This window comes from Rhopalosiphum padi, chromosome 2, assembly GCF_020882245.1.
Source record: "Rhopalosiphum padi isolate XX-2018 chromosome 2, ASM2088224v1, whole genome shotgun sequence".
NCBI classification, from domain to species: Eukaryota; Metazoa; Arthropoda; class Insecta; order Hemiptera; family Aphididae; genus Rhopalosiphum; species Rhopalosiphum padi.
The window spans coordinates 9,837,327-9,955,055 of record NC_083598.1 but is presented as its reverse complement, the minus strand read 5'-3'; the positions used below and the strand labels follow the sequence as shown (position 1 = coordinate 9,955,055).

Sequence of the window (117,729 nt, the reverse complement as noted above, 5' to 3'; positions counted from 1 at the left end):
TTTTTTGTTGTAATTCAAAAATGAATAACCGTTAATTCTTTTTTCTATCATGATTCGTAAGTATAAGTGTATAACAGATTATGTGGCGACGTCACTAGACCAATAGAACGAACTTTCAATATAGTTCAGTTGAATACTTTGTCGAAAGTTCTAAGTCTCAACGTAGTGTTTCATAATGGGCTAAAAGAAATTCTGGGAAAAAAAGAAAAAGTAAAATGTCAAAAAGTACTTATGTCAAATCAAATTTTCAGTCACTGAAAATATTGACTAGACGAACTTGGTTTTCAGTTTGAGACGTTAAAAATATAATATATCATTGCCTATAATTGGTAGGTATGGAATCACACTCTATGCGAAATAAAACCAAATAAAAAAACATAACAATACTGTTTTAACGATATGTATAGTGTTGCATTTAATCTTATTTCAACGGTGCCATTAAAATAATAGATATGTATAAAAATATTAAAAATATTATTTCTATACACATATTATGACACCGTGAGTCCATAACACAAGTCCTGTGTTTGAGACAAACGAGATTTTTTTTTTGTGTTGCGTGATGGAAAATTGTTCATTGTTAAATCTGTTTTTAAGTTATTATTGTTCACGTCAGTTTATTGTCTATATATAAGTAGATACTAGTCATTACTTCTTTAGCAATTATATTTCAAAAACGATTTCCGTGTATTGTATCGTTAATATCGTTCAAATATAATAGTTAGTGTTTCGTAAAAAAACTTTATGATTAATCAAATATAATTCGTGTTTATAATAATAATATTATTGTCTATGATTTAAACTGGTTAAAAAGATCGTTCGCGCTCGGACGATAACCGTCTACAAATTAAACACGGAATATTCAAATGGCATATTTATACAGGGAAAACCAGCGTGGACGACCGCCAGCAACTGCTCATCATGTTCAATTTTCAGCCGGTCGACCGCGTCCACTAGCTATAATTAAACTGTACATTTTCAATATTCATATTCACACTATAGACGGTTTGTCCGATGACCGCCGAGATTTTTATAGCGAACTTGTTATTCATGAATATTCAATTTATGTGTGAACAGTATTTTTCTCTAATGAATCTTAAGTATACATTTTTAAATTATAAAATCTTATTTTGTTAATTTGCTTGTGATCTATTAATCATAATTTTAGGCCTAAAAATACATAATTAATTTGAAATTTCTCCAAGTTCAATAATACGTATATATTTATTAACATTTAAAACAATTATAAAAATATGTTATAACTTATAAGTAATATGATTGTATTTACATTTGTGCTAATAAATTGAATGTTAAGAAATCCAAAAGAAAAAAGAACCAATTGTTTCATTGGAAAAACTATAATAGCATTATTTTATTAGATCAGTAGTGTAGATCAGTAGTGTAGATTTGTATTCTAGTTGTTTATACAATATTATAATGTCTTAGCTGGGTGCTGGGTCGTTAAAGAATGTGATGATACAACCTTGCTATTTAACTACAAATATCGATATATTATGAATACACATAGTGAATTAAATGATTTAATCATCGTATTTGTCTTTATTGTAGTTATTATATACGAGTATTTAGACTGATCTATACCTAAATTATAAATTCATTTTAATTAAATCATATTTTTTTATTTTTTTTTTTTTAATATTTCGTTATAAATTTGTATAAATAATCAAATCAGAACTTGGGTTTAATATTAAAATCTCTTGTTAATAGATTAATCACATACAAAAAAAAAATCAGTTTTATCGTATTGCCTTATACGGAATTATCGAAGATTGGAATAATATAAAATATATATATTATATACATATATGATAGATGATAATATTATTTTCAAACTGTAAACAGTCGCAATAACTATTGTGATAAGAGGGGGTAAATCAGTTTAGTATAAATACAGGAGCAGTGACTGCTCAATCGTCAAATGTCAATATCTCATTGTCTATGCACAGTTCGTCGTCTTTAACGTTTCGTTGAAATTATCTCCAGATTCTCGTTGGAATTATATTTTCGAAGTTTTTACAAGTAAGTCAAATTCATTGCATTAAACAATTTTTGTTGCTAGTTACTAGTTGTTTTAAATTAGTTGTATCATTTAAATATCATATAGGAACTACACAAGAGACTGAAAAGACTATTAAATTAAAACAAAATAATATTTATGGTTTAAAAAATTAAATGAATTTTTACCACCTGTGATGGAAAAGATTTTTTCTCATACTATTTCAATAAAATATGATTTTGTTTTGATGACCTAATTTACAGCTTTTAATTTATATTTATTAATATATTTAACACCAAAAATAATAAAATAATAACTACAATCAACGTTTTGATGTTTAAAAATATGTCCTTATTACTATTTTTTTTTTTTTGTTAATATTATTATAATTACATGAATCTACTGTACTCCTATATATTAAAAATAATGTAGCTTATTAATATATCGATTTTAATTTTATTACGTTATCGTTTTCAAAATACTTTGTGATAGGGTTTTTCAATTAATAATTTTTACTTTGCTTTAAAATAATATAATATACCTGTCTTATTATAATTCCAGATTTTTCAACTATTTTGAAGATGGATCGTCAAAACGCTCAAAACAATCGAGTTAATCAATGTAACCCGAATCATCCTTCAGATGGTCCGGGGAGGCCTTCTAATTATCAAGGTGCCACTGACAAATCCAATTTAAACAACCATGCGAATCAATTGAATCCAAATAACGATCGTTATGTTGAAAAAAAATAAAATGTAACAATAAATTTGGTAAACATTTTATATTTTGATAAATATACACCAATATTTAATATTAATTATGTTTATTTATTTGAAATTTTTTTTCGTTCCTATTTCTATAACTATATATTTGTATTTGAGGTTTTTGAACTATGGTTCACTGTATAGTGTATAATTATATAATATTATTCTTAAAAATAAATCGTATTTAGGCGTAAATTATTTTTTGATTGATGCATTGATGGATAATGACAAGAGCAACACAGCGTTCGATCACAAAATTTACTTATTGTGTACTGTAAATTGAAAATTCTAGAATGTAGTATTTATTAATAGTTTAATACTCACTAGATATATTAATTACATTATAATTTAATAATGTATACTAAATAGGTTGGTAGTATATTTTTTTTTTTTAGGGACAAGTTACTCGTATAATAAAAACAAATTAGGCTTTAGCAGTTTAGGTTTGTATAATATTATGTATTTTATTAACGGGTATAAAATTTTTAATTAATAATATCGCGATTAAAAATCGTTAGGCATGGACATATTTAGTACATAATTATTTCGTTTTTAATTATTATTTTCTATAGATGAAATGTTTTATTTTGAATTAGTTCACATATTTAAAAACTTAATATATTTTTATGTTGTGTAGGAATAGGTATTTTAATTTTCAAATAATAAGTTCTTCAAAAATAAATATGTTTGGTTCTTCGTATTCCATTTTTTTGTGTGCGACATGATTCATTCATTTATTGAATGTACATTTTATTCTTACTTTATGACAGTCATTACACTATGTAATTCAAAAGCTGTGTTTGTAAAAATATATATATCTATATAAAAAGAAGTATTATAAAGTACGCAGTAAAACAAGTTTAAAGTATTTAAAATCAATTTAGAATCTAGTTAAAAAAATAATGGAAAATAAAAGCACTAGGAATGACAGGTGAAGTATAAAACTAATAGGTACTAGGGAGATTATGAAAAATATAATATTAGAGTACAGAATTGAGTTATTACCATTTAATAACGCATCATACACATTGCCCGATTAATTAATATTTGGGCCATGTGAATGATCCAATTCGGGACTCTAGTGCATTATCGACGTAATTAATTTGTGAGTAAACTCCTTTCTATTTACAAATAATCCACAAGACAGTCCAATGCACTAATACTTAAAAACTTATTATTGATAATAATGCTATACATTTTAGGACCCAACAGCTACAATTTTAAATTGTAATACATATAAATATATAATATTAAATCTGATGATCCTTAGTTTATTGACAACTGATTTTATTATCCTTCATCATTGATGTATTGAATAATATTTATATGAATATATGTTACCAACTAATATTCTTTTATGTATTCACTGTACACGAATAAAATAAATACATTTTGTGAGAAAATTAACCCATTTGAATTCATAAACACGTATATTTATTCATACATTCATGACTGATGTTATAACGAGTCATAATAGAAAAACAATATTAAAAAATAATGTTTATACATACCAATAAATAATAATAAAATAAAAAGTAAAAATACTATTAGCACCTAACTATACTATAGTCTATAATAGATAATATAATAGTTATACTAAAATAGGATAATATTCGGCGGTGGTGGCAGACTGTATGACTACGAGTATTATTTGTTCGCATACGCGATGCTCTTTCGGATACCAATGAGCTGAAATTAAGTTGAAAAAAACGACATCAGATCTTAGTAACCCCTAAATAATTCCTATAAGATTGATCATGTGTTTATTCTTTATTATAAAAAAACAATGTTTAAAATTGAGTAAATAACTGTAAACTGTTTATTTTTCTTTGGATTTATTTTTTCTATTTGATCATTTAATATGTATACTATTAATTTTAAAAGCCAACAATTTAATTTTGTTAATTATATAAGCTGTGAAAACAAAATTAGTGGAATGTCGTGAAAATTCTGAATACGTCTGAGCAGTGAGCACTTGGTATAGGTATAGGTTAGCCAATGGTTAGCATTTAATATAGTATATAAATATAATATAACCGAGTTGCATAAACAATCATTAAAAATCTAACGAAGTACAATACCTAGTAATAATTAAGTGGCTACGATGGCCCATTTTAGTGAACTTTTAAATTAATCAACTTTTTATGAAACTTGACGTATCGTGTATTAAAACGTATATTAGTGTCACTCAAATGGTTTTCTGATTAATTTATGTTTTCGGATTAAAATCCTTAAATGCCGTTAAAAAGCATTTAAGTACACTTAAAAGTTCCGAAATCTAGAATCTGAATAAATGCATAATTTAAGCATAAAAATGGGTCGAGAGATGCTCATAAAATCACTTTGTACACGTATTATACACGTATAACTTACAGTAAAAGTTAAAAGTTTAACACACATTCAAGTATACATTTTTTGTCAAAATTTAAAAATTTTATATTTATCAGATATTTTACAATATAGTGGACTATATTGTGTATATTTTAATTTTTGATTAATAACCGGTCTTACGTAATTGATAAAAATATAACGTATTGCAGAACGAGCTATTTATGAATATTATGCAAAACGAGTACCTAGGTATATGAAAAATGTAATATTTTATTTGTCTCTGTCGATGTCGTACGATGTTTTGGTAACGACGCGGCTTAGTTAAAAATCGGTGCTTAGTACAGAATTAGGTATTCTATGTCATCCAGAATTTTTATGGTACAAGTTGATAAGTTAAGCATATTAATAATTGTCATGTCAACGATTGTATTTAGATATTATTCGACAATATAGTATAATAAAATCAATAATAAATGCTTAAAAATATTATTAACTACGTTTTTTTTAAGCTTCAGCTAACAATAAAATATTATTTAAACTTAAATTTAGAAAAACTATTTTGTATAATACCTAAGAATCAATAATTAATATCATAATAAAGATGACAGCTCAACAAGATTATTTTTCGGTAGTAGTTTTTTTTTAATAAAAAAAGTTGTAGATTTAAAATTAGAAAAATAAACATTTATGTTGGAAATGATTAAGATTATAATATTATAAACAAATTAAATATTGTACTTTGGTCTCGTCGTCGAAATTACGAAATTAAAAAGATATATATATATATATTAAATATTACGTGGACATGCATGCACTATATTCATTATACAATCAATTTATTAAAACACTATTATTGTATTATTCAAATTTATAATCATTGAAAATTGGTATAAGCAAGGCGTATGAAATATTTAAATTTAAATTGATTGTAACTCAAAAACAAATAACTGACAACCTTAAAAACAACTTGAAATGTTAACCAAATGTTTATATTATCATACTATTCTGTTCATAATAAGAATTGTAAAGATTTTGTTTGTGGTAAAGATATTTTGACTATTTTTGAGCTATTTATATGCATAAGAAATATAAAAAAAAATTTTATAAGTAACTATTAAAAATTATTCACTGGGTAGAAATTCCTGAAAATGTAATACAAAGCTCCTTATAAATTATTAATTTCTCTATTTAAAAGTGTAGTCATACATATTTTTATAAGTGTTTGAAGTTAGAATTTTGACAAAATAAACTATTACTTGATTATAAAATTTTAATTGTTTTTGAGTAATTATAAGTATGACAAATTAAAATTTTTTTTAATTTTTTTTATTTGTCGATGAAAAAATATTCATTGGGTTAAAAAAACTTGTAAATTGAATAATAGATCCCACATAAGTTGTTATTATATTCATATTTATAATTTTTTTATAATCATAGGTAAAATATTTTTTTTTATACATTTAAAGTTAGAATTTTGACAAATTCGTTAAAATCATAAATATTGCAAACTATTTTTTAGTTAGAAGTTTATAAAAACATATTTTTTATATCTAAGTTTTGAAAATTTAATACAAGATTCCTCTAAATTGTAGTTAATATTGAAACAATAAAATCTAAAAATATATAAAAAGTGATTATTTTTTAGACATTTAAATTATAAATTTGAACGAAATTAATAATTTAAACGATAAAATTTAAATATATAATGATATTAATTATTTTGTTTTAATGCAAAGATAATGAACGAGACTTTAAAACTTTTGTGTATATTAAATTATTACCATTTTATTACCGTGTCAAACTGTCAACACAACGATATTTTTGATTGATTTTATAATAATATATCTGTTTTGTTTATATTATGAACCTGTTTTAAATGTTATATAGTGTTAACAGAAATGTGTTATTAAATTTTTAATTATTACAAGTTATATGGTATAATAATTAAATACTAATAATAAAATAAATGCAAATTTTTTTTAAAAAAATATATCAACCTACTATAATAAAAAAAAAAAAATAAGTGACTATATCAAAATAACATAATATATTAATATCGTGAAATAAGATTGTAATAATTAGGTTGACACTCACAAAACGTCTCCCGTTCAAAATTGTTTTTCTTTTATAGAAATAAATCATTGAATTCAAATTGAACACATCCATAACAGTATTCATCGCTTGACACTCAATGTACAACAAAGAGGTTTCCACTTGCCCAGATACCTTTTTTACTTGAAATACAATATGTTTCATTCTTAAAGTTTGTATCTTAAGTAACTATAAATAGATAAATAAACAAAAATTTTTGTGGATTTGTATTACAAACTCATATTCAATATTCATATATTACAATTTACAATTTACAATATCGTCCAATCAACCGTTTAATGCGTCTAGACAATGCATTTTCTATCCATCACCCTGTTTAATTCACAATCATTGCTATATACCTAAGTAACATATATCATAATATCATTAATCATTAATCATTGTTATTCATTTAATCTAAGCGCATTCAGTATAGTTGTGCTCTGTCCGTTATTAATTAATAAATAAATGTTATTTTTAATAAAAAATATGTTCTAAAATGAAATAAAACAAAACTTAATATACGATTTTTATTTCCTGAAATAATAAATAATAATTGTATACGACGTGTACACCACTTTATCGGACTCGCGTATAAAAATAAACCGGGTATTGACGGCATGGAGTTGCGACATTTGTTCGCTGTCTATTATTGATTCAAATGTTTTTATTTTTATACTGGATTTCAACTAAAATGTTTTTATAACAATATAAGATTTAGGATTTAAGCGTTTTATATAATAAAATATGTTGTATAGATGGATATAAGTTATATAACACATTCAAATTCAATAATGATTTGAGAAAAATAATATGTTTTTGTGCCATTGCACAAATGCTTTTTAAAACGAATTGAAAATTGGGGTTTCATGTATTCGAGTCTAACTAATAGAGACATTCACCACAAAAATCGGAGCCTCTTTCTCAAGTTTTTATATAGTGGAGGGGGGGAGGGCAGACTTCACACACATCGTATAATACATAGTTACTACGTTTATATGCAGCAGTTAATGCGAATTAACTCAATGCGTATAGATTAATTCGCACTACAGAACGGGTTTATATGCACCTAAAATATCAAGATTAGATGTTGAATAAACTTTAGTCAATGTTTTATACTTTGGATTCCATGACCAAAATAATTATAATTTGACATTTTGAAATTCCCGTTAAAATATTAACTCGCATTAAAGAGTTTACATGCATTTCTTAATCCCGGAGTAAGAGTTAATTCGATTTGACAAATCGAATTAAATAATAAATGCGCATCAGCTTAATGCGAATTAAAAGTGCGTTTATATGCACCTAACTCTCGGACTAACTCTCAATGCGCATTAACGCCATTAACTGCTGCATATAGACGTAGTAATTAGGTATAACATTGAATTTACCAAGGCCTTATTCGTTTAAAATTTTATTGGGCTATTTCTTTTGTTGCTAAAGTTAAGTCTGTTTTACAGTCAAGCGTTTCAGTTTACTACGACGATTGGCTATGGCGTGTTTCAACCAATGCTGTAAATGAAACGGTGTAGACCAGGTATGGGCAACCGAAAGTTATTAGAGGGTACATTTTTAGTACAAATTTAGCGGGCCAGAGTATAGAGAGCAAAAAAAAGGTCATTCAAAATATGTAATTTAATTTAGCATAGACGTAGCATAGAGTATAGATGATTGACTTTGAAATTGTATGATGTAATTTGAAAATGTAGCGCGGGCCAGATAAAAAAGGTTCGCGGGCCGACAGTTGCCCACCACTGGTGTAGACCATATTAATATAATAGACCATATTAATATAATATGGTCTACGCGTCTCTCTTACCTTGGTCAAAGGTCGCCTAATCAAATAAAAAAAATATCTAACCTGTTACAATATTATGACAGGACTTAGGTACATCTATATTCGTATAATTTTCTTATAAAAATTTTGTTAAACCTATATTAGTATATTACCCATTCACTCTATGTCTGAGTATAGACTGTACATGGATTAAGTTGTTATGTTTTATTGCTGTATTTTTGTAATTAATGTAAATCCCAAGATTTCTCTCACTCTCTTTACTATCAGCATATTTCTTTATAATAAGTTTGTAGGGCAATCATTGAAACACGTATGAATCGGCGCGTACTGTGGTACGCACGTGGCTGTGAGATTGTTTATGAGAAAGAACATTATTTCTGGGTATTTTTATGTTATTTTTTTTATCGCTTTGATATGTTTAGTCTGGTTTCATTTATTTGTCTTTGTTTAACAATAATATTATTTATTAGATGCACTATAGAAATTATAAATACAACTATTTGTAAAGATTTAACATGTAACAAATAAAATCTATTATATTCCACAACAACACAGTCTGGGTAGTGGGTGATAAAAAAAAAATGGAATACACAATGAATGTGTAATAATATATTTGTGGTAGTTATATATTTACATAATATTGCTATACTCACAGAACCGACGGAACCACGCCAAACGAAATAAATGTATAATGAATAATATTATAGTTTTTGTGTAAAAATATAATATAATATTATCATTGCTCGATTTATGTGAGTCGGTTAATTTAAAAGTAAAAATAATACGGCGGTAAATAATTAGTTACGGGAGTGGTCATTATGATATTACTAAATTAATGTTATTGAGCCTGCTTAACACACACACGCGGATTTCTAGGGGTTTTTGATAAATTATTTTTTGAAGTGATCGTGAAATATTACGATATCACGTAATACGTTTACGTGATCACTGATTAGTTTCAAAAACCCTGTATCTAATAGATTTTGAATTTGAATTTTTATATTATTGTAAAAAAAAAAATATAGGCTATAAATGATTTTTATTTAATATACTATATTACTTTTCAATTATTATTAATGTCAGTTGTCAATAATAAAAATAATAGAAATTGCGAGGCATATATTTGATGTCGTACAACAAACTGTTAAAGTATTTCGGTTGTGGGCGATAGTGTAAGTAATCATACGATTTCGCCTTTACTACAGGAGCCACAAATATATTTTTTTGTCACGTCTCTACTGTTTTCGAACAGCACAGGAGTAATCCACCAACCTGCAGCTAATGTTTGATATAATATATTGTCGATACGTTCATGCTTCATGCATATCAATCTGATTTAGAGTTTGGAAAAAAACTTTTACGACCGCTGACTACCTGCCTAAAAGCCTAAAAAGCCTTTAATGTCGATAAAAAGTTATTCTACAACACTTCAACTGGTATCGAAAATTAAACTTTCGGTACAGGATTTAAATTCCAAAAAAATAATCAAAAAGGGGGTGTTGTCAGGACCTACTAACTTAATAACTAAAATTGCACTAATAATATTTTTAATTTATTGAAATAACTGCCCTAGTGTCTTCACTGGAAAGCTTCTTAAATTCGTCGTTCTAGTCATATTATAATCATCGGATATGACCTTCACTTATTATTTTATTTATGACATATTGTGGATAATATTATGAAAATATAAAAATCAGTTGAAAATGTAGGATGAAATTGCGAAAGCGACAAACTGTAAAAAACTGCATGTGTAAAGCAAAGGCGTATAGATTGTGTTCATTCAACCAAATGTAAAGTTTAAAAATAAGTACCAAAAGTTTGCAAGAAAACACGACATAGGCACTTGCGTGGCACATTTTGTTTTCGTCTCACTGTGCAATTTAGAAAAAGCTAACAGAATGCTCTACAAATGATTATAATAATATTATAGACAACTGAATACGATTACTGTTGTCTGTTACTATCGTTCGTCCGTGTTCATTCTAATTTTATGTCATTTTTTCTTTCACTTAGTTGTAACTCCTATTTAAATAATGTTACTTGTTTGAAAAATAGACAAGCGTGTTGAGCGCAATGAATGATTATAATCTATTAAAATATTGTGATTTGGTCCCGTCGTCTAAATTAAGAAAAGACGACGACTAAAACTATGTATAATATAATATATTTGCATTATATATTATTATTTATTATTATACATAATAATATCGATGGAATATCAGAAACATATTTTTGGATTTTTTATAACGATTCCTCACAATATTATCATTACAATTTTATCGAAATTGATATATATATGTACGTTCCGTCTAATAATAAAATATAATATTGCATTATAGAAGTGCGTCTAATGTCTATCGACTCAATCGGCAGTGCATAACATTTTTATCTAAAAAAATCGAAAATAACTGGCAAAGTCTTCCGACGACGGTTTATAATGTATATTGAATAGTATTATACAGTGTTCAACCGTATTATATAATATAAACATTATTATAGGAACACACTCGTTACTCGTATATCCCAAACAAAAACACATCGTCGGACGTCGCGTCAATCAGTACTCACTGGGAAAACCATACACACTCTTGATTCTCCGGTCAGTATATAATATGATAGTATTGTAGTGTTAGTGGGTTACTATAATAATAATAATATTATGTACGTTGTACGTTTCCGACAACGACATGACATTATTAGTTTTGTGTTTTCTACCCACGTGAGTTATATAGTCAAAACCAGAATTTAGAAATACCATTGAGAAGTTAGATTCGGATATTCTATATTCTAAATAAATTTTAAAAAGTTATAAAATAGGGAAAATTGGATTAATACGGGCATAGATTTAATATGTATATTTGATCTGTGATACGGGATATACCTGTAAAAACGAGACAAAATGAGTCCTGTATAACTTTTGTCGATCAGCGGGACCTAAAGTATTGTATTAGTAGTATTGTTGTGTTTGTTTTTAAATATTTTTGAATTTCTGAACCATTTTATAATAGTTACGTACTTAAATAATAATATAAAAATAATTACCAACGAAACAGTAGAATATTAAATTTGTTCGTACCAATATAGCTTATAAATAATTTAAAATATAATATATTATACAAACATTACTATAGATAAACGTTATTCAATACATCATATAGTTCGTACATCACTCGCCGTTCTTAAAATGAAAATACTGAAAACCCATCATGAACTTGAATTTAGATTATAGTTAACTATATAGCCAATGTATGGGCACATGTAAATCGATAAAAGTAATAGGTATTACATTTTGTACTGCCACTCGCAAACCCTGTGCACAAAACATTGTTCTCCTAGTATGAAAGCTTGTAAATATGAGAAAATATTTTTTTTTTTTTAATAGACGTTATCGGCGTTTGAAAATCTTTAAAATAAATTAATAATCATTGAAAAATCTATTAAAAAAAAATACAAGTGACTTCTGATATATTATATTATTATTATTTGTTTATAAATATATTAATATCGTTATTATTATATTTCACAGTTGGACGATTTGTTTCCAAAACAACACATCAAATTCCCAAATATTATATATTTCACTTGAAATGAAATAAAATCAAATTAAAATATAATTCAGAAAACAAATTACTATATTAATCAGGCACAGTTACTAAATATTATAGTATTATTTCGTTTACCTATAATATGATTTAACATTATATTGTATTTAATCTATAGAAAATGCAACGAGTTCCAAGTTTGATACAATTTTTTTTTGTTTGGCGTGTCAAACTTTTACGTGAACCTTTTTAGTTTTTTTATTGCCCGTGTTTGTTATTATCCGAGAATTTGTTTTTTTGGCATTTAAATTTCTTTCGAATATTCCATCGAAACGATTTGTATATTTTATATTTATTATTTTATTCTTAATTTTCAGTTTCACCAAGAGCAATAATAACTATGTTTAATGTGTTTGGATGTTTTGTCACATATTATATTTTTAGAATTGATTAAAATTTATAATACTATTATATATAAATATTTTATGTAACGTAACTTTTCTGAATAATTGTTTTTTTTTTTTAATTTTGACTACCACAACAGAGATTATTTTTTATCGTATTTGAAATATTTAGTATACTTAATATATGATTAAGTTTTATTTTTCCTATAAATGATTTTATAAATAAATTCCTAATAATATCTAATTATAACAACTCGGTTAAAAAGTTTGTTTTAGGCATTGTTTAATAGTTTAATTTTTAAAGATTTAGTAGTAAAAATATATTAAATAGTGTGTGATTATTTTAACCATTTAACCATAGCGCGGCTTACGACAAGTCTGTAAATGTAACAAACAACAATGATAGTTCATTATAAAAAGATTTTTTGTACATATAATAAATATATGTATATAGCGATTACAAATGCATAACAATCTAATGCATATGACATAATATAGCAATAATAATAATTTTTGTTTTATAAATATTTAACCTTGAGAGGGGGTATATTATTTTGATATAAATAGGAGTGCAGAGACTTCAGTGATCGTCAATGTTTCTCAGCCCACGATCGATCATTGTTGTCATCTCCACTCTTGTTGAAATTGAGTTTTCTGTTTTCAGTCTCAAATTACGAGTCACGTCAAGTCATTTTCGTAAGTAAGTCATTATAATATATTTTTTATAGTAATAGGTTGGTAGGTATTAAATTAATTTTAAATCAGTTTTTCACTGTTAATGGACAAACATAATGTTATGTTTAGTATGATATAAATAATTGTTTTGAATTTGAATTTTTTTATTTTAATTTTAAGCTTCAACAACATAAGCTTGTATTATAAATATTATAATACAAGGGAGATTAAAATATAATAGGTTCTTAATTGGTTTATTATTATTTTTGTTTTTCTTAAATTGTTGTCATAGTTTTATATTTTATTTCTGCTAATGTTATGTTTTGAATTGAACAATAATTGTTCTGAATATTGTATAATATGGATATTATTATTGTATTTTATGTCTATTATTATTTTTATTATACCAATATTATTAGATACTGCTATATTTTTGGCATATTCACTGTTGGTCGGCACATACTTTCTTTTTATTTTATTGTGTCCCATGACCTAGAGTTGTACTTATCAAAATGAAAATTATATGTAAACAATTAATATTTCTATTTAGTAGTTTTTTTTTATTTGATATTAGCAATTAGTATTGGTCTTTTCTATTAGAAAATATGTAAAAACATATTGAACCATTACAAATTATTAAATTCACTGTATATTTGTATTATTTGTATCCAATTTTAGTGCCTATATCGATTTTCTGTAATTAATTTATACAATTTATTTTTTATTTCAGTTTTGCATTATGGATCGTAAAACATCACAGGATAGGTATGCGAATCAATGCAACCCCAATCATGCTAGTTCCGGCCCCGGCCATCCTCATGGGTACCAAGGACCTAAAAAACAGCACGATTTGGATAATCTTTCGAATCAAAAAAACCCAGAAAATTGGAGATATTTACCACAGAAATAAAATTGTTTTTAAACAATAAATAAACAATCATTTATATCGAGTAATATCTATTATTTTATCTTTTTTTTTTAGTATTTGACATACAATCTTGTTTTTTTCTTATTTTTTAAATAATATGTGTTTTTAATTATGGCATGAATACAAGATTATGTATGCCTATATTATATGATGTGTATTATTCTTTTTAATAAATCTAAAAGAGACAGACACAGTTAAATAGAATTGTACGTATTAAATTAGATAAACCAGTTTATGCAGATGATATAATACGTTGACAGGCTTTATACTATGTAATATGTTACATACCATTATGAGTAACAACATTGTATACACAGTACAAACAGTTCTAAAGTTCTTATTATACTTTTCAACTTACTGCTACAGTTTTCAATGTGAACAGTAAAAACAATTTACGCTATTGATGCACAAGTAGGTTTAACGAAATACGCAAATAAGTACAGGTATAACTAAATTTTTTAAGAGCCAATGCCTAAACTAGAGTTTGGGAATCGGTAGATAAAAATTCAGAATATGGTAAAAGAGAAATTATGTTTCTATTTAATATACAATAGAATTTTTCTCTAAGAAATATCTTAAAATTAACTATCATTATAGTCATCATTATATCGTTTATAGCTTTTTTTGGAAAAGTTAGTTCAATGCAACAAACCAATGACGAATTAGAAATTAGAAAAATACGTTTAATGGATTTTCGAGACAATTTATTGAAATTATTTAATTTCACGAGCAACGTTGTGCAGGATCAACTTACTATAATTTGTAAATATACCTACTATAGAAAATTAAATGACTTAAATTAATGGAATGGAACTTATGCATATACATAGTTTTCGATTGATTTTTTCAAAAATTTTGACAGTAGATTCAATAAGATCCGAAGTGTCAATAGTGTCATAGTCTACTTTTTATTACTTATTTCCAATCAATTCATAAGTAATTAATGTAAAAAAAAAACTATCATTTTATTTTATTTATTATTTGCTGTCATTGATAACAAAAAAACAGAAAAAAATATTATGAATCGGTTAGATTTTATAATTTTAAACCTGTATTATAAGCTTGATAAAAAAAAAAAAATAAATAAATAACTATGTTAAAAATCTGTGTAGTTTAGCTTTTTACATTTAACAAAGTTCAAGAGGGAATATTCCATGGACATTTAATTTGTCACAGGTAGCGCTATACAAGAACATCTAGCGAATTAAAATAATGAAATAAGTATAACTCTAGAAACTGAGGTGGAATGCATCTCCATTTATATTTGTTTATTGTAATTAATGTTTAATTCAAACCATTACAGACTTCAGTGACTACTGATTACTGACTTCTCAGTTTTAAAAAAGTCTTTATGTATATTTGATACCAAGTAAACAGTAAACCCACAAAACAGGAAAGTGAGCTACCAGATTTTTTTTGATTTTATTTTTTTAGATGATGATAAAAAATAAATCGTTCGTCAAAATTTTTAAAATTTAATACAAGATCCCACATAAGTTGTGCTTATACTACGTGTTTAATAATATTATATGTATTGTATATTAATGAACTTAAATGTAATATTTCCCATTATTAGGACTCACTAGACAGAATAGTAACTTTATAATCAACTTTATGTCAATACAGTTTTTCTGCTATGTGATTCTTGTTTTTAATTGATTTTATAATAGAAATGATTGATTACTGTATAATTAATTTTGATTAGTTTCCTTCTACGAATGCCTATATTAATCTTTTTGAATTCAATGTATTGAATTTCAGTTGTTAATAAAAATAATCATTGAAGGATCAAAATCACTGACGCTATAGAACCAAAATATCCAATAAAAAAAATACAATACAGTCAGCAATAAGTCGATGACCAGATTAATCATGATTCATGATAATTAAGCCAAATAAACATGATAAAACATTTAACACAAATAACAAAATAAACATATTTTTTTTTATCAAAATAAATTAAAGTTGTTGTCATTATTTTATTAATAGTTATTTCAAATACAACACCACTTAGTAATATTTTAAACAGTTTACCAAGATTTATGGGGTTTAAAATTAGTTTTACATGCGTCGTACATCTTTGTAAATGTTAAATACGGATAGTATCTTAGTCTTACTGTTTTTCTCATTTTAAAATTTTGTTGTATAGTTCTCTGACATTGCGGTAAGCTTGATAACTCGAAGTCTACGGAAACATTTATTATATTTGGTTACAAATCCTAAATTACAAAGACCATCCTGAAGAGCAGTCGATTTTAATTTGTTCAATAGGACTTTTTGAAGGACTACTAAAGAAAGTTTAAATGTAGTTAATTTAAATTTGTATAAGTTCTGTGGAAGACTAATCTGTGCAACTAACGTGTCTAGAATTAATGAATATAACCTTGAATAGGGTGTTTGTTGTAATTTAAAAAACAATTATACATAAAAAATATTAAATAAATAATCGAATTTGTTTTTATATTCATTTTATTATTATACTTGTATTCCATATTGGTGTAAAAAAACTATAATTAAAGAAAAACCCTATAGTGTCTTTTTACTATAAAATATAAAATTATTTGTTGTCTAAGGACTTAAATAAATTGATGGTACACTTAAGCACCTAGCCACCTAAGCATTACATATTTTATTTTCTTACACAACCAAACAGTTTATATGAAACAAGTTAGCTTAAATCCCTTTCTCATGACAACATTTAGTCTAAGTGAATATAATACAAATATGTAAAATATGTATACATTATTATCTCCGATTATAAGATGTATCAGACACAAATGCAAAGTTATGCTAGTTTTTGGTTAAGATATGCAAAAATATACAAAATTAAATCACTCTATTTCATTTAGAATGTTACGAAAATATAAACTGTATAATAAATACTTTTTAAAACTGTTACTAGCAGAAAAACACACTATATTGATAACTTACTTGAGACTGGACTTTTAAGTTTTTAAAATGTTAAGAATATGATTTTTTAAATATTTTTATACTCTAAAAATATATATTAAAATATTCCTTTGATAAGGATCATAATTTTAAATAAAAATTCTGAAATCACATATAGTATGTAAATCAATTATCATTACTAGGGCCCGGATTCCAATGCAAAATGCATCATTTTTTGATTAATCCTAGACAATGCTTTCCAAGTTTATAATTTGATTCATGTAACAGAGACTTCAAAGGTGAAATTTTTATTTTGCATTTTTTTGCTTTTTTTTGCATATTTCAATATTTTTTCATTTTTAGAACATATTTTAGCTTTTTTCGGTCATTTTTTCGTTTTTAATGCATATTTGTATAATATACAAGTATAATATATAGACATATAGTATTTATACATTTTACTGCCAAAGATTAAATATACTAGCAGTATTAAATCTCTGATACAATATTCTTTACTCTATGGATACAACTTAATAATCTAAATATAGGTAATTCAAAATGGAGTAAAATACGATAATGTTTTATTGTTTGTCAGCGACGCAGCTCCATACATGGTTAAAGCTGGTAAAAATATAAAAGCTCTGTACTCAAAAATGGAACACGTCACATGCCTCGCACACGGTCTACACAGGGTAGCTGAAGAAGTGCGAGAGCATTTTCCTAAAGTGGATGCATTGATATCAAATGTAAAGAAAATTTTTTTAAAAGCACCTTCTAGAGTTCTAAAGTTTAAATGTATGGGCCCAACTATTCCTTTACCACCTCAACCAATACTGACACGTTGGGGTACTTGGTTAGAAGCGTCGGTATACTACTGTGAATATTTTCAATTTATTAAAACAGTTATTGATGGATTTGAAGAAAACGATGCCATAGCTATCAAAAAAGCGCAACATTTAATGGCAGACAAAGAAATTGAAGCTAACTTGATATTCATAAAATCCAACTATGGAAATATACCAAGCTGTATAACACGCCTTGAAGCATCAGATATACCTCTAGTTGAGGCAATTGGTATCGTAAATAATGCCAAAACTTGTATTTTAAATAATACAAGCAGTTATGGAGAAGCAATAAAAAAAAAATTAGAAGTTGTTTTAAATAAAAATAATGGTTATACTGTAATGGAAACGATTTCAAGTATTTTAGAAGGTAACGAAACCGCTCTAAAAAACATACCAGGAGAATTAACACCAGATGACATTTGTCATTTTAAATATGCTCCTATAACATCAGTGGACGTCGAACGAAGTTTTTCAACATATAAAAATATTCTTTCGGACAACAGAAGATCGTTGGTGTGACTTATTTCATCAAGCTATTCATACACGCTTATTTCGCTTAATGCTCACTCATATTATACTTGTGAGCGTGGATCTTTTGTTCAATATAAAGAAGAAAATTAAGTATTCTAAAAGTTCTACCACAGATCATAACACAAATAAATTTATATGCCTTAAATAAATAGTACGTAATTTGTATTAAAAAATTCACGTTTTCGGTTTCACCAAAAACCTACTAATTTCTATTTTATTCCATTCTATATGATTTTTTGAAAATATTTGTAGGCATAAAAAAAGGAACGATATTTGCTTAATTTAGATTCAATATTTATATATTTATTTGTAAGAAACATTATTATTATAATAATATATATATTATTTTTTAATATTATTATTATTATTTCTCAAAATATGTATTTTTATACAGTTAAACATGTTGTGGATATGTGGTATGTGTATACAGGTACTCTTTCACTGAATAATGACATGTACCTATAGCTCACTAAAATAATGATGCATATTGCATAACCTAAAAAAAAAATATAAACATCTGGTCTCTGTAATGATGATAACTATAAAGTAAACATTTATATTAGTCTAATAATGCTTTTTTGAAAAACAGTCATAGTTAAGGGGTAGTCATTACAAATATTAAAAAAAATATATAACTTTACAAAATATTATTATTTAAAATTACATCAAATTATTTTTGTTCTATCAAAAATGTAGTTATTTTATATACCAAACTGTCAACTGATAGTCATAGAAGTAACATAATTAATAAATAAAGAAGGGAATTGTGTAATAATCGTAGTCCGTAGGTATATTGTTTCTTTTTACGTATTAATCTTATTAATGTATTATAAATATTATTAGATAAATATGTGAAAAAATGAAAGGAGTAATTAAGTTACGAATATTTTAAATGGTATCAATAATCACGGAGTTAGATTTTATGAATAAAATTAAAATTATTTGGTATTTTAAAAAATGTATCTCAAATTTAAAACTTCTTGAAATATAGTCCATGTAATGAAATGCTATTAATGTGCACTTAATTTTGGATGTAAAAAATTGAACCATGATGGTCTCATGCATTCGATTATTAAAAACTTTTTAAAATGCTATGTTTTTAATTTATTTTTATTGTTGGTTGTAAAGTTTTTGAAAAATCGCTGTTTTTAAAACTACAACACAATAATACAGTATGTAACTATACAATTATCTTCTATTAAATTCTGTACATAGTATAATATAATACTATAATATATTGCCCTTTAAAAGTTTGTTTATTTATAAAATTTTCTCACAGGAATTTTTGGACCCTAAGGACTCCAATGACCTCAAGACTTTCCTTCGAATATGACCTTGTTTATGCCTGTATTATAATTTATAATAAAGAATATTCACCCGAGAAAGTTTTTCTACATAATTTTGCAATTAATCAACAAAAAATTGTTATTTTCAAACTATTTATTATTTATTACAAATTATATATTTGATTTGTTTTATAATTATAAATATTTTGAAATCATGTTAAAATTGTAAATACCAAACCTCTTAAAATGTGGGTAAACTTTTTATGATAATTATATACAGAAAAAAAATTATATCTGACATAATATTTATGGAATGATAACATAAATGCTCATCCTAAAAAAAGCAGCAAGCGCATTGAATTTGTCTACACCAAACACTGTTGTATTCTATTTTGTGCGGAAGTAATCAACGATTATAAAGCACATTAAGGGGCCGTAACACAAACATTTGTTTTCTCTGCCCATCTCCCACATAATGTAGGAACTAGCATATTTATGGGGGGAGGGTGTCCAAGGGTTTCCCTCCTAGGTATTGACAATTTAGCCAATAAGAACAGAAGGCTTCATTTCATTTTATAATTTTACTTTATTTATACACATAAATGTCATAAATTATGTATAATGTAATAAACTTTCCACCCCTCTCCCCCCAGAAATAAGTTTTAAATATATACTACTGAATATAGGAACAAAGATATTACGACTCTCTAGTTATGTTTAGGACAAAGGCACCTTTTATATATTTTATAAAGAAGAATATTTCCTGTGCATTAACTAGATAGATTTCCAATGTTTATGTTTTTGAATAAGTTATTATAGATTAAAAATAATTGAAGTTATTTTAAATTAAAACATGCTTATATTTATAAAAAATATAAATATTATTAATTTATCCGGTCAATGCACAGGAAATATTCTTCTTTATAAAATATATAATAGGTGCCTTTGTCCTAAACATAACCAGAGAGTCGTAATCAAGGAAATACGGAATATCTTTGTTCCTATATTATGTGAGAGATAGACAGAGAAAACAAATGTTGGTGTACTGGCTCCTTAAGCAAAAGATAAACAAAAAAATTGTTGAAAAATTATTTGGCGACATGTCAATTAACAACGGCACTCGAAATGTTAAACTATTAACTAAATTTATATAAAATATTAAATATCAAATCTAAACGCACGATCAACGCACTAGTATTATACACTCTAAAATACAACATTTATACATTTATTTACTTAATAAATATTCTTAATCACATTTTAATATTTTATCAATGGGTGCTTTCTATACAAGTGGATCAATCACATTAGTTTGAAAAAATATCATAAGTAATTTGGCTATTATGGAATATTCATAATGAAATTCTTTGGTTTTTGGGAAATAGAAGACAAAAAATAGAACATAGTAATCAAAATTATTCAATTAATTATTACTTAATATTAGGTATAATATTTTCTTAATGCTTAATTAATACATTTAAGGATATTTATTTTAGCAACAACTTACTATTTTTATTTATTATAGATAAAAAAAAACAAATACAATTATTAAGCTAATATTTTATTAGATTTTTATTTTAGGAGAAATATGTCTGTTTCGTATTAATTTATTGTTTTTTCATCATTGGCTCTAAATTATATACCTTTATTCAATTTTTTATAATTTGATGTTGAAAATAACTACCAAATAGAAAGAAAAATATTATTTTATATTTACTATATATAAGGCGTACCAGCTCTTTTATATATAATGAAAGAAAATTATGATCAATATACACGAATGTGATTATGTTTAAGTTTTGCTATTCATAGGAGAAATAGTCATAAAAATATTAACAAATCGTTAGCGTCATTATGCATGTTTAGTATGTTTACACTATAAATAATGCAAGTATACGATTGATACGAACAATTAGAAAATTGTTTTTAAAAATAATGACAAGCTATTTATTAGCTTTTACAAGCTATAATTATGTTTAACTTGGTGGTCTTTATTCATTTAATTTAGTCATTCCTCATTTCCATATCGATAAAGTAATTATTCCAAAAGTTAGTAAACAATTGCAAATCAAGTAATAACTACTCAAGTGGACAAGTGGGAATAGGATATTCATCGAAATTCTCCCTATTTACCAGCAACAATTTATATAACTATAACAAGCTTTCAATAAATAAAATACAAAAGCAATTTATAAATTTATTATACAATATAAATAATAATTTCTTATGATATTACATTTTTAAAAATATTATTAAGTAATTAAATGTTTTTATAAAATTAATTTTTTATCTTAAAAAATTACCACATTGTTTAGTTTTCCATGAATATCTAAATTTTTTCAATAAGAAATTTCTAATTTTAGTTTTAATTTATTTTATATTCACTTTTAATTTAAAACATTTATAATTTGATAAGTTATATATTATTACTAAAAATGTTATAAGAAGGTCAATATATTTTTAAATCTAAAATTAAAGCGTTTGTAAACTTTATAAACATTTGTATAGGGATATTACATTTTGTTCAATAAGATTTTGCATAATGTCTTGTGAAAAATATTTTCAAAGCTTAAAGCTTTTAACATTAATTATTGTGTAGACAATATTAGTTTTAATGTATTATTTATATACACACGCACCACATACGTCATAAATATAACTGTATTATGTATTTAAGTATTATCGTATAATATCATATTTTATTAGGATCACTATAATATTGTATTATTTTTACTCCAGATAAAAATAAATATTGGCCAATTGTATTGATACTTAAATTTCAATGCACTTTTTTCAATCTTTTTTTTTTTTTTTTGATTATGTTTAATTAGTTGAAGTTTATTGACGTCATTTGATTGCATGTTTAGTGTACCTGTAACTTATATCGTATAATATTATATATTTTAGAATGTGTACTAAGTATATTACATTGACGAAACGTCCATTATTTTAATCAATTTTCTATTGTTGTAAAAATACTATAGATTCAAAAACACTAGATATAGCTACTTGGATCAGATATGTATTTTATTATTTTATATACCATCGTAAATGGTTTTAAAATCTTTGGATAGGAAGAAGAGTATTCAATTGTATGGCTATGCATAAAGCATGATGTATAATCAATATCACTTTAGAAAGTAATAGGTACCTATTTTAATAACATTTATAATGTTGTGTATAATATTTAGGATAACACAACTTAAAAAATATCTTTCATGCTTAATATTTTCTCAGCAATATTTATTTATAAATTATTAACATACTATCGAAAAAATTAGAAATCCAAAATATTATTGATATAAATCATGATTACTTATGACCTTTCATTTTATTTCTGGAAAATATGATGTATGTACCCTATATTAAAAGTTATTTCAAATTATTTCAAGTAGTTAACTGACAAAATACTGCAATAACCGAGTGTGGGTGTTCCTCTCGCTTCGCCTAGTTCAGCAAAATATGTTGAACCACCACATTCAGAAAATAATTTTAAACGGAACTTGGTTACAACTGTGATTTTGATATTTTTTTTTTCAAAACTGTTAGACGATGTTTTGAATTTTTTTTCATGTATTCTATGATTATTTATTAAGAGTATCTCTTCTAAATACCATTTAAAGTGTTATTTATTTTTTTAATTATTAAAAATATATTTATACAATATTTTGATCAGTGGAGTAGCCAGTGGGGCAGAAGGTGCTGCAGCCCTCCTCCCCCCGAAATATTAAGAATATTAAGGTACCTAAAAATATTATGAAAAAAAAATTACTGGACTGTATAGTGTACATATTATTTTAAAACAAATTTTCGCCATAAAATTATACGCGCACACCACAAATCGAAATAAATTTACGATCCTCAGTTGGCCAAATGCTCGTGCATGCATACACACTCTCATAACACTCATTAGGTGTGCCATATTTATGCAAGGACAAATGGGACAATTGCACTGGGCCCACTCAAAAGAGACTTCAAGCATATCAAATTAATTGTTTACTTTTTAATCATACTTTGGGAAAACCAAATAGATATGGATTTCACTTAGATATTTTGGTGGGTTATAAATAGGATTCATAATTTCTTGTAATTGCATATTTTTTTTAGTGGTCGTAGATTTAAAATTTGTAAATTTATTCTGCATGTTAAATTTATGGAAAAACGAATGAGTTAACATTGATTAGATTCCCCCCGAAGAAAAATCTTGGCTACGCTACTGATTTTGTTATATTACATAGATTTTTAACATAAAATTGAAATATCTTAATAATTATTTGTATTCTATCGCCGCTTAAAACCAATTTAATCTTGACGAATTCCTATATCATTCAATTACTTCAGCTAAATTATTTATTATAATATCTACACTAGACCGTGGTTTTTGGCAGACCTCTATTATATTGCAGTTAACCGAATTTGGGATTACATTTGTAAGTTTGCGACGTTTGTGCGTAGGTATTTTGTTAGTGATGTCCACTGCACAGAGTAATGGGTGCAGTTGTTTCCGTCATGACGTCACGAACGCATAGTATTATTATACTGGCATTTTGCATTGGCATAATAATATCATACATAAACATCCGATAATTGAAAATTCGTGTACGAAATTAAATTATTAATCGTATGCGGTGTACGGGCTACAGACCACTCGCCGATAGAGTGCTATAGAATGGTATAAACTGGTATGTGACTGAAAGTCTGAAACGATCGAGTCACACCGCGCGAACTAAATCGATAAATATTGTAACTCAGCATGCCAAAAGCCACGATCCGAGGTCGATCGAATAATTTTAAATGTGCATTTTCATGGCACGCTGAGATATATTTTGCGTGGTACATATTGTTTAGTTAATGGCGTGATTAAAAAAAATAAATAAAAAAAAAAATTATAAAAAATAATACTTAACAAACATATTTATACATGTATTATTCTTTTATTTGTATAAAATGCATTCAATATTCATTAATATATATACTTATATAATATCTATTCCTTGAGTTGTGTGCGACATCATATAATAATAAAGTGGCGAGGGAAAAATTATCATATTTTTTGTAAACACATACTTTTATACGACGACTCAACGTATACAATTTAAAATAGTTGATGGGAAAACAAACGAAATAGTTTAACATGACACATGGTCTATATATAATATGCATCACAATGCGAGTTAGTTCCTCTTAAAGGCCGGTGTGCTGGTGTCTTCCATGTTCGAACTCAGCTTAGGGTGCTTCGCTAGCCGATATTGTTGGCTTAAAAGTTCCCTAGCCTTCTTCTTACCCTTCAGAAAGTTCCCCGCCAGCTGTACCACCATCCTCTTCTTCTCCACCGGTGTACCTACCTCTGGCCACACGTCAGGAAAGACCAGCCAGCCGTCTGCGTCATGGTGTTCACGGACTGATACTTCGAATTCAACATCACCGGATACAATATCTTGCACTGGCTTGTTCACATTGACTTCTTCTGTTGTATTATAGTAGAGATGTAGGTCACTATAATGGATATGTTAAATTTGAATGCAATTACAAGTATCATTGTACTTATATGAAAAGCGATTCTGAACGGAGATGATTTGTCAATCTAGAATAATTAGTAGGATATATTATATTATTAACTATTACCTTTATTTAAATTGTAACATATCGTTATGTTACGCGGTTCCGTAAAAAATTAAATTTCATACGCTCATCAATTTTTTCCTATATTGACGCTTGATTTTTTTTTAAACAGTTATTTGAAGAAAAAGTTATGGAGAACCTTGTATTGGGTTTTTTAACCTTAGGCATAAATTACAAAAATGTTATGAATTTTTAACTTTAAAATTCCTTGCAAATTTTCGCAATTTTGACATATTTCGTAAACATTCGAACTTTAAATGCTTATAAATAAAAATTGTGAATTTTACACTTCAAATTTTACTTTTCAAAGAGGGACTGAAGTTAAAAATCAAAGCACTATTACTACTCAAAAACGTGATGACAGACACAAAAATAATAATAAAAAAATACACATCATTGTAAAATCAATACATTAATCACTCCGTTCAGAATCTAAAATAATTTTAAACTATTATTATTTTTAATATTATTATATGATTAGATGTATTATACAATTATACATCTTATAGTAGTTACAACTTACATTTAATTTATGCAGTATTTTTTCTAAATTAATTTCGTCAATTAAATTGTATTGAAGTAATTTCAAAGCCATTATTTCTTATGAGTTGTATTCAACTCTTAATGAGAAAAAAATTCTTACAATAATAAACATAAAATACATTCTGTCAAATAAACTTCATTCTATTGGAATTCGCGATCCTGCCTTTTCATGGTTGATTTCTTATCTGACTCTTAAACATTCAATCAGGCATTTCATGAGGCACTTATTTCGCTCCATTGTTATTTATTTTATTCATTTATGATTTAAATTTCTAAACACTTGTAAATTGTTTTTTTCGCCAATTATTTTGATTAGGTATTAAGATCACTTTAAAAATCAATCTTATTACAAAATAATTTGAATTCCTTTATAAAATTTTATCGTTAAATAACTAGCAAAGTTATGAAATTGTATACGTCTCGTTCTTCAATACGTACAAATATAATTTATACCTATAATATTTTACTTTTGCGTGTGGTTGAAAATAGTGATTTAGCTGTTACGTTTGATGCTACCCTTTGTGGCTTTGTTTCAACAAATATTATTTAAATATTTATAAGAAAATCATCTACTTTAGGTTAGACTACTACGTTATGTATTTATAGCATCACATATAGAGATTTTACTAGACCTGAAGCCTAAAAAACATTTTATTCTTTACTAGTACGATCTATTCTCGAATACAACTTAATATTCTGGCCCTCTTCTGCCAATATTTATGTAAAAAACCTTGAAGCTATCTAAAACCGTTTCCTTTGCTATATATCATATTATGCATGTGGATGTGGTATTCCACATCAACCACATTCACAATACTAGTCGTTGTTAGATACATTAAATATGAGCAGTGTAACTGCAAGGAGAAAGATTAATGATTTGAGCTTATCATACAAGATGGCCAATGGCTATATAAACTCACTAATTGTTTAATATCATGTTCTTAATTTCTACTTTGTGACCACTGATATGAATCTGTAAAAAAATTGTATTTTTTTAAAAATGGTTTTATTGATTTCAATAAAACACTTTGCCCCTTTTTACAAAGTATGAATTATCTCACATGAATAGTTGCTCAGTATGCTGTATTGTTGTCGTTCTTACTTTCCTTACTAAGGTAATGACATATAGTATATTGCAGTATTAAAGCACAATTATTGCAGGTTCTATTTTTTTGAAGAAGTTAAAAATAAGGGCTATTTTAGTTCTTTAAACTTCCTAAGTTTAGTTAAATTGGTGTAATAATACAATGCATTTATATTTTGATTATTATTTTATGAGCACAAAGTTCATTTTTAAAACTTAGCCATTTTTATCAACAAAATTCAACATTTATATTTTAGAAATACAAATTGAACATTTCTAAAGTCAATTAATTTCTATTATTTAATATATTCTGCCTACCAACTGAAACTGAGTAGTATATTATTATACCGATACTTGTTACTGCAGATGCTCCTAAACTTATATAATGTATATCCATCATGATAGTTGAAAATTATAGTTTTAATCCCTTGGATAATTGACGGAGTTTTTTTCATTTGTTATTGATTGTGCTGAAGAAAACTGTTTCAATTGTTAAACCATCTAAGTTTAAAATAAATAAAGTTCCTCACCCGTAGAGAATTTTAATATTTTTGGTAAGCCACATGGTGTATTTTAATTTCAACTTTTAAAGTTCATAATGACAATGAGTCAGTGTATCGGAAAAAGTTTTCAAACGAAGTTTATTTACTAACAAATAAATCAGGTTATTAAATTTTAAAGGATACAGCGTATACATGTTTATTGAATAATTTTTTACTTACAATTTTTACCTAATTTTAGACATATTAAGATAAAAAATTCCGATTAAATAAAGATTTTAATATATGCAGCATGTAAATTATACTTAATTTTATAAATTAATCTTTTATTTTCTCGTAGTAAAATGAAAAGTTATTAATTATTATTATAGTTCATATTAATCATTTACGAATATTACTCTGAATTATTTTAAACGATTTTTTATTGAACTATAATTTTTTTGATTTACCAATACTGGAAATATTAGAGTTAGGTTATTTTTATAACTCAATGTTAATTACCATATTTTATAATAATTGTTGTAGACATTTATGAAAAATTAATTTTAAATTTTAGGAAGTATAATTTATCAATTATAAGTTTTTATATAAAAAAACCTAATTTTTGTGGTTATGATAAAATAATTATATTACAATTTTATGAATGTCCTTTGATTATTATCGTATAATAATTCAACTTAGATTTAGGAACATAAGGCAGTTAGCCCTAACGCTCTTCGTGTTTTATTTTTAAAAAGTGTTAACTTAAAGTAATTGAATTACAAAAGATAATTTTCTCGGTAATTCGTGGTTTTATATTACAATTAATTGATTAACGCAGTTTGTAGAAAAAAATGAAAATCGTGAAATGCCTTATTAAAAAACCAGTACATCGATATACAATGTATATACTCCTTTACACAAAAAAAAATATATCTGTGAAATTACGCTATTTGTGAGGGATGAAGGTATTTGGAAAAACTGTGAAAAAATGAAATTAATCAAGTTTTATCGGAAAATTTGTTAATTAAATATAATATGTGTTTTTCTAGTTCTCTTATTTCATGGTTGAAAATGGAAAAAAAGCAAGACTATAACATCCATAGAGGTATTTTAAACAACTCAGTGAAAGGGAAATTATTCAGATGTTTCGTAAATAAACCAGAACATGAAAATACAATGTGTATGGCCCTTCTTTCTCATACCCAAAATGGAAAAAAGCATCGTGGAGATACTGGAAGGGGAATATGGAAAAAGTTCTCAAAAAAAAAATAAATCGTAAAAAAATTCAATAGTGTCGTTAGAAACGTGGTACATAAAAAAAGCCTGTTCTTTTATAAATATAAGGGGTAAGTTTAAGGATATACAGATAATAATAATATATATATAACAAACATGACAATCGAGATTGATGAACAACACTATAGTATATTATATTATTGGTCCATCTCAATGTTAATTGAATAGAATTCGAAATTCTAATAAAGTATCGCAGTAATATATATAATATATATATATATATAAATGAAACATTGAAACACGTAGGACGTATGAGTAAAAATGCATTTATTTTTCCGTTCTCACTCTCATGGGTACTGCACTGGGTTATTATAAGACTAGAAATACGTGTTCAGTGCTACTAATCCGAGACATGCGAAGGTAAATTTAAGCTTAAGTCGAAAAACATACATATTTTTTGAAAAACTTATTAAAAATGATCAAGAGTTTGATGTCTGTATTTATTTAGCGTTTATTAGCTACTCCTAAGAAAGTCAACTTTATTGCAATTTCTTATTACCTATCATTCTATATGTTATCGTCATTTTTCAAGTACTGGAAACCCTTTTTCTGTTAAAAAATTTGAAAAGACCTGACCTTTGAAACACGTCTATGTAAAAATTAAAAAGAAGTCATTTCAGTTAAAAAAGTCAAGTATTTTATTAATAGTCTTACTTAGTATTTGTGTACAGCTGTAGTATAATAGAACAATAAACAGAGAACAGCTTCCTCAAGTTTGCTTGGAACTTTTTAACGACTATATAATTATGATATCAATACCTTTCTATTAATTATTTTTTATTTTCTTATTGCCATTAAACTGTTTAAATTGTTTTAATCGAAAGCAAAATTTTAAGAAAATAGCATGTATGTTAAATATAAACGGTTTTAGCTGTCTAATGGTTGTTAACTATTGTTATATTCTGTGGTTGTTGATTGGTTTAATTTTCAAATTATCACTTTCATGGCAAATATATAATTATGGTAAATAATAATATATTATAAATATTTATAATATATAAATCTATACTACTATTAATTTATAAAAATAAAATACTATTTATTCTATTAAAATGTGTGATGTAAGTTTATAATTTTATAGAGTAAAATATATTTTTTGTTTTTAAACCGCGTACATTAACGATACAATTGAATTTTAAGAATATAGTTTGTTAAAACATAGTATAATAAATAAATGGTTAACATATAATTTTTTTTTTTTAAACAAGTTATTTGAAACGAGTAGCTGTTATTGCTTTGCTCCAGTCTAAGGTTAGGTAAAGTAATAGTTACAATTCCTTCATAAAAAGTTCCAAAGAAACTTTTATGTTATACAAACTATCTATACTAAGATATAATACAAATATTTACATTCAATGTTGATACAACCCGCATTGTTTTTTGGTATTTAAGTATTTTAATTATAAATCATACTTTACAATAAGTAATTATTGTATTTTCGATTATTATTTTGCTTATATATAAATATAAAATGGTATTTTATTATTTTTTTTACCGAGACTAAGCCTTATTTGATGCATTTTTTATAGTATTTATTTCTCAACTTAAATACATTACATTTAAATGCCTAAAATAGTAACAATAAAAATATATAATGTATATCTAATAGTAAAATTATATTTTAATACAAAATTACTTATTTATTTAATTGATATTTTATAATATTATCGTATTATTATTTATTACAGTTACCTAAGTGAATAATTTATAATGTGTTTATAATTAATAAATTGTATTTATTACATAAATAATTTGTTTCGAATTTATTTCTTTTGACAGTTTTATTTCTACAGGTTTCATGACGGTATTTATTTTAACGAACTTATTCGTCGAAATAATTTTTATTACTTCCACATATCTGGATAAAAATGTAACTTAATTATTTTAATACTGTTTATTCACTGTTTTACCTTCTTAAGTTGTCAGAAAGGAATCATTTTATGATTATTACTGAATCCTGAAAGACTCAGAAATAACTTAGCGTCACGTTCTTATTAGCATTTATGTCATCGGTTTCTTGATATTATGAAGTTATGGTATGATAATCATGTTATGAATAAGTTTAACTTATTTAGCGAATTATATGAAATAATTCATAAATAGATTAAAAATGTGCAAGTTGATATTTAATTAAAAATTTAAATTTAATAAATCAATATACAATAAAACTTCCGTTAACGGTCACTTCTAAAATACTGCCACTTCTATGTGACGGTCGTTTTTTTTTGGTCTCGTCAAGTGTTATAGAAAAAATATATTAATACTACTATATAGCGGATACTCTAAATAACGGTTAAATTGTAAGATAAAATAATAAAAAGTATGTAGAAGTGCATGGTTTTTGCCCAAATTGTACATGTTTATAATATACATAACTTTTAAATTTTAAGTTGTACATACATATAAATAAATAACTTTAGTCATAAATACATTTTGCATACTATTGTGTATGTATTTGGCTTTTTTATGCACTCGATATAGCGGTTATCTGGAAGTATTGCACTTCTATTAACGGTAACCTCTGTATGACGGCCACCTCTAAATAGCGGTAATTATTTCGGGTCCCTTCGGTGACTGTTACATGGAAGTTTTACTGTATTTACATTGATAATTATAGGATATTTAAATTGTAATACATTTATACATTTATGAATATATATACCGTACACTTATAAACTATACTTACACAATGCTGTATTATATTTAATATTATAATTGTTTTTTAAATGCGTGGTATAGCTAAAGAACAAATATTTCAGTAAAACTAGTATACGTATAAAATGTGTAATTATGATCATAAACATTATATTATTATAGCCTATAACATAAAGGTATATTTAATTTATCTGACTTTATGCAAAGTAGTGAATATAGATACTATCCAGAAGTTATGGGTAGATAGATATATAATATTTAATTATCATACATTATTAACACAAGATTTTAATTAATGTTTAAAATAGTTTTGTGGTTCAATTTGGACGTGGTCTACTGAAAGAATTATTGGTAATAGACTAGTATATACTAGGAAATATAAATAAATCATCCAAGTACTTGGTTTGAAGTTTTAATTGAAATGTTTCACACGTACTTATATAGTTGATTTTGAAGTTTTTTCTCTAAAATCTTTGTAAGGTTTATTGATAAATAATATTTGATAGGCATCAAAATTGATATAATGTGTATACAAGTGTAGTGTATACTGTATACTAAAAACAGATTTGAACCGTTTGGTTAGTTAAATTTAATGGAATTGATTAGTAATGAAAAATATCAATAAGAAATAATGAATTCAATATTATAATTTTTAATTTATACGTATTTCTGTCATACATTTTGATTTATTTTCTTATCAACATAAACATTTTTATTTACAGTGACGGCTGATAATATAATACATAATACTTCTATATTATTATAAAAGTATACATTTCTGTTTGGTTTTAAGTGTCTCTATTTAAAATATTTTAGCATATATACTGAGATAATTACAATCCTTCTGAAAAATGTATTTATAATAACCTAATAGCAAAATTATTAAACTTCTTTTTTAATCTTTATTTGAGACACTCAATAATCTGTACATTCTTAGTACAATAAGCTGAAAGGATAAATTATTTGAATTTACAGACATATAGCTTGAGAAAAAGAGAGCATTCAACGATGGAACTTTGGTAGAAAATTACTAAGCTAATGCTTATAACAATAGTTTGCTTCATATATGTATAATGTTGGTTTTCTCGGATTATATGAACATATTTACTTGGTCCAATTATATGATTTTTTATTTAACCAGTCTATTTTTGGAAATTAAGACCAAATATTGATCCTTGATAGTTTTTTATGTAATTTTTTAATTTATTTACACGTTTTGTTATTAGTTGTCAATTAGGTTACGTAAATAATAATAATAACAATAATCTTGTGCCCCGGAGCATTGATTCACCTAATAAAATCCAAACTAGACCTTAATTTATTTTCAAACTAAATTCGAGAACCCATCTCCATAAATAATTATTATATCTGTTAAACCATGAGAGTATATCGTAAACAAGGGTATCGTTTTCTGATAGTTATATACAGTTAATAGCATTTATTGTGTTTTACCGTTATAAGAAGGTAAATTTATTTTTTAAATGCGAAACAGCATAAAATAATATTATTATTGTAGAACAAATAAATTTCAAGTTAAAAGAATAAATACAAAATTATTTTTAAACAAATTTATAAACACGATTATCTACATTTACCACTTTTGTCTAATGTCATCATCACCTCCCTAATTTAGCCCCTGTTTAAAAAGTACTTACATGTTCTTAGACTATAATAAAATAATTAACATATTAATTTGCTTTACTCGATACTACTTGTAAATTTTTGAATTATTAATTTGTAAAACGATGTGAATTTCAGTCTCAAGTAAATATTTACATCTCAATTGAAGTGTCATGTATTATATTGTTTGCTACAAAACGTCGGATTTAATAATATAATTTACGCGAACAATAAACAGTGTACTACTTATGCCTTATACATCTCAGTGGATAACAATAAACACTTAGCAAAATACACGTAAAAGCCATGTACAGTATCATAATATCATGTTTTTGGTAAGATACTTGTACATTATCAAGTACAATTACAAGCCATTTTCCAGACCTCCAATTTAATATTATTAAATTACATTAAAGATTATGATCGACTAAGAAAAATCTCTAAATTAGTAAGTATATTAATAAAATTTATGTAAAAATATTTTTAAATGTTTTAAACAAAATATATACAAGCTTAGAATATAAGTTATGTAAGTTCACAGACATGCTTAGAATACTATGATGTTATTTTATGTTTAAAATTTGTTATTTTGATATCAATTAAAAAATATTAAATGGTCAACGATTTGATTGTTTTAATTGTATTAATATTGAAATGTATAATTATAAGTATACATAAATTTAACCGAGGCAGTTTTTTATTAAAGTATTCTGTAACCCACCTACGTAAATATTATTATTTTTATTCCGCCTTTTAAATTATGGATAAAACGAGAAAACTAGGACTTTTAATGATATTATATTATATTTTTTTTCTTTAAAAATACTTTGAGGCATTAAAAGAATCTAAAAGTTTTATTTAGTCTCATATCTGTCAATCGCACAGTAAACACTGTAAATATAGTACTTTAGATGGCGCCATATCGTCCGTCACATCCCGTTTTATTTCACTAAAAAATAAATTGTTTTGTGAGGGAAATAACCCTGAAGACCATTGGTTATAGTTTATAGATCGAAAACTGAATCCAGCCTTCCATAGGTGGGTTGGAAATATCATATTTAGTGACACAAGACATCTAGACATATACCTACCTACATAGTAGATTATGTAGATTATGTTAAAAGTAACTGTTGACAAAGTTAACTGATAATTGAACAAATTTCATCCATGATTTTGATTGGGTACCTTACTAAAATATTAAGATTTTACAATGCTACCCCTTATTATATTGGTGATGTAATACATCAAAAATTATATTTTCAAACTACCTCGTGTATACTGATTTAAAGAGAAGAATCTTGAGGAATTTAAGAACTTGATCTGTACATAATCAATGCAATAATATTAAAAAAAAAATCTCTAGCTTTGTATTACTGTTTAAAAACAATATCCATTTAACTATTTATATATAGGCAATGCTGGTTTGATGTGATTGTATTGGAAAAATATTAAAGATTTCAGATCAAACAACATTCACGTGAGAAATCGATTCTACAACGATATTACTGAACAGTTAATACAGTAACACAACGGGTGTGATACATAATATATTTCACGATGATTACATAGCTATAATTTGAGAACGATTATTGCTATAATATAATTACATTTAATATTTGTTTCAAATATGTAAATTTGGATGGTTGTGATTGCACAATTTATTGAGTTCTCTAAACTATTTTTTTTTCAATGTAAAATGTACATACAAGATGCTTTAGTAAATAAAAAAGATCATTAGATTTTTGTAATTATTCAGTTTTTGCGTCTACCTGGTTTTCAAAGACTAAAGGATAAAACCACGAAGGGTTGGAGTTTTACGAGGCAATTACTACGCTTGCGCCCTCGATGCCGTGAGGGGCGCGAAATGCATCGCCATGGTACTCCGACCGAGTATCGTGTGCCGCGCGGCAATTCAGTTGTCCCCATACACCGCGGCACGGAAAATGTTCGCGGAAAGCGCATCGTAATCGTTCGTAACCGCGACGCACATCCGAACCGCTGTCTGTACGTTTCACTTGGTTTTTGACCCGATAACAGTATTTACGAGCCACACGCCTTGCACTCCTGTGAGTATAATAATATTTCATGATAAAATTGTATACTTTATATGTATTATTATAAAATTCGATAAAATATCTTATATACCTATATTACTGTCCGTCATTCGATTGGTCTATCGTTGCTATTTGTCGTCAAGTTATTTGCACATTTAGCCAACGTTATCATAGTGTTATGCATATACATGATATTAATAATGTAAAAATTAAACGATAAAAAGACAAATTTTTATATTTGTAGAATTTTTCGCGTTTGATTCACAAGTGTGTTATTCACAACACCTGCAAGCTTATAAGACGATTGAGTCTTAATTGGGTCTAAATTAATCTTAAGTTTCAAGATAAATACCAATAAAACCATACTTATGGCTTAATTTGGAAGGTTCGGAAATGCATAAATAATTAAAATGTTTGATTTAGTTTAATATATTATAAATATATTTAATTACATAATATTACTGATAAGTAGACTATGAATAATGGTAAATAAACGCATTAAAAATGTAGTATATTTAATACAAAAATAACTGTTGCACAAGTACTAAAAAATGATAATTATTTGATAAACAATATTTTGTATGTTATTGTATATATAAATAAATAAACTATAAATTATATATGAACAAAACAATTGTACTCGGATAAACATTACTTAGTGATTAATTACAATGATTTAATTTCTTAGTTATATGTACTGTTAAAATGTGCAATGTAAGTATTCGATAGTTGGTTGATTATGAATACAATATGTTATATTTAATATGTTTACATCAAAATCTGTGTTCAAAGTAAAGGCAGTCTTCATAAAACAAAAGTTTGTATCTATTATGCTTATATGCATTAGGGATTTTTGGAAACTTTCATTTATAACTATAATGTGTTGCTATCTCTGGGAATTGATTGTTCTAAATTTAAATCACTTTGGAAGTTTGTTTAGAATTTGCAAGTGTAGTTCAATTTAATATAGGTTTTAATTAAAGATAAATAAAAGCACTCGTATAAAAATATCGTAAGAATATATATGTTCATTTTTAGATTCTGAGCGGAGAGAGGAATGGATTGATCTTAAAATGTTATGTTTATTTTATGCTACCTTTTGAGGCAATAAAAAAATGCTTCGATTTTAACTTTGTGGGTTGTTTTTGGTAGAAAATTGGATCTAGTTGATACTTTTGGGATACAAAAGTAAACAATTCTCAATACTATATTAATAATTAGGAAAAACAAAAAAAAATTGATAAAATATAGGAAATTTTATGCAAAATCAGATTTTGACAAAATTGATATCTTTATTTTATTATAATTCAATAAAACGAATAACCGGAGACTTGAACTTGACATTGTTCCCAAATAACTATATAACTATAATTCCCTTTTCTATTCACGGTATTATTTTAAATATATATATTTATATGTCTTTTGAGCTATTAATAGGCATAAAAATGTTTTTTTATAGTTTTTCTTTCTATACATGGCAATAAAAAAATCTTCTTTAGGTCAAAATTCTTGAAAATTTAACACAAAATTCCTGTTAAGTTTCTTATATTTGTATATAAATTACATAAATACAATTTTTTTTTAATGAATTTGAAGTTCAAACTTATATCTAAAGTCAGAAAATTTACCTAATACAATATTTCTCACATGTATTGTGTAGTTGAACTGAATAATCTAAAAAATAAATAAAAATAATTATGAAAAGTCCAAATTTGGACGAATTATATATATAAACGATAAATAATTATGTTCATTATTATGTTATAATTTAAAAACATTATTCGTGAGACTTAAGCTATTACGTATATTATTAATTTATGTAGATTGTAGTTAATCTTAAGATATTGCCTATTTATATCACGTACTCTTACACACGGTTTAACTGTAAGGTGCCATCGATTAAAAAGTTAATACAAATAACCGAGTATGGCGTAAATATATACTTTATAATAATTAAATACAAATAATATAATAAATGCAATGTTTTTGCAAAAATTGAATCACCTTACTATAATACTAATAGTAAAATAAATTACTTTACCTAATGATAATATAGGAATAAAACACACGACCATGAAGTGTATTTAGTGATATAGGCTGACTGACCATTTCCGTTTAGAATCGTTTTACGTAAACAATGATAATATATAATTGAATTTGAATTTTAAACATCCATCATTGTTACCGATTCAACACCTACTATACAGCAAATTAGTATCTACTCCTCCAAAATTTTTAAATTTGAATTATTTTTACTAAACGTATAGGTACTTTTAAAAGTATTATCGAGTATACAAAAGTTATCAGAAATATTTAATGTTGTAAATAAATAGATTACATTTCTGCTCAGATAACCCAGAATTGTATTAAATAATGCAGGACAATAAAACAAATTAATAATGATACATTTTTAGAAGAAATATAAATATATAAAATTATTATTTTTTCATTAAAAAAACATCCGGATGATTCAACTATCATCAACGTATGTATTTAATTTAAATATAGAAAGGGTTGTAGTTTTGATTTCTTTATTTCAACCATCCTATAAATGCAATGCAGTTATCATTCCAATAATTTGTACAAAATTAAACAAACATATAACTCTTAACTTGTATTATAATATTGTTAAATAAATAAACAAAAATAAAAATTGATGTCAAGTTTACACTAATATACTGAGTGGTCAATCACAACACACAAATAAATTATCTAGAATACCAACGCAGAAAGCAGAATGTTTAGATTGAATTATATATATTGTGTACATTAAATATATATTAATCATAAAATGCACTGTATTCCAATCATATGTAAATTATATTTAGTTTATACATTAAAAGCAAACAACATAATTAATCATAAAAAGTGAAAAAAGTATTTATTTCAATAGCCAATAAATAAAATATGTACTAAAATACGTTTATACATATTATTTAATATATATAATTATTTATAAATATAAAATCAGCACTATATTACATTCATAATTTAATAAGTTTTATTCATATTTTTAATTTATAAATTATACAGCGTAACTAAAAACAGTTTTGATTATTTAAGTATTTTAAGTAATAATAATAATAGTTATTATACTTCGGTTATTAATTTTCGAATAGCGAGAAAATAGCTGTAGAAAAATATGTTTATAACGTTAACATATTCTATAAAACAGAAAATAGTGATTAGATGATAAGTGCAAAATATTGCACTTACCTTTTTAACGGAAGAGTCAGCTCCATATTCCGTTTGAGGATTCCAATATTTTTTTTATATATTTCAATCAATAATAACTAAATTAAAATAATATATTTTGTACTTATAGGATTCCGTCTCACTTAGTTTTCTAATTTGACATTTGTTGTTCATTGGTACATATAGTTTGAACGCACGCACCCTCAGACACAGCCCAAAGCCGGTCGATGCAGGGGATTAATGATACACACGATTGCAATGAGAATGTTTGTGTGTGTGTGTGTGTGTCGTGTATATTCCCCTTTGGCGTATCTTTTAGCTTATCCAAACATTTTATATAGTGACGTAAACCAACTGCTGTTCGAAATCTTGAGTTAACGAGATGACGGTAAAGAAAATAAATCTCAGAAATATAATGCGAGCTCGTGTATATTTATTTTCACGTTCAACAAAAGACACCGAATTACCTGTAAACGAATGGTTTTAGAACGATTGGTTATGGGTTAAAATTTTCATTCGTCTCTCGATCGTCCCGTTAATTAATTAAATTACATTTTATTTCAAATTTGTGTATAGTATATACTATTATACTTACTGTACACACACACACACACAATTATATGGCCAGATTATTAGCTCGAATAATGCGCACACCTACGATGGTCTAATGGTGACCATATAACTTTCGTTCATATAACTGTACAAGCTATATGCTTAGCTGCATGCCCGATAGTCTGTCAGACGTTATCGTCTTATACATAAGAATACACGCATGGATGAGTGCCTTGGGTCACGTGTATAACAAATGTAGGAGTAAAAATAAGAAAGACATTTTGTATCGTCCTTACTAAAACGAAGCCCACATACATGTGTAGTGTGTACGCATGTATACTAAAAATATGATATTTTATATACGTATATTGTAAGTCTGTATCCAATTAAATTATGAATTTAATATGACACGTTCGGCGTACTATTAAAAAGAGCCTACTTCGCCGTTTTTCTTGTTATGTTAAAATTTTAATAATAATATTATGCACAATGCGGTTATTATAATCTCAAATACCCCGTCTTAGATAGGTAGGTCTCATTTATAAATGTATTGCCAATTTATAACGTAAAGTTTAAGTTATTGCTGCGTTTAATTAATGCTTCCATGGTACAAGAGAGCAACATTTTATTGAAATACATTTTGAGAAGTTATGTCAACTTCTAATAAATTGAGAAAACCATGAAAACGGTATGATAACAAAATAATTTAAAAATATATTTTATACTAATGCATTGTAGTACATTATTATATTTGACAATATTATCTAGTTAAAATGGAAGTAAAATTTATGTATTACGTTTTGACAATTTATTTCAAAATCCATTTCTATAATTATATTGTGCAATTTTTGAAGCTTAGGTTTGAAATTAGTAAGGAAAGTACAGTTTTACATTTACATTTAACTGTAATGTTGAAACTTTAATATTCTTTCTCAAGTACTTTGTAACCTGAAAGTAATCTATTTGACTCAATATTGATCACTTTCAATGTAATTCAAACAAATTTTCTACTTAACTGCGGTATTGTAAAAGGGGTATTCTTATTTTTAATTCATTTTGGCATAGTTGCTTAATTATTGTTTCTCAAAATGTTGCATGAAGATATTAAATTTATTACATTTAGTATTGTGGTATTCAAGAATAAAATATTATTTTAAGTTATAGTCTATAGATAGTTATTATTTAGAATTTTTCTATGCGTATTTACTATTTATATATATATATAATAAAGATTTCAAATTGTGTTTTAAATACCATATTGAATTTAATGGAAAAGCATGAGAGTTATTAGCCTATAAATTGTGTCTAGTTTAAAATGACTTGTAACCAGTTAATAATGAAAATAACAAAATCAATATTTTGTTTACTTTAAATATTAATTGGAAATAATAAAAAATATGGGCGATATAAGGTGAAATATAATATTATCAAGAACATGCACAGCTCATTTTCTTCATTTATATTTATATCTTCAATAACGTTTAAGCTAATAGCAAAATATAATTTTTCATTTGAAATTTTTAAAAATGTGTTAGTTTGTTGTAAATATAAGTAAATATATCATAAACTATGTATACTTTCTAAAATCAAATAAAACTTAAGTTGTCAATTTATAAAATATGCCTATGAATGTGTATATTTTTATAAACATTAAATATTTAATCTGAATAAAATTAGTTTGTTTTTGTGAGTTTAATTATTATGAAGTGTAAAAATGAAAAATAAAATATGACAAAGCATCGAAAAATACAATTATTTATTTGTATTTGTTTAATTTTAATGAATAACTATTTTATAAAATGTAGTATAAATGGTATTATATCTATTTTATATTTTATACTACCTTCAGTGTACCTTGGTTTAAGACTTAGGAGTACATCACGTCAAATGCACTATGTGCAAGTGCAATGGTCGATTGAGTTGGATGTATGGGTTTTATAATTGTATTATATATTGAAATTCATCAAACCAACATCATAATAATAATATTATTATTGGTAATAAAATGAATTCACGACAGTCGTGTAGCTAAATAGCCTACCCAGGACGCCATGTTATAATTATTTAATTATTGTCCAAAAACTACAAACGCCTGTACAAAAATGAAATATATTTTACGTACAATTAAATATGTCTGCGAAAATTCGTTGGCAAGTGAAAATTTTCAAGAGTTTTAGTTACGAAGTAAATCGAGACGTATAACGGGAAAAGTTTAGAAATACGATTTTTCCAAATTACATGATTTTTCTTTTATAATAATAATAATTAATATTATTGTCATCGGATGGTATTTATTTATTTATTTACCGTATAAATCAATACGATATAGAAGTATACAAGTTTTCCGAGCCGGACTGCAGTCATTGACATTGAAAAATTACTACCGCGTTAGTTTCAATAAGTCACCGTACTCAGAATTATTTTAGACTGCTATAGTGGTTGTGATTTAGATCTGAGTAGTTGAGAGTTGGTAGCACGTGTGCAACGAGTTTGTAATGCGCAGGCGTTGTTAGCATACAAAATAGATGTGAAACAATGAAAAAAAAAAGCGTGCGCACATTTTCACAAGGGTAGGTGACAAGGGTTAAAATTAAAAAAAATTGAAACTTTATGAAGCACTAGTTAATTATTTTATTGTAAAAAAAATAAAAACGAAATCGATTTTTATTTCTTTCTCTCTTATTAAGTATAAAATACATATTTATTATTTAAGTTTGTCTTATTATATTAACCATATCATGCACCAATATTAAAATCAGTTTTAAAATATTATAATTAAATTTATAAGTTATAAGGCATTGAAAAATAAAATAATAGCAAAAATGATTAATAATACATATTTTCAGCTATTTTTTTTTAAATGCTGTCTTTTTATTTTTGTGATGTTTTTAAATAATTTAATAATAAAGTAACACTTAATATTCGTATGATATTGATAAAAAAAAATAATGTTTTTTGGATTAAATATCGCAGGCATACAGTTGAGTTACAAAAATAAAAAAGCTGTGGGGAGGAATTCCATCCATTATACCTCATAATGTAGTTTACGCCTCCCCTCCCATCTATCTGCACACTATACCGATCTGAACCAGCTCAGATTAGACAACACTGTTCACAGCAGTATAGAACAACAATAGTCGACCATAATATCATAGTCCTACCGGGTGGTGGTAGTTATAAACATATATATATATATACAAACGAGGTGTGTAATAAAATAGAACGCAGGACGAGGTGGTCAAATACTCGGCACTTTGGACAAAAAATTATAACCCGATGCCTCCCTCCCCCCCTCCCCGAGAACCCGTATAATATCAGTCGTATAAATGCAGATACACACACACTCACGTGCTTACGCACGCGTAAGAACGTCTGTTTATTATTGAACATTAAGAGCCTCTTGTGTTTATTAAATTTCGTTATAACCTAAAAACGTGATGTTCTACTGAGGCGTGACCCGTCCCCGTTAGAATTGTTCTAATTTTGTTGACGTCCATCACAAATTCACAACCCTTGACTGCGGTATAGGCACATTTTTTAACGCCGCGTATTTTCATCGGTTGACACTATAAATTAGAAAATAAAATCATATTATAATACTCTTCTTTATTCCAAACGGCCTTTCTCCTGTTTCCTTCTTTGTATTTTAGCAACGCCCAAATATAATTACGACGATTTTTCTTCTTTATTTTTCGTAAATGCTTATTGCGAATAAAATATATCAAATTCACTAAACATCAATTGTACTGAAAAAATAATTTTGAGTACCGTATTTTAAAATTCAAGATACTGCGGTTAAGTCAGAGATAAAGTGTCATTTTGTAATAAATGACAGGTTAACTATTCAATATTTTATTTGGGTTTTGAAAATTTAAATACAAATACCCATTTATCTTACAGAAACCTAACTTACTTATTGGATTTTTGAATTTTCATTTCATTTGGGTACTGAGGAAGAATCATATTTTTATATGGCAGAAATCTTACGATGTAGCTAAATAATAATTATAAGTGACTCATAAAGATTGATAATGGTTAGCTGTGAAGTGACTAATATGAAATTATTCACTTGTTTATACATTTTAACCCTGAGAATAACTTTTGAGTTACGTCTTCGAATTGTTTTTTGTTTACAAATGTATTGTAAACAAAGCGTGTGTAATATTATAATACAATGCTAGCGTGTACAATAAAAAGGAGAAACTTATGTTAGTGTAGAGCTTATAATTTATATGCTATTACATACTTAGGGTAAAAACTACCGTTCTTGATGGTTAATTTTATTGATGTGTTAATGTGTTATTTATTAAATTGAATCAATAATTTAAACGTATTTACTTTGACTTATAATATAGTCAATAATCTGAACAGGAAATAAGTTAATCAAACATTTTAAGAAATGGATTTAAAATATTTATAAATTAATATAAATATATGTAATATTTTACGGATTTAGATGTGATCTTTCCATTTTTGAATTCAAGTAAACCAATTTTTAGAAAATATTATAACGCTATACATATTATATTCTATAGATTTAAGAGGAAATTGTATTTTTTTTTCATAAATTATTACGAATATTTTCTAAGTCAATAATTTTGAATCCAATTTAATTGTAAAAATACACAATATTTTATATTCACAAAACCGTATTAATATAGCATTACATGAGTGTTTATAAAAAATAAATAGTCTTCCAAGTTTCAAAATCATTGAATATATCAACATAAATAATTTTTATTTGTGCTTATATGACTTAAAAACGATATATGAACAATAGTTTTTAAATTATTTTAGAAGACGCATAGAAAAACTTAAAAAATATTGGTATAATATGGAAATGAGTTATTGATTATGAAAATATACAGCTGTAAATAAATACAATGAATGTATTTTCTCGAATAAAAAATATTTTTTATTTTATTTATAACCATGTATTCAATATTATACTACAATATAATATAAAAAATAAATGTTTAAAATATAAATACAAATATATTGATAACTCGTCATTTAATAGAAGTGTCATTCTAATTGTATGATAAAAAACAATTTTAACTTTTACATAAATCAATATTGTTATTTCATTTTTTACATAAAATATTATATCTTTAAATATATAATTTAACAAGACTAAAATCTGTAATTAGGTATACTGTATTTCAAAATGTTTTCAATTTAATGGTATTTGAGCAATATTTCTTGTTGAACACTCTAAAGTAAAGGTTATTTTAAAATTTAATTTTGATGATAGTGTTATAGTCATTCAACTACGGCCGGAAATTCCATTGGTATTAATACTTACAAGGAATTTTAACGGAATTTATTATTACTATATATATATATATATATTAAATTCGATTTCACTATAAATTTGGACTTTTGTAGTAATCACCGAGTTTTTTGTGTAAACCGTTAACATCATCGTACAGTGTAGATATAAAATATATGAACGATTAACAAGTCGTTGATATTCTTAGTGGAAAATATTGTTTTGTATCATACGTTTCAACAAGATGGGAATTTGGAGTTGTAACTAATTTAAGGCTATAATTTATTTAAATGTTTTTTGGAGTTCTGTTAAGACCAAAAAATATTGTGCGTAACAAATTGTACTTCATATTAGCTGATAATATACATATTATATTTAATGTGATATTATGTTATAGATAGCCAGTTGGTAATATTTATATTGTTAATACAAATATATATTTTAATAACTACAAATATTATTTTTATTGTACCTTGTTGTGTTATTCAATGTGCGTGTCTATATGATTGACATAAAATTGTATAACAATCACACTTGAACATTCTTTGATGTTAGTCAGAATCCCGATAACGATCGGATGGCTTCAATAACATAAAGGCACGCTTGCGTATTACACTTGCATTACACTTAAATGCGTATATTAATATATTATGTGTCACCAACTTATAAATGAACCGATAATAGTGTATGATAATACTATAATTTACATTTATACTTAACTATATAGCTAGTGTTTTACTAAAGATTAACACTGAGCGAGTTCTGCGATTATTTTACAGAGGTTTTTCTTTGATTTTCCGAATAGACCTAGCACACCCATATTATACTATATTTAAATTTAATAAATTACTTACTATTTCTAAAAAAAATGGTTAAGAAACTGTTTATTCTTATAATTGATCTGTAGTTTGCACTCGCAAACAATGACGGGAATACAGTTAGTTAAATGTATTAGAATACCATCGCAGTTCACAGCTTTATACATATGCATTTTTTGGACAATAAAAATGATGTAATTAAGAATGTAGCGGTGGAGGTGAACATGGGAAAAACGGCACCTCAACAGCTGTTTCATAAATACAGGTATACGCTACACCGTGTGTCCATGTGTATCTTGCCATTTTGTGTATTTTTAAAAACGTAATAATACTATATATTATGCTAAAATTAGTAACCACAATTCTAAAAGTTTGATAAATGGATGGTATTCAAATTTGTGGTATACGAGAGAACATCACGAACCATATGATATATTTGTAGTAGGAGCAGAATAATTTATTGTGGAAACCACGCCATACCACATGGTTTGACATAGTGTAGAACAAAATACGCTTAATTCTGACCGATGGAAAATATTATGATTACCTGGCCATTATGAGTATACCATAAACAGTATGGTAGGCGATAGTCTCAGTCGGGCGCACTGACTTTATCAATGTCATAGTTTGTGGATTTAGAACCTGCGAAAATAAATGTTTTGTTGTCAAACTTCCAAACGATCGGTAATGCCAGCCGTACCTTACCTATATATTATTCACAGACATTGTAGTAGAATTAGCGTCGACTTAATATGTCTCTGCGACAATTAATTTGAATTTAATGTTTGCAATGTATGTTGTAAGTACTTTATATAATACGCAGCATTTGGCAAAATAATCGCACGATATATAAATCTTAAAATATATTATTTTGCATTATTGTTGCTTTGTGTTATAATTTCGATATATATAATATGGATCTTATACTTTATATTATACATTATCAAGTATATTAGATTTGTATCGTATAATATTATATTATTCTTTCCATTACGTTGGCATACTTGGTCAAGCCGCGAAAGACCATAATTCCCCGACATTTTCTTCTGTGTAATATCTTCAGATAACGACATGTTACAACAATGCACGCATGTCACCAAACAGGCTGTAAAATAATTTGGTAAGTAACATATATTAATAATATTGATGTTTGAGTTTTACTGCAAATCAATTATATTTGATGACAAAGGTTATAGAATATAATACAATATTGATTTAAAAATTAAAAATGTATTCAAAAAAACGATAAATTGTATGTATAAATAGTTGTATTAATTGATCAAAATACGTTAACATTTTTCGGCATGAATTCCCCAAGAGTTTTCTTTGAAAAAACAAATAGTAATATTTCATTCACTCGTCTTCAATGCTTTTTGTCATAAAAACCAATATTTTATTTTCGATATTCTACACCATTAATAATAAATAAATATGAATGCATAAGAAGAAACAATTAATTCTTTTTCTGAAAAGGAAGGTACAATACAAAATAAAATACGTGTCTGAAAATATAAAGTGAATTTATATTCATATTTTTTTTATTTAAGGAAGCCGTGTTTTGAAATATTAGTTAGTAGTAATTCCGATTCCATTAAGCTGTAATATTGTAACTTAAAATAATGTGGTAAAAAGTAAAAATGTCATATTTATTCCATCAATAGAACTAACAATTAAACAAGTAACAATAACATTATTAATAAAATGGAGAAAAAAAATTAGATGCATAAAAAATTCTGTTTAGGTACTTATAGTTATCCTATGCAGCATTAAATCAACTTATTAAAAAAAAAAAAAAAAATAAACAATAGGTAGAGTTCTAATTTTCATAGTTTAATAATTAAATGTAATTAGTTAAAACATCTTAAATTTATTGAATAATCGTACAATAACTTGTAAACTTCTATTAACTGAAAAAATAAAAAATAAAAATGTCTAGTAGTTTTTAACGGAAAACCAGGAATTTTTACGCATATCCAGTTTTTGACAAAATCGATTTTTTTATTTGCTGTAACTAAAAAACGAATCATTTTAAATATTAGAAATGTTCACCAAATGTTTATATTAGCGTTGTCTGTTTACAATTAAATTTTCAAAATATTTTGACTTTTTTTAAGCTATTTATAGAATTGATCTTTTAGATTTTTCTTAGTTTTTTTTTTTTTTTGAAATGCCTATAAAGAAATTTGGCACTCCAAAAAAATCTTTAAAATTTAATTCAAGGTTTATTATAAGTTGTGCTTATCGTAGAAAAAAAAATCAAAAATCGTTAGTCATGGTTTTTGTTTATAAGCATTTAAAGTTCAAATGTTTACGAAACTTATCAAAATTGCGAAAATTTGAAAGGAATTCCTAATTTTGAAGTTGAAAATTCATAACACTTTTGTAATTGATGCCTAAGGTTAAAAAACCCAATACAAAGTTCTCCATAACTTTTTCTTCAAATAACTGTAAAAAAATTAAATATAAAAAAAATTGTATGAGCACATGAAATTTAATTTTTTACGAAATTGCGTAAAATAACGATATATTACAATTTAAATATAGCTAATAATATAATATATCCTACTAATAATTAGTATTACTATTATTAGGATAATTATTATCCTAGACTGACAAGTCATCTCCATTCAGAATCGTGTAGGTTAGGTTAATGATACCTGTCATTGCATTCAAATTTAACACATCCATTATAGGGATTTACTCTTCATCTCTACAATACAGCAGAGCGATACCCACTTCCCATCCTTTTTTTATAATATTATCATAAAATTACAGTATTTTCGAATAAATTAAATTATTAATTATAATAATATATCCAAATCAATTACGTTAAGTATAATGAATTTTGTTTTATAAATATATATATATATATATATATATTTAAATAAAATGTCATATGATTTAAATATTCTTTAATTTAATTTCAAGCATAATCATTGAATTTATAAAATCGATCGTATTTTAATAATAATATTGTTAAGTTGTAATGTAGGTATTCAGATTGTTTAAATTAAGTATGAAAAATCTTCCCTGGTGTTTTTTTTCTGATTTATAATATTTAAAATAATATGTAATTCATTATCAGTTAAAACCAGTTTACATAAAATATATATAAATAAAAATAAGTTGAACTTATATTATTTAATAACTAATAAGAGCGAATGATTTTCATTCAATTCAAACTATATAAAAAATTCGTCAATTAAAATAGTTATAATCTTGTACATTACAATATTAGAACGTCTCGTGAAAAGTGTTATTTGGTAATTTTTGAATAAATGGTATTTAAATATTAATTTTTAAACAATGTGATTTTAACGTTGATATATATTATTATTTATTATAATTATAGGATCTCAAAGGATAATTATGTGTAGCTTCGACCATGCATTTTTACTTTTATTATTCATAATATGGTTCTGTACTACAATTAGAAAGATGACATGTTAAAGTATATACTAATGTATAATTTAGTTTTCTGAATACATTTGATATTTGAATATATATAATAACAATGAAAACAATTACATTTTAAATTATTAATTTTTAATTTTAAATATACGTTTGTATTGGTTATTGAATGATATGTAAATACTAAATATAGATTATATATTTAGATTCTATGAGTAAAGATGGGATATAATGATTTTACAATGACATATTGTGTTAAAATAAGTTTGATTAAACACAAATTGAATTGTACTTCACAGTTCATACTCTATAAAAATCATTTTTCAAGATGTTAAAAAAAAAGTTTTTTTTTAAAAGATAAAATATTCAGTACAGTAATTTTATTTAATAAATTATTGACCATTTGTATACATTCTAAGGTTAACAGTCTTCTACTTGGACACTTTTTGGGCATGATTTCGTACAAAATACTTTGCTGAGCTGAGAGAATTGAGAAAATCTATCATACTATGACTATTACTCATCTGTAAAGTAAATGTTTATAAGTTTATATTTTTGACCAACATAATTTTTATTTGTTTTAGTTTAGTTATATTTCTTTAATAATAAAATGGTTATGTACTAATGTTTTCCAACATGTTTATATAAAATATTGAATCTAAATAATTGTATTATATAACAAGATAAAACAATTCTAAAAAACAATATTTAATTAAAAAAACTAACACAATGAACTGAAAATATTTTTCAAGGATAATCAATGATTATATAATTAAAAACAATTAATATAGGTAGGTTGCATATTTCACACGTATTGATTTTTTTTATTAAACATTTTCGCATAAGATTCGGGGTAATATTTGCCAAATTAATTTTGATAATATAGAATAATAGTAGAATTAATAATTAATGAATTTGTTGTTTTAGATTAAATTTCGGAAGTTTTATATTTATAAATGTTTTGTAGTAAGCAGAATTTAATATATATAATATATCATGTACATATGTATATATTTTTTTGGTTTGATTACCAAATTAATTTTATTTTCCAGTATAATCTATATTTATATTAACGGTTTCATATAAGTTAATTTATTTTCAATCCTCACGAGTAAAATAACTTGATAACTTATGCATTTTGGAAAGGTATTTTATTTGGATAAGCTGTTTGAATTTTTTGTCTTGAAAATAAGATACAAATGTTTTTATTTTTGATTAAGAATAAAATAAAAGCATAAACGAATATGATAAAAAATATTTTTAATGAATATGTATAAGTTAGGTTTCTGGGTTAAAACTAAAGTTAACCTAATAACCTTATACCTTAGTTCACAGGCATTTAGAATTTATTGGAGTGGTTTTGATATTTATGACATTTAAATGAACTTTAAAGAATCAAGAAATCATATAAAAAAAGAACAATTATCCATTCGAAAACCATAGGTGTGGTTTATAAGACTATTTATTTATTTATCAAATTGTTATAGTTATGTTACATCTTAATAAATTCTATAGCATTCTAAATAATTAAGAGCATAGCTGTTATAAAAATGTCTTAATAATTATTTATGGTTTTTTTTTAAATTTATTATCATTTCCAGAGAAATAGCATTTTGATTAATACGGCATGTAGTATGATGTGCATTAACAAAAGTGATAAACATAACTGTTTCATTCTTAATTTTTATATTTTAAATTAAGCATTTTACTTTGAATTATATTATAATATATTTTATTTCTTTGACAACATACATACGTTTTTTTTTTTTAATTTTAATGAAAAAAGCAATACAACTATAATAAAAATTGTCAGACCATAACATAAATAATTTTTTCTTATATATAAATAACTTGTAAGATAAAAATATAGTTTTTAACTATATTTTTATAATTTTAATTTAAGGTTAGGTTTTTAAATTTAAACTTGATTATATTACAATTATACTGTATGACTTATCTTCGAATTTTTATCTAACTGTACTCGTCTTTGTTTTCTATTTACATAATAAATTATAAACGTATGGTCGTATATCATTTGAACATTTTAATTACTATAACACTAATTTATACTATTTTTATTAACATTATTAATAATAGGTATATATATATTTCTATAACGCCCAATCACAAAGAAGATCCAATTATATTTTTAATGGTACATTTAAAATATATAAAATATCTTGAAATGTGAGATGATTCAATTAAAAATAATAATAATAAAAGTTATTACAACCTTAACTTTAACAAGCATAGCAAAATCTAAATAAAACTTTGTATTTTAAAATCCAACATTAATAATTGTATTCGTTATTTATTGTATAGAGATGAATTTTCTTAATATTTTCTAGATTTTGTGACACATTAACAATACGCAAAATTATACAGCTAAAAGTGCTGTTTTGGAATACTTATAAAAATATTTTTATTAGTTTTAAATACGATTCGCTACAATGTTTATATTCGTCTATTAGGTTAATAATTTTCTAGTAGGTGGTAATTCATTTTATTAAAACAGATTTGATATAGCTCAATTAAATGAATTATAGAATACGCGTAAGTATATTAAGTATTTTTGTGGGTTATGTGTTAGCTAATAATTTAATGTATATTGTATACTCGTACATTCATAAAAAACAATCCAATTTTATAATTTTTTTATGGAATATAAATTTTAAAGATATGAAATGTTTTATAATTTTAAATAAGAAACAATTTCCTTATATTAACATTGTAATTAAAAACCGGTTAAAAAAATCAACTTGAAAATTATGGAACTATTGTTTTAACACTTATATAAAAGATAATTTGTTAGCTAATGGCTTCCCAAATGCCCTAGTTTGAGTATTAATAATTAAGACTTAGTATTATTGTGTTATATTATATAATTGTGATTTATATGATTTTGTACTTCTGTAAAAATGTCGCCAAGTACAGCTGTAACAAAATAATATTTTGCAGCGATTTTATATATCAGTATATTATAACAAATTATTATTATTTTTAAAAATGCAATTGAAATAAAATATTTTTCGAAAAATTCTGCTATTTATTTTCTTAAAAACTATCAAATAAAAAAGACAAATATTTTTTACTACATTTTTGAAGATGATCACCCAAGAAAAATGTTGTCACAAATTAATTGCTCGTTTAAAATCTTTCACTGTTACATTGATTGACTATTGAAAAGGCTTAGTTGTCGTAGTCATCGATGCTGTACATTTCTAAGCATTTCTAAGCGCTATACATCACTTTACCTAACCGATAATACAACTAGTTGTATCTATTTCAACCTATTCATTTAAATTATTGACATAAATATTACACCGCTATGATTTCCTGACACGTATGTGGTAACATATTATTATGACCAATTTTTCTTTTGCCTTTTTCTTTTTATTACATTTTTTTAATTTGTTGGAAATACAAGAACTGTGATTTTAAATGAATAACTCTAATCTTTAATTTTATATCCACCGAATTATCACGTCAACCTATTTTGATATTTATACTATTTAAAATCAGAGACAGCCAAAAAAAGATGTTTATGACGAATGAGTGCTCAATATACTTATTCTTAAGCCAAAAAAAAAAAAAAGTATAAGCTTGTAAATATATTTATAATATATTATATGATTACTGAAAAAATTAAAATACTACCAGATTAAAGTTTTTAATGACTATAGTAATGCTGCTGTTGGGTTTTGCAAATTTAATTTATTAAAAAAATCTATAATTGGGTACAAATCAAAAATAATACCAAATATATATAACATTAAAATATAATTAAATATAATATTTTTAGTTATAAATTACAGTATGTTATCTTTATGTTTAATGTTTATGTATTGTATGCTGAAAGAAAAAAATACATTATCTGTTAGTAAATACGCGGTGCATAAGAGTACCTAGACAATTAATTAACTTTTCAATCAATTACATTGTTATATAAATTACAATTACATTTTGGATAAATAAATATAATGAGTTTAATAACAGGTGACACCAAACTACAACAGATTATATAAAGTAATTAATCAGGAAATTGTATATAACATAATATGTAGAACATTAATTAAATGTAGTATGTACCTAAGTAAAAAAAAATATTGAATATTTGAATTTTCAATGATTTAAAATGTATATATTTAATAAAATAATTTCAGTTATATTCTTCATTACAAGATTATTATTTCTCAAAAAAATAATTAATTTATAAATTAATGACTTTAATTGAATATTTTAATAATTATTATTACACATTTACTATAGATTTAGAGTGAAATTACAATACAAAAAATATACACATTTCGTTTGGTTTACGTGTTTATTAACAGTCTATTGAAAAATATATAAAGATAAAAAAAACAATAATTTATACATGCGCTTTTAGTTATTCAGTCATTTTCAATTTTTATCAATATAAATATAGTTTAAAGTCTATATATATGATTAAAGTTAAAACAAGTGTTTTTATTGTGTAATCGTCTATCTCATTTTTCATGTCAGTACACTTTAAAAAGTTATCTTTTATATTATTATATTCAGTCCATTTTTATATCTATATTCTAGAGACTCATAAAATTGAATTAAATTTTTTATAAATTTTTAATTAATTTGAAATGAAAGAAATATGAAAAAAAATAATAATATGTATTTATAGAACTTATTTTCTAGAATAATTTTTTTTTTTTAATAAATTAATATATTACATTAATTTTGTTAAAATTCTAATTTAAGTTTAAAATTGCAATAGTTATAAGTTTTTTTATTGGTAATTAACTCGCCATAAAATAAACATAAATTCAATATATGATAATAAATATTTTAATTTTAATATACTGTATTATTTGCTTTTGGGTTGGATACAACCATTTTATTTTCAGACTAATTTTGTGACGTCATATTCATTACGTTTAGACCACGCCCACGCCTACTGTTGTTATTATTTTTAATCGAGATTTTCGTAAGGTTACTCCCATTAATCAATGTTAACCTGATTAAAGAATATAACTATTTCTATATTTCATAATAATTTTTAAAGCATATATATGATTCAATATTTTTGAGTGCAGCAGAAAAAATATTAGGTTATTTAATTTTTTTTTTGTAATTTAATAGTGATTTTGTTTCACAAAGATAACCTATATAATTTTTTTGTAGTTGAAAACTAAAATACAAAATAATATAAAATACATTTACCATGTGGTTTTAACATTATATTTCTAACCACACGATTATGGTAGTTTGACATGGAGTTTATTACTAGTGTATTACAGATATATTAACAACAAATACATAAGAAAAACGATTGTCTTTGATTAGTATTATCTATTTTATTATTCATTTGACGTTAATGATCGGCGCTCAAAAAAAAAAAAAATCAAAAAACATAACATTTTGGCAATAAATAATTAGTTGTACAAAGTAAATAATAATCATAAATCACGTTCATCGGTAATGTTATAACGAACTAATGCATTTTTGATAGACAAACCAACTCGGCATAAAACGTAAACGCCGATTATAAAATATAACTTAATAATAAATATAATAACATAATACAATAACGATTGTAACGAAAAATTCTTTTGATTAATTGGTAAACATTAATCAGACACAATAAAAACGGAAAATGTAACCGAAAGATTTAAATATTATTATTAGTAATGTAAACAAACACCGACACATATTGAATACACTATACATTATAATCGGCTTTTCGTTCACCAATTGGCAATCGTGGCATTTCCGTCTAATTCTCGCGCTATTTCTATGGAAACAAAACGAAGTATGGTTTGGTGGTCAATCTTTCTTATGAGCTGTTACTTCGCTTTTGAAAAAATATTACTCGATAGCAATAGCGAACGTCTTAACTCTACCGAGCGTATTTTATACGAATAGCACGAAAACAAGAATATATGACAAGTGATTGATTAATCACTGGGAGCAAATCGCTTATACTGAATGATTATAATAATATTTTATTTTATTAAAACTTCTAAACTACTTTCGGTATATCTGATAACACAATTGTGGAGTGGTTAGGTTTGATGGTTAAGATGGGAGTTCGTTGGACATGTGCTTGAAAGTGCAAGACCAATACAAATATAAAATACTTAATACAATTGATAATACTACCTACTGATTAATAGTGTGTATCTTTTTAAGAAAAGATTATATCTATTAACATTTTATAAATTATAAATATTTAACAATAGCTATGATTTCATCAAAAGTAAAAAAAATATAAGTTATTAGGTTGGATTTTGAATACCTAACAAATATTCGTATACATAAACTATGAATACACATATTTATAAAATATACTGTTATACAATATGTAAATCAGAAGATATATTACATGACAGAAGTAAAAGGTATACAATGTAGTGATTCTTGAAACTAACTTCAAGTTTTGATATGCACATTTCCATAACAACTCAAACAAAACTTAGAGAAAAAGTGACGCCCTGAAAATATAATTTAATTTCTTTTGACTGAAATTTAAGTCGGAAAATATCAACCTTTAATTAGAATATATTATGAAAATTTATATTATTTAATCATGAAATTTGCATATTTCCTGGATTTGCTTATTAGATTTTTATTGGAATTATAATTTTGGAGTTTTACGTTCATTATCAACATCAATTATTAGTTATCAATTTATCATTAACGAACAGAATCCTGTCACATTGTATGTTAGCAAAACCGTATGGGTTACGTCATGGCATGTTAAAGTATCGAGTAACGCAATAAATGCTCTGTCGATAGTTATTACGTGCGACAAATGAGGAGGTCCTCATTCGATGTAGGTTTAATGTAATGGAAAATCTAAGTGATTTTCCCTAAAGTGCCCGAAGGGTTTACTTAAAATTTCATCGCTAAAAATTCTCACCGAACACAATATTCGATTTTTTTTTAATATGAATATATTTTCCTTGGAATGTTTTTTGAATTTTGTTATAAAGTACAATGCACATTTCAAACCTGTTTAAGTTTAGTAAAGATAAAAGGTTGCTATTAACAATTAACATTACGTGAATACATAATGAAAAAATTATACAAAAAGCATCAAGTGTTTTTTTTTCAACATTTTAGTAAGTACTCTTGATACACATAAATGAGTTGTCTAAGTTTTTAATTAATGTTACCACTTTTAAAAAACATTGAATGTTACGGAAATTCTTTCTTATCGGTTTGAATTGTATTACGTTTTGAAATACGAGGCTTAATTTAATAAAAAGTAAAAAGTTAGTATTATTATGTTTGAAATGCTTATATAATGCATTATTTTAAAATCTTAGCAGAGCGTTGATTGTATTGGTTTTAACAAAAAAGTATTTTTTTGCATCTATGATTACCTTTGAAGTAGAAATAATGCTTCAGTTACTAACTTTGAGTATGATCTGTGGTAGAAAATAAGATCTAGTTATAATACTTTATATATTCAAAATATAAATTACTTACTTTTCAAAATTATCAGGAAAATTAAAAAAAAAAAAAAAAAAAATTAAATACCAGTTTTTGACAAACACGGCATTACATACACTATCAATAAAACTCAGTAGTATAAACTATAAGTAAAACTGTATATAAATACCTACTGATGATAATAGTATTGTAAAATAAATTTATTTGTTTTATATGGTGTTAATAAATATTTCAAAATCTGAATTTTGAATGAGGTATACTTTTATTGTAATATTATTTGTCATATCTATAAATAGCTCAAAAATAGTTAAACTATTTTGAATATTTATTATATAATCATAATGACAATGATAACATTTTCCATTTGGTGAAAATTTAAAGTATTTATTGTTATTTTTATTTTTTATATAGGTATAATAAAAATTTCAAATAATTTTGAGCAGAAATAGTTATTTCACCTGTAAAATTTGAACTTGAAATGTTCATAAAACAATTATTTCGTTTACCAATATATTTTTAAAAATGTAGGTTAAAAAACTTATAAAATCCTTGTATTACGTTTTCAAATCTGTTATAAATTTCTTATTACAAAAAATTTGGTTATTTTTGTGGTTTAATTTACATTTTTAGAAAAAAAATAAAAAATGTTCTCATGTCAATTAATAACTCAAAAATAGTTTAAATATTTTAAAAATGTTATGATAAAAATAAAATAATAATATGAATATTTAGTGACAAATGCAAGTATATATGATTTTTAGTTTTTGAGTTAAAACAAAAAACGAAATCGATTTCGTTAAAAATTGAATTTGCATAGAAATTTCCATTTTTCTTATTTTTTTTTTCATGAACATAAAATTTTTTTTAATTTTAACTTTTCTATAATACAAATTAGATCAAATTTTCTATCTCACCACCTTCAAAGTTGAAAATAGAAACATTACCTAATTTCTAAGATGTTCAGTTAAATTATATTTTTAAATAACATTATGAGGACGAATAAGTAGTATTTTTTTTTTAATCACCGATCACATCCAAAATTATTTTTTGATATTTTTGAACAAAGTTTTTAAAACAACCCAATTATTGATTTTCAAAAAAAAAAATTTATTTGATACTATCTCAACATAATATCTGCTTATCTATTTAAATATTATTGTATCAAAATTTAACAATAATAATACACTTGCATTTACGTATGATCTATTATGTAGTACGATTAGTATACAAATATAACACACAAACGTGTTATTAATCTTAATAATTCTATATTAAATGGAAAGTAATATGTGTTATAAGCAGAGTAAATTATAACCATTGGAGTTGAAATGTAGTCAAACAACCGTCCTATAGACATACATTCATTGTTGGAGCATATACATACACCGATAGTATAGGCTTTTAATGGTCCGTTTTTCATTGTTTTTCCGGAAACGCGCAGCTCCGGGTGTGTGAACTGTGGCCTACATACATCGGGCGCTAACGTTCTCATATAAAATTACTCGCTTATGAGAAATTCCGAAGAGTATTTGCAGTTGTTTCAAAGGCCTAACCATTTTGAATCGAATATATACATATATATATATATATGTATATATATATATATATATATGTATATATAATATACTTATAGTGCACAAAAAGTCTAGGGTATAAATTCCAAATTTAAACTGTATAGTTGAGGGGGATATGCTGCTTTAAAGGGTCTTAAATTTATGGGTTTATAAGTTGATACTTATTTGTACGGATGATTTGCACATTTAGCTGTATGAAATGGATTATGGAACAGAGAAAATATAAATATTACACTAACTGCATTTATCTGTCATGAATGGAGTTTATCCTGTAAATCTATATTCAAATATTTTAATAACAAATGCTCATTATTTTTAAATTAGTGTTAAATCAATAAGCGCCAAAAATAAAATTACTATAGTAAAATGTTTCATACTCATATTTATTGATATCTTTAAAAAAATGCTTTACATATTATTTCTTGTATATATTGTATACATTGTATTTTCTCAATTTTTATGATTTTCAAAGATGAGTTGTGTAGAAATTTTTCTCAGTATTGTTTAAGCGAATTAAAATATATTTTACTCAAAAAACATCTATAAAACTTATTTTTAGGGTATAATCGTTAAATTATCTTTACACAAAGTAAATATATTATATAATATAGGTATATATTTTTTGTGAATTATTAAAAAGAACTGTACGTATGTACATATATGATTAGACTTCTTATATTTTCTAATGTTCAGCAACACTGAATATGATATATAAGGTTAATAATGTTTGATACAATAAATGCCTATACAATACAAATAAATATAATTTATGATTTTTATCAAATGTAATTCAATAAGTTGTTTTTAATTTAGGTATAATAATTTATGTAAATTGAATTTCAATTAACTTTTACTATGTTCATAATTTGTAATTAATAAATCCTTATTTAAGGTAAAAGCTAATGAATATTAAAAAAGTGAAGTCAAATATTCATTATATAAATATTTATTTCTAATTAGTTTGTACTTTAAAATACTTTATAGAAATTACTACATACATATTATATAATATAATATGCTTATAGTACATTATACATAAATACTGCATTCATGAATGCTGTATTTTTTGGTGTGACAATAAGTTTAAAGTAAAAAATGATTATTTATTTGTATTTTATTATTATAATTAATTATTAAAATTCGTTTTTAATATACTATTTTACTTATCAAACAATTTTTTTTTTAACCGCTCAATCAAATACTGCTTACTACAATTATTAGTATACTAGATCAATACAAATTAAAATTATACTAATAAAATATATTTTACATTTAAACACAAATTAACAAATTAATGTATATATTAAAAAAAATGTGGGCAAGCGAAGGCTCTGGTGTATAGTAAGTGTCAACAGATTTAAAAAAAAAATACATAATTATTACATCAATAAAATCATCACTCAGCTTAGAATCTAAAATAAAATATATATTTTGATTTATGAATATTACATTTTTATAAATTTAATATTTTATTAATTTTGTATGTTTGTTTTTTTATTAAAATACTTGTTATAGTTCTCATATAGCGACTTATTTATACTCTTTATTAGAGTTTTATAATATTAATAGATATAAAAATAATATTTTGTATTTTTGTCTAATTTTGTTGAACTATAGTACTACAAAGCACTTAAACACAAATTGATGAACGAATATTAATTACATAAATATTGTTTGATGAAACAATTTTTTTTAAATAAATTGTAATCTATTTTTCATAAAACATTTTATCGGTCACACATAAATAAACAGAATACAATTAAATGATAAGAAATTGAGAATAAAATAAACTCGTCCTGAAGAAAATGATATTTTAATATGTTTGAATAACGTCTGACAAAATAATATAATTATACATAGTTATACCTAAATACGAATTATTTGTTTGTGTCTTATATCCTGTAAAGTATAAATGTACATATTATTAATAGAATTTTTGAAGCAGCCATATGTACAAGATAAAATAAAATATTTATCATATGTAAAAATCTTCTATAGCTACTTGTTTATTGAAAACTACAATTTTTCATAACTATAATAATATTCTCAGAAAACGAGAAATTATTGTAAGTATTGGTTTTTACAATAAAGTGCTATTTATTATTTTTCCTATCAAAGTAAACAACCATCATTTAAGATTGGGTGTGTACTACAAAAGTCTCAGCAACTTTATAGGAAGTTGCATGTTGTTGATACCTTTAAGTAGGTATTCGATTTCAATCAAAGTTTATCTAAGCGTAGGAAAAAACTACAGTATCAAAGTATCAAATTTAGAAAAAAATAAGATCAATTATAGTTGTTTTGTCATGATTTAGATATTATAATTTCGGATACTAATACATTTTAAATGTTCACTCATTGTTTGATAATTGTACGTCAATTAACTATAACACAAATTAATATTCAATATAAAACAATAAACAACTTTTTTTCCAGTATCATATTCAATCCTTGGTTAATATGCATTTTACTACATACAAATACACAATACACACAATAGTTCTATGAAGTATGCATATTATTAATTAATATTTAAAATATGTTATTGCATATATTCCTATAATTAGTTTCTATACTTTAATCTTTTTTTTAATTTGTAGGTATTTAAAATTGACGTTCATATCACAATAGCATATTATTATGAATATCATAAAAATGTTATTTTAATGGGCACGTAATAACCATTAAAAAAATTTAAATATATATACAGATAAGTAATGGTATAAATATTTATATTTTTAATTAAATTGAATAAATGAGTTTGTTTTTAGTTTATATAAATTGCCCATAATACACATCATAATACAGCTATTTATAAACACCATAATTTATTAAAGCGTTTATGCGAAAATATTACTGTTAATCAAGAATAATTTATAAATATTTTTTAAATTTAAATCAGAGCAAATACGCCGGGTTCTATTACTTCATATTATTTAATTATTATCATTTTTCTTTTCTTTTGTGTATATTAAATTTTTATCTTATTTGTGTATTGTGTCTTAATTAAATACGAGATTGTAGATGGTAAATTTTAATTTTAAACGTAAAAAATTATATAAATGGTTGTGTCATAATATAATAAGTGAATTAACGATAACTTATGTTAATTTATATTACTGTATTTTTTATCTGTTTAAAATTATGTGATAATTACACATTATTTGTTAATACAAGTGGATTAAACATTTGTAATTTGATTGAAACACAATTGTTTATCTGATTATCATTACACATTTTTAATAAACGAATATAATATTTGTCTACGTATTTAAGCAGGTAACCGTTTAAATGATAATTAAAATAACTGTATTAAAAGGTGTTATAGTATCATAATAGTTCTAATACAATAAAGTATGCATCAGAATTGTTGTATAAAAAAAACATCATGAATAGTTACAATTGTTTTAAATTACCACGTTAAATTTTTAACACAAATATATGATTTTATGAAAAATCTTTACGAAAAAATTTAAAGAGTTCAAAGAAATATTTTAAAATTTAAATATATTAGTTTTTTTTCCATTTAATCAACATAAAAACAAATTATGAGGCTAGCACTTTTTCTATTACTTTGTTAAATTCTCTTGTTAAGGACTTGACTTGTGCCTATTTAATAATAAGAGGCGATATTTAGGTAATATGCAATACCGATGCTATCAACAGTGGCCGTTTGTGTTAGTCATAAATAATAATTAATGTACCTTGTAAGTGTTGTATACTGGTACTAAGCTATCTACGTACGTACTGGAGGCGCAAATATGTCAATAGTACGGCCGAACAAAAATGAAAAGCACGATTTTATTTCTCAAAACACACTTTATAGGAAAAACGTTGACACCTTTTAGACTCACCCGTTTTTATTATTATTTTTTTTTATTAGAAAAAGGATGATTTTTACAGGATATATGGGACTTTGATTCTTGGTAATTACGTTACATAAAAAAATGGGTCATTTTCAAAATCATATAATATAGTTTATAAATATAATTTTGAAAATCGGAGTCTAATGCATTATACTCGTATAAGAAGTTTTTGTCTTTCAAAAAATTAAAAATGATCGAAATCGGATTACTCTTCTAGACGTGAAAGTTTTTCTTGTAAGGAATGTTTTTGAGCAAAAAAATAGGTCACACGCCGGCTCTTTAATCTTTTTATCAAGTAGATATAAAAAAAAATATAAAAAGATAGTATGTTATATATCTTCATTTAACATTTTATTGAGATCAAATTGTCATCAGCAAATATTTGCCAATATTGCCTTATATATTAGAAATATTTTTATTTATTGCGTGAATAGAAGACGTATTCATATTGTTTTTTGGTTTTGTATCGATTGTTAACCTTAGTATAACAACTTAACAAACTTTTAGATTTTTATCTAACCAAGAGTACTTGAAAACATCACGTTTATATGAGTATAAAATATCATTGTTTCGTGATTTGAAACCAATTTATTACAAATTATGAACAATATAAATGGTTCCAGGTTTCAACTAACTTATCTTTAATCGGACTCGGTGCAACAATAATAGACCGTAATTTCTGCCTCCCCAAGGCGTTTAGACTAGATATTAGATAAATTGAATTGATATACAAAAGCAAGGTCGATTTTGTTCTAATGTTACGGTCTCTTAAAAAGTTAATCTAGTAGACATTTATTTATTAGAGAAAACAATTACTGTTATTATTATTGTAAATATGTGTACTTATACCATTTATATGCAGTCATAAGTAAAGTTAATAGTAACTATTACAAAAGTCAAGTCAAATTAAAAAAAAAAAATAATAATAGATAATATTGTTATATCTATTGATGTAAAAATGAGAGATACGGATATAGATCTTGAAAAAATATTGAATGTAAAAAAATTGCTTTAAAATAAAAATTTTAAACGATATTTTGTGAAGTAATTTAAAACTATACCTTCCTTCTATGTCTAAACAGACTATTACATACAAAATGACTCTACATATAATACTAAGCAATTAATTTGTTTAATATTTTTAGAACTTATATCAAAATTTGATAAAATATATTAATACTTTAACTAACTTTTTTCCGTATCTTCTTGTATCAAGCAGACATGTTTTGTTTCGTTAACTACAGTGTTGAATAAACACAATAAATATCACATAAATAAATTACTTAAACAGCATAAAATTAGTTATTTTAAAGAGATTACTTTTCCCTTGTTAATATGTAGTTAACGAAGTAACTATTGTCTATTTCTTACTTGCGTATTGTGATTTATGATAGGTACTTGGTAAAATGCGTCTATATAAGAAACTGTAACATTAAAAAAATTAGTTAACCCCGTTTCTTTAATATACTTAACTTAAATAGAAGCAGTGATTAAAAAAAATGAATGATAAATAATTTTATAATTTTAATTTATTTATAAAAAAATAACAATATTTTGAATTTAACATTAAATTAATAAATACTTAATATTTAAATAAAATACAAAATATTGTATATTAATTTATATATATTTCAAACTTTTATACATTAAATTGTGTTTAAAAAAGTAAACTAAAATTAGACAATCATCCGATAGTATGATATTTTTGTGGAATTGTCTATATTCTAAAAATAATAATTATGATTATTGGTAATAACTGGTAGATAACTGAGGATGATTGGAATGATTGAATTCAAATAAATAGTCGAATTGTTAATATTAAACTGAATAAATTAATTTTACTAAGTATCAAAGTCTAAGAATCGGTTTAATTAACGAAAATATACAAAGCTAGGGAGAAGAAATGGTTGTTTACTAATATCTTCCATAATATTTTAGTGTTCCTTTTATAATTGAAAATTTGTAATTATCAAATTACCTGTGGTGGCAGATTTATTTTAATAAGGTTATATGTATAGTAATCAGTTTTTCAATAAGAGTATGTAAATGTATACAATTTGTAAATTTGTCTATCTTTTTACACATGTGTAATTGCTTACAATTATCAATCATTATATATACCATTTATACCTGAACTGTTTATAGAAATAATATAAGAAAATAACATCATTAGTTATTACTGATTATGCAATTATTCTTCTTTCTTGAGCTTCCCCATATTTTCTTCGACACTATTTATGGTTTACTAATAACGTTTCTATACGAGTTCATTATTTCTTGGTTCGTGCTGAATATCAATAAACCTAAAAAATATCTATCGTAAAAATCCTAAATAAATATATTGGTTAGAATAAAATACTAAAAAAAAAAAACTCAAGTTGATATTTTCAAACATACGATGAATTTAATGTTAAAATTATTATTCAAAGTATGTAGCATTGTCACGATAAATAAATATTTCACATAAATATAAAATGTGACATTTAAATAAATTACTATGTTAAAATATTATGAATATTCTTTAAAGTATAATATTCATCCAAGAAAAATGAAAAGATGTTATATGTATAATATACTTTAATAACTAAAATGTAAAATATTTATTTCTAATAAATAACATTCTACTCGAATTATTTTATAATGGTTTTGTTTTTTCAAGTAATGCATAATAATTAATTATTTCTGTTGATTTATAATATTGGACAATTTTTATAACCTCTAAATCAAGTACGTTAAAGATTTTTTTCTTAAAATAATATTATTATATACATATTTATACAGTAAAAATAAATTATTTTAAATACATTTGATTCATAAATAACTTTACTAATTTGGGATTTTCATGAAACGTTACTAATAATTATTATCAAATACTAATGTTCCAACCGATTGTTATTGAATATTAAAATTAAATAAATACATTTTTGTATATTAAAAAAAAAACGCAAAATAAATATTAATAATAAAAATAATATTTTTAGTTAGTTATATTTTTTATTTGTTGTTGTGTTCCATTTAATTTTACAATGACATTTTTGAAACCTTGTCGGACGGTTATATTACTGAATGCTTCTAGCTTTTTTAGTGCTTAACTAGCTTTCCACTTTCAGCTGTCTCTACATAGCGATTTATCATTGTCCATTCGAACTTAGTTTTGATTCGAAGGTCAAGACAACATTTTTAGAACGCATGCGCTATAGTAAAATTCTATGAAAAAAAAAAAATCAAAAATTAATTTTTCTTCTAAAATGGATAATAATTAATAAGTAGTAGATAATAAATCATTATTTTATTTATATTTTCATTAATCAAAATTAAAAGTAACTTATTTCGTAAAAACTATATTACCGACATCTGATAATATCGAAACATATGATAACATCTGATAATCGGTATCTGATAATATAACTCTGGTGGTGAAAGTCTAATTAAATATTTAACCTGACACTGCTTGTTGGAGTTTTTGTCGTCGATATAAATGTAACTATATATCGTTTGTTATCAATAAAATTTTGTTTTTAAACTTTATCCGACACCGTTACTCAGTATTTATAATTGTTAGTTTACTTAAAGTTTATACTTTGTGTAATTATTACTTTAGACGGTGACACATAATACATATTATATTTATAATATAGTTGGGAAGTATGTGTACTGTGTAGAATAGATATTTATATGAATTTCATTATTCTTGAATTATCATTTTGTATAAGTATCTGCTAAAAATCAGGATTTAGTATTTGTATTTAAGGAAAAATGTTAGATGATTTCGATAAATTAAAATATTTTATCTTTAACGTACATTAAAAAATATATGAATATATTGAAACGAAAACATTTTTAAATTAATTATTAGACACAATTTATGTAATGAACATATTTTTCTCCAATATGTTGCGTAATAAATTTATCTTTTAATGATAAATTTAAGTTATTAAGATAAGTTCATACATTTAATGCACTTTTGAATTTTGAATTCTATTTTTCAAGGTTAATAATTGTACAAAAATTGTATTATAAAGTCACTTAAATTATTTAAAAAATTAACAACGTACATACAATATACATATATGTGTTAATTATTCCTAAATTATACTTTTCAGAAGAATGTTTAACCAATTTGTTGGAAAATTATATTAGTTTACTCTTGGCTTATTGACATTTGAAATTAATTGAACGTTTTTTTCTCTCGATGTCTTTTACCATAAAATGTTTGTCGATGATCCGTGTAAAACAATGACCCGTAAATAGTCGCGTATTCAACACCAGTAAATTGAGTTTTTTTTAAACAGTGTTAAAACAAAATTATATTGTATTTTATAAACGAACAATATCGGGGACGTCCAGAAGAAACGAAATGAAGAATCCATTAGCAAGAGCAAAAGCGCACCGTCGCACGGTCGTAAATAGCCCGAACTCAAACAAAAATCAATTTCGAACAAACTATAGAAATCCCTGTCGAACAGTTTTGCGTCAAAACAGTGGGTAGGTAGAGTACGGGAAAGTAATTTCTGTAATCTCAACAATCTCGTGCGTCCTTAGGTATACATTCTCTCCAACTTGACCTGAACTGATCTTAGTCAACCTGACCCAATCTACAGTGTAAATCCATGAACATATAGTTTATTTTCGTGTTAAAGTCATAAAGATATAGTTTTTTAATTAATCATTTCCCTCTTCTATTAATTAACCATAGGTTTTACTTGTCTTAATGTATAAATGCACTAACGGGCCAATCTACACGCATTCATTTATACTGAATATACGTAAAAATCAATTTTGTTTTATTTCTTTGTCCTCTATGAAATATGAATTCAAAAACTATTGGATCGTGTTCAATAATGACATTTATCAAAAAATTTGTCGAAACTCGGTAATGGTTTTAGTTTAGTTTTTCGACCCATATACATCGCGTTATAAGATGGATCTGATTAATTTTATTTCTTCTCACGAAAGTTAAATATTTCTTTTTTTATATCAGCGTTGTCATCGGTTACAGATAAAAAAATATATATATAATATTATAATGATTAGTATAAATATGGTAAGTAAAAATTAAAAATGTAAAACAACAAATTTCCATGAAAATAATTTCCAGGAAAAACGAGGTTTTGAACGAAACATCATTCTAGAAACAAATCATGTATTTTCGAATAAATTAAAAATTACCAACTCAACGCATGCGGAATAATTAAAAAAAAAAAACTATTTAAATCATTAATTTTTATTTAACTCATAAATATGTAACTATTAGTCGAATTAATATGTGCATTATATAGGGGTAGAATTCCTTTCCTCTCAAAACTGCATATAGTCGGGTAATTAAACTAGTCGCGATATAAATACATTGAATAGGTACCAAATTACAATAAATAAAAACCTATAACGCATACGATAACAGTAGATCTTTTTCTCGTAATATCGAAACGACTTTACGGTTTTATTTATTTATTTATTTATTTTTTTTTGTCACAGGCGGTGCGACGACAGCCAACGGCGACGGCGACGACTACGATATGACCCTCTACGGACCGTTTGCCAGGCTCGCGGTCGGACACGGCTCAACGAGGACGACGACGACTTCGGACGGGCGGTAAAACGCGAAAATCCGAAAAACAACGACCGAAAATCAAAACCGAACGGACGCCGGACGCGGTACCGACTCGCTCGGAGTCAGAGTGATTGGCCGGCCGGCACCGTTATGTTCAACCCACCCAAACTTCACAAGCACGACTGGTTCATGACCATGGTAAACACGCTGCTCGAGACGTCGGTGAAAGGCGGCGGCAAACTCGACAAACACCACGGCGGGATCGGCGACCACCCCTCGTCGGGTCTGTACGGCCCGAACGGCACGTTCGACGGGGGCGGCGGCGGCCCGTTCAACTACACCGTCAAGCGGGCGCTGGACGTGATACTCGACAACCAGCTGAACGTGGACAAGGTGCTGGTGCTGTACCTGGAGGTGGCCATCGTGGTCGCGTACGGCGTGCTGTTCGTCATCGGGCTCGTGTCCAACGGTCTGGTGTGCTTCGTCGTGTTCCGGCAGTGCGGCAAGAAGAACGTGCCCAGCCAGGGGCCGTCTCCGCGCAACCTGTACATCGTCAACTTGGCGTTCGCCGACATCATCATGTGCGTGGTGTGCATGCCGTTCACGCTGTGGGCGCTCATGTCCCGCCGCTGGACATGGGGCCTGATCATGTGCAAGACTGTGCCGGCCGCCCAGGGCGCCAACATAACCGTGTCCGCGTGTACCATAACCGCCATCGCTCTAGACAGGTACACCCCCTAACCATTATGTTATGATATTATTATTACAGTCGAGTCGCGATAACTCGAACCTCGATAACCCGAAAATATATGTAATTTATATTTCTAGGGGAATAAAAAAAGAATTCGAGTTGTCAAGTTTTTCGGGTCACTGAGGTTCCCAATAATCGCAACTCGACTGTAATATATTATGATCGATCTTAAGCTACATATATCTGCCCATACGATATCGTGGTATATAGAGGACCCCGTTAGACTATCGTTCTTATAAGTATAAGTCGCGCAATTTATTAGGTATATCAGGTGTTTATTTTTGTAATGAGCTATTAAACGGATCTATCGATTGCTGTGTTGACCTTTCGAGTGATGTGACCTCGGACGCTAAGGTTTCCCGTTAAATATCGTGCAAATAGTTCACCCCAAAGTGGGGCGATACTATCGGAAAAAAACATTCGCTTTGCCAAACTCATATAATATGTGATGTCATTCTATTTTATCATCTTTGCGCGTTTCTTCAACCGCATGCATAATACGGATGTTAATAATTATTTTATTAAAGATATATGTGAAAGTATATTTTATTTTGCATTTAATCGATAGTATAGTCTACTAGTTTATTATAAATGGTCTGGTTTGCGATGAATGTTCGACGATTGTAAAGCTATTAAACCACATGCAATAAGATTTATACATATAGGCATACTGTGTATAGTAAACTTATTAATAAGCGAAGTTGCTTGAGTCTTTTGTTCTTCGCCGACTTAACCATCATTCAACCAAATCTCAGTACAAATGCATTGCTTATAATTTACTAATTTCATGGCATCCGTTATAGAAAATTGTTCTAAGACAGCGTAATCTGATTTGATTTCACTAATGATTTCGATAGTAGGTACTTGATTTTTATCTTAGTTGGTTTTAATCTAGTATAATAATTATAGTACCTAGTAACTGTTATAGTTAGGTAATATTTAATCATAAAGGTATTACTACATGGTTCATCGTCATGTTTAATCGTCGTCATAGCCATACAATAATGCTTGGTCTAAATGCAAGAGATTGTTGTACGTCAAAGTTATTGTTTATAATTTATATGAAAATAAAGGGTATTACAAAATAAAAAATAAAACCAAAATCAATCAATCACAGGAGTTTGTTATTTTAGAGTATCACATATTGCAATACATTTTACCAATTTTTTTCGGTTAAAGTATTTGGCACATTTAGTTACCTATACCCTTTTATCTATACCTACAATATTATTATGGTCAATACGGTGATTGTTTATATGGCATTGGTATGAGTTTGACATTTATTATCAATGATGAAATAAAATATAATATCATTATTGCACTTTTTCATAAAATGGTTAAAAGATGATTACATTAGGTTAGGTATCGATATCGTAATTCGATTTTTTAATTCCTATGTTAACTAAAATGATACGTAGGTATTTTTTACCGTCATATTTTGAGTAATTTTTTTATTTAATTTGAATAGTGTTTGCCAGGAGAAATATTTAAATAACTTCATTGAAAATATGTTAAGCCAAAGTGCATTAGAATATATATTATATTTTATTTACCTATATTATATGTGTATTTTATTACTTATGGAAATATCCCGCTTATTAGTATTTTAAATAAAAATATAAGCTTGAAAATATAAAAGTAATAACTAAATTAACTTATAATTATTATATTTTTAATTTTATATGTTTTTATTTAAAATTATCGTAAAAAACTACGTTTATAAAGAGTTGGAAAATACTATAATCTGTACAATCCACATAACATGATATTATTAGAGAATTAGTAAAAATGAAAGCAAAAACGAAATATTTTTATATTTCATAGATAACAATAACTATTTATGTTAAATTGGCAATTAGTATAATATATTTAAAGGGGTTTTTACAAATAAACTGACGTAGTTGCGATTAATTCAATCGTTGTTCGTCAAAATTAGTGTTGTGTGAGAAGTGAGGAGAATATATAGACACCAAATGCAACATCGAGTGTATAATATAATATGTTTGATTTTTTTTAAATCAAAATAATAATATTATAATTATACTCTGTCACTCATAATGGTCGGTGGTAGTCGTCATAGCTTTGGTTAGTCGTGGGACGTCAGCAAGGCTATTCACGACGTTTGTCGCCAGTTATACGTACGCATTACAGTAGGTTCGGTCCTTCATTCAACCTCTCCAGTGAATGGGAAAGGTGAGAGAATCGAACGAGTCGCGCTGTTTGTATACCAAAGTAGAAAGTGCGACAGTGGTCTGTTGAAATGTTTGTACTTAGTACTTGCGATTGCTACGAACCGTGTCAAAACATATAACCATATAAAGGATATAGTAGATATATTTATCTCTTTCCATTTATTATTATTTAATAATATAAATCTTTAATATATTATGTAAAAAATAATAGTGGATAGGTGAAAAATTTACTTCTTTCATGATTTAAATGTCATTAATATAAATGAGATACATCAGATAATTTGATTCATTTTTATCATCTGATTTTTCATTTGACCTTTAAAATGTGTAGATTTATATTTTCAAGCTAAAATGTGAACAATATATTTTTATAATTAATTTTAATATATAATGTAATTACTAAAGTTCTTTGTTCATACTTATAATATTTGACGTTTAGATGGCTTGTCTTCGAAATTTGTATATTTTGCCGTAACTAGAATTAACACCCGTAAATAACTTTCATAACCAAAAGAAAACATAAAATGACTGATATCGACATATAACTTATCCCACTCATAGACTCAAGAACCGCTTTTACTCCCCTCCTTCTAAGTGAGTCTGGTTTTTAATACTTTTTATTACGTATCTAGATTTTCTCGATAATATGTGTAAATAATAATCAAATCCGGAAGATCTGTTTCTTTACGACCAAAAATATATTAATAAAATTGCACTACGATTGGATACAAACTATCTTAACTATATATACTCGCCACTCGGTGAATAAAATACAAATTAAAATCAGTGGCAACTGTTCAGATATTTTTTGACCGACAGATAATAACTGAACAGGCGTTTTCGGATTATTTTCTATATTGTTTTTCTTACATATCTGATAATATCGAATAATTTAATAATAAAAAAAAACCCACAACCAGTGCTAGTTTACTGAGCCCGATCGTATATAGACGGATACATAGAATTATTTTTATAAAAAGTGCACCCAAATAGCTCTAGCTGATGTGGAACGAAGAACTCTTCACCCGATCATCAAGTTTTATGTGACAAAAAATCGCCGAGGATTATATTTTAATATTAATTTGATATTAAAATATAGTGATGCCAGATAATTTTTAAATTTTGTTGTAACAACCCATAAATATAAACAAGAGACTTATCATTTTAATTTTTTTTTTGTTATTAACTTGGGTTTTTGTATTTTTTTACAAGCTAAATGTAATTAAAATATTTTTAGAAAAATTACCTTAATAAATAATAAGTAGATTTTAAATCGAAAAAAAACTAATAGTTCGGTCGAGACATAAGATAATTATTAAAGGGTAATAATTGTATCATAAAATACTTAAATACTTATTGTTGATTTTAATCATATTAGATTTAAATACTACATTTTGAATACAAGTATACGTAAATTATTACATTTTTCAGACCATAAACTGCATTATATTTACTATATTTTTTTTCTTCATTGTTTTAACTATTTCTTCAATGTCTGCTTTTTACAAAATATTTTTATGCCAAACAATTGTGTTTCTTTACAATTTATAATAGCAAAAGCTTTTGTAATTTGAAGTGGTTATTGCTTTTAACTGTAATGACAGATAAAAAAAAATTTGATGAATGAACCGTCGATACTATTGTGAAAATGGTATGATGAAATTTGTACGTGATGTAAAAATATATTTTTAAACACATTGTATAAATAAATATAAATAGAAATAAAATAAACAGAGTTTTAATAAAAATAAAAAAAAATAAACATAATATCTAATATTTACAAAGATTAAAAACTAAAAGGATTGTTTTTTTATTTTAAATATATTATTTCCAAAGGAATATTCTTTGAGCTATTTAAAAAAGTATTTGCATTTTGATTTAACCTAATAAACTCTACATATTTAACTATAACATATTAAGTGATTAATTCAAAAAATAATTATCAGTATCTTATGTCATCATAGAATTTCTGCTTTTCATACATAATTTATTTGTTAATATAAGTACTTATAAGTTTGTAATACAATACTATCAAATAATCAATTATTGAATATGAGCATTGTAATTGCATTGTAAAGATTAAAATAAAATTGTATACAATTGTACATTGCATTATATAATTGATTGGATCATATAATTTAAAGAAAGTGATCAGTTGTTCTGTTTAAAAATGTTAATTCTATAAGAATCAATTTTACAGTATTGCAATCAAACTCGTTGGAAATATAAATATACCACACGTATACCACATTTTAAGAATGAATAATGAATTAATAACTTGTCCATAGATCCACATGGATATTATCAAGGCCTTAAAACTTTACATACTTCTAACTTAGTCTTAAATCATCATATATATCATTGATTATACTCATCACCCCATACACTGACTTTGAAATTGATCAACAAAAAAAATGTTCGTAAAAATATAAATAATAGTATCACAAAATAGAACCATAATATCATGCTTTTCGTTTTATACGTTTATACAGACGTAAAATACGTATATATTTAAAGGTATATAACTTAGTGCTTCAGTAAACACGTGTAAGGTATTGTCGTACAAACTATTTTGCAGAATATTAGTGTGAAATTGTGAATATACGATTATCCTCCGGGAAACACGCACGCATGTTTGTTCGCTAGAATTTCCTAACGGTGTACCCCCACAAAGCCATTGCTCACCTCAGTTACAATCCCTTTCCCTTGTTCTATTGTCCACTCTCCTGTTTCTCCTCATTTTCTCTCTCACCACATATCAAAACCACACTCTTCTCTCTCTTTCTCTCCTCTTCGTATAGATATCTACATCTCTTTCTATCTCATCCTCTATCTTTTTCTCTTTATCTTGTTCGATACCTCCCTGTCCTATATATAATATATATATATATACTCTGGGAAAAATTATGTACTTGAACGGGCGGACGGATGGCAAAATGACACCACCAAAGCATTGGTTCCATCACTTTGGAGAAGGACATCTATACGCGTTCCACCCACGGTGTATGTGATCATCCGGCCGACAACTACATTCGATGATTGAAGTGTCTGTTAAGTATAATTTACTGCTCCACGACACGTTCGCTGTCGGTGGATCACTATCAATGGGGTAAAATGAGAATTCACCATATCGTGTATTATATAGACAATTTAATTTGAAAACATTTCTATTAATGTTCAATTGTTATAATCATTTATTTATTCGACTAAAAGAAGTCAAAGTAGTCATGCATTAAAAAAACTTGTTTAATATTACAACTATCTTTTAAGGTAAATAACAATAATCATAATTGTTTACATAGACAAAAAGTATAATTGCATACCAAGATTATTAAAAATCGCGAAAAACTCATTGTCCTGTGAAAATCCCGTAAACGATTACAAAGTGTAATAAAATATAATTAATAGTAAAATAATAAATTCACATTCACAATCTTACCTTCCTAGATAATGTTTGCTTCAAATGTTGTTGTACAGAAAATAAATTAACTTAAAATAAGAACTAAAATATATTAATATTTTCGCATTCAATAAACATACATATATGTATTTTAATCAACTTAGCATTCATTTGAATATGTGGAAATAAACAACAATAATATCCATTATTTTATTTATCATATAAACTAACATGTGCGGAAAGAAAGTTATTTAAAAAACATTTTAGTTACTATTATTTTATAATATGTGCACGGAAAATATAATATAACAAATAATTAAATGGCTTATAGTTATAAATGAGAAATTGCTTGGATGAAATTTATCGAATTTCAATAGTCATTAATAATATATATAACACTGTAATCGTTTACGAGATCTTCACACGACACCAGGTTTTCTACGAATATTAATAATTTTGGTATGCAATTATATGTCATTAATCTCCACGGGCAATATTATATTTGTTTGATAGTGTCTAGCAATGGCACTTTTAAAATGAAAAATATAATCTTCCAAAAGTATTTTTTCCAGGTATTCTAAATTTAGTTAGAAGAAATGATGTCTTATTTTTACACGTACGCATGTCATGTGAACATCATAAGTATTTATTTAATGTTTTGCCAACTGTATGATCTTGGCACTAGATTGGCTTAAAAATGTACAAATAAATAATCATAAAAATAAAACTAAACGTTGCGGTACTCGAAATACCATTACGTTTAAATACTACTAAATATATGCGCAACGGAGAACTTCGTAGTATTGTTCGTAATTAAAAACTGACAGGCTTTGTACTTATGTTATCATTCTCTCCGTGTATGGAACGTGAGTTACCCCTAAAAAGTAAAAACTCGCTGTTTAATTGTTTCAAAAATAAAATATTTTTAACCGTCACGTTATTTGTACACCAGAGTTTAATATTTAAAGTCATTTCCCCGCCTATAATGTTTATCCGGGTGATGAAAATAACAAATACCTCAAAAAACAAACTTATGTCTGGTTTCGACAAGAAGTTGGTCACATTCTACATAGTCAGTCGAGCATCAAGATGTTTATCCTATTTTAAAATACTTTTTGGTTCAGTTGAAATTGTTTCGTCATTGCGACTCTAAGACGATGGCGTATAAATGTAATTAATATTTTCCCTTCCAGTTAAAACAATACAACGTTATTAACAACTTTATACAAAATACTGAAGTTATCCAAGCAATTATTTTAACGTGATATTTAAATGCATAAGAAAAAAAATTATGTATCTTATTACATGAGTTATATAAGTAATACATTAAATTTATTTATACATAACTGTAAAGGTTATTGTAATGGTTCGACAACCATCCCTAGACATCCGAATTTATTTTAATATACATGTTTTTAAATAATAATGATACTATTTTGAGTAATAAACATAAATGTAAACATATAAAACATTTTAATTTGGTTATATAATTTATTTTAATTGGTCATAATAATATAATTTATACATCACAAGTTCATCAACTAGAAATTTTACTTTTTGATGTCTAAATCTATGATACTATTTGATTTTATAATTGATTCATAAATAATTAAATTATGAATCACATCTAAAAGAATATTCTTAAAAAAAAAAATACTAATATTAATGTTGGAAATAATTGTTTTTTCGTTCTAAATAATTCAATTTTTCGTGATTCACGATATATTTATATTAAAATATAATATAATATTAACATATGAGTTTTTATTATAAAGTAGAATACGTTAAAATCAATATTCAATACATCACGCAGTGTGAATATTTTATAAAATATATATTCATAGTGTAATTTATTGAAAATTGGTAGGCACCAAAATACTCGTGTATAATATAAAATTATCTATATGTATATTGTTTTATGTCTATTCGACATGTTTAATCTGACATGTGATATCCAAGTACGATATATATAAAAACCGACGCAAGGGGGTGTCCTCTTTCATGCGTATTTTTTGAGATCCAAAACTTTAGATGAACAATAAACTAGGTTACGTAAGTGATTATAATTTATTGACTTGGGTAGTAATATTTCGAGAAGTTAAAAATTATTTTTAAAATTCATTAGAAAAAATGTGGTTCTTTTTTTTAATAAGACGTACTTGTATAGATATAATACCGCAGTGAATAATGATTGCTATAATAGTGCATTAGGATAAGTTTAAACGTTTTATTTAACTTTGAAATTGAAATGCAAATAGCAAATATTTATAGCATTTATAATATTTGACTTAATTATTGTTAAAACTTAAAAGACATAAATTATGATGAATATGTTTCGTCTTGGTTAAATAATAATAGGTAAAATGGAACCTATTAGATTATTTATGATATAATATAATCATCACTATATTGAGAGCAATAAATCTAATTTTTTTTCGTTAATAAATTAAAAATAAATTATGATTTGATGGTCAACAACAAGTCTTATTAAAGGCAACAATTGTGCATAACTTAAAATTCATAATTACATATATCATATTGTGGACTGATTAACAACTAATCGTATTTTGTAAAATTATTTTAAATACGAATTGTAAATACACAAAATTTGTATCAACTTAATATATTTGTTTTGAATTTTTATAATAAAAATAGTTTAAAAACACTGGTATAGCCATTATATAGATTAGTGTTTAAAATAAATTATTTAATTTCAACGATGTAGGATTAGTTTATATAATTTTTCATACAACTCGAGTATCGGTCTATTTGAAAAAAATGAACCAAGTAATTAGTATATATACGATTCATAATATTGTCGTTATATAATATTATGCAATATGTATTATACTTGATACGTCATGGATATAAAACATATATTTCTTTCTTTATTTAATATTGATCCGAAGAAAATGTATTATTAATTGTTGTTAAATTTATAAAAATAAAATGTACAACATATGTTATGATATTTTCTAGTGGGGTCTTGTAATTTTTACTCAAAGCAGTATGTATTTAAAATAAAATAGAAAATAGAATAAAATACTTTTAAGTGATTTTCTTTAGAAAAAAAACTGTTTTATACAAATTTAAAAATTTATGGAAATAAAATATCAACCGCTTGCTTATTTATTGTATAGCTATAAGTAAAAATGAAATTGAAAGATATTTATAAAATTGTTGAACATTTAATTTAAATAGTCAAATAATATTATTGAAAAATACATAACACTGATCGTGTTTCAGTGTTTCATGTTAAGTTAATATTTTTTTATTTATTTAAAGGCCCGTGTGGGCTCAAGTACAGTGTTTACGAGTATCTTGAATTACATAAATATGTTTTAAACTTAAATACGAATTAAATTTAAAATTTTTTAAACTTAAAATTTAAAAAACTATTAATCCTATTATTTACAGTTTAAAAATTGAGAACTAAAAATAAACATTTTTTCCATAAATTAAGTGATAAGTATAGTTAAATTAAATATTTTTTATTGTCTTATCGTTGTTATGTTTGGCACTTTTTCCCAACTATTTGAAGTTGACCACATTTTCTACACTTTCATAGGTCTCTGGGAATTTTTTTTTCTTGTCCTACGTACAACTTTACCGTAGAGAAGGTTTTTTCGCTCTTAAAAAGGATTATGTCTTATTTGAGATCAAAGACTACTTATGAAGGAATAAATTCTTTAGCTTTTTTAACCATAGAGTCAGATTTAACAAAGGAATTAAATTATGATAATATCATTGATACATTTTTCAATGAAAAAGCTTGGCGTAAAATTTTTAATTTGATTTAAATTTCCTTCATTCAAATTTAATTATTATTATATAATATAATATATATATATATATATATATATAAACGAGTATATCATATACACATACATTATACACTATTGTATTTTTATGTATACCTTAAATATTTTTAGTTTTCGAATAAAGTAAAAAATTCATAGATTTCAACATGATATATTTATTTTTTACAAATATATAACTGGAAAAAATTGTGATGAGGTAGAAAAAGGTGTTTTTCCTTACCTAGGGCGCAAAATACTGAAATACGTTTCTGGCTTTGTTCCCACTTTTTCTATTTCTGTGTCAGTCTTTATAATTTTCTAAAGTAATACATTTTTTTTTAAATCCTTGTATTACTTTTAGATTTATAATTTGTATAAGATTTATATTTTTTCGATATTTATGGTGTTTCATATTTTAATCTTAAGGTTACTTCTACCATATTTAGTACTATATTCAATTAAATTAATTAAAAATTAATTAAAAAAGTAAGTAACCAATGTTTTTATCTTTATGAGTTCTAATTAGGTATTTAAAAAACGCAATACATATAAAGTATAAAATTTGTACAGATACCATGACCCGGCCAGGCTCAAAATGTAATTTTTAATTATTTATTATGTATTCTAGCCATTCTAGGTGATTACCCTTTTATATATACAATATAATATTCATACTTTTCAATAATTAAGATTTTATTTTATTCTATATTTCGGAATTATACTAAAATTTCATTGTTTTAAATCAATGGATAAAGAAAAATAAATGTTAGCATTAAATAAATTTATGTTGAGTTTAAAGGAGGGAAATATTCTAGAAATGGAAGTAGATGTGAATTCTTTATAGATCAATGTAATATTTTAGTGTAAAGGAATGCGTTGATGGAATATGGAATTTCGAGACCATATAAAATTAATAATAATTATTGTTCTAAACATTTAAATACATAATGTTGATCAATTTTAATTAATTGTTTTCATAAATAAATAAAAAAGTTCGATTTATATATTACATAAATGTTATTGGATACTAAACGTCATATAACTAAGAATTGAAACAATTTTTCAAAACAAATTAGTTTAGTAAACATGGTTTGTTTCAAATTACTACTTTCATGTATTAAAGAATTTTTTAAACTTATGGTTATGGTGTTCTCTATTGTAACGTTTTTTTTATGTATTATCAAACTAATTTTTTTTGTGAAACAAAGTAACAAATTAAAATACGCACTTAACATTTTTTTATATTTTTATATTTTAAAACGGCGCGTTAGATAGGCAATTTGCTACTTGTATGTGTGCATTGCATTCATATAATTTGTCTATTATCATAATTACTTTGTTAACTCGTATAACAAAAACAAAAATTTAACTGATTTGATTATTTTATTTTTAATTGTAATATAAAAAAAATCGATTCATTTTTGAAAGAGACCAATTATATACTGGTAATTCAATTGGTCAATTTTAATGTATTGATGTAGAATATTGTCTTATCAATAATATAAAATCATAGTATGTTATTATTATTATTATTATCAATGGTTAATGAAATTAAACTATGCACACAATATTTTAAGGGACAAATTTATTGTTAAAAAATATGTAAACAAAACATTCATAATATGAAAGTACTTCATGATGATACTGGTTAAAACATAAAAAAATTAATTAAATAGTGTTTTGAAAAACAATTACTATTTTTACGAATGATATGGGAATTACGGCATAATGTACACATAAATTAAAATTGTTTTTTATAATATTTTCTTACCGAAGTTTTTACGTGTTTTTTATTGATAGTAACTTTTTTTAACCCATTATTTTGAAATACGATTTTTTTATTTATTGATGTATTTGTTTAATAATACTTTTAATCTGTTATATTTTAGTTATGAAAATACTACTTTGGACTATACAGTTATATTAATATTTAATTTAAAAAAAACAATCTTAATCAAGTTTTATTGTAAGAAACTGTAGAGTTTTATGTGTACAGTTTTTCGTTTTAAATCTTAACATTTCATTAAACACATTGATAACCTGTTCGCTGTGTCTTATTCTTATTTTCGGCTAACATGATAGCACTTTAAAAATAAAAGATTTTTTAAAAACAACTAATGCAAATAATATTATAGATATCGTAGTTAATTACTGTTGTCAATTAAAATAATTATTAAGAATTTTAAATTGTGCATTAGAATGTTAGGTATAGGCTTTTAGAGTAATTCAAAACTAATTTGGGCATTTATTTCAATTTATTTTTATCTGTTTAAATCAATTTATAACTATTATCATCAAGTTCAAACATATGCTTGTATAATATGTGTATTTGAATATCGTATTAAATACCTAATTCATGAAATTTGTCATTTATATTTTACAAAATGTGTTATATAGTAAAACTCTCTTAAAACGATCTCTGAAGAGACCAATACTCTAGAACGTTCTAAGCAATATTTTCATTTAAGAAAAAAAAAATTAAAAACAGACAATAATGGTTTACAATATTTATAACAGATTCCAAATATTATGGTCATTACTAGAAAGTAGGTCGTTTAGCATAATTACTGAATTCAATTAAACCAATTAAATAGTCATCAGTCACCACGATATTTTACAAATTACATATTACACAAATTGGAACAAAGTATACTTGTAAAGGTATAATGTATTTATAAATACATATGTAATACGTATAGTATCTAATATTTATGTCTGTATAATTTGTACTGAAAACAATTATTTTACTTTTAAAGATATACAAGTATTCTAGTATAAATACTTGATATGTACAATTGTTTATATCGTAATTATATATAATATATATACAATTATTTTTGTATAGTATTTATTATTTTTAGTTATAAAACATTTTAATTGTACATATTTATTGTTTACAGCCAATGAGTTTATTTTTATAACTTGAATAGATATATTTTTTGATATTCGTATAATCAAGCTATAGAGAGATACTTTTTTTTAATGTAAAAGTTGTTTTTATTTACTTACATATGTTAGACAAGAATCAAAGTTTCTGTGTTTTTACGCAGACCACATGTCTTTTAGTTTTCATAAAAAATGTGCGGGTTTATAAGAATTGTCCGAGATAAATATTATAGTTTTATTATTCAGAAATAAAGCCGTTATACAGTCAGAACTCAGAACCTAAAACATAACTGATGGATACAGGACAAACAAATCTTTAATAGACTTATGTCTAATGACATCCATATTACATCATTTCAGTTTATGAGGAAAATATTAAAACAATTATATGTATTACGCGTGACATTTTTTATATTATAATTTCAAAAAAAGTGATTCATATATTATACTTTTGAATATATATATGGGACATATTAAATACCGTAGGCTTTCATATAATAATATTAGATTTTAGAATGAATAATGAACTTTAAGAGTTAGCTCGTTTTCGTATATATCTAGAACTCTACTTTGAGTGTAATTGTTAACTATGGTACAACACAAAATATTCTAATTAATATAATTTAAATCTATAGAATCTATGTATTTAATAGAATTAATAACTAATCACAAAAAAATGTGTAATATTTTATATTAAACGTAACATTCTAAATGTGTTAAATGTATTTATTTTTAACATCATAATGCGTACATTTATAATAATATTTTGTTATCGCTTATAATATTGGTTTGTTTACAAAGATATGTATACATAATAATAAGAATGAATTACATTTTAAGATCACAAATATAATAATATATCGTTCGAGAAATTAATATACATATATTAATCTAAATTGCATAACTGCTTATGAACGGCTTTGTACATCACCTCCCGTACAAGTTATTATAGACTATCATTAATTAGTGCATCCCAACTGTACATTTAACTCTGTTAATATGTTAATACCAAACCTATTTATAGTAGTTATATGATTGTGAGTATCAAATAAACAATTGGCAGGGTTATACGTGTGTGTGTGGAACAAAGGAATATAATCAAGAAATTCTATTTGCTTTACACTTTGATGTGGTTCTTGTGTCTGATAATGAATTTTGCGATATGTATTTTCAATTGAAAAACCAATTACTTATGTTTGTTATCGGATATGCAAAACGGCAAACACAAAATAAACTATAATAAATATGTTGTTAAGGTTAACATATTATTATTATTTGTTTTTATTTAATCTATGGTTTATATTTGAGGTTATTTTCAATAGGTAACCTAATCAGATTGACGCAAACATTTATAGACAAAAAACAAAAAACAGTAAATAATACCATAAATGTCCACTATACATATAAACTTTTTTTTTTCAAAAACATATGTGTAGGTAAGAGTATTGTTAAACGTTATTCGAATAAATAATTTTTGAATTGATTGTTAGATCCTAAATATTTATTTCAAGAGAAATTATTTTTATGCTAATTCGTAAGACATTCAAATTTGTTGATTTAATTTTAGAAATCGGAAGGCTAGTCTATACTGTCTTTTGGTATAACTTAAAGCTCGAAATACATTACAATAATGTTTTGTTGGATAGATTCTCAACTGGTTATGTAAAATGTTGAAAAAATAATACGGTAAAAAATTATTAAGCAAACTAAAAGACAGCTTAAAGGAAGCGTAACGATGTAAAATAAGAACAACTGCAATGAGATAAATACTCTAAAAAAATATTTTACTTATAACTTATAACTTATTTCAACTATAATGCAACATTCTGGTTAGTTTTCTTTTGTCTAAAGGCTGGTGCATCATAAACTTTGGTAATAAGCAGAATTGAAAATCTCTAAAGTATTAACTGCATAGTGTAAATGAATATTTAGACATATAATAAACGATAAAATATATATTTTAAATTCAGTCTTAATCAACAAACAGTAATAAAACAAAACATCGAATGTTTATTTTCGTAACCAAAATAATAAATATATAATATGTTTACGCGTGTGTTTGGGTATAACATATGATAAATCATATTTACTTGGAAAAAGAGAGCATAGATACCTTAAATATTTTCTTCATATACATTTACGTCTATAAAAATACAATTTATAATTATTGATTTATTCTCTATACTCTTTAAACGACCTACTATATGGTGATGTAATATGTTTTTATATCGAACAAGAAATATTTTATTTTACGATCAATAAAACATTTTAAATAAAATATTAAACAATGTAAAAATTATATAAATATTTTTGTTATTATAGAAGCCATGGGTATGGTAGTTGTAGTTTCAAACAATATTAATGAAAACTAATAATAATATGTGGTCATAATCTACATACATATGTTTTATATTAATAATAATACATATGATAGTTTTGATATTTATAATATTATATAATTATTTTTGGAGCCTAAAAAATAGTTGGGTAATCAGTTTATTTTAATAATAATTATATTTTAATATTTTTTTTTTTTTTTTTTTTTTATTAAAAGAAACTTTGTAAACAATTAGCTTCGACAATTATGATTATAAATATTACATAGAAAACAATATTAACAACAAAAATAATATTACAAATAAATTAAATTTTTAAACCAGTCTGGTTGATGAAGGATATAAGTGAGGTAATAATTGGTACATTTGGTGAAGAGAGAATGGATTGAGTGTCGAGTTTGACATTAAAGGAGTGGATTAGGGTGAAGAGGGTATTGCGTTGGGGAACCAGAGAGGGACAGTGAAAAAGTATATGTGAGATATCGCAAATCATGGGATCGTGAACGTGGAACATACATAAAGGAGAGTCATTGAGAGAAAGTTTATAAGAGTGAGAAGGTAGTAAGGTGTGTCCAAATCTTAGACGTGAAAAAGAGGTAATTATTTTACGATTTAATTTGAGGTTGTGAAACCAAGGGTGAGAGGGGATAGATGGTGAGATATTTTTGTACCAAGAGGCATAATTGGGGGCTAGTCCGTTCCATTGGTTGCGCCATAAATTATAAATATGGTATTTTAATAAGGGACAAAAATCGGTCCAGGGAATTAGAGTAGGAGAAGGACAGCAGAACGAGGAGGTAGATTTTGCAATGGAGTCCGCTATTTCATTTCCTTTTATACCAGAATGGCCGGGCACCCAAAGGAATTCAACTATAAAATCTGAAAGGGTAAGTTCATATAGAAGTTGCCTGATCCTAATGGAAATAGGAGAAGGACGGGAATTGAAAAAATCGGAGGAGAGGCTAAGAAGACATGATAAGGAATCGGAGACGATGAGATAACTGCTGGGGGGGAGGGCAGAGATGGTCGAAAGGGCTTCTAATATTGCGAAGCATTCCGTAGTGAATGATGAGGCAGAAGAGGGTAGATTATTAGACATGGAGATGTGTAAGTCAGGAATGAAAAAAGCGTAACCAGCCGAAAGAGGGGAAACTGAACCATCTGTATAAATTAGGGTGGAATTTGGAAAATTATTTTGAATGTAGTCTAAGAAAAGATTGTTGACGATGATGGGTGATATAGATTTAAGTGCCTTGGAAGTAAAGTTCAGAAAATGTCTGTTGGTGTGAACTATAGGTGAGTAGGAGAGAGCCAAATAATTAATTTCATATAAGGGTAATAATTTAGAATTGGTAACAAAATTACGGATTGAAGATAAGGAGTATGCCGTGGAGGCAAGAATTGGGAGAGATTTTTTAACGTAACGCCAGGAGAAGTATATGTCAAGAAAGGAATTAAATATTGTGGAATGACGAAGGGAGAAGTTTTTTAGTAGAAATTTACCAGCCAACCATCTGTTTCTGATATTAAAGGGGGGGCATGCCGTCTCGATCTCAACGGCCGCATTAGGGGTAGATTTAAGGGCACCAATAATTGACTTAAGGCAGGAGTTTTGGAGATTATTAATTTTTTTCCAATGTGAATAGGATGCGGAGCCTGATAAAAAGCATCCATAGTCAAGTTTGGACCTTATAACAGCTTTGTAAATGATTAAAAGTGTGGAGGGATGTGATCCCCACCACGTATTGGAAATTGATCTAAGGAAATTGGCCCAAAGAGAGGTAAATTTAATGAGATGTTGAAGATGCGGAGCCCAGCGTAATTTGGAGTCTAGTGTTAGTCCTAAATACTTTATGTTCTGGACAATTGGAATTGGAAAATCGTTTATAGTGATATCTAAAGAGAGAAGGTAACGTCTTCTAGTGAAAATCATGGCCTTACATTTTTCGGGAGCTACAGAGAAAAAGGAAGAAGATAGAAGGTTTTGTAGGAGATTGAGCGAATTGTTTAAAGAGTCAATAGCGAGATCGATATTTGAATTGTAGGAGAATATGACAAGATCATCAGCATACACTAGGCACTCATGTCCAAGTGTATTTAGTTGTTTAATAATGAAATTCATATACAAATTAAAAAGAATGGGACTTAGGCAGCTACCTTGGGGTAGACCTGTGTAAGTGGAGCGTATGTTTGTAGAGCCGTATGGGGATGTGAATTTTAGAGTTCTATGTGAAAACAGGAGGGAGACAAGGTTAATGAATATAGGGGGTAGTTGGAGTGAATTAAGGTGAGATAGGAGAGTTGGTATATGGACAGAGTCAAAGGCACCACGAATGTCGATAAAGGCTGCAGGTAAAAAATGTTTGTTGTTAAAAGATTGGTATATTTTACTCGAAAAATTTGCGAGGCAATCAAGTGTACCTCTTCCTTTTCTGAAAGCATATAGGTTGTCAGAGAGAATAGAGTTATGTTCGAGCCACCAATCTAGGCGGTTTTTTAGAATAAATTCCATGGTTTTGCATAACGCTGAGGACAGGGCGATGGGCCTAAATGCAGTGGTAGAGTTGGCTTTGGGAATAGGTATGACTATAAACTCTTTCCAGGAGTCAGGAATTTTATTGAGGAGGAGAATTTTGTTGAGTATATTCAAGAGGTACTCGACGGCATTAGTAGGAAGGTGTTTGAGCATAACAGGGGAAATGTTGTCAGGGCCGGAGGCGATTGATTTACGTGAGGCGATGGCGGCGTTTAGCTCACTTAAGGTTATAGGCATGGAGATTATGTGATTAGTAAGTGTATTTGAGGCAGGCAAAATTGAATTATGTAAGGCTTCAGAAGATGAAGGGACATAACATGGTGCTACTTTACAACAGAAATCATTGAACCAACTGTCATTGTGAGGACGAGAGCGAGTAACAATACTATTGCGAAAGCGTTTAGCGGTGGTCCAGGTAGATTGAATGGATGAAGAAGGGTTGAGGTTCGTACAAAATTGTTTCCAAGCTAGTCTTTTAGATTCTTTTAAGAGACGTGTGGTTGCAGCGCTGGCATTGCGATAAGTAAGATAATCTTGAACGGAGCCTGAGCGAATGAAGGTTTTATATAAGGATTTGCGGTTGGAAACTGCTTTGGAACAGGAGGAGTTCCACCACGGGGGAGAGGGAGGGAAATTGTTAAGGTTATTACGTTTGATAGGAATTGTTTTCTTAGAAATATCTAAGATCATATGAGTGAACTGTTCATAATCTTTTAATGGACATGTGTAAGTGTTGAGAAGAGGGATAGAGGAATTGATGAGTTGAGAAAAAAGGGGCCAGTCAGCTTTATTGAGGTTAAATTTGAGATTGGGGGAGAGATAATTGGGTAAGGTAGATCTGTTATTTGGTAAGGAGTTAGGGTTTGTAACATTGACAGATATGATAATAGGTAAATGATCACTTCCGTTAGGATCGTCTATAATGCGCCAGGTTGAAAGCCAGAATAAATTTGGAGTGGATAAGGATAAATCAATACACGAATTGGTTGAGTTGGGTCTGCCTACATGCGTAGGTGAGCCGTTATTAAGTATATTAAGATTAGAAGAGTTCAACGCATCGTAGATTAAGTTACCCCGTCTGGTGGACGTAGTGGAACCCCAGGCTGGGTGATGGGCATTAAAGTCACCTGTAAAGAAAGAGTTGTGATCTGTGAGTTGGAAGAGAGAGTACCATACTTCAAAGGGGATAGGTGAATCATTTGGACTGTAGCAGGACCAGAATGATGTATTAGGTAAACCGTCAATATTTGTTATTTTTAGACCAATTAAATCGATATTATTTTCCAAGAGAAGTTGTTTTAAGGGGGGTTTAATTTCTATTAAAGATACATTAAGTGAGGTATGGGCGGCAATTGCGACGCCCCCGTAGCCATCGACTCGATCTTGTCTGAATAAATTAAAATGAGGAATAAAGCAATTACGGGATGGAAGTAACCAAGTCTCAGAAATAAGTATTATGGAACAATTATAGGAAGATACGAGGTGTTGGATAGAAGGTAGTCTTGCAGGAAGACTACGAACATTCCATTGTAGAATATTGACCATTAGAAGAAATAACGGAGATTTTTGGAATTGAGAGACAAGACATAAGGGATGATTCAATTAAGTTTTGAAGGGAAGAGGGAGATAAGGGAGAGAGGCTAGGGGAGTTGGATAAGGATTCGGAGAGTTTGATGCAGAAGGCATTGACCCAGGTTAGATCAAATTGAGGAGGTTTGGGATCCTGGGACCGATTTTTACTAGCATAATCTATGAAGTGCCCATTTGGTAGGGAAAAATTAGATTGGTTGGGAACGTGAAATTGTTTTTGTTTAGAGTGAGAAGAATGATTGTTATACTTCCTATGAGGTGTATGGTGGTAATGTGATTGAGAGGTTAACGGGGGGAAAGAGTTAGTGGAGGTATCCGGAACTTGATGAGAAGGATTTAACACAGACTGTTTATTAACAATATTTGAATAGCTAAATGCACTTGAGGAGTAATTATTTTTCTTGAGAGAGACTGCTTCGCGGAAGGGTAAGTTTTCCGTAGCCATAATTTTCTTAACATCCCTTTGGAATGACCACTCTTGGCAATTCCGGTCAGTGGAGAGGTGGGGGAGTTTACAGAAGATGCAAACTGGATCTGTTGCGTTGATTGAAGGGCAAGTAGTTAATGAATGGTCATTTAAGCCACAGTGGCTGCATTTGGATTTACTGCGACAGAATTTAGCCGTGTGGCCAAATCGCAAACAGTTATTGCACTGTATGGGAGAACGGACGCTAGGAGAAATTTTGAAAATGACGTTGTAAATTGATACGGCATCTGGGATTTTGGGGGATAAAAATTTTATTTCCACGACACGAGTAGGCGTTAGGACATTATCCTTTTTGATTGAAATGCGTTTGAAGGCAATAGCGCGGACTGTGTTATCAAGTCCTTCCCAGAAATCTTCTTCGGTTAGGGAACTATCGACTCTGATAATTCCGAAAGAGTAGATAAGCGTAGATGGAATATATGCTGTAAATCCAATGTTTGCGAGTAGAGGGGAGGTGAGAAAGTTGTTGGCTGAAACTTTAGTATTGAAGGTGATTTTGATTTTTTTATGACCAATTGGTTTGATGTTGTTGATGCCAATGAAATTGGTGGAAAAAATTTTTGCATATTTTAACGGGTGCCAGTGATCAATTTTTAGGTTGATATCTGAATGTTCCGCAATGGTAGTGAACGGACCGTTATAATCCGCGGAGAAAAATTTATTAAGTTGTTCGGAATTACGTAAGGACTGTATATCGTTGGAATCGTAATTTATATTAGTGTTTGAAATATCAGCGGTGTATGTTGTATTTGCGGAAACGGGAACATTAGCGTGATCGGTTGTAGAATGCGATAAATCTATATCTATATTCATATTATTAGAGGCCGTGTCATTAGTAGAATGAGATAACGAAATGTCGTAATCGAATGTATTGTTGGGCATATTTAATACTGGTGGATTATTTTTAATCTGCTGTAGAGTGGGAGATATAGGGCTAGTTGGAGTTGATACCTTCTTAGATTGAGATGCTTTTTTACTTGTCTTGGTGGTCCATTCCTGATCCGTGTTGTGTGGTCTGGAAGCATTTGGTGCTTTTTTTATTTTACCGACTGAATTGTTAAGAGCGTGCGGACGATTGTCGTCGCCGCCCGAAGACGACGCCGGCATTATACAAAAGGCGATAGCAAAACGTAGATACGGAGCGACAATTAACGAACGACTTGCTTCGATGGTTGACTTATCGCGACTGATATTTTAATATTAATATTAATAATTGTGTATAACTATAATAAAAATCAATGATAGATTCAACAAAAACGAAAAGTCTTATGTTTTTACTAATTAAAGTCCATATGAAGACTATGGCTAATGAAAACTGAAAACTAATAAATACGGATGTATTAATGGTAGATATAATATTAAATAAGTTGTTTTGATACAATAAACATTTCTTAAATGTAAATTTTAAATAATCAGAATTATGTAATTCATTTATTTTAACAAATTAATAATTATGTAATGCTTAGGTACTTTTTATTATTTTCAGAATAATTGTATGTTTTTAAATTTTAAATTTAATAATACAATTGTTATTATGATTCACGATAAAATACCAAACATAAAAACAGAAGGAAATAAAAATATAAAAATTACGAAAAATTATAGCTCCCTAATCGTCACTACAGTACGTAAAAATTATTATCTAAAACAGAATTGTAATATTTTCGATGTACTAGTATAGATTAATATATACTGCAAAAAGAGAAATATTCCCCTCGATTCATGATTACATGGCACAACAACTTGATTAAAATATTGCCATCCCCAAACAGTATTGATCGAAGTTATCGCTACTATGCACATTGTTATTTGTTAGAGTGTGTAATGCCGTTTTTAATTACGATCGATAATAAAAAATATATAACAGTGAACGGGCGTGTAAATGAAGTGTATGCTCCTATATTTTTGTGCTTGAGTCAAAAAAGATAAAAATCCGCCGCTGATTCATCACAGGTAAAGGGAAAACTAATATATTTAATAACGGTCAAACCGTAAAAGCTGGCTGGCGATGATGTTTTGAACGCGTTTCTAGGCCAAGAACAGATGTGCAGCCGATGGAAACGGAAAAAGCTTTTAATTATGACACGATGTGACTAACCTTTATTTAAATTGATTATAATTGTATGTAAAATCATGTCGCCGTCACGATACGTCAACTTGTCAACATTTTACCGTAAACGATTATATTATTATTTGCCAGTGTAGATTAGCAGGTTTTCCGCATTTTTTCACTACCGTAAATGGTGTCATTAAAATATGTTTAATATGTTGTTTTTGATACTTCTCAAATTCGAGTAGTTCTGAAACTTTTTTAGCGCATTATTGTGCCAAAATAATTTGAATTTTGACACGAGTATCTAATACCAAACACTAGAATAGAACAGTATAAGCATAAATGCACCTGTTTATAAAATGTCACTAAAGTATCATATTGCAACCGTAAGCCCTGCGGCGATACTCTAACTGTAATTTTGTAAATTTCAAAATTTCTATCCATCGACATTCATAAACTAACAAAGAGATAGCGCTATGTTGCAATAATCGTTGTTGGATTAAACTTTAATTTGTGTTCTCATCGGCCATCATTATTTTAAAATTCTAACATAAGAATTCGTTCTATAGAAAAATATTTCTTTAAAACGAAATTAAGTCACAAGAGCAATTTTAAATTCAAAAATATCCCAAACAAAACAAAACAGCTTCGTATTAGACCGATAGTAAAAAATGTCTACAAAATCCAAAATGATAAAATTGATTCCAAACGCCATGAGTCACAAGTCACTCGGTGTCGTTTTGGCATGGCTGTGTACGACTTGCGTGTCGTTATAATTTAGTTTTCCGTTTCTATTGTCGTCCGGCCAGGTTAGTTTGGGTTTTTTTGTGTATGAGGATGACAATGCGATCTCTGGGCACCATAGGCAATGGCTTAGCCTTTAGGTTAGATTAGAGATTGTAATACCCCTCCCCTTCCGTTGCCTTTCGTATGATATACAACAGCTCTCTACCATTGACTTTCTTATGCGTACGTTTTATTTATGTATACCTACATATAAGTCACTCACCCCTCCATCACCACCAACAGTATCAAATCGATAAATCGAGAGTGTTGTACCACTGGCTCATAGACGTCAAATCGCTCGTTGTCTTTTTAGCGTAGCAATGGATTGTACAGCAGATTTTGGAGCGTGTGATTATAATTTTTTTTTTAACGTCTCTGTTGTTATCTGACAGGTACTTCACGATCGTCCGGAATCCCCGGGGTTCGGTGTTCCGGTGCAGCGTTGCCAAGACGTTGGTACTCATCTGGCTAGTGTCGTTCGCGGCCATGGTGCCACTGCTATTGTACCAAAACGTCGAGGAGGTGCACGTCGGACCCATTCGGCTGTACGAGGCGTGTGTTGAGAAATGGCCAAATCGCGTGGCCCAACAGACGTTCACCGTCGGCCTGGCGGTCGCACAGTTCGTGTTGCCGTTCACCACCATATCGCTGATCCATCTGAAGATATCGTCCTATCTCACAGTGCATCTTAAACACCCGGCTATCCCGTCCAAAGAGATCAACTGCAGACGAGGTGAGTGCCCCACAACCTAACCAAAGAGTTTCCGAACCATTGTCCTCGGACTAGTTTTTAGTTGTTAGATAAACACTAAAACTGCAGCGAATAATTCAAAAGCCAACCATTGGCGTTGTGTATTTTTATGGGTTTTATAAAACGAAATTATTGATGATTTTATGGAATATAACGTAAATAATATTATTATTAAAGCAGTTCATTTGACATAATAACAATCGTTAACAGCTATTATTACTAATATGTGCACCGAATTTCAATAAAACTAAAAACTTTAAATGTTTTTATATATTATGGTATATCATTATATTACAAAACATAATATATTTTTTATGGCTTCGAATAAAAAGTTTGGAGATTCATTGACCTTACCTAATAGCAGTGGTTGTATTTCACAAGTATGTCGTTAAACCGACTGTATTTAAACCTGTGCCAAGCGTGTCATTACGGAGTAAAATCACACACATTTTAATGCATGCAGAAAACATCATTAGTTAATTTGTACAAATTAATCGAAAACGGGAGTAGTTATTGTACTCATATATTGATATACATTCGAAGTTACCTGAACGGTATTTGCGAGTAATTGTTGTCACCTTTGAAACATTATTACGCATACATTGAAAGTAAAAACTTTGGTGGTGTAACTTTGAGGTACGCTGTTGGTTGACGGACGGTATATGCCTTATACGATTTGCCTTCGAGGTTATTCGCACATACAATATGTAACAATTATTGATTATAGTTCTGTTGACCAATTTCTGAATAATAGTCGTATAAATTATTAAGACTTGAACATTCAGTATTAGTGTATACGAAATAACATATATTATTTTTACGTAGGTCATATAATTATTCATTAGATAAGGTACACTTGAAATTTATTTTTATTAAATTCTTAAATAGCACTAGACAAGAAAAATAACTTGTATGATATATGTAAATATGTGATATTTGAAAAAAAAATATCTTAACTTACCAGTTACCATATACCTAGTTAATAGGATTATAAGTAAATTATGACAAAAATACTCTTAAAAATAAATGCTAGACACACTGTTTTTGCTCACATTTTTATCGAGTATACAATGATTTATTATTGGTTTAAAATTTAATATATCCATCACAGTGAAACGAATAGAGACAATTTTAATAAATTAAAGTTTCTATCTATAATAGGTTGCATGTATAGACCTACATAATGCTGAAAAGCTTTCTAAAATACTTTTAAGTTTTTATTTACTTATTCAAAATATGCCATTGCTAAGCCAGTTTGTAGTTTTTACGAGAATGTCAAGAACAGATGTGTAATGGCAGCGACCAGCCATAATAAAACTAACACAGGAATAATAGTCACGTCCTCAGTGTGGAATACCATCATATTAGGTCAAAATTCGAAACATATAAAGCTCTTTTACTCGACCTGGTTACGGTCATTAATTTTTAAGACCATACAAAATGTACTGTGCACAGACTGAAACCAAATTTAGGTTGGGTGACATTTATTTTAATCAATGGACCCGATCAAAAGTTTTCAACTAAAACCAAACTGCAAAATGTCGATTTTTAACAAACACAATAAGAGTAAAGTAAAAAAAAACGTAACAATACAAAAATATCTATGATGATAGATGATGATGGTTTTCACACTATTATCGCTATATTAAATATCATGAATAGGACCTAAATGTAAGTTATTGCATTTTTATCTAAACGATTTCTTATATTGGCGTGTGTCATATAAAATTGACAATACACAAAAAGAATTCTATTTCTTATTCTTTAGAAAATACATCAAAACATCATGTTCTCTTGAATAATTTAAATAAATAAAAATCAGAAAATATGTTTTAGACAATGAGATACATAAATACGACTACTTTAAAATGCATTATACATTTACACTGACTGTTCAGTTCAATTGTCCAATACTTTTCAATTAGTTTGAATAAATAAAATGTCTATTAGCCTATATGTCTTGTTAAATAAATACCTCTCAAAGTTATCAACCATCATAAGCCTCACTGCAGAATATATCAATGTATCATTTAAAAAATTGTTATTAAAATACGAATTTATTTTATAGTCTCTTATTTCTGATTAAATGATACTTGCAACTTATCTAATTTCATTAAATATTAATCGGAAAATAAATAACATACTAAATATTTTTCTTTGGAAAAACAAAACAAGAATTTTCTTAAGGTCTGTGGGAAACAATATTATGTTATCGGTTTTAAACGCGACGTATGTTTATGTTTATTTGCTTACACAACTTATTAATTAAAATAATCCACCAATAATTTTTAGTTAGATAATATTATTTTGATTTCACCAAGCGCAAGAAAAAACTATCGTCAGAGTGTGATATACTACAACACAATTGATTTTGTTAGCAGAATACATTTTTATTATTTTGCTGTAATTCAGAAATCAACTCTAAATATTTAAAACAATGTATAGGTATGATAGTTGTAAAATTTGTTTTGGTGGATACAGTTTTTTAGTGCAATCTAATTGCATAATAGCTCTATAAGCTTGCTAGTCCGTAGGAATTCACAATGACCGCACTTAAATAATATCTAACCCAGTATAATACTTTTTATGCTATAACGAAAAAAATATTCACTTGAATTGCTTTTTCATACTGATATGAAAAATATTTAATATGGGTATGCTTAATATGCTCGCGTGTGTGTGTGTGTTTGGGTGAAAAAAAGAGAGAATATACGTGTCCGTTGTTTTACATAATCCTCGTCGTTTATAGGGGTCCAAATTTGAATGCAGGGATTAGATCGAATACTCTGGTGTCATTTGTAGCTACCGATGGCACGAAGGTCAGAAAGTCAGATAAATATTCGCTTTTTTTATTATAAATATACAATTTCAAGCAAAAAGGGTTCTCGACCTAAACTTTTAGTATACCATTTATATGCTGTAAAGTGCATGTATGTGTAGGTTTTTAAGCATTTATATGTTAAAACGTATCGGAAAGAAATGGAATATTTAATTTTAATATTTGCGGCGGTAAACGATAGAACGCGTATGATTTAATAAAGACGGTGTCCCAATTTGCCATACATGAAATAAAAAATATTTGTAATGAAAAAAAAAACCAACGTCTCGATAGTCGAATTGGGTTATACTGTGAAAATACTATTACGTTTATAATAATTAGAACGGAAATACAATTGAGATATTATGACTCAAGTATATTGCAATCGAAAAATAGATACCACAGGCGATTTCTTACGGAAGTCGTGTATATGAAATGTGAGGACGTGTAGGTACGCGATAAGCGCGTCGTCGAAATGAATGGAGGAAGTCTTTGAGAGAATCGTTCTGTATTATACGCTTGCGAGGCGGCAAGACGATAAACATCCGATGAGGTAACTCTGTGACATACTACACCCAGGATTAAAGGTGTACCTACTCGTACACCTTAGGCGAGATATTGAGTAATGCGATCGGTGCCCCCGTAAACGGTGTAACGTACAGGCAACCCACTGCGTTTTGAGTAGATATTTGATTTGTCCTCGTCTCGAAGACTCATCTCTCGCTATATATATACTCCATTATGGTTACAAAGGTAAACTCAAGCTGTTCCAAACCTATATAGCTAAATGAGTTAAATAAGTTGTCAAAGTTTTAGTCCTTTTCCTTGGCCTATCGCTAAAGCTTCTCTCTCATTATAGAAAACGACCAGTAAAAACTAAAAATTGGTTTTCTCCGTACAACCGTAACAGGGCCGGGTCATCCGCGTCGTTGTTTATACGGGTTGAATAAACGTACAATATAAATATCAATTATTAAGAGGACGCCACACCCGCATTTGTTGTTTCCATTTTACATATATACAATGTAGCAAATTTTTGTTCAGCAGAATCCATTTTATGTTGTCAGCTTTAATTTGAAGTGAATTTAACTACTATTTAACTTAAAGGTAAGAATATTATCCAGGCCATCTCATAGGCTTTTATTGATATTATAATTTTAGAGTAAATTATTATGGCTATAAAAAATAATGCAACTTTAAAATACACATAAAGTTATTATATACTTAATATGGTATAGGTACTTGTAATATTATAACACTCAGTTTTAGATTTTAATTAGATTTCACACCAATGTAAAAATTTAAACTTATAATTTACATTGGCATATTAGCATATTATATAATAAAAATGAAATTAAGTACTATAATTTATATAATATTTTATCAACTATTTTGAGATTTATATGAAAAATAATACCATACCAAATTACTAAATAATTACTTAAATGATTATTATTTATATTATTATTACTTATAAGTATTAAATAAATTAATAAACTATAGTCTATAGTTGTATATAATTAATGAGTAAATCAAATTAACTACCAATTCAAAAGACGATTATGGATATATGTAAATATATATATATCATTTGAAAATTAAATAACACCTATTATATTTGCTTAATAATAATTTAATATATTCATAACTATAATATAATAAATGAGTTTTTCTATAAGTTAAACAACGGTAAACGTATTATATTTTATTAAATAGATTCTCGAGATCTTTTTTATATGTATCACGAATCACGATCAATTAAAACTGGTCTACCTGCAACATAATTTAATCAGATGTTTTAAAATATAATATTATTATTATTTAGTCTATCATTAGATTTTACCTTGGTTTACTTATTCAAAATTATTATAATATTGTCGGTAAGTACCATACAAGTAAATTAAAAAATGAATAATAACATTTAAATTTATACTTAGTATACCTAATTAAATTAATATGTATACAAATTGAATACAATAATAATGTCATATATTATAAATAAGTATTAATTACATAACATTATTATATGAAAAATATGTTCATAGAATTAAATTGCATGAAGTATAATATTATATTAAAAAATAAAATGAAAAAGACCGCCTAAAAGTGGTATTGTCTATTATTTTTTTCTAAAAGCCACTGGCAATTTTTCCTTAGCAAATTTTGATTTTTTTTTTTATGTTAAATGTTATGCCATGTTAAGTCTCCTGATTTGTTTGTATATAGAGTTACATAAACATGTTTATGGTCGATTTATCGACCTTCCTCCGCTATAAATATCAAATACGTATTATATAATGTTTCAAGAAATAGTTGAAACATCGTATACATTAAATGCAGTAAATTGTAAATACAACACTGACGAATACAGCAAGGATAGGTATTTAAACTAGGTATAATGATTATAAATATACGTGTTATATGTAGCGCTAGGGACTTCTAGGAGTTTGCATGTTTTTCGATAATTATTAAAAACATAACTAAGTAAAATATAAATTTGTTTCATAGCATTGTGTGTACCTATATTTAAAATTGATAGATGCATATTTTGCATACATGACTATTTTTCCATTTATAAATGTATATTTAACAATTATTTGTATAAAGATATTTTATAATTTAAAAAATAAAAAACTTAATTTTAAATATATTTTTTGGACCTAAGAGTTAGTATGATGGTTTTATTTATATAAAATAAATATTTTAAAGTTAGTTTTTGAGTGTTTCTCGCCAATCACTTGCATTGCTACTTATCGGTACACCATAATAGAAAAGAAAAATAATAATAAACAATTTATAGTATTGAAAATTTTGAAAATATTATAATAGATTTTAAAATAAAAAGATTTTGTTCAATTCTATGATTTTATTTATTTTTAATGCATATTTCAATAGAACATTTAGTGGTTATTTAGGGCATTAATGCATGTATATCTAAAGATTTGTTAAGACATGAGTCCCTAGCTCTACTCACAAATTACTTTAAAATGATAGATATCGATGAAAGCTAACTTATGAAATGGCCAGATAATATTCTTAGCTTTATGTTTGATAATAGATAAATTTAATCTAATATTTAAGCTAACAACATGAAACGGATTTTATTGAACGGAAATTTGCTATGTTATATGTGTCTAAGACGGAGACATCACATGCGGGTGTGGCATCCTCTTATATTATAAATATTATTATTGCGCTCGAAGGTCATATCGGAATCGTGTAGGTATAATATTACAACAGCAGAGAAACGACATATTCATATTGTTCATAATAGTATGCAGCATATATTTTTGACACACAAGATCTAACGAGAATCCGGTCATATAATCATATACGCATCGATGAAGATATCGATTCATATTGTTTTCCGTCTAGTTGATTTTGGGACCGAACAATGTGCGTTGATGCGTGCAAGCGTGTATACCAAATTTAATAATATATTATATTGTCCGCGGACCGACCAACAAAAGATAGAACGGTTAGACCAGAATATTCACGATATGCATTGCCAAACACACACCACCGGTTAAACTGATGAAATCCTCACCTACCAATTGATACTTTCCCGCCACTAACCATCAAAGTTTTGATAAATGCTCAAAATCATAATTATGAAACTAAAACAAATTTTCAACCCTTATTATTTCAAAAGCTAATAAAGTTTCTGAAAATAATTTGTTCACATAATTTTAAGTCAAAATAAAACCATATTTTTTAATATTTGTTATTGTTTTATAATTGTTTAATGTTTTATCTAATTGTATCACAACATAGATACATTTTTAATTTAATTTCTGAAACAGAATATTATTCGGAGTATTTTGATACATAATAATTGAAATTCGGACGAGTATAAATATGATGAGTTATAAATATTTAAAATATAATTGACCAGAATGGTGAGTTACAAGGATAGGTACCCTGAAAAATATTGATCTATTACTCCGCTTAACTTAACTTTAAATACTTATAATTCATAATAAACTACTCATCCAAATTTCAATTTTTATTTATCAAAATATATTTTACTTGGGAATATGAAATTAAAAAATCATTAAAAAAAAACCATAAAAATAAAATATAAACAAAAAAATGTTGTTTTATTTTGACTGAAAAATTATGTAAAATAAATATTCTTAAAAACGATAATATATTTTGAAATAATGAGTTTTGTTCAATCAAAAAATTACTCAGTTTAATAAATTGATTATAATCACTTATGTTCAACGATAAAAATTTCAATTTTACTATGTGATTTCATTCTTGATTTATTAATAATTTAAAAATATATATTAAAATGTTTTATTATTTTATTAAAAGTTCAACTTCAAAAATCTTTATTAGTAATTTAAATAACAATAATACTATCTAAAATTATTTAAATTTATGAATCAATAAATTATTGCAACGAAAAATAATAAATAAAGTACCGAAGAATCTAATTTCTGAAACTGAAATTTTTAAGAAACCAAATTTCTATAACTTGTCTTTAATAGTGATGCACAGATGAACTGTACACATGAATGCAAACGAAATTTATCTACACTATATTCACACATAAATGATTTGTTTTTTTATATTTATACAATATATCAAAAAATAATAATAATAATGTATTACAGATTCAATTTATTCAAAACAGTTTACATTTCTTTCGATTTAATACTCTATTTACATGTTATGTATGAATATATAAGTAATATAAAATAATATTATAGTACTATAAAATATAAATATTATGTTATATTAGTTTTGTAATAGATGTGTATGCATCCATAAACAACTAATATTATAATTTATAAAATGAAACTATTTTGTGGGGATAAAAATATAGTATTATAAAGTAATACAATAATGCAATATTAATTTTAATTAATTTCGCCAATCACAGCTCCATAACACGATACTTATAATCAGTAGATTTTTTTTTAATTTATAACTTAACCGCATTTATAAATATTGTAATTAGCCATCTCAAATTAAATTATTTAAAATAAATTTTTTAAGAATTATTAATATTATTATTTTAGATTTTAAGCGAAGCAATGGATGTATTGATTTCACAATAAAGTCTACTTTAACTTTTTGTGTGGTTTTGGTAGTAAACTGAATATAATTGATACTTAAGGAATCAAGACTAAAAAATTCTCAGCAATTTTCAAAATAATCGGTAAAAAAAAAAAAAAAAAATTAAGAGAATACGAGAATTGTTATGCATATAACCAATACTTGATAAAATCGATTTTGTTCTGTAATTTTAATTGTAATTCAAAAACAAATAACAATAAGTAGTTAAAATGTTCACAAAATGTTTACATTATCAGTTTTATACTGAATACTTTATACTAAACTTTAACAAATTTTTTTGTAATTCAAAACCGAATAACTATAATTACTTAGAATTTAAAAAAAAATTAAATGTTAACATTTCCTACACATAGTACTCAGTACTCGTATAATTTTAAATATAGTTCTTTTTGAGCTCATTTATAGATGTTTGAAACTTTATTTTTTTTCTATAAATGATAATTAATAATCTTTCGCTGGGTGAAAAATCTTAAAAATATAATACAATAACACATATAATATATAAATTGTTCTTATATCTGTATAATACATTTTATATCTATTTATATTATAAATTTATGATGTTTATCGACAATATTATTGACAGTATACAGAATGATTTTCTAAAACAATTCAAACTTGTACACAAGTAATTGAGTATACATAGTTCTGTCTGTTGCAAGAAGTTTAATACTTTTTTGATTTGTATAGTTTTGTCTATTTAAATTTTACAATAAATACAAATTAAATTATACGACATTTTAATATCTGCAATTTTATTATTTATACGATTATTATGTTTTTATTTCTATAAAATAAAATCTGGTTAAAAATTAATATTTATTAATAAATTTAAATTCATAGAGTTGTTTTATTATTTTAGTTGATAAAGATTTATTACGATTTATTTTAAAGTTTATTCTGATATAATTACCATTTTTCACAAAAAGACTTACCTATAACATGTTACTTCTACGATTTATGCTAGTGTAAGATAATATATCTCTATTTAATTATAATTGTATTTAACACATTCCAACAATACATTTCGTAAGAAAAACTACCTAACTATTTATCAATTGAATCAGAAACACGTCTTTGTTTAATTATTTTTTATCGATAAACTTTAGCTATTTGATATCGGTATTTTTGTTCGTCAAACACGTTCGTACTTTATTCTAATTATATTTATTTAACCATAATATCGAAATCAATACCTTGTTGATTTCGTGACGTATACTCATTATCTGTATAAAAAAATTTTATCATTAACAATAATTAGAAATTAAAAACTATTTTTTTTTTTTTTTATTAGTGTTAATTTTGTTTAGGATACAATATCTGTATCGTAATATAATAAGTAACATATTTATTTAATACAAATGATAAATAATAGTAAAAATAATATTGAACACGAAAAAAAAATATATACTTATTTGGTACGGTTTTGTTACACATCGGAATTGCTAGCAAACGTCACTCCAAGTCTCTACCATATTCCAAACCAGTAGTCGATGCTAAACGCCATACTCAGACGTTACAGAGAATCTGTACTTTAGAAAATAACGTTTAGTATGCCATATTACACAACAACAAAATTTGTCAAGAATATTATCACTATATAATACTATATTAAAAAATTTATTTTTAATTTAAAATCTATAACAAACTTTCTACAATATTGTATTGGTAATTGATTAAATATATATAATTCTGTGAGAAGAAAATATTTTATTTTCCAAGATAATATAGATATTAGATATCATAAATTATAACTATGAAAATTTGGATATTTTAAATTATTGAACATAATTCCAAGTATCCTAATAATTATTATACGTCCGTGTGTATTTTTAATCGTCTTAACTTTATTAAAGACATATTAAATAAGATATGAATCAAAACTAGGATTTGTGTTTTAAATTGACGAATAAAAGCATTTTACACAATGAAAAATTGATTCCTAAAAAATATGCACACTTAAAATTGTGGAACGTTCTATAATATCTAGCATTCTATTTACAAGCAATATAGCAATGGTTTAAAGTATTAAAATATTAGTAGATTAGTACCTACGTGTATTCTATACATTTTAAAATAAATTATACATATCACAAAGATATTTATCCTATTATTAACTGTAAAGTAGGTATATTAAACTTTCTATATATGTATATTATAGTATAGCTGATACGAATACTTACATAATATGCATTATGTAAAGCTATTTCTTTAGTGAATTTCTTGATTTGATATTTTATTATGTGTAAACGGCTTCATTGATAAACGAATGAACGACGAATCATACAGATCATAATTTAATTCAATTTTCAAAGGTTCAAAGTGCTCTAAAATAAAACAAGTGGGAATATTCAAATAATTTCATTATATAAAGTATACACGTATAATATACATATAAAGTGAACTAATGTTATGAGTATAAATATATATTTGGTATGATACTTGGGTCTAAAATTCTAAGAAAACAATAATAATGAATTTTATTATTGTTAAAAATATTTTTTTAATTTTAAATAAACTTGTATTTTCTATTAAATGTTTCTGAATGACATCAATTGAATCATTTTGATTGAAATCAAATTATATTCGAACTTAATAGACCTTAAAGTTCGATAATGAAGAATAACAATAACACTACATAAATATTACAGAATGATCCATTTTAAGTGTCTACACTCATATTTCAAAACATTTAAATTTTTTTTTTTAAATATTTCTTTAACATAATTTGATTTAATTTAAAAATAATATTTTTGAAAGAAAAAATATATTTTTTACGATATTTTATCACTATAATTGTTTTAGTTGTTTTTGTATTACAACAAACGTACGATTTTATATTACAAAGCAGAAAATTATTTTCCGAGAATTTTGGTACATAAAAATCGAATTTCAAACAAGTAGTTAATTAATTATAACTTATAAGTATTTAAAGTACGTATATGACCGGAGTTGAGTGATACAGGAGTAGATACCCCTCAAAATGTTGGTCCACTGATCGGTTCGTTTAAATTCTAAATACTTATAAAGTTATAACTAATAAAATACTTATCCGAAATTAGATTGTTAAGGATTTCAAATACTCCTAGTAATATCCTGCTTTAGAATATAAATAGATTACGCCATTAAAAAAGTAATAAGCTTTATCAAAAAAGATACCGATAAGAAATATTAAAAAATATAATTTGTTTAGAAATTGTTTTCTAAAACAAAATCAAATATGTCGACAAAATATTATCAAACAAGTAAAAACTTCGAAATAATGAGAGTAGACACATAAATGAATCACTAAAATCACTTAGTATATAATAAGTGACTGAAGACATTTTGTGTAGTGTATATATTATTATTACTTAGTGAATGATAGAATTGAAACGATGGAGAATATAATACAATTAATCGTAAATTCAATTAATTAATTGGAATTACAACTGTATTACTGAAATATAATAATTATTAATAGTTAATATCTTGTTTATAGAGCATGACGACATCGATACATTTCAATGGGTTGGTTTAGGGGTGATATACCGTATCATGTGATCCGAGAATATTTTAAATATTCCTGGATTCGTGTTCTCCGCGACAGAAATCATTACTAGTAATATATTATACCTACATACTCCAGTGTTCTATCGTGATTACACAAAATCTTGGGATCTTTTGACACAACAATTAATTTTCTAAGAGAAACAGGATTGTAATTGTGCCAGTTATTAAATTATATATTAAGAAAATGCTTTGAGTAAATAGTTAATAAACGTTGTTGTTAAAATTTTAGATCAAAAGAAAAATAATAATTATAAAACAGTAATATAGTGCATGTCAGCACAAGAGCCAAAAAGTTTTGTACAAGTTTTTCTAGAATCTGATAAAAATACCTTCTGTGTATATAGTTTACAGGACAACGAACATCTATATAAATACAATATACAAGATATTACACAGTAGTGCGTTTTGTTTCTATCAATGATATTTATTTTCAAACGAGTTGTTTAGTATTTAATTCTTTTCAAATTATTATTATTTTATTAATTTTGTACATTTTTTATTTTTATTAATTTAGTAATATAATAATATATTTTCTTCATATTTTACAATTCAAAAATATAAAACAGTCACTTTTAAGAAATTTTATTCTACTATATATATATATATATATATATATAACTGATTTTATTCTTTTTTTTTGTCGTAATTTATTATATTTTTTATATATTACAATACTGATGCATTTAAGAAGGATACTTTTTTACAACCTAAAAAGGTCATTAAGTGTACATGTATTCCACAAAATTTTAATTCCAAAATTTGGACCACCAGTTTATAAAGGTTGTTGTCTTGTTGACTCTATTAAACAAACCATTAATAATTACATTTTTTAATATGAATTAAAAAGAAACTGAAAAAATTGATTTTAAGAATGATGGTTACTTATTTATAATAATAATACATAAATTAATTTAAAGAATAGTATTTATAAAACAATTCGAAATTTTTAACATAACTTATTTTTAATAAAATTTAGATATATTTTTATAACATGTTATATCAAATAAATCCTAATATTATAAGAAAATTAATAATATAAAAAGAATTTTTTAATAAATTGTTATGTAACTTTTTAGACATAACATTTTGAATTGTTTTAAAATAAATATAAAAAATATAATATCATAATATCATCATAGAGTTATTTATACCTTAATATATATATTTATTTGTGGATGTGTACCTATATATACCTACATATTATTATATCTGTTAAGTCTCACCATATTAAACTTTATCTGAAAACATTAACCTAGTTTGTCCAATGTTGGCAATTTGCGTGTAATAGATTATTAAAAAGGAATATGTTAAATTAAAAACGCTCCAAACGTATAATAATATTTATTGTTTTTTATTGAAGAATATCTCGAGTACTACTTGTCTTATTTATTATGTCACATCATAAAATATCAAACATAGACGAGTCGAGATTTCTCAGATTATTAAAATACAATATTGTATGCGTACGTGTACGAGTTTGTGTATGTGTGAAAGCTCAATGGTTAAAACCTCTAAAAGACGACTTTAATGTAAAAATCTAAGGAAATTCGATTTTTTTTTTATGAAATATGAGCTACACATACCACACATATACATAATTTCTTTAACAAAAAACATTTTTTTTTTTACTTCAAAATAAATCTGACTACTAATATGGGCTTCATTGTGTATTTTATATATTTACTTTACCAACGACAACGTCAACAACAAAAGACGAATAAAATCGAAAAGGGCAAAGACATTGGTTAAAACATGTTTTGTATTTTATATTTCGCAGTCTGCAGACTGCATATTGTATAGAAACTTGATTAAATGGCGTAGTCGATAAATTGTATACGGAAACACCTAATTCGGAAAATGGAACTGTTATGTTTTCTGCAAATGTTTTACAGTATACATATTATAATGCGTTTAGATAATATATAAATTATTTGATAACTATAAAGTGATTCATAAAGTAAATGTACACATTTCATTTGTGAGATATAATATTATCATCGTTAAGATAAAATTATATAATCATAATTTATTGACAATACATATTTAAAAAACCAAAATCACTCTTATTTAAGTAAATATATTTTTTTGATTTAAATCAATATTACCTGTATACTAAATACATTATGAATTTGTAATTGTTATATTAATTTTAAATCAATTGTATTAATTATACACAGGTACTACCCCATAAATATTTAAAATTTTATTGCATTATTTATGAATAATGATTATTTAATTAAATTGAATACATAAATATTCAATTATATTAAGAATATGTTGAAAAAAAAATAATAATTGAATTAAATTAAATTCAAACACCAATTTGTGATATTTTAATATTATAGGTAATTATTAATGGACATAATTTTTTTTCTTATTACAATTTATGTATACCGTAAGAATATCTATTTAATTGGAAAGTATTTTGTTTAGACATCATTAAATCATACAACCAAAATCCTTAACCTTAATACATTGTTATTATATGATTATATATTAGAAATGCTAAATAGGATACAAACCGTATGTTGTGAACTCGTCTATTTCCATTTACTTTAGATCAGGATAATGGTACGTTGTGAATTTGTGATATTAAATTTGAAAGCAACGATAAATCATAACATTCGTTAAAAGATATAGAACTCTTCAAAGTACCATCTAATAAAGGTTAAACTCTTCTCTGTAATCTGTTGTCTGTAAATATGTGCCTCACAGAACTTTTTGATTACTATTTTCATACAAAAAAGTGATTATAGCGCATATTATTGTAAAACCGATACATTCTTCAATTTACTCAAATATTAAAATACGAATTGCAAAATTAATTTTACATAGTACATTAAAACAATAAAACTCATTTAGCTTACTACTATTTAAAATATAAATACTTGTTCCAATTTATTTGATAAATGTAACACTTATTAAGTAACACAATTACAACAGTAATTTGTTATACATATTTTTTATTTAAAATAAATGAACCCAACAATATAATATTAATTCATAGATAAATTATTAGTGATTTGACTAAATAAAAACTTCTTTTTCTGAGTATCCGATCATACTACGTTCTCCGGTAATGAGATTGCTGACTAAATGGAAAAATCTACATCTCTCTGACCTTCAGTTAGCTCTATGCCTATAGCGGTTAATATTTCCGTGGTTTAAAGACTTAGTATGTTTATTTCCTAATTTAACAATGTCTTAAGCCTGAAATTGTTAAAAAAAAAATAATATTTTTACGAAATTTACTTAAAAAACAAAACAAATATTCTATAAATCATTATCCATACAATTGATAGTACGTAGGTATTATACTAAGGATTAATTTATTAAATAAGAAATTTCTTTAATTTCGAAATGTATACTTTAATATAAAAATCACTTTAAGTTACTTTAAGTAAAATTATATATTAACATCAAATTGACTTCGAAACCTCAAAACGTCCAAATCAATTACGTCGCTTTATAAAGATTTCTTATACTAATGCATACATTGGAAAGACCTAAATATCTGTTAAGCAAATAACATTGTGTATTTTCATACAAGTTAATGCATGCTATAAATTATCATCATGGGAAACATTAAATATTAATTTTTTACGTGAACCCATTATGGGTAACGGTCGTGCCACAAATTGCTGGAGTATTTCATGTAAATGACAATATGTACACCATGTTAAGTTTTTGCATTCATAAAAGAGGTCCCTAGGGTAACTAAAATACGTTGCACGGTCGTCGGTCATGTCGTAAGGTCATAACCATGTACAATATTTCCCCGACATCAATTTGGTGACATTAAATTGAACAGTATTGTTTATCTAATCGATGAAATTTACTCCGTTAACTCGTAAACGGACGCTCATTTACGATCAGGATAGGTTGAAATATAATATCATCTTCTACTTAGTAGTTAGTACCATTGAATGAAATATATTTTTGACCAAACCAGCAGTATAGAAATTGATTATCATTATTTAGTATAATTATCGCAATTGTAAATACATACAACTTCTATTCTATGAAAACGAATAATTTAACTAAATGTTATTTTATTATTATTATTTTTTTTTAAATCCCAGTTTTCATATATTTGATAGAAAAAATATTTTATATAACACGAACAATAAACGTATTTAATAGAGTGTAATTTCTCGCAAAACTCAAATTGAAAAAAAAACCTACACGTCGGCACCGAGTGTATTATCATAGTGAAATGAATATGTATTTGGCTCGATTGGGATACGTACCCACTAGTTGGATTGGTATATTATTATAATACGCTTGTAAAGTAATATTTAAAAAAAAGCTCGTATGTCTTTACGTCAAAAACAAAATCTCTCGTAAGTTATTTATGATGCACCGTTTCGCGGTCGTAAATATTAAAGTTTCAAAACTCCAATAAATACGACGATTTACGAGTGTGAAACTTTAATGGAACAAAATAATAATAATAATAATAAATAAAACAAAAAAGAATTCCCTCGCATACGCATAATACACCTACCGAGCTCGTATAATCGTGCATTCGTGCGTGACCATAGGTAAGTCATAATAACATATAATAATATGGTACCACACTGACAAATTTTCATGTAGAGCTGGTGGACAAATTTGAGCGGTAATCATCGCGGGTGACGTGACGAGCCAACCGCCCGGAAACTAATAACTTGATAATTAAACCACCGTTATTATTACTCGGTCGAATTCGGTTTATCGTTGTATTTTCATCGTATATTTTTTACGTATTTACAAATTATAATATAACAACTGCAATATCATACGAGGCTCTAAATTAAGGTATTATAATAATTATGATAATTTGACACCAATAAACTTTATAATATTTTATACCATAATAATACGGACAAGAACTTACATAAAATAGCGGTTAGGAAATTTGCTTATTTACCTCGAGTGAATAATGTTAGGAGACCGCTAACACTTCTATAGGATTTCTTTACAGTCTACGCGACTTGACACACATGTACATCGCAACAATACTGACGATGTGCAAGTACAAGGGAATAAATAAATATTGGTATTTTTACGATTAATACAACACTATCTTGCAGAAAAGAACGTGATACGTAGTTTTTAATAATAATTATTGAAATATAAATGACTGATGTATTATTTATTAGCTTGAATTAACTGTATGAAACGAAAAATCCATACGGTTGGTACAGATATGAGACTTTTTTTCGTTTCCTGAAATAAAGTGGTGATTTTCATACTCATTTCCTTTACCCGCAAATTGAATATATTTAATACCTATGCATTAGCGAAACTCTAGAGCTGAACTTTTTTAGACTTGCGTGCCCCGACGATCACGCCTTAAAATAAACGAAAAGGAGTCATATCCTTTCCAATACACGGTTAAACATTTTTCATAAAATATCAGATTATTATAGTGGTACCACAAAATAAATATTTCTGTCGTTTGATGCTTGGCACGCTGTTTATTTCGATTTATATGTGAATTATATTTAGATCAGTGTTACCTGGAAAAACAAATAAAATAAAAAGTTCTTCCCTTAAATTGACGGCAATGTTGATTGCTAAACAATATCGTGGACTCATTCCATGATATCTCATTAGAATTGACAGACTATGCCGAGGGATATCCGAAGGTGAGAAACAAAAGAAGACGAAGAGAGAGCTGTTCATATAAATAATAATTAGAGGAATTCTCGCTTAAAGCTGTAGAGGAAAATAAATTGAATAATATTGATGTTAAGAATAAATTGACATTGTTATGAATAAAAACGAATTGGACAGATAGAAATGTATAAAAAATATATATACCTTTTTTATGAATTTTATATTGTATTCCGTCTTTTTTGAAGTGCGAAATATGAGTTATTTTGTTAAGTAATTAAACAGTTTTCTCGGGCCTAATTGTTTTCACAGTCTGCCGTTTGTCGTAAAACCCCCGAGTAAAAATTCTACTGTTCCACTAATTCCCAATCGGTTAATATTTATTCTATGAGCATACCTTTCGGTCGGTTTTATTGATATGATGTAAATATATTTGCTTATTTGGCGAAAATTACCGATTGTTTAATCGCATCACTGATCGGGTTTTGTGTGTGTGTTCACAGTGCGGAGGGAGCTGAGCCGGAACAAGCGGACCATGTGGATACTGTCGTCAATCGCTGTGGTGTTCGCGCTCAGCTGGCTGCCGCTGACGCTGTTCACGTTGCTCGTCGAGTTCCAGCCACATCTGATCGACTCGTCGGACGTCCTGTACAAGGCTTTCGCGATCGTTCACATGATGGCCATGTCGACCACGTGCACAAACCCGCTGCTGTACGGTTGGCTCAACACCAACTTCCGGCGGGACATTTCCGGTATATGCCGGCAGATGTGGTACTGTTGCGGCGACCAGAAACCGCCGCCCAGGCGCAGGCGGTACCCGTCCGTGGCCACCGACTACCGCGGCCCCAACGACCGGCGGCTGGGCTTGGGGTCCGAGGTGGTCGGCGGATGCGGCGGAGGCGGTGGTGGCGGCGGCGGGGGAGGCGGTAGCCGACGCCACCAGATGCACCACGACCCCGAGACCACCGGCATGTCGATGGTGGTCAAGAGCGACCGGCGGTTCAGCACCAGCTATCTGACCACGCTGACCACGGTCACGTCCAGGTCGCAACCGGGTTCCAGCATGGGCCGCGTCGAGAACGTCTAGAGACAGTATGATTATATCACATATATAATCGTCGATGATTTACTATATTATAATAATAATTAATAATAACAATAATAGTATTATATTTCACCACTTGCAAGTAGTCCCTCGTTTCGGCGGGGCGTGTGAGCCACGAGTTCGTATATTATTTGTTATTGTTGTTGTTTAGGGGGAAAAAAATATTACGACGACTTTATTGTTTAAATCACAGCAATTATTAATATGTTGGACTAACCACAGAGACTGAGCCGGGTTCGGAGCTATGGCGTCTGACGTGTTATATTCCTCGTATCGCATTCTGATTGACCGCTGTAATCGTGGGGTATCGTCTGCTAACCATGATCTATCGCGATTTGGGTCGAGCTCAACTTTTGGACACGACACGACAGACTACGTAGCTGTGAACCCGTCTCCACGCATTGAGAGCACTAACCACGGTATAGTAAAACGCTGTAAAACAGGTCACTGGATATTTGCCGGTAACCCGAGCGCAAATCTGCTCAAGTACCGGCCAAATGGTGCTAACGGGTGTATTATTTTTCTATTGTAATAATAATATGTAATTATCAATCCTAAAATTTGCCAGGAACCGAAATTATTGTGTACAGGTCCGGGCCCGCCCACGATATATTTTTGAGGCTGTGTGTAGTTATACCGGTATTTAGGATCGACACAAATAGGTTCTAGAATACGTTCTATAATATATACAGGAAAATTCACCAAGCATGCCCCCTCACAATTTTTTACTTGAATAATGCATTTATTTAAAATTCTGATTTTCGAAATCTAAAACATTACACTAAAATACCATATTTTTATTGCTGAGATTATCTATAAATTATTTAGCAAATGTTTACTTTGGAATTTTTATTTACATAAATTTAAATTCAATCGTGTAGTTTCCTAGTTCTTGGAAATTATGCACTTAGGAAAATAATCAATAATAATAGGTTTAAGCTGTTTAAAGATATAGAGACTCAAAATATTATTATACTATTATTCTCAGTATAAATATATTAGTAACTCAAAAATTACTCGTTTAAAATTAAATTTAGATACATCAACGGTTTCAAAAAAAATATGTACTTCACAATTTACTGTAGAAAAAAAGGTTTTCAATTGAAAAACAAAAATTTGTATTTCTACAAGACACTCCTGATATGATACAAAAAATCTAAGTATTAAAAATATGGTTTGCTTGGTGAATAATTGTATATACAACCCGAGAGAAAACGCGAAGTAATAATTTTTATATTGTTTTTTGAAATTTTGATTATTCAACTTCTGTACAATTTATTTAACAGTCCTGTACACACTTCTTGTATATACTTTATTAAACTGTAGTTACTAATTATATGTAAAAGAAAATCGACATATTTTTAACAACATTATATCGTAATAATAATACTATTAAAATAAAAATAAGTATTCCAAAATCATTTTTCATGGTATAGAAAAAAATTACTAATTTTTCATTCAGCATACAGTTTAGATAAAACATATTATAAGAACTTAAATAAGTATACTATACATTAATAAGTATTTTTCATGTCTAAATTATGAATTATATTTAAAATTTAAATAAAGATTTCAGAAGGTTTCTTTTACATATTATAATAGCTTAAATAGCTAGTCTAGTTAACTATATTATTTTCTGAAGTTAAAACTATTTAAAAATAATAATATATTAGCTTATAAACGAAATAACATACCTAATATATTTCATGGCAATTATATGATTAATTTATAGTAAAACTAAATTTCTTTACATTTTTGATTTTGAAAAAGTTGTTTATTATTTTTAATTTTTAGAATACATAATTTATTTTGTCTTCAAAAGTACTGTTTTTAATAATTTTTTAATAAAATATGATTAAAAAACTTTAATTATGTATTATGATAAACAATATCTAAAATAACAAATTTAATAACTCATACATAATTATTCTGTTGAACAATTCATATTTTAAAATGATATTCTTAAAATATTAATAAAAAACACGAAAAAAGGTGTTTTATTAAAAATTATCAAATATAATTTATAAATAAAACGTGTGCTTGGTAAACATTTCATCACTAAAATAAATTAAGAACCAAGTTTAAAAAGCTAATTTATGTTAAACAAATGTTTAATGAAAATATCAATTTTGATTGGAAAGGTATTATAGTAAAATTGGCATTATCAAAAATATAATTTTAAATACATTTAGCATATTATAGACATTTAGTGTACTGTTAGTTTTGTGTAAAAAAACATAATACTGTAAAATAAACCTTTAAAGTAAATTACATTATTCCATTAAATGTTAATAAAAAAATCATGTATGTAATAAATTTTTTAAACCGATTTTCAAAATAACTTATACATAATATATTGGTGTTATTTTTAATTTACTTATTTTTTACTTAATATATCATAATATCGTTTTAAGTATTACATTCATTAATTCAAAAATAATTAAACTAAATACTTGAGTTAATTTAAACTAAATGCGTATCCAAATGAATACATTTAAATTATTGCATGCATCTTCCAAAGTCTTACTGGCTAAGTCCTACGTAACTTTTGACTGATAATAATAGCGAGTTTGATGAGAGATGTTGAAGGTTTTGTTTTAAAAACCCTCCAGACGCATGTCTAAACATACAATTTTATAATTTATGATGTATACAATGATACGGTTTCGGTTCGTCTAGACGACACGCTACGTAGTAGTATAATTATTAACATAAAATTATAATCAATGGAACTGCAATGTAAATGTATGTACTTTAAGACACGTGTGATTATAATTAATTTTTTAATGTTTTATTACATAATTGTTTATACGAACGGTATAACTGAACAAGATTTAATAATATATTGTACAGCTCTTTTTGGACTAGAGCAATAACATATATTGGATTTAAGGGGCAAATGGACAATCTTGGGACCACACTACAATCATGTTTATATTTTAACGTATTTTGATTTGTATAAAATTAATTTACTAGACTTATCTTCGATATTGTTAGTATCCCGATCCCCGTAAACGTTCGCATGCAGAAAATGTAGTGTGAAAAAAATTATTAGTTATTGTCGAACTGTTGACCATTATTACTATAAATATTGAGTATTTCTGCCAGACCAGACCGATCATGCATCGATTACAACATTTTCTCTATTCACGTTATCCACTCAGCCGATGAAATCTAGTTGCGTTGGCGTGCATCTCCTCGCATAAATGTTACTCAATATGAGCGCATAATAAACGTAATAGAAGCAACAGACTGAACAAAGTGTAATATATAGAGTAACCTTTATTATCACGTCAGTACAGGCAAGTGAGAAAGTGGGTAAACTTAACTTGAATAGAGTGTAATAAAATATAATGTAATACTGTGTATTTATTTTATGAATTAACGTTGACAACAGATATTTATTAACATATTGTGCTTATAGCGAAATAAGTGACGGTAAACGGACATGTGTAAATCGGATTCATCGTTTTAATGATCTACTTCATTGATAATTTTAAAAAGAGTAACTTGATTTTTTTTTCTGCCAAAATTATGTTACCAATGTCTTAAGAACAGATACGACTTTATAACTTTATGGTAACCTCGAAATAGTAATTTTGAATAACATTTTTGACCAAAACACTATTTATAATATATAAATACGTAATGCTATCTATATTTTACTACTATAAAATACCAAATAAGATATCTTTAATTTATAAAAGAATAAAAAAAGACTATTAAATACTATTTAAAAATATTTTGATAAAATTGAGTTTGTTTTCTTTAATGTCATGCCACAAACACAATAATAATAACGGTTTCGTGATTTGGATTTTTATTTTTATGATTTTTATAATTTTAATTTATGTGAATCAATTTGAAACTTTTATTTTAAAAAAAGTGTTGTGAGTGTTTTGACTTCAAATATTTTTTTTTAATTCTGCAACAGACATACGAATAGTGTTTATCATAGTATTTGTTGTTTTGTTGCCGACTAGGAATTGAATTTATTCGAATTTCAAATATTTAGCTAAAATTTGCAGGTACCTACATATTATTATTTATAGCTGTAGGTGTAAATTAAATAATTTGAAATATTTAAATATTTTATTTCCTCTGATAAGGTATTAATATAAAACAAAAGAGTCGTAGGATAATAATTGTTCACAAAACAACGCCAACCCTATATATTGTGTTAATAGATTTATCACCAAAATTAATCTCGTAAGCGGCATATTACACAATTGTTCGTCGTACCACGTTTATTACCGAATTCCGTGTTGTAATTATTGAAAATTCATTTAAAAAATGACACACCTTTGTCAACGATAACACGTGCACTTGACGTTAATTTACCATGTTTGGTAGCGTCCAGTGTTATCCGCAGCACATAGTGTTTAGACTAATTTAAATTCACATACAATCAACTCATAACACTATATCAGACACATTACAAAACAAAGTTGAGCTATTCCCCATGTATGGAATATTTGTTTTATCAATTTATTTACACCTTCCCCTAAACTGAATAATATTTTGAATTTATCAATTACATTATTTTTTTTTTTTTTGATAAATTCATGAAGAATAAGCATCTGGTTCACTTTTTTGGCGGAAATTAAAATATTATAGCAACGCTGACACATGTCCGTATAATCTCCTTATTTCTACATTCTACTTTGATAAGATCAATAATATTTGTAAAATAAATTAGATTCTCAACATAGTTCTCATACATTTTCATGAATATCAATTAAAATAAAATTATTGAAAAATAGTTTCCATATTTTCTGTTGAAAAACATAAATACCCACTTACTTATTAATCCAAATGAGCTCTATTTTACCTACATTTTTAACTACGAAATGTTTTGGTAACTTACTGTAAGGGAAAAACCGTGTTAATTAAATATGTGTACATAAACATCTATTAGAAAATAAAAACCATGTCAAAAATGTTTATTTAAATTGTAAAAATATTAAAATAAAAACAGTGACGTGTGTATATTTTATATTACATTATTATTTATTATTATGTAAAGAGAGATTATAATTTTTTTCCACATAAATTATTTTAGATCACTCTACCTCCATTGTAAATTGTAATGTTCAATATCCACGTTACGATAACATTTATAATAAATAATAATGTATACTAGTGATTAACAAACATTTTGAGAATCGGAGATTCATATAAAAGTAAATATAAAATGTATTTCTGTGTCTAATATATATTGCAATAAATAAAAATTGTAAAAATGTATAAAGTATATATTATCGTTTAAAAGTTACGAGTTTTAACTAATTAGTAACAGGAGAACATTTGATAATATATATTAATGACTTTTCAAGTGTATGGTTTTTTGTTTGTTTAAGAATAACACCCATTATAATTACATATGACTGCATAATATAGAAAATAATTATTTTTAGAAATAAAATTAGAAAAATGATGACGGCAATCGATGAAAAAAATGATTTGTACTTTTTGTAGTTTCTGACTTATTATTGTAAGAGCATATTATACTTTACTATCTTTAATATCAAATAAAAAATAAAATTTAGTTATATATAATTGCTATTATTATAATTAATTTACTGTATTAATGTGTTTATGAACAATATAATAACCTATTTTGTATTAAAGTACTTTATTATCAATATTTTAATGAAAAGATGGTTTCGAAATAAAATATTATACATGATACAGTTGTAATAAACGACCAAAAGTATAATAATTGTGGTTTTATTTGTCCTAGTTTTATCTATTTATTGATAAGAAATATAATATAATGTTCATAATTTTAGCATAAATTTATTGTACTCCGTAAATCTGGGACCAGAGCATCTACAATTTAATGACATTTCGAGTCTCTATAAAATTATAGACAATATAGAATGTTTCAAATAATGTCTACTCAATCCAGACGCTTGGTAAGACCCTTCATTCTTACTTTTAAGATCAATCACTGCGAAAACTTATTTTAGAATTTAGAAACATACAAATAGACATCTTTCTTAATAACGATGTATTAAAACTTCAAGTTTTATTAATTATAAATACTAAATTGATTAAATTAAATAATTAAAATTGATTAATGTTATCTTAATAATTTACGAAAATATAACTTCGTCAGCATTAAAAATTAATATTCATATATATTTTAACCTAAAAAAGTAGCTGTCGTGAAACCTTTAATTTCTAATTAGGTATTGATCTTTTAGATTTAGTATAGATAAGCATTTTGTTATAAATAGAAAAAACACAAGTTATGGGTTCTTTTCGCCTCACCAAAATTTATAAATAATCAATAATTATATTTTAATATTTACCAAGCTTTTTATTATCAAATTCAACTGTTAGATAATAAAAATAAATAGTATAAGTAATAACTGCAACCGTGTGTTTATAATGTAATGTATAATACGCTTTGTGAGAGAAAAGGAGGTCTTTTGTTGTTATAGGTATCTATTTAACATTCATAAATTCAAATAAAACCATAAGTAGTATGGTAAGTGACGTACTGACGTATATTTGATATGAAATATAGAAGGTTACGTGAAACATAAAATTGGTTCAAACAGCTAATTTTAACATTTATTCTTTTTTAAATTACCATTTCTACAGTCATTTTTACCTTCATGTACCTTTTTTCGTATTTTATTTAAAACGCGTTTTCAAAATTTTTACTTGAATATTGTTATATTACTGGATTAATATTGAAGTCACATTTATATACGAAAAAAAAGTCTGTACGACATACGCAATTACCTACAAGAATCCGAATTGTGGAATGTATATATTATGTTAGTTCAGATCAATATTATTATTAACCGTAAAGGTACTAATCTAGTTGACCCCCGTCAAAAAAGTATTCGTCCGCCACTTACGTCTCTGGTGTCTCGTGTTTTCGATGTTATAACCAATAATCAATAATAAATTTAATTTATAAAAAAAATATACAAAAATAATTTATACAGTATACCTTTATGATTATACATAAAAATTCTGGCGATCAAAATAAAAAATAGATAAATAATATAATAATATATTATGAATAAATAAATACGGAAAATAATAAACAAATATACAGGTGGCCAAGACTCTGTTATGTCCTTCAGAATTTCTTCAAATGAATCGTGGCCGTTTAATTTACTTCGCCGCATAAACTCTAATAAATAAGAATCTAGGAAGTTTCACTTTTTAGTCCCTCTTCGTTTTTAGTTTCTCCGTTTAGCACTTCGACACATCCTCTCAATATTCTGCGTATGACCTCCACTAATAGCATCCACAAAGTTATATTTGTGGTTTACTGTTGAGTTTAAAGGCCGGTTTGTTTAATATTATTATATTAGGCCCACTAGGAATACAACGGTCGATCCAACTCGTATACGTTCGCAAATTATTGGTAATAACTTATTTTCCGACCGATCGAGTACACATACGACGAAGCATTTGTTGATATTTTTTTTATCTGCAGTATATACATTTTATAACATCGAAAACACAAGAGATATAAGTGGCGGACGTCATCTAACTAAACCTGATTGGGTTATGCTTTCTTGGTGGGATTTAGATAGACCAATGACACCCAAAAAAATATGACCTAAGTATCATTAGAATCATTTAACAAAAAGCGTATTTTAACATTTGACACCCGATTTATATTTTTAAACAATGTTAACTAGTGTAGAGCAGTTGTTACAAATTATACGGTGTTGCATAGAAAGTTCTCAATTTAGCAATATTAATTTTACAACAATTGGCATACTAGGTAACTGCAGATATTTTACATGACATTGGTACGCATTTGTTTTCCGTACAGTGCACCTCACGCTGCTTTGTTTTCTTTTATTTCTAGTAGTTTACACTAGTTTTTCATTATTTGTGATTTATCATTATTTTTAGAACGGTAAACAAACCATTTTTCTCGCGCTCAGTCCTCATGAATGTAAAAGCTTTAGAATTTCCCCTTCAATGTCAATAACATTTTTTAAAACGTAAAAACATTGTCACTGTCTCTTTTTTCCTTTTCTTCGCCCCATATTTTGACAATACACATTTTATAACTTTCTGTAATTCACCCGTCACGGGATATTTCTATTGTTTCTTCGAAAAACAACGTTTTGTTTTCAGTTATTGTCCCTTGTAATTTATCACTGTCCACCGCATCTTTTGAAAACATAATGCGGAGCCTAAAATAATTTCCAACGTCTCTCTGATTACCCATCTCGTACGTTTTCCTTTTGGGCATTATTTTTTTTAACTATTTAATAAAATATACCATATTATGGTTAAACACTAATAAACTATGGGTTATTTGATCGCTAGAACAAAAATTCTTTCCAATTATACGTATTACTCTTGTCTAAAACTTAAGTACAAAATCGTTTTATAGGAATTAAACATAGTTGTAACCACGTCCTCTATTAAACCTGCAAAAACCGATGTAACTTAAATTGATTGCGTGTCAGTAACACACAAACACGACCTATTAAACTTAATAAATGTGTTCGCGAAATAATATATACATGTAACCATATAAATACTCAATAATAATGCCACTCCTTTTCGGACATTGAATAATTTTTAATTAACAAGCTACATGCATTACTTGTGTCATAATAATTATGTTGTTTTACAACAATATTGCGTGTATGTAAATTTTACGAAAATTCGTCATTAAATTCAAAACGGTTATTAAATGTATAGTTTATTTTTTGTTTTTTTTCTGTTTTTTTCCACATTGTTAACTAATTTCTAATTAACATTAATCAAGTATAACGATATTATATGCACGAACTTTTAAAATTAAAAAATAATGTTAACAGAGGAGTGATTTTATATTAACAATTAACATATGAATATTAATTAATGATGTG

At 26.3% G+C, this 117,729-nt stretch overlaps 1 protein-coding gene across 1 annotated transcript; it reads left to right on the top strand.

Moving 5' to 3' along the window:
- The first annotated feature begins 35,303 nt into the window (after positions 1-35,303).
- On the top strand, positions 35,304-110,380 carry LOC132920761 (neuropeptide Y receptor type 2-like). Its single transcript, XM_060983411.1, has 4 exons — positions 35,304-35,469; positions 67,055-67,858; positions 90,340-90,680; positions 108,261-110,380. The coding sequence occupies exons 2-4, from the start codon at positions 67,281-67,283 to the stop codon at positions 108,842-108,844; spliced, it is 1,503 nt and encodes a 500-aa protein (XP_060839394.1). The 5' UTR covers positions 35,304-35,469; positions 67,055-67,280; the 3' UTR covers positions 108,845-110,380.
- The last annotated feature ends 7,349 nt before the right edge of the window (positions 110,381-117,729 follow it).

Coding starts and splice junctions, on each gene's coding strand:
- LOC132920761 (XM_060983411.1), top strand. CDS start 67,281: ATGTTCAACCCACCCAAACTTCACAAGCACGACTGGTTCATGACCATG. Junction 67,859..90,339: donor ACCGCCATCGCTCTAGACAG/GTACACCCCCTA, acceptor GTTATCTGACAG/GTACTTCACGATCGTCCGGA. Junction 90,681..108,260: donor AGAGATCAACTGCAGACGAG/GTGAGTGCCCCA, acceptor GTGTGTTCACAG/TGCGGAGGGAGCTGAGCCGG.